The sequence below is a fragment of the Battus philenor genome, unplaced genomic scaffold (assembly GCF_028537555.1).
Source record: "Battus philenor isolate CCGP_79_NKW_IND1 unplaced genomic scaffold, ilBatPhil1.0.hap1 SCAF_14, whole genome shotgun sequence".
In the NCBI taxonomy this organism is placed as follows: Eukaryota; Metazoa; Arthropoda; class Insecta; order Lepidoptera; family Papilionidae; genus Battus; species Battus philenor.
In genome coordinates, this window is record NW_027181676.1 from 31,045 (window position 1) to 173,030 (window position 141,986).

General features: G+C 45.8%; 9 protein-coding genes across 14 annotated transcripts; 4 read left to right on the top strand and 5 right to left on the bottom strand.

The window, feature by feature from the left end:
- Positions 1-6,854: 6,854 nt before the first annotated feature.
- Positions 6,855-17,914, bottom strand: Isha (Insulator su(Hw) mRNA adaptor). 3 transcript variants are annotated; one of them, XM_068777690.1, is made up of 23 exons: positions 17,774-17,914; positions 17,412-17,702; positions 16,027-16,168; positions 15,627-15,721; positions 15,183-15,370; positions 14,888-14,969; positions 14,531-14,596; positions 14,225-14,346; positions 14,019-14,132; positions 13,816-13,934; positions 13,457-13,665; positions 13,190-13,381; positions 12,902-13,119; positions 12,446-12,540; positions 12,153-12,221; positions 11,406-11,542; positions 10,619-10,711; positions 10,061-10,323; positions 9,884-9,976; positions 9,648-9,802; positions 9,359-9,481; positions 9,043-9,084; positions 6,855-8,968 (listed from the first exon to the last, which is right to left on the bottom strand). In XM_068777690.1, the coding sequence occupies exons 1-23, from the start codon at positions 17,807-17,809 to the stop codon at positions 7,752-7,754; spliced, it is 4,161 nt and encodes a 1,386-aa protein (XP_068633791.1). In that variant the 5' UTR covers positions 17,810-17,914; the 3' UTR covers positions 6,855-7,751. The 3 variants fall into 3 exon arrangements, with proteins under 3 accessions (XP_068633791.1, XP_068633793.1, XP_068633792.1); XM_068777692.1 differs by lacking the exon at positions 12,153-12,221; XM_068777691.1 differs by lacking the exon at positions 9,043-9,084.
- A 547-nt stretch (positions 17,915-18,461) lies between these two features.
- FRG1 (FSHD region gene 1) lies at positions 18,462-23,765 on the top strand. 2 transcript variants are annotated; one of them, XM_068777725.1, is made up of 5 exons: positions 18,462-18,721; positions 18,999-19,111; positions 19,983-20,186; positions 21,080-21,293; positions 23,567-23,765. In XM_068777725.1, exons 1-5 carry the CDS (start codon positions 18,660-18,662, stop codon positions 23,712-23,714), a joined length of 741 nt encoding a protein of 246 aa, XP_068633826.1. In that variant the 5' UTR covers positions 18,462-18,659; the 3' UTR covers positions 23,715-23,765. The 2 variants fall into 2 exon arrangements, with proteins under 2 accessions (XP_068633826.1, XP_068633825.1); XM_068777724.1 differs by having other exon boundaries at positions 18,468-18,721; positions 18,999-19,165; positions 23,567-23,764.
- A 1,400-nt stretch (positions 23,766-25,165) lies between these two features.
- On the bottom strand, positions 25,166-29,361 carry SCCRO4 (DCN1-like protein SCCRO4). 2 transcript variants are annotated; one of them, XM_068777727.1, is made up of 8 exons: positions 29,246-29,361; positions 28,906-29,029; positions 28,212-28,333; positions 27,259-27,359; positions 26,601-26,729; positions 26,302-26,426; positions 25,348-25,555; positions 25,166-25,272 (listed from the first exon to the last, which is right to left on the bottom strand). In XM_068777727.1, the coding sequence occupies exons 3-8, from the start codon at positions 28,319-28,321 to the stop codon at positions 25,193-25,195; spliced, it is 753 nt and encodes a 250-aa protein (XP_068633828.1). In that variant the 5' UTR covers positions 28,322-28,333; positions 28,906-29,029; positions 29,246-29,361; the 3' UTR covers positions 25,166-25,192. The 2 variants fall into 2 exon arrangements, with proteins under 2 accessions (XP_068633828.1, XP_068633827.1); XM_068777726.1 differs by having other exon boundaries at positions 28,910-29,029; positions 29,246-29,360.
- A 5,097-nt stretch (positions 29,362-34,458) lies between these two features.
- Positions 34,459-112,361, top strand: gogo (golden goal). Its single transcript, XM_068761304.1, has 17 exons — positions 34,459-34,492; positions 86,174-86,255; positions 93,906-94,537; positions 94,611-94,751; positions 96,402-96,580; positions 97,726-97,865; positions 98,183-98,319; positions 102,695-102,880; positions 106,022-106,162; positions 106,237-106,372; positions 106,448-106,663; positions 106,751-106,898; positions 108,117-108,360; positions 108,643-108,822; positions 109,739-109,904; positions 110,266-110,381; positions 110,496-112,361. The coding sequence occupies exons 2-17, from the start codon at positions 86,207-86,209 to the stop codon at positions 110,988-110,990; spliced, it is 3,306 nt and encodes a 1,101-aa protein (XP_068617405.1). The 5' UTR covers positions 34,459-34,492; positions 86,174-86,206; the 3' UTR covers positions 110,991-112,361.
- On the bottom strand, positions 37,099-39,400 carry LOC137933692 (juvenile hormone esterase-like). Its single transcript, XM_068777710.1, has 3 exons — positions 39,222-39,400; positions 37,482-38,806; positions 37,099-37,376 (listed from the first exon to the last, which is right to left on the bottom strand). Exons 1-3 carry the CDS (start codon positions 39,348-39,350, stop codon positions 37,205-37,207), a joined length of 1,626 nt encoding a protein of 541 aa, XP_068633811.1. The 5' UTR covers positions 39,351-39,400; the 3' UTR covers positions 37,099-37,204.
- Positions 41,865-46,308, bottom strand: LOC137918481 (esterase E4-like). The gene is made up of 6 exons (XM_068761302.1): positions 46,186-46,308; positions 45,848-46,121; positions 45,612-45,741; positions 43,203-44,510; positions 42,679-42,823; positions 41,865-41,888 (listed from the first exon to the last, which is right to left on the bottom strand). Exons 1-6 carry the CDS (start codon positions 46,306-46,308, stop codon positions 41,865-41,867), a joined length of 2,004 nt encoding a protein of 667 aa, XP_068617403.1.
- Positions 49,285-55,266, bottom strand: LOC137933691 (juvenile hormone esterase-like). Of its 2 annotated transcripts, XM_068777708.1 has the most exons (4): positions 55,076-55,266; positions 51,792-53,128; positions 51,163-51,366; positions 49,285-49,303 (listed from the first exon to the last, which is right to left on the bottom strand). In XM_068777708.1, exons 1-3 carry the CDS (start codon positions 55,205-55,207, stop codon positions 51,204-51,206), a joined length of 1,632 nt encoding a protein of 543 aa, XP_068633809.1. In that variant the 5' UTR covers positions 55,208-55,266; the 3' UTR covers positions 49,285-49,303; positions 51,163-51,203. The 2 variants fall into 2 exon arrangements, with proteins under 2 accessions (XP_068633809.1, XP_068633808.1); XM_068777707.1 differs by lacking the exon at positions 49,285-49,303 and having other exon boundaries at positions 51,138-51,366.
- LOC137918482 (uncharacterized) lies at positions 57,139-58,300 on the top strand. Its single transcript, XM_068761303.1, has 3 exons — positions 57,139-57,235; positions 57,317-57,572; positions 57,760-58,300. The coding sequence occupies exons 1-3, from the start codon at positions 57,139-57,141 to the stop codon at positions 58,298-58,300; spliced, it is 894 nt and encodes a 297-aa protein (XP_068617404.1).
- Positions 99,608-101,517, top strand: LOC137933824 (cilia- and flagella-associated protein 157). Its single transcript, XM_068777884.1, has one exon. It carries the CDS (start codon positions 99,608-99,610, stop codon positions 101,504-101,506), a length of 1,899 nt encoding a protein of 632 aa, XP_068633985.1. The 3' UTR covers positions 101,507-101,517.
- Positions 112,362-141,986: the final 29,625 nt, after the last annotated feature.

A 141,986-nucleotide genomic window follows, 5' to 3' on the forward strand; every position in this document is an offset into this window, starting at 1 on the left:
TGTCTGGCCGCATCTAAACCCTAAGTACGTAAATAGTGTAATTCGAGATGAAACAAAAAGTTCGCAAAATGAGCCGCCCATGGGCCGCTCGCGTTTAATAACTGCCGCCCCTGCACTGGCTGGCCGCTTCTAGACCTTAAGTACGTAAATAGTGTAATTCGAGATGAAACAAAAAGTTCGCAAAATGAGCCGCCCATGGGCCGCTCGCGTTTAATAACTGTCGCCCCTGCACTGTCTGGCCGCATCTAAACCCTAAGTACGTAAATAGTGTAATTCGAGATGAAACAAAAAGTTCGCAAAATGAGCCGCCCATGGGCCGCTCGCGTTTAATAACTGCCGCCCCTGCACTGGCTGGCCGCTTCTAGACCTTAAGTACGTAAATAGTGTAATTCGAGATGGAACAAAATGTTCGCAAAAGAATCCGCCCATGGGCCGCTCGCGTTTAATAACTGCCGCCCCTGCACTGTCTGGCCGCATCTAAACCCTAAGTACGTAAATAGTGTAATTCGAGATGAAACAAAAAGTTCGCAAAATGAGCCGCCCATGGGCCGCTCGCGTTTAATAACTGCCGCCCCTGCACTGGCTGGCCGCTTCTAGACCTTAAGTACGTAAATAGTGTAATTCGAGATGAAACAAAAAGTTCGCAAAATGAGCCGCCCATGGGCCGCTCACGTTTAATAACTGCCGCCCCTGCACTGGCTGGCCGCTTCTAGACCTTAAGTACGTAAATAGTGTAATTCGAGATGAAACAAAAAGTTCGCAAAATGAGCCGCCCATGGGCCGCTCGCGTTTAATAACTGCCGCCCCTGCACTGTCTGGCCGCATCTAAACCCTAAGTACGTAAATAGTGTAATTCGAGATGAAACAAAAAGTTCGCAAAATGAGCCGCCCATGGGCCGCTCGCGTTTAATAACTGCCGCCCCTGCACTGGCTGGCCGCTTCTAGACCTTAAGTACGTAAATAGTGTAATTCGAGATGAAACAAAAAGTTCGCAAAATGAGCCGCCCATGGGCCGCTCACGTTTAATAACTGCCGCCCCTGCACTGGCTGGCCGCTTCTAGACCTTAAGTACGTAAATAGTGTAATTCGAGATGAAACAAAAAGTTCGCAAAATGAGCCGCCCATGGGCCGCTCGCGTTTAATAACTGCCGCCCCTGCACTGTCTGGCCGCATCTAAACCCTAAGTACGTAAATAGTGTAATTCGAGATGAAACAAAAAGTTCGCAAAATGAGCCGCCCATGGGCCGCTCGCGTTTAATAACTGCCGCCCCTGCACTGGCTGGCCGCTTCTAGACCTTAAGTACGTAAATAGTGTAATTCGAGATGAAACAAAAAGTTCGCAAAATGAGCCGCCCATGGGCCGCTCACGTTTAATAACTGCCGCCCCTGCACTGGCTGGCCGCTTCTAGACCTTAAGTACGTAAATAGTGTAATTCGAGATGAAACAAAAAGTTCGCAAAATGAGCCGCCCATGGGCCGCTCGCGTTTAATAACTGCCGCCCCTGCACTGTCTGGCCGCATCTAAACCCTAAGTACGTAAATAGTGTAATTCGAGATGAAACAAAAAGTTCGCAAAATGAGCCGCCCATGGGCCGCTCGCGTTTAATAACTGCCGCCCCTGCACTGGCTGGCCGCTTCTAGACCTTAAGTACGTAAATAGTGTAATTCGAGATGAAACAAAAAGTTCGCAAAATGAGCCGCCCATGGGCCGCTCGCGTTTAATAACTGCCGCCCCTGCACTGGCTGGCCGCTTCTAGACCTTAAATGTGTGAATTAGGTTTATTCGAGATTAAACAAAACGTTCGTGAAAAAATTTGTCCTTAGGACAATTTACTTAATAAGCGTGTTATGGTATTGTAAAACGCTGTTATTATCACATTGATTAAAACAAAATGTAGTAATTGATCGCGTTTTCGTTTTACTAATATAATTATTTATTTATTTTATTTCAGGAACAAGCAGTCGTTCAATTATAGTTTTTCTATGAGAAGCTTCATTACAGATTTATAGTTCCCTTAAATATAAATTTAAATCTTAACAATATAACAAAATAACTGCTACACGATGTAATACGCTCGCACCATCATAAGCAGTTTAATTATAAGTACAGTTCAAATTCGTAAAACATGATCAATAATAATAATTACGATCAAATATTTTCATTTTGACTTTTTGTTTACTTTACAATTCCTAGATATTCGTTATACGATGGTAATTTGCTCTAAATTTAACGACAGTTGTATAACTATTTATCAATTCTGTGAATGTTATATTGAACAGTAGATTTAATGATTTGAATTTAATGTTTTACTGTTCTTATAAATTTACACAGACGATAGTCACAGAACTTGAATCTTATTTTTGGATGATAATCTACTTTGGCGCTAAAGTCCTTGCCACCGAGTTTTAGGTGATGGATTTTAGATATTGTGAACCAAAAAGATTTGTATCGTTGAGTTTCACCAGTAAGCGGGGTCTGTTCGCAGGGGTTCATAATGGTTTTTTATAATATTTTTTCATCAGCTCGGATGTACACAAACCGTAGTTTATAAGAGAAATATTATGTAACAAAAAGGAGATTTTTCACACTATTTTGAATGTGACTTTTAGAGATGAGCAGGTGCCCGCGTGCTGCTGAGCACCCCGCACACAGAGCAACCTAAATTAAGTTAATAAAAATAAGGAATAGGAATAAAGAAAAAAACATAGAAAACAATTAAAATGTAAATAAATATAAAAATATAAATTTAAGGATAGTGGCGAAAAATGAGAGATGAAAGAAATGAATAAGCTGAATGAGAAAGAGTGATAGAATTTGTAATGTACTTCCTACTACTTCCTAGAGGGAGCGAAAGATCATGCGAAAAATTAAAGAAAAAATAGATAGAGCAAAGCTGAAAAACTTAGGGGCGTATGAGAGGCCAGAGGAGGGAGCCAGGAAAAAACTCTACCTAACGATCGCAAGTCTCACTCCTGCTCGGCAAGGCTGCCGCTGCTCATTGATCTTGTGCGTCGTTTGCTCTGTGTACATAAGAAATATAGTTTCGAATTGGTCCGGACCTATTAGGTAACTATCTTGTACATCTGTGTTAAACTGACTGGTCGCTTGCGGGTTAATAATATTTTGTATAATATAATGTAATATACGTATTTTTTATATACGCTATAAGTGGACTATATTTTCGAGGCGCTTGTGCAAATTACGCGGTATAAAATATTATGTAGAGTCTTCAGTTTGTTACAACAGGAAAGAGAATAGTAAGATAGGAAAACAAGGGCCAAGGTACTCACCATATCAGCATTAATTCTTTATTCTCAGTGTCCTGAGAGCGGCGCGGAACACGATTCTCGTTCTAGCACTAAATGTCTGTTTTACAGTAAAAAAACACACGCGGCGTGGATGCGATTAGCATCAAGGTTTGCGAAACAATAATGGTGGGCGGAAGAAAGTTTTGTCACGGTTTTTTACCTATGCGTCAATGTTGCCACTTCACAGCACAGCGTGTTCCCTCGGCGTATTGCTGCGTGAGTGGGAAATGGATGGGAACATAGGAAATGACAAACTGACAGCTACATAGTTATTTAATAAATTTCGAGTGTGAAACATGAACGCGAAAAAGTAAATGTATTGATAATTAGAATAATTGGACATATAATACATATGACGGCGTAAACACTGACTTTATATATTAGGCGCAGGATTGTTACCGTCTTGAATAGATGTTTCATTTGCTCTCCTCTGTACGAATTTATTTATTTTCTTTTATTTTACGTTAATGTTGCCTAGAGACCTCTAAAACAATATTTGCCGGACTCAATTTTGATTTTCGCATTGCGTTAATTATATTACAGAAAATTCAGTAGACGGTGCGTACTACGAAATTGGATAGAACTGCATACAGTTACTAGCGACACAACTAGATGGCGTTATCCTCAACATGCGTTGTGCGGAAGAGACAACGCTGTAGCAACGCAAAGTAACGCAAGTATCGTATTCACAGTTTTAAGATTTCGTATTGTCACTATCTCCAAGGTCTACCAGTCCTAGGAATAAATCCCACAAAGTGGTATCGATATTGAACAAAATCGGGCACATCGATGCCGGGTGTCTAATGGTGTCCTCCGTGATGAAAACATAAGAGTACGTTTAATTTTTTCAATTTCCCTACCGGTCGCGTGCAAGTGCACCGACTGACGACTCGACTGGAGTTTTAGTTCCAGTAAGTAAAATACCAAGTAACGTAAGAAACAAGTCAGTTAATAGCAAGCAATCCAGGACCAAGGGAATCACAAAGAAACGAAAATAACGAAGAAACTGCGTAAAAAGGTTCCTTAAGGAATAAAGAAGGTCCCACCATGGGCTGCGTTGTTTCATTTGACAGCTGTTAGGACCACCCCTACTCACATAGCGCCGCGCGGTGTGCACAGTCGTTATTGTTATTATTTACGGCGGACTCGTTTATTTTTATGGCACCATATGTGTTAATACAGTTTTGAATATATGTGAAGTTTTATTCTAACAAAGAAACCACTACAATATTTTTTTAATTTTTATTATTACCATTATTATCACCGCCTCGTCATCATCGTCACTATCACAATCATAATTGTTGTACGCGGGTCGGGCAGCCTCGCCCCTCCGCGTGCGTGAAGCCGCGGAGGCTTTTGTGTATCGATTTATTACTTATCTAATAGATTCAGGCGTTACTTTGCGGAAATCCATCCTAAGTAAGATTTATTAATTGCAAGGACGCGGTTATTTATGTACTGCGCTACAGTTGCCAACGCGACGTCGATTTCTCCTAATGTAACTTTAACCCTTTGGGTCGATGGCGCGTGCACTACACGTGTATATATGTGTGTGTACGATCGTATATTTAATCTACTGTCAAACGCGGTACGGAGGCCGGATGGATTTTTCTTGCGTCTCCTTACAAGGCCAGATTGGAGTCAAGATCAACAGGGTCTCCTTTCCTTTACATACTGATAATAAACATAGAAAAGACAAAAAGACTGCTTTACACATATTATATTATATGTGTAAAGCATTCATAAATAATTAAATTAGACGAAAACACTACAAACATGCAGTTTTAAACCAAATTTACATCATCCCTTAGCTTTATATACTGATATTAACCGGAAAACGAGGTGTTGGACAGCACTGTCGGTCGGTATGTGGATACCGTGGGGGAAGCCTGCGAATTAGACCAGCCAAAGGTTTCCAAGGGGAGGAAGGCGCAACTGCCCTGGTGGAACGAATGATTCACTCTCCTCAAGGCTGATGTCGTGAGGAAGAAGAGACGCATCAGGTACGCGAGACTGGCTCGGAGAGAGCTGGTCGTGCGCGATTACATTTGCACAATTCCGCCGGCTTGTTTGCGGTGACGCACTCGAAAGGTCTGCTTGCACACGCGCGACTTCATTACAACTGCCGGGGTTAATGTTTAATAAAAATGGATCCAACGGGGGGCACAAAGTTGCCGCTCGAATGTTCGGATCGCACGAGACGTTACGCCGTTACGACGCCGGTGCGAATACAAAAACGTTCTCCGGATCAGTGTCGCTTCGGAGATTTACTGTGCTCGCAAAAATAATAACGGTAAAGCTAACATGCTAATATTTAAAATCATGACTAAATCTTCTGGTGCAGCGAGCGCTATGGTGGTCCCACAATAACTGCTATGAATTAACAACGACAGATGTTAGGTTTGCGTGGAGTAATACTGATCCTACAGCTAAAATGCATTTTGATACTTTAATTCACAGGAAAAATAATGGTTCCCAGTATAAATGGAAATTATACAGCAATGTTTTTAGCTAATATTATAAAAATCCACTAACATCGGAGCTCAAAAGTTATCATCCGCATTACTTTCAAGTGGTTCTAGATCACCCAACAAATTATCTGTGGTATTTCAGAGTTGCCAGTGTTTTTGAGTATTTTTACGTGGTCTGTATTCATGGTAATGAACAGCTCCAGAAAATTACCCGGAAGAAAGAACAGGACAAGATAAAGACGTATAGATTATCTCCATATACTTCTGCTCTGCGAGAATCCTTTTCTTTCATAGAGTAAAAATAATTTAGTTGTGTGTGTGTGTTGTGTGAACAGGTCGGAATATGTCGCAGATGTTATTTTTTCGACGGAGACTGGTTTTCTTACAAACGTTGAATCTGATTTGTCCTTAAAAATAAGTTCACGACTTTCTCCCTTGACGTTTACATTTAATCACCGGGAACCCTTTTTTGTTTCAGGCGAAAACAAAACAGCCACCCTAATTATTAACTTAATGAATATGATGATGCTTTATCAATCGTTCTTGCTTCTTTCAATCATATTTAATCTGTGATAAGACATCGACCTAGAGAGGCAATGCCATGGAAACGTTGGCCGAATTTTGAAATATTCGACACACTGATAGCGACTTGGTTTTTGTGTATATAGAGAAATAGAATTGTAACATGCGCACCGTTCACACAACCAGTGCCGGCGCCCACCGCTCTCGTCCGTCCCGTTCACTCGTTGACAAAGGTGAGCGTGAGAAGACGATGTGTAACCGTCAGATGGAAGACCAATTTATTGTTATCCTTGGGCTTTGGCAACAATACTGTGGCGCGGTCGGCTGCGATGGGTGGTGACAGTCGCAACGTCCCTCTCTGGGCGGCCAGTGCACCGCGGGTCAAAAATTGCTTCTATTAAACTGTTGGCTACAGTCTGTTCCTTTGCGAAGTGTCCGCTGCAACCTAAATGAGGAGAAAGCACAAACTAGGCAATGCGCGCCGGGCCCGGCCGCCACGGCGCCTTATTGTTGGTTCCTAGTTCCTCCGGACGTTGACTCCAATTAAAATTCATTCATTTTAACTTTACAATTTTTATTAAGCACAATTATGACAAACATGGCGCATGCATGAGAACGCTTATCTACATTTCGGGCCGATTCAATAACGAACGCCCCGCGAGGGCACGTCCTTATCTAAATACAATTCATAAAATATTTTACAAACATCAAACAGCGCCGGCGCCCCCGCGAAGCGTATCCGCCGCCTCGCGCGCCTCGCGAGCCCGGACGAGGCGATCGTTTCAAACATAGCGCTAGGCTGTTCGCGCGCGCGCATCTGTGTGTGTATAATAAATTTTACCAATTCCTAGTTCCTACCTCCACCGGCGACCTACACTTACGAGCGACTGACGAAACTAAACCAAACTACCGACGCGTCCTTCTCTTCGGATCATTCCAGCGGATTCGGGTGACGGCGGCCGGGGCCCTGCGCGCACTGCCGCGATGCTGCGGCCTCGGGAGCGGACCGCTGCGCGCGGCCGCGGCGACGCCCGGTGCGCCGCGGGCCCGCGGGCCGGGCGTAGCGGTCCCTTCCGATGGTCCGGTTAGAAAAAATAAGGCACCCGCCGAGCGCAGTCGCGCCGCGTGCCCGCTTCGCTTCCTCCCGTGCACAATGAGTGCCTGGGGGCGCGTGAGGCCCGAGAGGCGCGGGGCCCTGCGGCGCGGCTGCGGGGGGCGCCACGTACCTGGCCCGGGCGCCGCGTGGTGCGCGCGGGCGGTTGCTCCGCTGCCGCCGACAAACAAAACAAAAGCTAACCAATAAGGCACTCGTATATTTCAAATTTTTCATTTGTATCGTATAAAAGAAAATCTTTGGCGTTAGGCGGCGACGCTGCGGGGGGCCGGCGGGCCCGCACGTCACCCGAATCATTTCCACTGGAAATACCCGTACTTCCATTTTCTCCTGTGTCAAGCGACCCCCTCCTTGAGCTCGGTGTCGTGCGCTTTCTTGTTGTCGACCTCGCACCGAGCAGTGGGTTCCACTCCCGCGTCGAATACGTCGGGCGGCGCGTCAGGTTGCGGGGCGGGCTGCGGGGCGGGCTGCACGGCGCCCTCGGGCTCGTCCCGGGCGGGTGGCGCTAAGAAGCCGGGGTCGACCACGTCGCGCGCGTCGTATAGGTCAGTATTGCAGTCTGCGGGGGTGGCGGTCGGGGTCGGTTCGTGCTCAGCGGGGGGCGCGTCGAGGTCGGCGGGGGGCGGCGCTTGCTCCGGCGCGGCGAGGCTGACGTTCTCTCGCTCTGGGCACGCGTATTCCTGGGGCAGGTCGCACGTGTCGGCAGAGAGGGCACGCGGCGATTGCGTCGCTTGCTGGTCGCTGCAGTCGTCGGCGTGCCCGGGCGGCTGCTCTCCAGGCGTAGGTTCTGTCGTCTGGAGCACCACTTCCTCACTGCCACCCTGACTTTCTACAACGCGATCTTCTTCTTTACTAGGTTCCTGGTCACCGCTTTGTATAACTTCATCGGCAGCCCCCCATCTTGACTTTCTGTCTTTGTCTCGCCTGAGATTTCTCTCTTCCCGCGGTTGCCGGGGTTTCTCGTCGGTATTCCTTCTTTTGTCACTTCTTTCTCTGAATTTTTCCTCGTTTTCTCTACCTCTGCGGTCTTTTCTTCTGTCATCCCATTCGTTTTTTCTATCCCATTCGCGATCCCTTTCTCGTTCACCATTCCAGGCCCTTTCATTAAATTGTTCCTTATCTTCAAATCTTCTGTTTCCTCTGTCGAAAAATTCTGAAGGGCCGTTAAATCTAGGGCCATCGAAAGGATTATTAGCATCGAATTGCCTAGGAGGCCCATCAAACTGCGGTCTAGATCCGTCGAAAGGCAACCTGGGCCCGTCGAAAGGAGGCCGAGATCCATCGAAAGGCGGCCTAGGACCATCGAACGGCGGTCTAGGACCATCGAAAGGCGGCCTGGATCCATCGAATGGCGGTCGCGGTCCGTCAAACGGAGGTCTATTCATATCGAACGGCATACGGTTAAAAGGCGGTCTTTCAAATCGTGGCGGACCCTCGAATATAGCACCGCCTTCGAACGGAGGTCTGTCAAATGGAGGCCTGTTGAAAGGCGGAGGTCCCATGCCGTTGAAACGGGGAACGAAAGGCGGTCCCTGCACTTCCATCCATGGACCTGTGAACAGAGGAGCCATACGTTAGCGGCAAGGTCTCGCAAGAGCATTCAGTTGCATAGGACACGAGTCGTACCTCGCGCTGGCGGCCTGCCGGGCGGGCCCCGCATTCTCAACTCTGCAAAATGAAAAGTTTTATAGAGCTGCTGACGCGGCACTTTGCGGCGTGACGCAGCACCGGCGGCGCCGCGCGACACCAGGCGGCACCACACGGCACCACGCGTCACTCTAATGGTTCACTCATTCATCGCACATTCAATCCACAATCGTCTCCGCTTGTTTTATAATAAGTATCGAGTAGGTCGCGAGCGCGGTTCACTTGTCGGTGCCTTGCTCAGGGCACGCGCGCCACACAACACGCATCTCATCAATAGAATCTAACGTAAAGTAACCTGGGCGGAAGGGAGGGGGCGCGCGCGGTGACCAGGCCGGCGCCGCCCCGCCCACCTCGCCTGCGGCATCAGCGCTCGCGTCGCGCTGCAGGGCAGCCGCCGCTGCCGTCACCGCAACTCCGTCTGGCGGCAAGCGACATAAAAGAAGCACTTTTATAACAATCCGCTACCACATGTTATCTTTCTGTCAACGATTTTGAACTATTAACAAGTGTGTAGCTCCTTCAGCGACAATCTCGAAAGTGTCGCGTGTCCCACTCGTGTACGAAAAATGAAGTGTGATAGTCACCGTCGTCGGCGGCGAGCGCGCTGTCCGCGGCCGCGTGCGGGGGCGCAGGCTGGGGGTCGCGCCGCTCGGGCGCGCCGTTGGCCATTTCCCATAGCCGCTCCTGTAGGCTCTTTTCCCCATCCGGCGCGCGCGGAGACTTCTCGCGACTGCGTTCCCTGCGACAGGCACACGCGTTAAGAGCGAGCTGATGCGGGGCGGGGGTGGTTGTGCACGCAGGCGCGAGGGGCGGGGCGCACCTTGTGCCGGAGTCGCGGCCGCCGCATCGCTCGCGGTCGCGGCGCTCGCGGGCATCGCGCGCGCGCTCTCTCTCCCTCCTGTCGTCTCTATCCCTGGGGACGCAAGGGACGTTTACAATCGTGTGACCGCGCGAACGTTACGAATACGCAAAACGAGGAAACGATGAACGGCCTAACCTGTCGCGGTCGCGGGGCGCGCGCTCGCGGTCGCGGCGGTCGCGGTCTCGATCCCGGCGGTCCCGGTCACGGTCGCGGTCCCGGTCGCGACGGTCCCGGTCCCGGTCGCGCCGCTCCTTGTCGCGGTCGCGGCGCTCGTCGTCGCGCTTGTCGTCGGCGGGCGGCGGCTGCGAGGCGTCGAAGGGCGGCGCCTCCGTCGTAAACTTCGGCGGCGGCTCCGTCGACTTGAAGTTGGGAGGCGGTTTCGATAGCAGCGCTTGAATCTGCCGCCAACGAATACTTTAATGAATTGAATGAAACAATTGAATGAATTGAGTGAAAACATTACAAAGCTATATACGCGCGGGGCGGGCAGTACACGGCGGTGTGCAGACTCGGCGGCATCTCTGAGCTTCCGCCATTATATCTACCGGCAGCGGACACGCGTAGCGGCACGCAAACGTGGACAGGCCGCATTTATCACATAAAATAGAGCAGCATACTTCTGTAATGCAATCGAGTGGACGATTGTCGTGGAGTTGCCACATTCCCACGAGAGGAGATGTGAAAAGCAGTCACCTGGTCGGGCAGCAGCGCGTCCGCATGGGAGTCGTCAGGATCCAGCTCCATGGCATCGTCGGGTGCGCTGGTATCTTGTTGCGTCGCGCCACACTGAAGAATATTGAGGGAAAGCAAATGATTAGGCGAGCCCGTGGCAAAAGCTTCTTAAGCAATTTATTTAAATCTAGCCACAGAAGCTTTCTGGACATTATCTGGAATCCAATTGTAAAAGTGTATGCATTGTGAGCAGTGGTAGCCCGCAGCAGAGGAATGAGACTTGCCTACGATCGCAAATGCTCAAGTTTGGGATTCGTTTTCCGGGATAAAATCTTATATACTTGACACTTTGTGTATTGATTACATATGTTTCTTACCGATACAAACAGTTGAACTACAATATTACCTCTAACAGTTTTGTTTAACACATTTCTTATTGACATGTGTTGTTACAAAAAAAAACAAGCAAATTAACTGCTTTCTTGATGATAGGTTTGCTGATGGGTTTCAAGTTAAAAAAATAATAATCAACACATTTATAAAGTATCTTCTAGTTGGCTCCAGAGATATATTCATATGTTTAAATTTACATTGAAATCATCACAAATAATATTGCACTATGTCTTTAAACGCTGTCTATAGTTTGCACATTGGAAAAGCTCACAATGTTTTTGCCTTCCTAATATTCTAAGAGTTTAGTTGCAGTCACAACAGAGCTCTCTCTCAGTACAGCATACGATCAACCGCGTACCCGCTAAAGCTAAACATGGACTAAAACACGCAACCGGTAATAGGAGTGCACACTCACGGGCGCCTGGTGCGGCGGAATTTGGTGGTGTTGGTGGTGCTGGTGCGGGAGCTGCTGGTGATGCTGCGGGTGCAACGGCAGCACCAGGCCGCCCACGTGCGCGCCCACTAGCCCGCTCAGGAATCCCCCCACCATGCCTGCACACATTACATCTGATAATCGACCCTGCGTAGGCAGCGCACCAATATTAAACGTCCCTATCGCAAACCAATGTTTGTTCGCAGTGCACGACATCAACAATGAAACGTTACAAAGTGACAAAACGTCACAATCGCGGTTCGGCCGGACTCGGCGGCGCAGGCGGCGAGCGAGACGCGCAAGCGTTGCCCGAGTGCCCGCATTTTTTTGAAGCTACGATATGAAAGCTGCCAATGTGGCCATACTCCGCGGCGAGCGCGACGCGGCCATAAACTTTAGTTGGCATCTACGCGCGGTGCCCACTTTTCTGAGAAAATGCGTGGCGTACCACGGAATTTTCTAAATTTTAACGACGCGATAAAATGTGACGCGCGCTGCGCTCTACGCGACGTTTACCTACAACGACTGTTTACTGGTATCCTATTGCGTATATTTTTGCTTATTAACTGTCTATATATTTTAACATTTGCGGAGTTTTTTTAATACAATCGTATCGAGCATCTAAGCGATCATGCGAATGAACGCGGCGCGTTTGAATTCTCTGCACTTTGTGCTCGTGCAGAGCACACATGGCCGCCGGCATCGTTGGCGCAGCGAGCGCGCGCGTACCGGGCTGCGGCAGCGTCTGCGGCGGCAGCCCGCCCGGGAAGCCCAGCAGCGGCCCCTCGCGCTGCAGCCCTGCCGACATACACGTGTCCGTCACATCAGCGCATCGTCACAGGCAGCGCACGCTGCGCACGCGTCGCGCGAGCGTGCGCCGCTTTCTTTTCCCGCCACCTCATCGCAACTATGTCGACGACGAATGACCTCGAATGATTATTAGAACCATTTAACTGGTATAACATTGTTCACAACACTGGTGAAAGTAAAAAAAAATATTCAAACACAATATAGGTGGTCACCTGGCACTCCCGTAGGTACGCCCGGCGGCCTGATGCCGGGCGGCATGCCGGGGGCGAGGCCCGGCGGCAGCCCCGTCGCGTAGCCCCCGGGCATCCTGTTTACACACAAGACACATGTTTATCGCCGGCTCCAGACATAGCAACGTGGGCGTTGCCTGTCGCGGACTTACCATAACAGTCAATAACATGATTATTTATTTATTTGTATGCAACACTTGCAACTGCAGGTTATTACATAAATGCAAAATAATAACGTAGTTATACTACAAGAGAATTACAACTCAACATTTCTAGTGTTTTATACAAATAAAAAATAAAGTATATTAACAATAAAAATGAAATTTAACTATATAGCATATAAAGTCATATAATAAGCATCGTGATCATCGCTTTTTACACGAACGCGGCTCGCATGTGTTTGCGTGGTAAGGTTGTGGTAGTGAAGTGCGCACGTACCCCGGCGGCGGCAAGCGCGGCACCACGGGCAGCGCGGAGGGCAGTGCGGAGGGCAGCGCGGAGGGCAGCGCTGAGGGCAGAGCGGCGGGCAGCGCCGCGGGCAGCGTTGCGGGTAGGGCAGAGGTGAGCGCTGCGCGTGCAGGCAGCGCACCTGCCAACGAGGCCGCGGGCAGCGCGCCCAGCAGCGGCATCCCGTCCATCATCGCCTTGGGTATTATCTGCAAAAGCGCTCCCGTCATGAATCTCTCCGCACCACAAGAAGTGTGCACGCATATGCATACGACGTACCCGCGGCGGCAGCCAGGGCGGCAGCGTCTCCTCGTCCACGGCGCCGCCGTCCTCGAGTGCGTCCAGCGAGAGCGCCCCGAGCGTCCACCGCTGATGCAGCGCGTCCCACGGCAAGTAGGCCACGCCAAGCTCGGCCTCCCAGTAGTCCTTCCATTCGCGGCCTTTTACGCCCTTGCCGGCCGCCCACGCCACCTGCGGCCACATCAGAATATACCGACCGCCGTTACAGCAGCGCACACCTCCCGGCGCACCAGGCGGCGAGCTCACCGTGATTTCCTTGGAGTGCAGCTTGTGACGGTTGAGCTTGGCGAGCGCCTTGGCCGCGTCGCGGCGGCGTTCCATAACGACGAAGGCGCAGCCGCGCGGCGCCACCACGTCGATGGACTGCACGCCGCCCACGGCGCCGAACAGGTCTGACAGTTCCTCTGGCGTGGCCAGCTTGGACAGGTGCCCCACCCACAGCGTCGTGCTGCAAACTGCGGCGCGTGCGTTAGCAACACGACACGGAACGTAACACAGACGTGGAACGAAAAACTGGCAGTGGCGGCGTCGCTGGCGGCTGCACTGCTCCGCCACCGCCGCCGCCTCCCACCGAGTTTACACAAAGTGTTTGGTTTAAAACTTACCACTTAAGTTTTCTTTTTTGATAGGCGGCAGTCCTTTCTTTTCCCTCTCTCTTTGCTTCTCTTTCTCAGCTTCTCTTTCCTTATGATTCTTGTCCCTGTCCCTATCTCTGTCTCGATCCCTGGAAGTAACAAATAATCAATTATATAAAGAAGCCCAATTAGATCTGCAAGAACGCACAGAGCTCGGGGCGCGGGGCGCACACCTGTCGCGCCGACGTCGCGGTGAGCGCGAGCGGGAGCGCGTGCGGGAGCGCCGACGCCGCTTGGGCGACTTGGAGCGCGATTGCCGGTGGCGGCGTGACTTCGGCGACGGACTCCTGAAACAATGACGAGTTTGCATGGTTCTTGACTGCGTTCGGTAGTGGTTGCGGTGGCAGGGAACGCGGACTACGTTTATTACTGCCCTTACCGGGAATCGTTGGCGTCGGGTATCTCTATGACCTGGGGGCCGGTCTCCACGAACTCAATGTCGGATTCATTTGCCATGTCATCTTTAGATTCATTCTGTTTCTGCGGCTCCTGCTGAGAGCTCTGAAAATAAAAGTAAACTGCTATACAAACTTTATTCAAACTCCTTTTCTTCTCATAGTACATACACATTGAACATGCCTGCCATCTCTGCCTTCTGAATGAGGAATGTTTATTAGTAGGTGGGCAGGTTCCAAAACTGTTCATCCTCTTATATACCAAGCGAAAGTGGGAATGATGCACTCACCAGAAAGGGCAGACCCGGGTTAGTTGCCTGTTGCAGTTGCATGTCGGACATCATGGGCATCAGGTTCTGAAATAAAATAAGACCGAGTTGAATTCAGACTGTTAATAGCCAAGTTACACACTTGGCTGTGAGCACTTGGAATGCATTTGGTTTTGTTTTAGTTTTATTTTTCCACTCCACGTCCCGCGCGGTGGCGCCTCGATCGCAGTGCGCACCGCAAGCATGCCTCTAGCGAAAGACACGGGAGAACAGGTCCTTTTGGCCATTTAAGCATCAATTTGTATTTTGTAAGGATTGCATTTGTCTAAATTAGTGCAAATATCTCTAGGGGTAATATGTAGTATATCAGATACTCACAGGGATCTGCATACCGGTCATCATCTGCATCTGCGCCTGCAGACTCTGCAGCTGGCGCATGATCTCGGGGTTGGTGAGAATACTGCAAGCACAACACTCTATATGATATTGGTAAAGATTCCGACATCAGACCTCACATACGCCTGCTTAAATCTGCTAATATTGGTCAACACCCACAGACGCAGGTACACGCATGGAGAGCGGAGACATCGATATGCGAGCGAAGTCACCGTCTTCCAGGTGTAATGATGTAAATTTCATAAACAAAGAAAATGCTGCAGGAAAGCAAACTGACCTGCCAAGTGCATCAGCAGTGTTGTGTGATGGGTGTGCGACATGCGTAGAGTGCGCGGGGTGCGGTGCGGAGGGCGCGGGGGGCAGCGGCTCCGCGGGCGCCGCCTCGTCCTCACTTTCGTACTCGAAGTCGTTGAGCAGTTTGCGGTTGAACTTAACGCCCGGTGGCGCGCCCGACTGATCCTGAAACTGTTGAATGTATACATTAGCTTCAAAAATAAATTAATACAACCATGCGCAGGTTTATGGCCCGAGCCCTGCTTGCCTTAAGCATGTTTACAACGTAGTGAATTTCAAAAATAAAGTAAGTCACTGCTCTCCTCGCCTTATGGCACTAAGTAAATTATTCTACAAGAATTAATTATAAATTCTCCCTATTCATAATTTATGACACAGAGAGAGAAGGTAGAATATAAACAAGAAAGTGTACAAAAATCACTCGCACCTGGTCCCTGGAGGGTGTGGAGGCGTGCGGTGAGCGCTGCGCCCCGGGTGATGATTTGCCATCTACACTGTTGTGGGTTAAGTTTAAGCTGCTGCCTGAAAGTCAATACACAAGTCTTTAACTAACATCCCTGATAATAAGTCTTTTTGAAAATGCTCATGTACATGTACATTTTGTTAACAGACTTCAGAGTCACCAACCTCACACAAATAAAAGAACAATTAAAAACAAAGAAAATGCCAAAAAGATAAATTTATTAAGTTGGAAATACAGCCTGCAGATAGCAGCACTGACAAGGTGATGTATATAGGGACACAAATTATTTATCCTTTTAGTAAATATAACCAAACAGTTAGTCCTTCAACAAGTGGTTAACCAATGAAAGACAGCAACCACTCACCATTAGCAGTGTTGTTTTGCTGCTGTTGTATTTCTTGGTGTAGTGGGTGATTAGGATCAGCCATGTCCAGCAGTGGCTGGATCACCTCCGACCCAAAGACATTATTCTTCTGCCACAGGTTCAGGACTCTGATTATATTACGCTGAAATTCATTTCATAGAATTACAGATCACCCTAGCAAAATTTAATAATTCCCAAACTAAAATAGGACACACCATAAACAATACACAATATTCAGTTCACAAGTTGCTCATAATAAAAATAAATTTAGGGCAATGGATCCATCATGTTGTTAGTAGCAGAGCCAGGTATGGTGTTCAGGACTGACAATCCGCTGACCTGATTTGAGGCAGTCTCTGCGCAATGCATTGACATTCACCTTCTCTGTCTAGACACCTATCACAACCTGGCCAAATTTTAAATGGTCCTACTAATGCTGACTTGAATGCTCATTTCAAATAGGTCCCTGTGTTCACTCTTAACACCCCTAAAATATTCAGCATTTGGTTAGAGATTTTGCTGTTGAACATCTCGCTCCTACCTCCACCCCATACAAACTCACTATGAAGACATTCCTAGTTATTTCAATAACTGGGTTGTAATACTTCTTCACATCAATTGTGTGCTCTTTAGGTTTATTTGTATCTGAAGAAATTAATTTATATTAGGAGTAAATTTTTTAATTTACTTTAACATGGAACTGTTTGGTCTAGATGTCCCTGCCATATCTCAATTCTATACTGTTACTCATATGTGCAATAATTTATCCAATCCAAAGCTACTTCCAGGATAGAATAGAGCCTTTATTCTATTTTTTTTTTTGAGCGTTCACTAAATTCTTTTAGTTATTGACTTTTTCAGTGCTCGCTTTTGGTTTGATGTACAATACAAAAGTAACACTCACTGGAAAACCATAAATTGTATTAATAAATAGGACATACAAACTCAGAGTGTGTTTATATTGACATACATATATATAAGCTCATATATTATCATTAATTTATAGATAATTTTATCAAAGTATCACACAACATGGCCACAGTGGCCAGTATTTTCAAACCTCTTGGTCTAGTTGTGAAGTTTTAGTAGTTACAGCATACACAACACCCACAACATATCATCAGAATGTTTAAATATTACCCATAATGGAATTGCCAAATTTATTCTTAGTTATTCATATTACAAAAAAAATAGAATAACTGTAATAAATGTTCCTTTCACACTGTAATTGGCTCGAAATGTTATTCCACTTTAAGTACCCTTTCGCCTACGTATACTTATGGGCTTATTTCACAAACCTACTTTAGATGAAAACAATCCCAAATCTATGAGTTTTCATCACCGTGCGTACCATAACCTGCAATGTTTAAGCGTCAATAAGTAACCTTGTCTTCTGGCGGGCAACGGAATAGGTTCGCGAACGTCTGCTGCATGTTCTTGGCGAAGCGCGGCGCAAACACGTCCTTGTCCTGCCCGAACTGGTGTCGCGACTGCCGCACGATTGAGTCTATCACATAGAGCCCGGGCACTTTGTACTCCGCTTTACACTTCTGAATAAATTTTTCTACACTGTGCACCACATGCTTGTAAAATTTAATAGCCTTAATAGCGCCCCTGGTGATGGCGCTCATCTTCGCCTTCGAGATAGGCGGCTTGTTGTCGTACAGCCCGGACAACTGCAAATAAAAGATTCGTCTGAATGATGCCACGGAAAATGTATAGCGAACCATATATAAACTAACAATACCTCCGCGTTAAAAGATTTCACTTCCGGCATATCCATTTTGGTATCTTAAACTTATAAATTTGATTATTCTATTAAATAAATCTATTAAATACACTATTTTGAGTAAGGAAACTCATTTTCGTTAGCAGTCAACATGCTCAATATTGCAAAATGGCGTGCGTGTATCAGAGTTACCATTAATCTTTTTGATGGATTATTTTTATGGCAATGTACAAATATACCACAAAGAATTTCTCACGCGGCAGAAGTTGGAACACTTCTCATATCATAGGAACGAACTTTCAAACTCACAATTAGCAAATTGATATTAGAGTACATTTATGTAATAAAGTCAATCGATATAAGAAAGATAAATAAATTAATATATGAGAGCGACAACTTTTTGAAAATGAAGTGGCTAAAAAGTATATATTAGAAATCAGCAACAGATTATTTTTACTTAACTTACGTTAGTACCTACTCAATAAGTAACAAAAGAAAAGGTAAAAACTTTAAAGTACAGAAGTGACACTGCACCCGTTTTTTGATGATAGTCTAAATGAACAGCCTTCTATTACAATTCTGTACTAATTATCAGTACAAATAATTCAACAAGGTTTAAATAAAGTATCGCACGAGTATTATAAAATTACACTTAGACTATCATCGAAAGATTAGATGCAATATTCCTGAACGTAATCCGTCAAGAGATGAAGCACATCATAGGCCCTCACAGTAACTGTCAGTGTGACTGCAGGGACGATATTACACCGTTATACATATTGAACATTCAATGACAATACATCTGAATACAACTAAAAACAAAACGTTGACTGTGGATTACTATCGGTTAAAAGAATATACTTATTGTTTATAAAAATATCAATGAGTATACTGTAGACAAGTTATGGGTGATGAATACGCAGCCGTTAAAAGAGGAAAGTTAATTTTAAAAGGAGACAAACCTAAGTGAGTGTTTGAGAGGACGATGCAGACTTTCTGTTGTTTGACGAGTGTCTTCAATACTCTGCAATTAGCGACTTGTGCTAGTCACTGTCTATGTTTAAGAGATGTAAAGTTGCTGGAGGTCCATTCGGAGCCTTTGCGAGAAGTCATCGTGGTTTAACGAATTACGATCTCACTTATTAAATAATTTTTTGAATATTGTAAATTTGTTAAATTAGTTATGTACCTATGTAAACAACCAACCAACCCATGTGGAAGTAATTTTTTATCCATATTCCAGGGCCAAAAAGCGCAAACATAAGAAGAAGGACAAAGATGATGAGACTAATGTAGATGAGGACTGCGTGAAGCATGGCGGCTGGTGGCGAGTGAGCAGGGTGGAGGATATTACTGGTTCAATATCCATTGAGTTTGGACAAAATACCTATGTGTCAGCTTTAGACAATGGTATTTTTTTCTTTCCTGTCATCAGAGGCACTGAGCAGTTATTCCATTACAGATACACACAGTTTAAAAAAGAGGCAATATTTGGGTGACATTTAAATGCCACTCTTTTCTAGCAAGAGTGCAAGAGTGCAAGAACTGTCATCACATTGACAAGATGTGAAAAATTTATTCTCTTTTTGTTTCTGGTGACAGAATTCTACATTTTAGTAGATTTGATTAATTAATACAAATAATTAGTTAGGGCAGAGTTTTCCAGGTAGTATTTGCATTATTTTGTAATGCAGAAATCAATCCATCTCATTGTATTGGTGGGTCACAGTTCTCAAGTTGATTTATAATTTTTTTTTCTATGTCAAATAATATATTTTATGAACATCACACAAATCATCACTCCTTGTATGATGGAGGATACTATTACAGGGAGCTCAATGACACAGTGGGTAATAAAGTGAATAAATGAATAAGCAAATTAAAGCTTCTCAAAAGGAAGTTCACTTGGCAATGAGAGAGGCTGTCCATTCACAAGAGAGCTGTCCTAAGACTTGTCAATTTTCCATGTGTAGATACCATAAGTCCAGAAATAACACTGAGTACATCTCAAAAACTCAAACGAGCAGTGCAAATATATCACTGTTTGGTGAAAGTCATATTTACATTTACTATATGGATAATAAATGTTACTGCACTAAAACAAGAATCATTGGATTATATTCTAATAACTATATCTAAGCACGGAGAACAAACACACAAATTAATTGGTTGTAGATCTGTAAACACACCAAATTAATAACACAGTTCAATGATCACTTTCTTCAAGGGTTGTTCACTATCGGGGCGCCACATGCCGAGGGCGAAGGACCATCTCCCGAAGAGATATTCACTGCATTTCCAGCCGGGGAGAATAAGTTTGCTCTTAAATCTGGTTATGGAAAGTACCTCGGAGTGTCTAAAGATGGAGTGGTTACTGGACGATCTGATGCTGTGGGCCCCATGGAACAATGGGAGCCTGTTTTTCAAGATGGTAATAAAAAAATAATTATTTTTAAAACAAAATACTTTAAAATCAATTTGTATCCATAAATGTAAAGCTTTTTTGGCTTTGGGTTTTCCCCATCTACTGCAGTTAGGTAGGTTCCACCATAGTGTCTGTGTCCATCATTATGGAAATGGCACAGCAAGTGGTTTTGTTATTTTGCTAATAAGGTGTAACCCAGATCTCAATTGGTGAGGATGTATGCAGTGCTACATTTTTTAGGTACAATTTTGGAATGTATTTTAAACTTTGCTGTGGCACTCAACAAAAAACTGCAAGGATGGTTTTCATTGTATGCAGCCAAGACTCGGCATGTATTTTCTTCTGCACTAGTGTAATCTACAATGCAAAACCCTTGTAATAGTGACTATTTAACACTGACAAAATTTACATTGGTTTAGTGACCATATACAATTATATATTTTTAATTTCCTCAATTTTAATTATGTGCTATACTTCATATTTCTCTCAATTGTCCATTGACATTTTGGATATTAATATGAAGTAAAATGGTTAAAAAAAGCAATCTCTTGTTAAGAATGTATTAAGATGTTTTTAATTCCTCATACACATCATAGAATGGCACACAACATTAAATTCAATGACAATTGTGCAATGTGGTACATTAAAGCCATTTAACCAAAAACGTTACATACTATCTACACTGCACAATATTTAAAAATATCTTGAACTTGCCCTGCTCCTGTCAGGAAGAAAAGACAGTCATTTCAACGTACTTTTTATGGAACTGTTGAATTCTGTTGTCCAGTTTCATTTGGTCAGTGACAGTGAAACACAAAAATGTCTATGATTTACTACTATGTTAATAGCACAGAGGTGGAGCTGGACATTTTATAAATTTTATAATGAATTGCATACAGGCCAAACAGCTATACTGAGTTCAATGAACAAGTTCATGTCGGTGAATCCCGAGGACGACTCTGTGGTGGCAACGTCAACGGAGGCGCACGCGGCTGAGCGCTGTAGCGTGCGCAGCGGTCGCGCGCGGCACGAGCACCGCGAGAAGCATGAGCAGCACGAGCACCAGGAGCAAGATGAGCACACCGACCTGTCCACTCTCGAGGTCAACTATGTGTGAGTTCCGTCTCACTACTTACCATTGTCAATAATCTTCTTCACTTCGTAACCTACATAGTGTTCACCTGAGAACGCTCTGTATTTTTTGTAATTACAGCCACAATATTTTTTTGACTTTCATTATTTCTTATTGGAATTCATGCCAGTTGCGAGAGTTATTGCTATTGTAGTTGGTTCAAATTCACAATTGTAAATTGTCTCTGTTTATATATATGTACTATCTATATATACATATATATACATTATATATATGTATGTATGTATATATATATTTATATATATATATATATATATATACTACCATTCAAAAAACAATTAAGAGCAGTGAGGTAAAATAAAATAAAACCAAATTTAACGATATTCAATTACTGATATTGTATAAATTTATATTGATAAAAAAATTTAACAAAAAGCAACTTAGACCAAAGAAAAAATTAACTGATTATGGGAAACAATCAAATTTTAGCTTCATCAAAGTGACCACCTTTTGTTTTAATGATTACAGCATTACAGCACAAATTTTAGGCATTCTATTGATATTATTACATATTCACTTCTTTAAAAAAATCTTCACCTAACTTGTTCCATTCACTCTCTAATAACTGTCACAAATGTTCTGAGCCAGTAGGAGAGCAATTTTTCACTCCCCTATGGAGATCATCCCAGACAAGTTCTAATGGAGACAGATCAGGTGACTGCGATGGCCATTTCATGAAAAACCTTTTCATCTATTTTTTTCTTTAACCTTCTGTTTAGTTTTCCAGTTATCTTCGCAAGATTTAAGAGTTTATTTTTTCCGACGCTTCCCCAAACTACACAACTACACTACCACCACCATGTTTCACTGTTGACACTGTACACGCTTCGGAAGCTCTTTCTCCTTTTGATCGGCGTCCAAACACACGTCTATTGGATACGAAAATCTGAAATTTCGATTCATCACACCATAGAACATTTTCCCAATTATCTGCAGTCCAATTTTTATGTGTCTGCCCATTACAGTCTATTTGTCTTGTGTCGAATTGTTAACTTGGGCTTCTTAACAGCAACACATCCTCCTAGAGCCGCAGCCAGAAGTCGTCGTTTAACATTTGTTACTGAGCTGGGCCTTTCTAGCGTGCTGTTCACTGTTGCAGTAATTTGTGGCGCTGTTAAGCGTCGATTCCGTTTGTTCAGAATGAAGTTATCCTCTTGAGTAGTTGTCTTTCTTAGGCCTGCCTGGCCTTTTTAAAGCCATAGTCAATAATTTCTGAATACAGACAATGTTGTGTGTCACGACCTGTGCGTGCCAATACTCAAGTACGAAACAGGAACCAAAAAAGTGAAATGTATAAAATAACGCCGACAGCAACACTTCGAACCACGAAAGAATGCAACCGCAGTCCTCAGTCAAACACGTGTTTCGCCAAAATCTATGAAATTGGTAAAACATGTTTAATGAGAGCCGACGAAACCTTTGTTAATATGTAAACAATAGTAAAAAGCTGCAAAGATAACATTCATTACAAATATTTACCGCCTATAGCAGGTTTGTGTTGTTCCATTTTGGCCAATAACAGATGTGCTTCCAAACTTTTGGGGGGTAGTATACATCAAATAACACCATTTACTTCCGGAATAAAATTAAACTGACAAGCAGTAAAAATAAGGCCATGTGGGATATAATAAATAGTGAAAGAATAAAAAATGATATCAGCATTATAAATTTGCCGTAAATGTACAATAATAAAGGGTTGAATTCCTCGCACCATACTGCTGAGATGTGTTGGAAGATAAAACTTTACTCTGATATTGATACTGCAAGATATTATAAGATATTTTTACACCATTACGGCAAATAGATTGATGCTTTTGAGTAGGTATATGTGCAAATATTGAAAAATATTTATTTTGAAAAAATGTCCTGACCAAAAATTTACGGCTTAGGTCTCTGACTTAGATCTCTCTAAGAACAAGAAACAACAGTTTAAAGAATATTTCTACTACAACCTCACCATAAATTAATTTGTGTACAATAAATTTTAAAAAAAGGAGGCATCCATAGAGGATTTACAAGGCACCAAATTTAAAATTCACTGCTAATAAACAGAATTTGGTTTGTAATGAAATTCCGCTAAACATTATCAAACTACCATTTATTAAATCTAAAACTTCGAAGACCTATCTACATGCCCTGCAGTGGGCGTCTGCCAACTGATTTGGCACAGAGCATATGCTATTCAGCGGAATTGAGGAGCCAAAGTTGATTGTTAACTTTTGTTTTATTACAGGAAGAAGTTCCAAAAGTTTCAAGACAAGAGGTTGCGCGTGCACGACGGCGGCGCGGGCCCGCTGCGGCGCGCTCGTGACCGGGGCCGCCTGCACGAGGCGCTTCTCGACCGCCGCGCCGTCATGAAGGCCGACCGTTACTGCAAATGACGCTGAAGCAATAAATTGTACCGCACACAGACACGCCTTGTAATTTGTGTCCCTCTCGTCGCGGACTGCCTCTCTGAACAGTGCAGACTATCCTTTCAACTGCAACCTGTAACCAGAGTCCGGTGAGCAGACTCCAAATATGGCGCCGGCAGCCTGCGCCCCGGTGTGCACGCGGTGACGTGGACTAACCAAAAAATAATAAAAGCTGTTCAGTTTTCTGAAGATTTATTTCTCCCGCACGACAGTCGGTACATTGGCCTAAACGTTTAGAAGTATTTTTGAGTACGTTTCGCTTACAAAAGACAGACGCCGGGTAGGGGCGGCACCGCTTCCTTATGAAGTCTTCTACAGTTTGAAGTTTATGTACAATGTGTTATGGCTGCGGTGAGGCCCGCCGCACGCGCCGCTACGATATACATATGTGTTTATATATATATATATATATATAGTATCGAACGTTCCGATGGACGCAGCGGTCCCGTCGGCCGGGATCGTCATGGGGCGGTCAAGATCAGGACGAGCGGCGCGCCCGCGACCCCGCGGACGAACAGCAAACGGTCCTCGCGATCGCTAGCGCGCTGCGCTCGTGGTGCGTGCGCCGCGGGGCGCGCGGGTTGATTGTATTTACAATACGTCGTTACGATTTAGGTTATTATGATGTGTTGTGTCGTTGAGAACAGGTTCGGTCGGCTCGTTCCTCGGCGTGGTGCGGTGGGAGTGAACGACGAGTAGCACGCGGCGCCGCGCTTCCGCAACCCGGCTGCCGCAACAAACGAAATGTTAATGAAACGCTTTCAACACTAGTCGGCTTCACCAGAGCACAGAGGGTGCCCTGAGATCCAGGGCTCCCACTGCAGCCTTGGCTAGAACTGCTGCATATTAATATCATTACCAGATTAGGATTAAGCCGAGCGATTGCATTTTTTTTATGGCGTTATTAGGGACCTCTCATTGTCTACCCTATCGTGTTTCAGAACAGGGCACTTTCGATTTTTTAATTTTTTTCACATTCTTCTTTTATTTCTTTTCTCTTATTTCACTCTTCTTACGATCATTCATTCAGTCTTTGAACATAATGCATATAAACATTAACACATGTGCTATTGCATTTCTTGGGAGAAGGGGGTTCTCCATAGAATGGACCAATACAAGGACGTTTTAGAGAGAACCTCAGCTTGGGTCACTCACTACGCCTGGGAGGTACCAAATTTAGAATTACGACCGCCGCCTAGCTAATCTTACCACCACTTTGGGAGATGTCAGCGCCAGTAGCGACAATGAATTTCAATAACTTCTATGTATAATAATAGAGGGTGGTCCTTCCTCATTCTGGACGGTCTGTTTCATATGTGATGACTTTCTTGTCCACGAAATATTGATTGGGATTTAGTCGCGGAATGCGAGGGCCGGTGCGCGCGTACCGGAGCGAGGCGCGCGCGGGCCGCGGCGGCGGCGGCGGCGGCGGGGCGGCGCGCGTCTCAGCTGGCGGGCTGCATAGGCGCGTCGCCGGCGCGCTCCGCCCGCAGCCACTCCACGAACTCGTCCAGCATGACGGGCCCTGCAATAGCGAGAAGCGCGCTCGTTTCAGATGGCCTGCGGCGATGCGGTGCAATCGTGTGGTGCACGTACTCACAGGCGCCATCCGCATCGTAGGCGGCGAGGTTAAGGTCGACGGTGCGGCTGAACTCCAGTATGTTGCACCACTGGTCGCGGTTGACGACGCGGTAGCGCGGTTCGCGCTGCAGGAAGGTGGCCAGCGGCGCTCGCAGCGGCCAACGCGGCAGCAGCACGCCCAGCAGCGCGCGCGCCGTCGCCGTGTCCAGCGACCGCTGCTCCTTGTCCTGCAACATCGCACACCGCACAGGATCACTCACTCATGCCATCTTTTGCTATGGTCTTTGCTTAAATTATACAGGAAGTTCAAAGAATGTCTAATTATATGTATAGCGCATGATTAGTAAAATAGAGAAGGAATAGATTCCTTTTACAGTTATTACTTCGAATAAGGATGAGAAACATAATGCTCTAGTTGCAAACAAGACAATAACATTATCAAGAAGGTGGTGCTAACTTCAGATCAGTGTAAACTTATAGATAATTTTAAATATAATAGCAGAATTGGTTTTAAGCCATCTCCTGAAAGGTCTCAGAGAACAACGAGAGTTGAAAATATAGAAATGACAGGATTCCCAACTTTAGGAAGTACTTACATGATCTCTTTGCAACAATGGAGAAGCCATTTGATACAAAGACATTTACTATAATTGTAAACAAAAAACCCGATCAAGGTTTCAAAGGGTTTATGGTCTTTTAAATATCATTTAGAGAAATGCCAGACTATTTAAACAATTACGTAAAAATGTATTAAGAGTCCCTAGCAATGTTGAGTTCATGGGTTTGAGTCTGCTTTCACAATTGCAAACAATTGAATGCACAGCACTCAGGCACAAATTCCACATAAGATGTGCTGCAGTGTGTATGCTTTTCAGATAAACCAGGATTTTAAGCCTCATTTGTTTAGGTCCACTAGTGGAGCTTAAATGTATGATTATAAAACTGTAGGTGTGACATGAAGAAACCTACTCACCCGTGCAAAGTCATAGGAATATCTATAAATAGCCTTGAATGTGTAGGGGTCTTTTAGCATATTCCGTAAATGTTCCAATTTATTTTGCAATTTTTGTATATTGTCACACTGGAGCTCGGTCAGGCCTGCAAGCAAACAAATGGTTAGTGAGGTTCCTAGTAGTGACGGCGTCTCGCCCGGGCACCGGCGACACCAGCGTGTTGCCTAACATTTGTTTCAATGTGGACAGCCATAAATGCAAAGGAGATGAGCATTCAACCTAACAACCATGTTTAATTTAAGTGGGTGCAGAAAATTACCTTTCAGCCACTCCTCCTGTGTGAAGTAACCCATTTGTTTGGCACCCATTTTGTATGCTATTACTAGCATTACAACATTCTCTGGATCTACGCCCAAATCTTCACAGAATTTTTCCATGCCTTCTGGACCTTGGGAATGAATTATCCAAGTTTATAAAAAATTACTTAAAACATGTATTTCACGTTTTAGGTGCACTATTATAACACATATTAAACATATATTTCAGATTGTATATTTACATAGGTGCCACTGCATATTTAAATAATCACAAGAAACTTTGTCACTATTTTGATGTACAGATTGAGAGTGCTGCTGGCACGAGTTCTCCACAAGAATTTGCATAACATGCTATCCTCCTATATTGTTGTCTGTGCACTAGTGTGTGCCAGTTAGTGTTGTGCGCACAAACCAGCAATGGTGTGAGCTCAAAACCTTGGCAACTTTCAAAGTCAATATCCATAGCTAAGATGTTCAAGTTCTCATTGGCAGCACTTTAACACCTCCCAGGCTCTGTTGTGTATCATCACATTTAGTGAATTCTTTCAGTGCTGGCTGACACAGCTCTACCAGATGTTCAAGTGCGGGTATTTGGAAAGACAGCAAACATTTTGTGCTTGTAAGGATTGTAGCTGTGCACACACAGTCCTTTGTACTAACCTAATGTGTTCGGTTCAGACACTGTTGTGTATTCCTTAAACCATGCTAAACATTTTTTAACACTGAAACTTGTATCTTCTGCTTTGGAATGTCTTCTTGAACTGTGAACAAAAAGGCACATTTATAAATATATTAGTCTTTGAATGAGTTCAAATACATGCATGACTTAATATCTCGCTCTCAGCAGCAGTTGTTGATGAATAAAGGATTTGATATTTTTATTTAAACATATTGCGTGCATTACAGAACAGAATCAGAACTTCTGCTGTGTCAATTGCTAAGAGGCAATGAAGATGGTGAATACACAATCAAAAGAAAGTCCTACCTTCATTCAATAAATTGGATCTGTATAATCATCATCATCAGAAATGTATTTTTTAAATGTGTGCATGCATGTCCTGGGTTTTAGACTAAAAAAACTATGTGACTATATGTGAGCAGGGTCCAGTTACAAAAGAGTTACTATCATTCATCATTATTCATCTCTTAATCCAGATTCAAAAGTATTACTGTGAATATTGTTGCACAGAACAGACTTTTAATAGTGTAGCAGGTGGATTTACTTTGCAAAGCTTATGAAACCATTGTGAAGTGAAAAATATTCCATCTCCATCATTAAAAGGTTGAGGTTGAGGAAGAAAATAGATAAATAAGTAAATAGCTCATTTAACAATATGACACTACAAACTAAGGCTTGATATACAGACTAGAGTAGACCTGGAACATTTCCTTTAATAATGGAGTCAAGGGAATGTTATGTCTAGTATTAAGTTACTGAACTATAACCTAAGGTCTCTGCTGTTCCCTGTGGTAGGTTTATTGTAAGATGCACCATAATGAAATACTTAATTTAAATTTTTTCCCATCATGTGTTTTCCATATTCTTCAGGTTCATATAATAGCAACAATGTCACATTGATAGTAGCATGTATGAAATGATCATTACATCTTACCTACTGTTTCTAGAGCGCTTGTGGTGGTGGTGGTCATCTATGGTGGTGGCTCCTGGGATAACTTCATTGGCGGGTGCGCTGCTGCGCGTGCGCTTGCTGCAGCGAGGCATTGCTCTACCACCCTTCAACAGTTATATTTTAATGAGAAAAGAAGCCTGTTTTTTGGATTCAAATGTTGTTGTAGAGCCACTTTCTGTTATATTGATTTGTATAAAACATGTAAACAATAAATTGTTAATAACCAATGTGTGGATGTGCTTGAGTGCATCCCTGTCCTATGCAGAGTGGCACTGCAACCTCCGCTGGTGCATTACCTTATTGAATCAATCTTCTCTATTTATGTCAACATCCGAGAATGTAATTCAATAGGAGAATCCACATTTCTTTTTATTTAGTTCATAACATATTCTTTTAAATAACTTTTTTCTCGAATCAAAGTTTGTAAATCTTTTACAAAGTTCATAACACACCTACAAACACCGTCGAATATATAAACAAGATGTGACTTAATAATAAAGCCCAACGACACGGTGTAATACGAATTGATGGTAAATGAATAAAGATCTAAAGCCCATTCAGAGGTATTTTCGTTCCAAACATTGATCTTTACCACTAGGAACGTGTTCCACAACCGTACGAATTGCTCGTAAATATTGAATCGTATTGAAGATCTAAATGGAAAAAGAAAACGTACTTACAATCGGTGGCAGGTTGGTTATAAAATTTGAGAACTTGAAACGGTTTTCGTCTCCTATTTTGCAAATTTGCGGAGACAGTTTGATCAAAAATGTCTCTGACAGGTCGATAACGATAATAACCTGAAAACAAAAATCAATGTTATGAAATCGAGGGCAGGGTGCGTTAAGTGACGCTGCCATAAATTCGTAATAACAAGACAGCAAAAATGCGGGGTGTCCGATAAAAATTGTCGCTTTTAATAGTTAAATTACAACAGCAACGATGTCCCCACTGAATTTACAAAGGCAGAAACGTACTACTTTAATGTAACAAAATTGATCTTAGCGAATGCTTACAATAAATTAATCAAATGCGGCGCATATTAACGGTTACGAAATAGAGTAGTTGTGTAAAATTAAATAGCAAATACAGCGGCTGAGGAGAGGAAAACTCAAAAACTCAAAACGAAGTTTTTCTCCACAGATATTCTAACGGACGTTCCGTTTCAAACGTCGTGCGGAATTGTAACTATCATTAATATATTAGCTGGCTATACAAACATTCCCAGAGCATCCCATTTTTAAGCTAATAAGATATATTGTTCTAAAAAATATTATTTTTTTGCAAGCATTTGTTTATTTTTTAATATCAATTGTCATATTTTGTATGTGTAAGTTATATGTACTATTTTTACATCTTGTATAATTTATATTACATACTATATCTACACGTACATATTTATTATGTTTTTTAATTAATGCGTATAGCTATGATTTTTTAAAATAAATATTACCACTTGCATTTTTGAAGCAGTTTTATTAGGTTTTGCGCTTTAGCTTTGGCATCATCTGTAAGTTCAAGCACTAGTCTTTGTCTCCAGAGGTAGCGATACCTGAATTTCCCTGTCTGGAGCTAGTTCTAGATGGCTGCATCTTTTTTTTTTTGACGGGACAGGAAAATGTTCTGAATAGGTACCAAATACTTTGCTTTATCGGAAGACGACAAAGTTATGTGAGATTCCTACCTACTATTAAAATACTAACGTTCGTTTTTGTGAATTCCTTTGGAAGGACTCCAGAATCTCCTCTTACTCAGTTTAGCCCCTCGTCACTGCATGACAGAGGAGGCTTGATCGCATATACATTGAGAGATTTCGATAGCTTCCAGAAAGCCATGAGGGGAGATTTGGTATCGAGTAAGGCGCTGTTGCATCGCACGTTCTTAACAATCACTACGCGTTTTCTAATTTTGCGCCTTATTTTGTCTCTCGGGAACGGTCTACGGTTGTAGTCTGACAGGTATCTATCTAAGCAGCAAGTCACCGTGTTTTAGGTCTGATAAGATTTTTTGCATCGTCTGATGCCCAGCGACAGGCGTCAGCTACGTGTACTTATGTCGATGAGCTACATGTGTTTCTCAAAGTTTCTAAAATGATTGATTTATGCATCTATACGTGTTATTATCTACTTAGTTAATATGGAGGATATAAGGACGTGCATAGAAATTTAAGATCAATAAAGTTCTATTATTTTAAATTTTACATGATAATTTCGGGATTTTACACAGGAGTATGTTGTAATATATTGCCATACACAGTTGTCCGCCAAAGAGTTGCTTGTTTTATGGAGCCAAGAGGAAGGGTACGCTTGTCTTTATTTCCAGTGATGGCCTCGTACATATTACTGTTTTTATAATATTTATCAATATTCTTATTCTTATAGACTAGATTATCATATTCAGTAATCGATATCACTATGTACCGTCAAAATTATTTACTCACGTAACTTTCTTATAAGAGATAAAATCTGATGAATGAGATGTTAAAATGCTTTAATGGTCAACCGCAATACAGATCCCAATCATTCACCAACATCTTTAGAGTCAACCTTTGCTCGGCCCAAGCTTTTCCCGGCTCCTAGGGGTTGAGTCACCGTAACAACGTTTTGACAATGACAAAGGATCGTTGAGATAGTTTGGTTTCTCCCACCGAACCGTCGCACTATGGTGCAATAAGGTCAATATCATATCAAAATTCAATAACTTTTTATTTAGAAGGAATATTGACATGAAGTTTGAAATAGGAATAGACGAATAAGTAGAGATTTAAAATATATTAAAGAAATTTATTTTATATTGTTAAAAATAATTAATATAGGCACGTAAAAAATGTTTATAATATAGGAATAAACGAAACTTTACAAGCAAGAATAATTTATCATAATTATGTATAAATTATAAAATAATTATTATGAACTAGATACATTCACTAAATATGTATGTATCAACAAAAAAAAATTTAATATCTAACATAAATGTCCGATCGTGTGAAAAATAGTTGCTAACAACAGTGATTTAATACGAAAATTATAATTAAATAGGTGAATATATTATTAACTTACTTTATAAAAATTACAAAATAATATTCTAATTCATAGTAATATAAAAAAATACGTTTAAATTAACATTTCCTTAAATATTATCTAATAACAATTCTTTTGCTTCATCCTCTTATTCTATAACTTTTCTTGTCTTTGACCAACTTTTACTAGAAATATACCTATCTGAATTTGGGCAACAAAGATTTTTGAATATTAGATTTGGCACAAGTAAATTGCGTTTCGGTTAGGTTAAAATTGTCGTTTAAATAAGACTTTGCTGTAGAAATATGTTTTCCATGTTCAATAAAAGCGATACACAGGTCTTTAATTTTGATCTTTAGTGTAGACGTAACAATTCACTTTAAATTCAATTGCACGAAGAAAACTGTCACAATATACCTAAGTATATTTAGTGTACACTTAAAGGGCACTAATATTAAAACAATCATTTTACAGCTAATTACTTATACGTATTTTAAAGTGACACGGCATAATTTATTGTAACGTGTGTAATTTTGCTCCCGATCTGATATATAAATGAATAGAAATGCGGTAAATGTGGTAAAAGTGATAAAAATTGATAATATATTTTAACCATTACAATTGTGGTTAAGTATGTCTTTACTGTATATGTAACCGGAAAAATATTATCGTGGTTTTATTGTATAATGAATACGACTCAGATAGGTACCTATGGTATAAGTACGTACAACATACCTATATATATACATAAAATGTACATAAAATATTATATACTCTTATGCCGATATTTATACTTTTTAAAAACCATTTTATATAATAATAATCATGTAAATAAAAAATAAAACTGTAGGCGGCTTGATTAATTAAGTAATTTTTAGTCTCCGTCGCGCTCTCTTTGAAAGTGAATTACAGAAAATGGGGCAAATATGGGCAAGATATTATTGCTGATTCTGAAAGTAGATAGTTTAGCAAATATAAAAATCATAATTTCTAATCAGTGGCAATCAGCGCTAACTACTAAAACTTTAATTACAATTTTTATTTTTTTCGGTTGCAGTGTATTTTATTTCTCCATTTTTTTAAATAATTATTATTGATATTTTGTTACAACTTTATTTTTAAGTTTATAGTAAATAGTTTCTCATGCATATAAAAATACAATTTTGTAAATATTTTACGTAAAAGATATGTTAATGATGGTTTGGAGTTGTCCTAGATTTTTTCAAAAAACTTCTGTTGATAAATTCCGCAACTTTTAGGTCTCATTATTAATAAATAAAAATAATGACAGAAAAATACCTTGTAAATAAAAAAACTACAGAGTTTTACATCTCTATATCATAGATTATATATATCGTACGACATATCTATCAGACGAAAATGAATTATGAGATGATATTAGCCTCGATGCACCATAGTGCGTCGCCACTGTCGCGCGGTCCTTTGTTGTCGACATGCGTTCGTTCGGTTCCGATGTCTCAGATCAAAATTTGTAGAATTGAAACATTCTAAACGAAACCGCATTCGTCAGCAGTCGCTGGTTCCGTGATAACATTTGTTTTCTAAAACGACATATCATTTTAGTTTTCCTTATTCGTAAGCAGAATGTTGTCAGAAGAAAATTATATGACCTGAAAAGAGACGAAAGAATAATTTAGAAATAAATTATCAATTTGTAGAAGCAATATTACGTTGCCGTAGATCGAAAAAAAATGTTCATTCACGTCGGCACTAATACTTGTGACTTCATCCTGTTGCTACCTCATGACCTACCGGCCGAAGGAAGAATCCCACAAATTTTAATTCCAAACCATATGTATGATTTCAACGTTTGGGCTAGCATTGAGATTAGGCAGTCAAAACCGAAATAGGACTGCACTGCGCCCTGAATTCGAGGATAATAGTAATTAATATCAGCCTTGAATTCAGGGCGCCTCCTTATAGTTTTCCCAAAACAAGGACAAGTTTACATTAAAATTTATGCGTGTCTTAACCCTCCGCGTTCCCAGCACCGCTGTATAGTTGCAACGTGTTCTTTCGTAATCGTCCGCACTGTTCTCTCATTTGGCTCGTTATCATCTGCGTTGGACCTTTTGACTTTCGAAGGTCGAAAAGAATCGTTCACTGTGTGTGAGTTAGGCGTCCCAGTTCCAGCGCATCCTGTATCCCGCGTCACTCCCGGCGTGTCTGGAAGTCCGGTGACTCAAAATCAGCGGAGTGATATTTTGCAACGCATGTTCTGCCTCCCCGCGAGTTGTAGTGCAACTAGGTTGAGAAGCTGGTCGCGCTGGCTGCTCTCCTATTTGCAGGGAAGGCCGATGTGCGATTGTTTCCTTTACAACTAGTAGTCGTGCTTTAAAGTCAGGCTTCTATCGGAAAAATGCTTTTTAAAAACTTCCTAGTGCAGGCTAGGAACTGCGATACCATCTCACTTTAAGTAAAACGGCAAGTCTGCCGTTCACAGTCCTAAACTACGACGCCTCGGATTCGCAGCGCCGACGTCCCACAGAAGTCGCGCGGGCTCGAGCCGAGGGTGCGTCGCCCCGCACGCGCCCCCTGCACGCCCCTCACGCGCCCCCGGCGTGCCCTCGCCCGCGCAGAATAAATTAGCGGTCGACCGCCTTTTTATGGATTTTAATCAACTCTTATCACATGAGTTATCATGCCCCATTGCGCGACGGTTGGCTGGCGCTACGCCTGAACTCAAGACAATTTGCTCGCCGAGCGCGCCGAAGGCTCGATATGTCTGTGTGTATGTATTTTACACAAGTTAAGACAGGAAATGTCCGAGCCTACATGTACAATCACAAAACTGAAGGGCGAGACGTAGCGCTGTTGCGTGCGCGCGCTTGCAGTGCCGGAGCTGCTCCACGGCTCCGCGTGCCTCTTGTACAAGAGCGTCTACGTGTCCGGCGGGCGCGGGGCAGCCGGCCGCGCCGCGCGCTGCCCTGTGGCACCCGCCTCCGCCCGCTCCCGCCCGCCTCTCCCGGCCGCCAGTGCACGCGTGTGCCTCGCCGGGGGTGTACGCGTCGCGTTACGTCTTCGGGAACACGCGATCTTTCTCTGCAATAACTTTGCCACTCTCTGCAGTAAATTTGCGGTCGTGTTTGTTTTTAACAAGTAAATTATCTGTGCAATAAAAAGTGTTCAAGTTTATTTGTTCGCAATTCGTGCGCTTTTTATTGTAATTGGATTAGTTTGAGGACGAACGAGGTTTTGGAGAGATTGCATTCAAAAACTTACGTAAGTAACTGCCTGCAATGCGATATGTATGAATTTGTTTGCTTTTGTCTGCATGTCCCTGGACATCCTCACGAGCGGGCGTCCGTGCGTGCGTGCGTGAGTGATGAAGCTGCACCGACCGATTCGGTGATCGTATTATTCAAAGCCATCTTTGTCAATGTGTTGAATTTGTGCAGCAAGTCTATAAATATTCCAGTAGTTACAACTTTGTGATTACACCTCGCGAGCGGATTCCGTAGCGCACGTAGCGCACGTAACGGTTGTAACATCTACGAGATGAACGTACCGGCCCGGCGCCCGGCGCAGGTGTTTCTAAAAGCAGCCAGCCATCGAGCTACGCCGGGCGGGCGGGCGTCGCCGCGCTGCCCGTCAGTTTGGCCGTACCGGTGTAGTTTTGGTCGGCGGTGCCGCACAGCACCACGCGGACAGCAAGAGGGTGAATGCGCGCAGCGTGTGCGCAGCTCGTCTGATCGCGCGGCGCCGCGGAACAAGTGCTGTCCCATTCAAAGTCCAAACGACAGAAATGGCGTAGTATGCCATTTCTGTCGTTTGCCAGGGACCCTCGCAACTATTGGCAAGTATGCAGCGGGTCGATATACGGGCGAGCGACCCCTCTTGCACGCACGTGTGCTCCCCTTGCACAAGCGGCGCGGTGCGGGAAATATAACGGAACGAATTTCTCGGCGCGAGTTGTTGCGGCCGGTCGGCTCGCCGCCGGTTGCGTATCCACTGCGTGTCGCTGTGCGGTGCCGCGGGCTTGTTGCGCTCGCGCACCTTGTTTAAATACATCTCGCTTTACCGTTTTTTTAAATAACAGGTCCAGTTAAAGTCCTAAAGAAAAAGCAGCGATAATTCTGTTAGCAGCGCCTGCGACCACTCTCTATCGATGACTGCGGCGACGCACACCGTCCTGTTCGCTGTCGCGCGCCCAAGGGCCGGTGTTCTCCTCCAGAGCTCGTTGTTATCATGTATAATAAAAATGTCTGTTTCGTCGTCAGTGCATTTATAGAGTTATTTATAAAAATAGATTCAATCTTTTTCTTTATCTTAATTAGAAAGCAGACGTTATAACAAATAATGATAAAAGCTGGTCCCCGAACTGCTCACAGAAATATTAATAACATCAACGCGGTGTATACGGCCCCGCGGCGCCGCTCGACGTCGGCGGGCGTCGCAGGAGGCCGTGCTCTGTGCGCTAGCGGGAGGGCTACGCGCATCGTTGAAAACTTAGGTCTCGGAAGGTTGCCGGCCACCAACCGCCATTCCTGTCCTCGAATCTCATGGGATCGCAAAAGCTGAAGGTACCAACAAGGAATACTGCGGAGGTTTTACGGTTAAATGATACAAAAGCTTATTTTCTCTCCAGAGGGAGTATTGTGCAAGCGCACTGCGCAATTTTGGAAAATAGTGAACTCAACACGCGTTAAGCTCGAGGGCTTAATGTGTAACGTAATTAAAAATTAAAGGTTGATCTATAATTTTAAAAACTCTAGTAACTCTAGCAAAGGTCAGATAACCAGAGAATAATGAACCGGTGCTGCTTCGTTTCGTGTCGGGACCCACAGTACGTAAGGATTGGTGTCAGAAGTGGGGTTCGGTTTGAAATTGCCACCGACACCGGAGGAGGGACCAGTCGCCAGGTCACGAGCGGAATCATAGCGGATGGTCCGCATCGACACCGCTTGGACCCTCTGCGACAATTGTAAATGGTCCGCATTACGTTTTAAATTGACATTTCTACGTCTAGACCAAAACCTAAAGAATTTTCAAGCGTCATAAAACATGGAGCCCTAAAGAGACGCTTTGGAACACCTGGAAACCTAGCTATCGAGTGAAGACATGGGCTCGTCTGCGGCGGCCGTCGGGAGGGCTGTGAGTTATGTACACTTGGTTTTGATTGGAAATGTTGAGTAAACTTGTCACATAACCGGTCTCCTATATTATTTTTCGCTGTTATTGTGACATTATGAATTGCAATGTAATCGGCTTTGTTGAAGTGTTAAGACGCGCTTTTCAGTTTTCTACAATTTAGACAAATTCCACAAAAACGCTTCAGATGACGCACGACACGATCGACGCACGGGAAGTTGAAGTGGCAGCGGGAGAGCCTGCCGCGCCAGGCGGCGGCCAGGGCTCCGGAGGTATCGAATTCTACGATCTCCAGCTGTGGACGTCTTACCAGTCAGATGATAATGTGACGACATTACATGATAGTCCCACTTTGTCAGTTATATTACAATCCTAAGATATAATAGTAGGTGGTTGTTTAGTTTATTGGGGTTAGTGTATAAGTAGCACAAATATTAATATTATATTTTTAGACTCTCCGGTGTATCCAATGTGATTGTGAAATTGTGAGTTCCGAGGAGGCGGCCGGGTATGCAGTCGTGCAAACGTTTACGCGCTGCGAAAACGTTTAGCTGGCTTCTTGGCTCTTAGAGAGTTGCATTTTACTTCGCTAAAAGTGTTCGCCGCGACTGGACCTTTACGGAATATCTAGCAGTTATTGAGCCGGAGCCCGAGCGGTGCATTTCCTGTCATAAATTCTTACCGAAACTGTGAGACAACGAGTGCGATGAAATAAGCAGACGAGTGACGAGCTTGGTATGTTTTATTATTTGCGTGGGTTTTGTTCTTTACAAATAAAATACAAAATAAATCGAGTTCTGTTACTGAAGTCGAACACAATGCGTGCGTCGGCTGCGACCGCGATCAGGGCGCGTAGTGCGGGTAATGCTCCCTGTATATGTTTTGCCAAAATTCCATCGCGTCAGCGTCAGGTCGCGACGCGGGCACCAGCTCCTCCCCTATCTCTAAATATTCTTGTCCTTCCACCGTGTACGGGCTCCAGGTGACTCCGAAACTTTCATCGGGCGTCGGGTTTCTGAAAAGGTTATAAGCAATATCTCTGTGTCCGTAGCATACGTTTTAATGATCGATACATAGGTATTGAAAGCGGCCCAGATCTATAAAGGGCTAACGAACTTACCCGCACTTGGCGAAGTTGGTCCAGAGCTCGGTGACGCGGTCGACCATGCGGAAGCCTGCAGTGCTCGTGTCTATCTTGGCGCCGCCGACGGTGATTGGGAAGAGGTAGGGCAAGTCGTCGGCGTGGCACACGACGGCGCCTGCGCCCGTGCTCTCCGTGATGCCGAGCAGCTGTTTGAAGACGTTCCGCTCCGACTTGCAGGCGAACTTGTACTGGTACACCGTATTGGTGCAGGCGCGCGCGCACACGCTGTGCCACAGGAAGGACGGGTAGTGAAACGCGTGCGCGCTCTGGAAGCGGCACAGTGCCTCCAGGTTCCCGCGCGATACCTCCTCCGTCTTAAAGTAATATTCTTTAATCTTTTTGCCGAGTCTCATTTTATCGGTTGCCGAGCACGTAGCAGAAAGAGGTGCCGGAACAAAAAACTCTTTGAATTTGTTAGCCTGCGCTATCATTTCAGTGACGTCCGTTCCGAGGCCCAGCAGCACGACTCCCTCGTCTAGCGTGGTACCGTTCATTACTTCCACTCCTTCGTGTATGCCTCTCCGCAACAGGTCGAGCGGGTCTTCGGTCAGGAATGCCTCGTTGTCGCCGAACTTCCGCTCGCAAGCGACGCTGAAGTAAGGCTTGGGACTCTCTTTGTGTTGCTCCTCGTAGGTTAGCGGAACAGGTTTATTGATGAGGGACTCTACCGGCTGCCGTTTGAAAAACTCGTAAACTTGCTGCGGGTCATCCGAATTGCAGCCCATACGTTTGGCCAGCGCGAAGGAGCGCTCTCGCGGCAGGAAGCTCGTCGCCCAGTTGCTGATCGCGGTACCGCTTTGCGATATCACTCTTTTGAAGAGTCCCTTGCTCATGGGCGAAAGCAGATGCAGAGAAACACTGGCCCCTCCCGCACTTTCACCGAAAATAGTAACGTTTTCCGGATCTCCGCCAAAGCTGCTAATATTTCTCTTGATCCAGCGTAGCGCAGCCACCTGGTCTTTCATTCCCGCGTTACCGGGAACTTCTTCGGTGTCGAGGCAGAGAAACCCCAGCACTTCCAGTCTGTAGTTGATCGTGACTAATATTACGCCGCGTCGGGTCAAGAAGTGCGGTGCGAAGAGAACGTCGGAGCCGCTGCCGCACATGAAGCCGCCGCCGTGGATCCAGACCATGACCGGCAGCGGCTGCCGCGGCGCCAGGCTCGGCGAGTACACGTTGAGGTAGAGGCAGTCTTCGCTGCCGTGCGAGGGGGTGCCCGTCAGCAGGTCGCACTGGTAGCAGTCGGGCCCCAACCGCCGCGCCGAGCGCACGCCCGTCCACGCCGCCGCTGCGCGCGGCGCCTGCAACCGCGTTTCCGCGTTAAAGTAACCGTATCGGATACGCACCTAGAGGATATCGTTATCATAATTTCAGTCGCAGGCCGTCTACTGCAGGATATGCCAGGCCACCCAGACCCACAAAAGGATCGATTGGAAGCGAACCGCCTGCAGCGTCTTAAGAAGTCCTTGACAAGTTTGTCTATTGACCCTGTGTTTTTGCCCAACGATACTTGCAAATCTGTCGGCCTATGTCGATATCTTTCGTACGTATTTGGAATTTCCTCATTGCTAAATTGTTATCGTAGGGGGATCCCGGCTCGTTGAAAAAAACTGAATACATATCACAAAACTGAGGGGCGGGTCGCTCACGAGATGCGCTTGCCTTGCTGCAGCCCGTGCTTAAAGTATAAAGCTGTAGGTGCTATTAAATGTTTACCTTAAACCTTAATTCTCCGAGGGGAGGTTGCGCATAGGGAACGCCTTTAAAACTGTAGATCTGTCCTCCGAACTCATTGTCTATCACTTCTCCCTCCAGTAGGCCCTCGTTTACTTGCACACGCGCCATTTTGCGCGATGATATCAAGGATGCGGCTGCGACTCCCAGCGAAGCGGAGAAGCGACTGTGTCTGTGTGCGACGCGCCGGCTAATGCCGCGCCGCGCGGACAGCTGCCCCCTCCCCCCCGCGCCGCGCCGCTCGCGTCCGAACACGTCGCGACTTGCACGGCGCCGGTTCCGGAACCGTTGCGGAATCAGCCGACTCACGATCGCCGACAAGTCATTCTGTAAACTTTTCCACAACTTGAATATTTGTTCATACGTGGGACGGCAATGACTTTGACGTCCCCGACGTTTGCTCACTTTCAATGTTTAAGCAGTGAGTGCTGGTCTACGTCGAAACTCGGCTGCCGGAAGTGCCGGACCGGTAAAACGCCGCTACTTCCACGCGTGCGAACCATTTATTTGCTTTGCTGTGTCCAATGCTTTCGTACACTTGCCTTTGCGAAGGCAAGGATGGATCACGTCGCACTTGCATCCAATGATACCCACACAATGTTCCCACATTATGTCTGTACGTCGCGGTCGCGGGAAAACTTCTGCACTGACAGTCCGAGCAGCGACGCCCACGCGCGCAAAACTCTCTTACGCTTATTACTGCGTCGATTGTTCTCCAAAGCCGAGCGGGTTGATCGTGTCCGCCTTCACTCAAAAAAATCGTGTCATCTTTATTCAAGTAGACATTAAGATGCGCTCTTGATTCGGCAATTATTTTAACATAATAAGTAGTAAGCTGCCACCGGCTCGGAGCCCTGGTCTGCTGAGAACACCCGGCTAGAAACTTATCGGTTGCTCTATTAAATGAAATTTAACATATCAATCATGAAAATGAGTCAACGTACCAAATTCTTCACGTTTCTATCAACTAAAACTTTTATGCTCTAACGAGATTTATTTAAAGGTATACCTTTAATTTTAGATTTAAAACTAAGAAACGGAGGTTCAACGTGTATATCACACGTCCAGTGGAGGGCAGTGCCGCGGGCGTCGCCTAGAGCGGCCGCACCTCCGGGTGCGATAAGCCATCAGTGCGCTGTACAGATATGACAACCTTGATATTTAGCAGATACATCAAGATAACGACACTGTGACGAGACGGTTTCCTATCGCGCCGCGCCGCCGTACACGCGTTCTCCGGCGGACATTAACAACTGTAAACGGTTGTCCCGTACAAACCACACAATGATCCGCCGGCTGAAGGCTGCCCGCCAGCTCTGTGCTCCGTGTTGTCGTCCGCTGCGTCCGCTCCGCCCGCTCCCCGACCGTCCGCAGCAAAGACGTGCAGCTACGACCTATAGAGAGCTGCTGCTACCTTCACTGTCCGGAGGAGCGCGCACCCGTCGCGTGTCAGTTCGCGGCGCGGACGTGCGAGTTCCGGTCGGCGCGGAGCCTGCGTGCGCGCCGCGGTTTCCCGTTCGTATCTCTCCAAGTTCAGCATGGACTCGTAGCAAACGCTTCTTCGAGTGTCCCGACGCCCCTAACTGAGTAATCTGTATTCACGTGTTACAAATTTTCGTCCCAAAGTCTCTACGTGGAACATAAAATTAATCCGGTTACGTTCGCTTCGAGACGCAGAGATGTCGAGCACGGTCGACGTTTCCCTTTATCGCAAGAGATTGTGATGTTTCTACACAAGACAAGAACTGTGAATTCGATCATTTTCTAAATAAAAAGTTAACTCTTTCCCTCCCACCTCCGCTGTAGTTGATTTATTTAGTTTCCGTACGACGCGAGTGTTTTCTCGTTAAAGCTAATATCGTTTAAATGCACGAATAGTGAAATTGCCCTAGTCGCCAGCTTCCGCCATCTGAAATATATGAAACAATAATTAGTAGCTCTCGTGAGAAAATGTGTACGGCATTACGTCATATCACGTCATTACGTCATGTCACATCTTTCTACTAAATTTGTGAGGTTCATTAAAAATAGCTCCTTGAAACTCTGCGACAGTGCGAAGGATTTTTGAGCGGCAATAAAGTGATATTATAAGTGATCGCGGTAAGTATCCGCCTCGGTTTGATGCGACTCTTCTCGCATCGGGTCGCGTTAGGAACCCTCGTAGCTTTCAGGTAAAGGACGCCATTATAGAGGAGTTTAATTTGATTCCTGTTTCTATCATACTGGGCCCTTATGGAAATCTACCCAAGACGCACACGAGTTGTCACTATAAACGATCCCCTGTGGATGATGATGATCATAAGTAATGCGAGGGCCGCTCGCGGCTGCAGCGGCGGCGGCCTCCTGAGTTTGTTATTGTGTTTCGCAAATGCTCACAGAACTACTATGTCATCGTTCATCGCATATCGCATTAGAAGTTAATTCTTGCGATGAGTTGTGCATGTTGCATCGCCGCAAGCCCGAGCTCCGCGAGCATTCATCTCGTGATTAAGTAAATGATCCCCTGCGGTTAGCACCGAAACCTGTGCTGCTTCTTTGATGACCATTTCGGTTCGGCATCGGAGCGGTCGCCAAGCAGTTCATCGTTTTACCGTATTGTGGAAACGAAATGATTCAAAATTTGTCTCAAAGCATCAATAGCCCGATGCTCTGCAAATTCACGCGGCGAAAACATGTGGCTGCTTTGATAAACGAAATTACAAACATTTAATTAAACAGAATGGTTTCAAAATGAGAATCGAAGGGCTGAGTTGGCAGCTGGCCAGAGCTGGATGTGAAGGAGCTTAGGTGCGTCGCGTCCGCGGAGATCTTTTTAATCATACGTCTTTAATATTTTAAAGCGGCGGGCCGAACAAAACCGCACCAAACCGCACAGTACCACACAGGCCGCTGTCGTTGAAAAGAAATATTCCGATAGAACTTTAATATTAAACGAAATTCCCAGTCACCATTAATTGCCCAACATAAAATTAACATTTAATATTGTAAAAATTGTTTACCGGGTTAGTTTTCAATCCGGAGAAGAGATTTCGATGTTACGTTACAGAACATTACAACGCAAGTACGAATGCATCGGCTTGTTGACGGTGACCTACAGACGCTTTTGTTGTTACGGACATCTATTGCACCAGGCGTAGCAAGGAACATTACACCGGTGTGTCAGTAAGCCTCTTGAAACCTGACTAAAGTTTAACTACGCGGTAACTACCGTAACTACTGCCAATCCGACAGCCTTACCTGCCCCGCTTGGGCTCTGCTCCAGGGAATGATGGCCAAGTAAGAAGGTAAGAATACACAAAAAAAAAGTATATTTTAAAATAGGTATATTAACCCGCCCAGATGGGGCCATGTTTATGAAAATACAAAAGTAAAAAATTTGAGTTGAAAAGTCGAAGCAGAGTGCCGTGTCCGCCGCGGCACAAGCTAATCGCGCGCGCACTTCGAAAACACTGTCCCAGAACTGCATGTCGGCGCCGACGGGCGCAGCGCCGGGTACCAGGGTTTCACCGATTTCCAGGTACTCCTCGTGCTCCAGCGTGTAGGGTCGCCACTTCCGCGACGAGCTCGCGTCCGGCATCGGGTCCCTGCAACACGAGAACGCCCGACCGTCGACTGCTAAGCCCAAGTGGAGGAAATAAGGAGGGCAGTCGTGCGGGCAAGCGCGCCCTGCTGCACCGCCCGCTCGCCGCTGCTGGCCTGGCCGCCCACCTCCGATTATATGAACAACCGGAGTAAAACAACCTTACCTTAAGAGAAAATCGTATACACCGTTAGTTCTAGCTCTACGATCAAAACATCACTACCTGGCACACGACAGACGTAAGCAGCCGACGGCTAACAATAACGAACGGAACTGGAGAAGTCCCGTTTGTTATTGTTAGCGGTTCCTTATTGTATCTGGTCGGACGGAGTGCTCCTCCTCATCCAACTCCGGAAGCAATGAGCTTAGCTAATGTCACTCACCCGAACTTGGCGAGATCGGTCCACAGCTTGGTGAGGTTGTGGATCATTTCGTAGCTTTTGGCGCCGGGCTCTACGGCCCCGAGGAACTGCTTCAGCGGGAAGAGATAGGCCAGATCGTCAGCGTGGCAGGCGCGCGGCTGCGGCCCGGCCACTGTTTGAAGACCGAACACGCGCGTCATGACGTTGCGCTCCGAGGTGCCGCTGAACCTGTACAAGTACAACTTGTTGCGCCCGGCGGCGGCCACTGTCCGCAGCCAGGTCATCGTCCCGTACACGAACGCGTCCTTGGATAGAAACCTGATGAGCGGCTCCAGGGTTTCCTCCGTCACAAGTTTATTGTTGTAATAATATTTGTGCATTTTCTCCGCGGTTTCGATCTGCTTCGACATGGGCCACGTCCAACTCAAAGCTTTGGGCACCAAGTACTCAGGGATGAGGTTTATCTGCTGCAAAGTCTTCTCAACGTCGCATTTGATGCCCATGGCCAGCAGGCCATCGTCTTTCATGTAGACCGTTATGACTTCGACGTCGTCGTGGACGCGGTCTGCGATTTCTCTGTAAAAGAATCTCTCGCTATCGCCGAACTTTTTCTCGTCTACGACGCTAAAAAACAACTTAACTCTATCTACGCACTGCTCAGACCATGTCAGCGGACTCATTTTAAATATCATATCTTTAATCGGTTGAACTTTGAAAAATTCGTATAACTCGTTGTTGTCGTCGGAGTCCAAGCCCATCTGCCTGGCCAGCAGGCGTGCCCGCTTGCGGGGCCGCGTGGCCTGCGCCCACCAGCAGTGCGAGGAGCCGCTCTGCGCTATGGCCCTGCGGAACAAGCCTTTGCTCATGGGCGACACCAAGTGGAAGGAGACGCAGGCCGCGCCCGCGCTCTCTCCGAATATGGTCACCTTGTCGGGGTCGCCGCCGAACTTGCGTATGTTGAGCTGTACCCAGCGCAGCGCAGCCATCTGGTCCTTCATGCCGGCGTTGCCCGGCACCTCCTCCGATTCCAAGCTGAGGAAACCCAGAAGTTCGAGCCTGTAGTTTAGGGTGACGAGGACGATGCCGTGGCGGACCAGAAAGTCGGGTCCGTACATAAGATCATTGCCGCTGAAGAATCCGCCGCCATGAATCCACACCATGACCGGTAGTGCACTCGAGGGCGCGAGTTTCGGGCTGTACACGTTCAAGTACAAGCAGTCCTCCCGGCCCTCGACGATGCGCAGAGTAAGCATGTCGAACTGGTGGCAAACGGGCCCGAAGTCCTTGGCGCTGCGGATGCCCGGCCACGGCTGGAAGGCGCTGCGGCGCCTGCGGGCAACACTCGTGCTATTAGCAGCAAGGACGTTATTGTTCGCTAATGATATTTCATAAATATTTAAAACTGTGAAACGACGACTATTAACAGACGATGTAAGCACAAGGCGCTCACAAGTTGCGCCTCGCTTTTATTCTCACAATTTGTTACTTAACGAAGAAAGACTAAAGGTGTTCAGTTCACGTGCTCTGAAAATACTGCAACGCATGTCCGACTCCAAGCCTGAGCTCACAGCGCCCGTCCCCCGCTCTTCCGGGCGAGCCGCAGTTTTGCTTAGCTTAGACGCAAAGTTACAATGCGCTCCCCACATTCCTACGGGTTTACTTGCTGCCGCTGATATCGATACAATTTTTGTCTTCAATATTTTGGTGATACATAAATCGTACACACACACACACACACACACACACACACATATATATATTACTTCCCAAAAGATCGATATACATGGCGGGAGCAGCGGGGGCAACGAAGCCGATCGGACAATACTGTACAACGACCACTAAGACGAAGTGCACTACTGAGAAAAAGAAAATATCGATTGCAATCGCGTCTACGCACTTAACAATATCGATAGATTAAAAGAAAATAGTGATTTACGCAAGGCGAGCACCAGAAATAAACTAAAGCTTGTAACACCTTTCTCTCAGCTTCCTAAAACTAGTAACTGCACTGTGGGCAACTGTGTGCTGCTGTGCAACGCCTCTGCGCTGTGTTGTGGTGAGTTAAATAAGTTCATATATTCAATAATTTATGAGATATTTTTGTAATTGGTAACGCATCCTAGGAAAGAATTACTCTAACTACTGTGTTAATATTAGTTAGTTTAGTAAAAAGGATCACAAAAAACAGTCCGAAATTGGGCTCTTCTCAGATCAGGGCGCGTTTGGCCTCCTAGTAGCTTTAATTTGAAGAATGTGTTACAGGGGAGTACAATTTCTATCAATTTGGCCTCTTCTGGCATTCATCTCATGCCGAGTACAAGCAGTCGCTGAGAATGCTATTATTTGCATAGCAATATGACTAGATGTCGCGGCACCCTGCCCCCTCCGCCCTCAGAAGTGAGGCTTGGCGACGATTTCTGCATGTTAGACAAGTGCGTCACCTTAAACCTGAGCTCCCCGAGCGGCGGCGCGGCGTACGGGATGCCCTTGAAGCTGTAGAACTTGCCGCCGGCCGGGTTCTCCACCACCTCCCCCTCCAGCAGCCCCGAGCTCACTTCCACTTGTGCACACATCTCCCAATATTTTCTAAAAACCAAAAACTAGGCATCGGGCGAGGCAGACAGCAGCAAATATTTTAGTGGTCGGTAGAAAAAAGTTTAGTTTACCTGCGCCGACTAAACTTAAGCCGCAAATGTGCCGCCCGGGGACGCTGCCCTTGGGCAACGTGCGGCCCGCGCCCAACGAGCAGGGGTGCCTTTGACGCGGACTGAATGTCTGCAGTACGAGAGCACTGCGGGGACATACGGTATCATCCATCACCGCAGACGAGGTGGCGGGGCGCAGCTTGTGCCGACTCCATATGATCAAGCGCCCGGGCGCTGCCCGCGGCGCATGCGTGGCGCGCAGCGGCGGGTGGCCCGCAGAAAAGAATTCTCCAAACTAGTCCCAGGCCGCGCCGCTGTTCGTTATTTAAAGAAGCAAACGTAAAACTGGGCATACTTACCAGCGCGTGCGGTGCAGTTCGCGCGCAACAAATGCGCGGCACTGGCTGCGCTTTGTGGATATTTATTTTGTCGGTATGCTTAAATTTTTGGGAAGGAAATCGCATTACTTTGTGTGGAGACATCTAGCGGATGATTTAGATGAAACTCAATCGTTTAATCGCTGCAGGGAGCGTCATCGAGCGGCGTCGAAGCGACAGCACGTTGCCGCTGGCAGCCGATACAGCGTATCCTCTCGGCGGACCGTCGGTGCATCTTCATGATATAAAGCAGCGTCAGCGTCGCCAGCGTGGAGCGCGGGCTGGGGCGCGGGCGGTGAGCGTAGGCCTCTGTGTTTCTGAAACATAATGGTTAACAGGAAAGGGCGCCGATTACTGTTCAGCGGTGCATATTCGTAAAATATGAAAAATGGATTAAAAAATATCTAAAACTGAGCGCCTATTGCTCTCAAATAGCAACACGTCGCGTTTCGTCGCTGTGCAGCGCGCGCACTCCACGTATTTGTTGACGGCGTGCCATTACTGAGGACTTCGCTGGGAACTGTTGACGGAGAAAATCAAAAGTGCCCGCTCCGCTTTCGTGATATCAATTCGCACCACATCAGCTGCTCGGTAGGTGCGACGGAAGAGCCGATATAGTTTTGCTCCACTTCTATTTATTCCTGTTCCATTGTTTCATCGACTTTTAAGGTCCGTGCACGTTGACTTAAAGCTCACTGAAACAAATCTAATGAGCCGGGGGTACCAATTTGTGGTTCTTAATCGAAACCTAATAAAACCGAACCGTTTTTTGAAGATTGATAGCCGGTGATAAAAAGTCATCGGCGACCGGTCAACCTTCGCACGGCAAACTCTCGCAATAACTCCATGCTGTGTACAATAACTCCGGCGGTACCGGCGGCGCATTATTTGTTTTGCTGTGTTTGATATGTAGCTTTTCACACGGACACAACCACCGATTCGAATCACAACTGATGATATTAAAATAAGAAGTTGGTAGAAAGCGGAGAGAGTTAATCAATGGAAGGGGTAACGTTAGACCATACACACTTACATTTCCGCGACAACAAAAGTGCAGAGAGTTTGCCCGGGAGGTGATAACGCGCCCACCGTCATACTTGATTTGGTACTTTCAGACTTTCAGCTGTTTCGGTCTCTTCAGAATCTTTGAGGCAGTTTCAGGTTAACATCTTAACTGCTAAAACTACTTTTTGCGTTTGTTTTCCCGACGGCATCATCTCACCTTTAAGATGATAAAACAATATCGGACGAAATGGCACCGGTGTAATATAGTTAAAAGTTTATTTAAGTTCTAAAATACAAGCCTCGAATTTACATATAAAATGCGAAAGGAACTTTTCCCTGCGCCCATTGTAACGTAGCAAGTATCTGTTTAGTCCGGCTTACTTCTGAAATTGGAATCTGTCATTTTTATATAATAGTTCATTTTCTTTTATTATTTTTGCGATTGTAAAACATTTTGTGACATTACAACGGAGTGGGTGGCAAAGAGAACCGAATGGCTGCGATTGCATTACATGAAGTGGGTATGGTGCCCGATACAATTTTAAAATACTCTGCGCTTCGTGTTAGACAAATGTTTGCGTGCCGGGCTATTGATAGGCGCAATAAAATCTGCTTAGTTTGTGACGGAAAAAACTTGACAGTCCACATAGTGTTCATATAAAAAGTCGATCAAAGCAGTAAGGGAAAGAATTCGAAGACATCTTGTCCGAAAGCAAAAGATTTTATCTGATGAGATCAAAACAGCACCAAAACTGTGTCTTTCTAATTTCTGAATTTTTATGATTTTCGACTATTTCTTATATTGGTCTTAGCTATCTTCACTTCACTTCACTTCACTCAAACCAATACACCAATTTCAACTTTTTCACTATCATCTAATTAACTTAAAATATTTGTTATATAATCTTAAATCCAATTTGTTCCTTTGCTAAGAGAGTGCCAGACTAATTTATGAGTTGTATTTTTTTTTCTTTCTTTCTTGTCGTCTGCAATTCAATTAAAGGAACGGAATAGATGCGTTTTTGTTTGATGCGTCCCGTTTACTGGAGGTATTCGTGCCATAAACACTCGGTTATGCGAGGCATTAAGAATAGTGAAATGTCCTTTGTGTCGGTCGTAAATATAATGATATTGCATTATGCTAAAGTTTTATTACTGTATTTAAGTTGTCAACCACATTATGTTATTATTTCCTAACTACCATATATTTTACACAATATGGTTTTACCCAAGATATATAAGCTGTTACAATCGTAACATATATTTATTTGACGTCTTATAACAATTGCCGCCTCCCGCTCCGCCGGCTACAACGCTTTGCCGAAAACGTCCTTTGGCTGACGTCAGCAATTGGCAACCTTTGTCTGAACAAGTCGCGCAAGGACACCCAAGATTAATTCAATGCTGTGAGGTGTGGTTGTCGGCGGGTATGATCCTTGCAATTTTTGATATTTATTTACATATTGTTGAAAAGTTTCCGGGCCAACAATAAAATGACATCGAGGACAACAAGTATTAATTAGCTACAGGCTGCTAACGTCAAGTTTTCGCAGCTATATTATTAAGTCACTAATTGCTCTTGCGTGCCCAATAGGAAATATGACAAAACTATACAGACTTGTATAAAGTAAACTAAACACAAAAACTATAAAAGTTAAAAAGTATAGAAATTGTTGGCAAAGCAAATAGCGCCCAAAACGAAGTGGATTAGTTGATTCAAGTGGCGCGTTTCATCTTCTTCATGCGCCTCTTCTCCGACTGGAGGCTGCCCGCTAGCTCCGCGTGCTCCGTGTTGTCGTCCGCTCCGTCGAGCATAGGTACCCAAGTGGGATAGGAAAATAAAAAATATATATAATACAAAATTAGTATATTGGGCTGTTCAGCTTAAGATCTACAAAAATAAAAAGTATAAACAATAATTGCCCCCGCCCCGGTGTAATCTAATGGCGCGCGCGCAGCTTGAACACGCTGTCCCAGAACTGCAGGTCGGCGTCGGCGGGCGCGGTGCCGGGGACTAGGATTTCGCCAATTTCCGCCAATCTCCAGCGTGTAGGGTCGCCATTTCCACGACGAGCTCGGGTCCGGCGTCGGGTTCCTGCAACACGAGAACGGACTCTTAGCGCCCGACCGGCGACTGCTAAGCCCCAGTTGCGCCTGAATTCGCGTAGTTGCGCGGAGAAGCGCGCCCTGCTGCAGCGCCCGCGCACTTTCGCTAGTGGCATCTTCTGACAATTTCTAAAAAACCAAAAACAATGCATTAGATATGGCGTGATACTGTGAGAAATTAGTAGTACAGACAACTGCCGACGAAGAGGCGCAGGATCGACAAGGCGCACCGCAGGCCCGCGGGCGGCCGCGCGTGCGGGGCGTGCGGGGCGTGCGTGGCTGCATGTGTCGCTCGTGCTTACGAGGTGTTGGTTTTGTCGCTTCGCCGAATTTATCCGCATGAAGCCGCAACATTTTCGTAAGGTGCGTTATCTTGTGGTCGATTCAGATAAAACTCTGCGTTAACGACTATAGTAGACCTCGGACGCGCGATGCGATGCACATTCTTGGCGGATCGGAGACGCCAGCGGCTGACGCGGTGGACGCCGGCCTGGCTCGGTAGGCGAATTCGAATGCGAAATTTCGCGGCACCAGAACAGTTTGGCGGTGCAACGTTGCAAAATGTAGAACATGCTTATAGAATAAAATAATATTTGATTATTATATTTATCAACAGGCGCTAACTCTTGTTAGTAAGCGCCTTTTGTTTTCAAAGAGCAACGTATCGCATTCCGTCGGAGCGCATCGCAACCGCGCGTGATGTATATTGCAACATTATTTTTTGTTCTCTAACGGCACTTAAAAAGGAGCGTCAAGATGTACTGGTGTGACTGAGCGTGAGACTTAGGAACACTCCGTGCACGACGCGGGGCCCGGCGCCGGCGCACGAATACCTCGAATAGTCGAGTCGGTGCGAATAGCATTGGTCGGTGGAAATATTTGCACGCAATCTCTTTAAATCACTAGCGGTTGGGACATCACCTAACGTTAGTCTAATCCGTTAAATGTTGAACTCTCGAGCAACCAGTTGCCGTTAGAACTGAAACTTCGCGTGACGTCTTGCTACAGCCCCGACTCCCGGCCCTTGCTTCCTCTCGCACGTTGATTCTCTTGTCTCAATGTTTATTTCATTACCAGCGGCTTCAGTCGCTCGTAAACGGTTGTTGGAAAGTAATCGCCTTTTGCAATGAGACCGCTTTTACTCGACACTTCATTTTTTCGTCCTTTTCTTGTGATTTTATCTTCACTATTTTTTTGGTGCACAAAAAATAGTAAATACATAAATAAAATACATAAACGTTGAGGTATTTTCATTATGAACAATAAATTAATCATTATAATTCTACTCGCTATATTTTTTCTAACCGCAAAAACTCGAGAATGTCTTCAATTGCGTTGGTTGCGTTAATCGTTCTTTGTGTTCAGTTTGAACAGAAAACATTTAGCGGTTGCACTCGCAACTAAAATGACAAGTCACACTTGTATGAATCATCATGAATCTTCGTCATTGTGTCCGCCCGGAGACGCCGCTGCAAGGCATAGGTCGCGCCGTAATGAGGCCGAGACGCGTCTCCGTCGCTAGCTGCGTAGGCCAAAGTCGAGGATAGGGCTGGGCGGCTCTTACGCGCTGAACTTGCGCTCAGCTGGCTTCTCAACTCTGTAAATGCTAACAAAGCCGCAGTTATAATTTGTCAAAGATATTTTTTGCGGCGATGGTTAAGACAAGCGTGGGTCAGCGGTGTGGAAGTAAATATCGAAACAACTGTATTACATTCCACTGCGTCGATAAGTAAAATCATAACTATGTGTTACTTGTTCAGCTAGAGCGTGTCGCAACTCTAGCGGCGTCTCGGTCGGAGGGTCGGAGGAGAAATAAAAAACAGTTCGCGTTCCAAGCGTTCAAATAACCTTTATGTGACATACAGCAGCGCAGCGCGGTCGGCCCGGCCCTACGGCAGCTCGGCCGCCTCGTAGATGCCGTCCCAGAACTTGACGACGTCCGCGTCCAGCGCCGCCCCGGGAGCGAGCTCTTCGCCGATGTCCAGGTAGCCCCCGCGCTGGTCGTCGTACTCGGGCCACAGCACGCCGAGCGCGTCGTCGGGGGTCGGGTTTCTGTAACGACGAGGAGTGAATGCGCGACACCGCGCGCAACGGTCGCCCTCGTGTCTGAGACCATTTCTCTCAAGCGCATAAATAGACCTAGAGCGACTTTATTATTGACTGCATGGCAAACGACAAACTAATTTCCATATTAGTTTGGTCATCTTCGATATATGAAGTACCCCGTAGGCAAAATGTTATTACTCGCGTTGCACGTCGCTGTTCCAAGGAAGTTCGCTTGTCTTAATTGAGTGGAAATAAATTCATTATATTTATAATTAGCAGTGCGTGCTACTGTAATTTAACACAAGATAAGAATTTAAAACCAAATCCATCGTTACAAATGTGATAGCTAAGCGTATATTTACTGATGCGCGTACGTGTATACTCATGCGTGTGCGCGCGTTGTGTTGTTCTTTGATGAATTAAAAACTCACCCGAATTTACAAAAGTTCGTGAAGAGCGTGCAGGTCTGCTGGATCATCCGGTGCGCGCGGCTGCCCGCCTGCAGCGGCAGGTCGTGCAGCCTGGCGCGGAACAGGTGCATGAGGTCGTCGAGGTGCGAGGCGCCGATGATGTTGTATTCAAGTCCCCGATTTCCGTAAATGCATCTCTCAGAGATGCACGAGAACTTGTACATGTAGCGCCTCTTGCCGTTGCGGGGCAGCAGGCGCGCGTACTTGTGGACGGCGTGCGTGAAGCAGGAGTGCGACGCGTAGCGGACGAACCGGCGCAGGTCCGCCACGTCGCCCGCGCCCCCCGCGCCCCCTGCGCCCCCCTCCCGCGTCCCGAAGTAGTGTTTGCGGATGAGGTCCGCGAGGCGCAGCACGACGCGCGCGCCGCAGCGCAGCTGGATCGTCTTCGGCACGAGCATCTCGGGGTACCGGTCGTAACTCTTTGTCAGAGAATGTTTTATTAAATCGATCGCGATTAGCGCCTCCTCGCTGGTGTAACCCAGCATGACGTCCACGTCGTTAGCGCGACCGCTCCGCATCATTTCTTCGGGATCTTCCGTCAAGAAATGATCGACTCCAAAATCTTTTTCGATGACCGGCGTGAAGGCGTACATTTTCAAAAGATTTTCCTTGATGAACTCTTCAGAGGCGAGCACGCAGGGACAAGTATCGACCAACTTCTCGACAGGAACGCTTTGCAAGAATTCTAGAAGGGTTTCGGGGTCGTCGGTTTCCATGCCCAACAGTTTGCCGAATGCGAAGGCCCGGCGACGCGGCTCGAAGGCGACGGACCAGTCGCAGAAGGGCACGCCGCTCATGGCGATGGCTCGATGCAGCAGACCACGCGCGCGCGGAGCCACCGCCAGCAGTGCCGTACTGGCACCGCCAGCGCTTTCGCCCACCACCGTCACGTTGCCCGGGTCGCCGCCGAATCGGTTGATGTTCCTTTGCACCCACTCTAGCGCGGCTACCTGGTCTTTCAGACCGGCGTTACCGGGGACTTCTTTCGTGTCCAGACAAAGAAAGCCCAACGCATCAAGCCTGTAGTTGAGGGTTACGAGGACGACACCGTGGGGGAGCAGGAAGTCCGGGCCGTAGTGGTCGTCGTTCCCCGAGCCGCTTTTGAACCCGCCGCCGTGTATGAAAACCATCACGGCCGCCGGAGTGCTCGGGTTCAGGTCGGGCGAATAGACGTTCAGGTAGAGGCAGTCCTCGGAGCCGTCCACGAACTGATTGGTGAATATATCTCTTTGGGTGCAGACGGGCCCGTGGTCGGTAGCCTTTCTAATTCCTTCCCACGGCGCGGGAGGACGCGGAGCCTGTAAATATACACGACAAGATTTCAAACTTATCTAGGAGCCGAGCGGCACGCCAACGCTAACAAGCTAATAATTAAATATATAACCGGCGGAACGCTCGCGGTCGCTGAGGTACTTCGCTTGTTCGATAGCCTTGCGCACTTTGTGATACGAGTTCTCGAACTTTTATGAATTACCGCCTTCTGTACAAGAGAAAAAATTCCAACTCTTACTTTTGCTAAGCAGTTTATTATGCCAATTTTATATGTTCGTATATTCATCACCACCATGAATATTTCAGCTGTAAGACGTCCACTGCTATACGTAGGCCTCCCCCAGGGACTGCTAATAGGGCCGGCTGGAAGCGACTCCTGTCACGGTAGATTGTTCACTTATGTATTAGTTAAGACGCGGACGAACCAGTAAGTAGATCAAGCACTAGGTAGATCGATGACACAGTTAGGATATAAACTCGCAGAGAGCGCGGCAATCAGTCAACACTTAATGTTTCGTTCATGTCAATCGCTAGGCATCCACTGCGAGGCTTTTTCCAAAAACGACGACCGGTCTTTACTTTTACGTAACGCTCATTAGAAACATATTTTAGAAAGGAAGATAAAATGTTTTTTCCATGAACATAATGGTATATCATGGCGCTCGCTTTCGCCTTTGAAACTCTATTCGCTCCATCAAAAGCTTAACTCGTCCCCTACCGTGGGAGCCTATGGACTAGGACATAATCTAATTATTGTAAACAATTTAAGTGTAGAAGATGCGAATTGGTTCAGAACTATTCCAGTTTCAGAGGGCAGTAACGGTTTAACAGCTCTCGGGCCGCGGTCCGCACGCGCTGTTCGGTCGCGCGCTCGGCCCGCTCGCGGCGCGGAGGCAACAAGTTGTTGTGCGCGCAGCCGACCGGAGCGTCGAGGCGGCTCCGCTTGCTAATTCACTTGGCGATCAGTACCCGCATCAGTCCGGTGCAGTGCCTACTCGCGAAGTATCGCGCGGGCGCGTGCGGGGGGCGCGTGCGGGGGGCGCGTGCGGTGGGCGCGTGCGGGGGGCGCGTGCGGTCCGATGCTAAGCACTCTTGATTCTCTGATATTGATTCAATTAGTAAAACAGCTATTAGGGAAAATATATGAACGTACTAAAAGAGCTATGGAACGTGTGCAGATTACAAGGAACATTGTAAAGAATAATACATCATATATAAATAAAGTAAATAAGAATTATTAATTGTTATCACGGGGCTCGGCGCCGGGGCCGCGAGGCGCTGCCTCCGTCCGAGACATTAGGCGATCAGATAACGCAGCCGATAACCCGCCGCCCGCCCCCCGCCCCCCGCTCGCGTCGCCCCGGGGCCGCCGGCCGGCAGGACGCCGGTGCGCCTCGTCCACATAGCGGCAACGCAACTTTCTCTACATCCACCCGTTTAGCAAATTTTCGTTCTCATGTGGCGACGATCACTGTCGACATTTTGTGAACCTCGCCGCGACTTAAGTTCGTGTAATTGATGCAGCCCTCATCAGCGACTTACTCGTGCCGGAGCAAATAGTTCGATACAGCATTACGTGGTCATGCAACGATGGCTTGCACCAAAGGCGAGGTGGGCGCGTGGCAGCGAGTCGGGAGTAAGTCTGGAGTGATTCAATAATGATTGAGTTTGGGGGGGTCAGGGTGAATAGATAACATGATCATCGTTGATGAATCGGATATCAGTCGAGAGTAAGCTCCAAGTAAGTCGGCAGTTAGTCGGTGATGAGTGAGCGAGAGTAAGTCGAGGGCGAGTCGGGAATGAGTGGAGGGTGAGTCGAGAGGGAATCGTGTGTGAGCCGAGAGTAAGTCGGATGTATAGTAGGTCGGGAATGTTGGGAGGATGAGTCGGCTGTGGATGGGAACGGAACGTCCCGCCGCAGACTTGAACTTTGTTATGCTTCCTGTTTGTACTGTTCATACATAAACCCTTACCTTAAATCTTAGCGCGCCCACCGGGGGGGCGGCGTAGGGAATCCCTTTAAAACTATAATAGACATCGCCGCTCACGAGCGCTTCAAGGCGCTGGCCTTCCAGGAGGCCCTGCTCCACACGCACCCGCACCATGGCGGCCGGCAGTCGACACGTGCACCTGCTGCGACACGGCGGCCGCGAGTGCCGGCCGCGGCGCCGGTCGCGCGCCTCTCCCGCTCCCCGCCCCGCGACCGCACTTATCTGCCCTACGCCGCGCGTCGCCGGCTGGTCACGAGCGAGCCGCGCGTCGCTTTACAAACATCAACAGCATCAAATTGTTTCTCCGCCAACGGTGATAACGGTTTACTGAAAATTCTTAAACTCGTGTCCAACACTTTCGAGCAACAAAAAATCTCTGAATTGTTTTAAATGTAATTCATGCTACGGCGAGGGAGTACAGTATGGCGACTCCTGGGCTCCTTCAACCTGCCGAGATACTCCGCCAGCCTTGATGGCATCGCTGATAGCTTCAATGTCCCTCATTACGGCGCTAGTCGCCGCGTTGATGCCGGAGGCATCCTACACATAAGGCAAGTCCTCTCCATCTCCGAGAAGGATTTGACCATCTCGGCCCTGTATATCCCCCTGCGCGGCACGAGACGTCTACTCAAGCGCCCTGTTCCGCTGCGCCGGGGAGTAGCTTTTAGCAGAGTAAAGCTTCCTCGCGCGATCCCAATGGTCGTCGTCCGGGCGCAGCTCGCTGGCCGCCGGTGGAGGAGCGCGCGTGCGTAGTAGGAGACGGCCTTCGGCGTCCGTCCCGTGTAGTAAATCTTTGATATAATGAAAAATCGTGTTTACTGCATCGCGCAGTAAGGGCGACTTAGTCGGGTGGCTCTTCGAATTGAACCCTTCGATTGCGCAACCGAGGACGGATCAATTGATATCCTCCTGCCAGCAGTAATTGGGCGCTTTTTAATGATATTTACAGCAACCAAACAACAAGAGCACGCAGTGCGTACAGTCGCGTGGGTGTCGTAAACTATTTCAACTCACGTAATTCAATACCTTTACTCTAAATTGTCAGGCTCATTATTAATATAGCGCGAAAAATCTTGTTTACGCAAATGAGATGAAAATTATTTAAAATTTCACATTTTGTGTTTGAAGCAAGAGATGTGTCATCAAGTGTTCAACTGAGATCTCATCTCGGGCCACATCTTTTTCTACGGTCTCTGCACGATCTGTGCGAGTTTATTATTTTTGAACTTGAATAATGCGCCCATGACATGACAATTACCAAACAATTAAATCTTATAAGTATTTTATAAATAGAACTGAATTAGTTGAAATCCCAGCTTGCGTGATATTGGTATAGCAACGACAGTAAGGTTGACGTTCGTGAGCGAGTTGATGCCAAAAAATTCACATCGCTGACACTGGGACTGTATACAAACGATTCTTCGTATGACGCGAGACAATAATTCGTAAGCTTTTGTACATCTGAAAAGTATCGTATCGTTACTGGTATTATTTTTTCATACAAAAAATCATCAATCACTTTATTGAGTGATCAAACCTACTCAAGTGAACAGGCAGACTGCCCTCAAGTCGTAAAACTCACGCGCGACACTCGCCGGTCTGCGGTACGTTGCTTTTATATGCGAGGCGATTTCTTCGGTGCTAACCCACCGGCATCAGTCAGAGCCAAGCCGCGTGCGCGTGAGTTATCTGTTGAATTATTTACAAAGCACCGCCTGCGCTCGTGGCACGACGCCTTTCTACACTTCGGAAGTAAAATCATTTTTATTATTTTTTCTCGTTGAAAAATTACACCGAATAAGCGCAGTAACATTTACCGAATCAATGTCGAGTTATATTTATTAATTGACGTTGACGTATGAGTTTCCTGCCGGCGTCCGAGAGAGGGCGCTCCTTGTTGAAAGCGCTGTCGCTTCGGTATTGCGTCAAAGTGCGGTTGGCCACTACGCCGCGGTGTTTATGAAACATTCGTTGACGTTCGCGTCATCGCTGCTGTCGCCTGAGTCGGCTCGGAGCGAACAGGAATCTGCAGAGCGCGGAGCGGCATGCTGAGTGCCGGCAGCACGGCACGGCGCCCGGTGGCGCTGCAGCCGCACGAGCGGCGCGCCTGCTCGCGCATCGCCTGCTTCGTGATGTTGCAATGTGAGTGCGGGCTCGCGGCGCGGCGCGGGCGGGCGCGGGCGGGCGCGCCGGGCGGCGGCTGAGCATGCGCTGCGGATGCAGGTGCGGCGGTGTTCGCGGGTGCGGCCACGGTGTACGGCTGCGTGTGGGCGCCGGGCCGCTCGGCGGGCGACTACGACAAGCTGGCGCGCATCATGTACTTGTACGATTCGGACGCGTGCGGGCACCGCGTGCGCGCCGCGCTCGCTATCTCCAACCTGCGGCTCGACAACCGCACGCGCGGTTTCGACGTGCTGCCCGTGCGCTGGCAGCCCGCCGTCGTCACCGTCAGCGCGCGTTTCTCCGCGGCTACCCGATGGTATTATAATTTTCTGCGTACAATCCGCGTACGGTATGAAACCACTGGTACTCGGTCATCGTTCCTATCCTTTTCATGCGGAGCTTAGAGTTAGAGATGTGTAGCGAGGCCCGCCGGTGTCGCGGCGCTCGCTGCTTCCCGGTGTTGAGATACCTCGGCCGCAGTGTGACCGGCGCGGCGCTCGCAGGTACCTGAACTTCAGCATGGCGGTGCACGTGGCGTGGCTGGTGGCGGCCGCGCTGCTGCGGCTGGTGGTGGCTCAGGAGTTGGGCGAGGGCCCGCTGAAGGTGATGCTGGCGCTGTTCTTGTACGTGTCGATCGGCGTGGTGGTATTCGATCTGTCCATGGGCATCGTGTACGCTTCGCACATCAAGAAAAGCCTGACGAAAGGCATGATCCTACGCTACAGCGGCTGGAGCGTGGAGATGAAACTGCAAAACTACTCTGACTTCGGCGGGTGGGTGCCGATGGCGGCGGCGGCGTGCTGGCTGCGCGGCGGCGTGCTGCTGCTGCTGAACGTTTACTGCTGCCGCGCGCTGTTGCTGGTGGCGCGCGCGCTGCGCCGGCAGGAGGTGAAGCGCCGTCTCACGCTCACGGAGAACCGGCCCCTGCCCGACGCGCGCCCCTCCTTCCCCGGCGCCCCGTCGCGCCCCGCCGTGCTGTACTACCGCGCCGGCGAGCACACGCCCGCCCCGCTGCCACCCCCCGGTCCACCCGGCACGCCGTAGCTTAATTCAGTCTCGACACAATTAGTTTATAAAGTTATTGTTTTTTTTTTTTTTCACAAGGAACAAACGGATTCCTCCGCGCACATAAGTGACAAAACAAATTTTTGTTTTGGCGGTGGAGTCTCGCATAGGACCTCGTGGCTGGAGTGTAATCATCCTGCTTATCCGTAATGTGTTTGTGTTTCAATATTAAAGAATATCAAACAATAGCTGCTTACTGTTGTTGTTCGGGGATGTCCCGGGCAGTCATTATTAATGTTTTAGTACAGTTAGCGGAATGTACGTGTTGCTTTGATGTCGAGTGCATTTGGTCAACTGTTGTTGAAGGGCGGGAATGGTATCTAAGAGCCTTTCGAGAAAAAAAAAACTCATCTTTAATATTCAATATTTATTTTAGATAATGTTTGTACCCTTAGTGCTGGTTATCTCAAACGTTCTCAATAGCGGTGACATTTACAAGGAAGCGCTGGCGCGGCTACGCGCGGGCAGGTGGAACGAAGGGCCGCGCGGCCGCCAGCCCGCCGCCGGGTAGGGTGCACCCGAGCTGGTCGCGGAGCCGGGGAGCGGAAGCCTGCCGCCGGGCGGCCTCCACCCCTCGCCCGGGTACGGTGCCCCGGTGAAATCCGTACTGGTGTCGGTAGTGGTGTCACTGGTGGTTTCGGTGGAGGCAGTCGGTTCGGTGGTAGGTGCGAGCTCGAAGCGCTGCGATACGTGGGCGGCGGGCCTCGCCGCCAGCGCGCCGGCAAACAGACATATGAGGACCGGCGCGTGCATTTTGTGCCGCGGGGAGGACTGATGTCGGTGCAGTGCGGCTGCGATATTTATACGTCGCCGGCACATCGATATCATAGTTTTATAGTCCTTTGTGCTTCGTATATGGCCAGCAGACGAGGCCGCGGCGGTCCCGGCGACCGTCGTCCGGCGTTGTCCTCAGTTACGCAACTCGCGTAAGTACCGCGTGTCGGGTGCGGGGCATTGACTTTGTATGTGTAATTAAACTTAAAATGAAACACAAAGAGAGCTGGGTTGCTACGGCTTAGCCGCTGTCGCTTCTCTTCCTGCGCATCCTTTCGCTTTGCAAGCGGCCTGAAAAAAGAAATCACATCACTCTACATAGCCAGCCTTGTAGTATGTTGGAAAAAAGTTTGACGTAACTAACGATGTGTCGCGAGACCCTCGAAGTAGTTATCCTTAAGGATCCAGAAGTTGAGGAGCCACTGCACCACGCCTCGGCAGCTGACGAAAGCCATCAGTACGGCCGCCCATGATGTGTCCTCCAGGTCGCGCGGGGTGTCTGTTGGCGCGTGTGCCCAGCGCACACCGCCGCTCGCCCCGATGTACTCCAGCACGCGCTCTGCGGAGAGAATGTTGCAAATAGAAACGATCATTACCTTTTTGATATTTAATGTTTAATATAAAAAGCGGCGAATTCTCTTACGCTCGTCGGAGGAGTGCTCGAGGTCGCGCAGGAAGAGCGCGGCGTGCAGCAGGTCCAACAACAGCGCCGCCAGCCCCGCGCCGCAGAAGGGCAGCAGCACGAGGTACAGGCTGGCCGGGCGGCGGCCTAGCGCCGGACGCGCCGCCGCGAGCGCCAGCCACGCCGCCTGCAGCGCGCCCGCTAGCCGCACCTTGCTGCCGCCACCGCCGGCGCGCAGCGACAGACACAATGTAGACATAGAATCAAATTCTGCGCTCTCTGACACGCTGCTCTAGCGTTTGTGAACTCTGCGCCGGCATCGCAAGTCCTCGGGACGCGGCGCCGCGACTACATGCTTACGTTCCAAATAAACTTATTCAAGTCAGTCAGACTGCACCCAGTTTGGGTTGTTGGTACGAATGCTTCCCCGTGAGGACCGGCAAGCGTGGCGATACAGTACTTACATCGCAGAAGACATCTTTACGAGTCTCAAAATTGCCAATAGCAGGGTAGTAGAAGAAGAAAGACGTAGGAAGTGCAGCTAACCCGCGAAAGCTGGCGGCGATGGGATTGCTCTCGGGCCACACGATAGTAGAGACGTGCAGGCCGCTGGTGGTTCGGATGGTGTAGTTGAAGAAGTGTACTCGGCCGCAAGCCTCCGGCTCATACAGATACAGCAGCTTGAGCAGCGTCAGCTCATGCAGCTCGCCCGACTGCGGCGCCAAGCGGCAGCTCAAAGTCAGCCAGCACGCCGTTAGCCATAGCACCGCTGCGGTCAATACCATTATCTATTGAAACCTGTAGTTTTTACACGGTTGGCGAAATAATTTACCGCATAATTTTTAAATTGTCCGGCAGCGCGCCCGGGACCCGTGTGACCTGTAAGGTGGTACTCACTCTGGTACAGCAGTATCATGAGTGTCCAAAAGCTCAGCGGACTCATGTCGCCGCGCGCTGTCCGGCCGGCCGCGCCCACTCGCGATGGCTGCGGGAGCGCTCGCACGCCGCCCCCGAGGTCGTTGAAGCATACGCAACCAAATAGTTTCACACTTGTGTCAAATATCAGTTAGTGACAAGTATATAGGTCTGCTTACGAGGAGATGATCGCCTCGAGTCGAAGCCGAAAACTTATTTTACCGATGATCGCAATACAACCTTATGATTTTGCTTTCACGGAATTTGTAAGCCATCAATTAGTTTAACGAGGAGCGCGCGCGGGGCACGCCGCCGCCGGCCGACGTGGCGCGTCGTGGCGCGACGTGGCGCGACGTGGCGCGACGTGGCGCGAGGTCCTGGTCCGCATCGAGGTGGCGGCCGTGTACTCATCCGAGCACTTCCGACAAGCTTAATGATAGCGTCAGTTCAACAATTAAACACATCTGTACAATTTGATACAGGCTCTCTTATTTGTTAGGTAGGCTAGGTATGGAAGAAGAGGGGCGAAGCTTTTAAAATGAATTTCACATTTATGTCGAAGAAAAATGGTTCAAGTTTCTATTAATCAGATAGATTAAATCGTTAAAGCAACTAAAAGTAGCTGATAAAGACTTGTGCTGCAATTTTTTGTTGAAAGTTTTTGTTGTTTTTATATCGCAGTGGATGTTTAGCACGGGCAGTGCTAGCCGAGTGGATGCCTGTGACCAGCGACCGCAGGAAACAGTCTTACAACGTTACATAACAAAATTGTTTGCCTACCTCACCATTTTCCTCTTATTAGAAATTGTGGTATAAATGCACACAACTCTGTTTATACACGTAATAAGGTGGAAATAGTGTAAAATAAAAACATGTCATTCACTAACGAGCACAGGCAGCGCCCGGGACACCGGTGCTACTCCTCGCCGCCCGGCTTTGGGAGCTCCGCTGCGACTCCTGTCACACTGCAGTGATTTTGCAATGGCTTTGTAGGGCTGTGCCAGTGTGGAGCCCTGTCTCTGCATTAGACGATTCTTGATACGTTGTTCGTGTTTAACTGCACGAGACAGCAGCGCGGTCGCTTGTTCGGTCTCGTGGAGCGCGCTCTTTGCGACTGTTTCTTGCGGATTTACGGAAGGGTTTACGGTATTCCATAAGGTTTACCCTTTATGCCTGGCAGGCACGCTTCAACCCGTGCAGCTACATTTCTACAATATTCCGAAAACTCGACCAAAAATGTGAAGATGAAATCTAACTTTGGGAATTAATCCCGACTATGTCTCGACACGTTGTACTGAATGTGGAACATGCAAGTTTTTACAAGTAACAATCGCTGATAGCCGAAGTCAACGCAATATTTTATTTCTTCGTCATTGAAAGCAGATAAATTTTAGTCCCTCAGATAAAGTAGAGCCCCTCTTACGAATTGTGAATCCCAATTTTTCTGTTTTTTTTTTCTTTTCTCCATTTTCGTCAACGAAGACCATCTCGTGGATCTCTGGCGATTCTTGGCCACCTTGGGCAACAGCGCTTTACGCTGACGAATGCGCTGCTTTCAATTCCGCCGGCTGTCCTGGAATCCCGGACATTAAGAACATCGTTTGCCCCGGGAGCAGCGCTCGTGGCCCGGCGGCCCACCGGCTGCAGTGCGTTCTCTGCGGCTTCCTGCAGATTATCGCAACTGCGTCGCTAGGTAGGAAATTTTTGTATAAGAAAAAGATAAACACAGTTTTTGTGATGAATTAAATGTTTAATATCACAATAAATGACATAAGTTTTATTATAATTTATTTAACAATTGGACATAACTTTCGGTTGGCCGCGAAAGTTTTCAATGTTGTTGATCGAATGTTGTAAGCGCGCGAACTGGCGGCGCGGCTCACAGCAGCTGCAGCAGGGCGGCGGGTGCCGCGGGGGCGGTGTACAGCTGCAGGCGCGCGCTGGGCAGCAGCACGTAGTACGCGGGCGCACGCCCAGTTCCTGCAGCGTCGGCTTGCTCCTCCTTTAGCTCCTGTTGTCGTTCGCTCTTCTCGACTGCTTCTGGTCCTTGCGTGACACTCTCGAGGTCCTCCTCGGGCCGCGCGCTTTTGGCGCTGGCGTCCGGTGGTCCGTACTCGGGTGCAGGCGCCACGTATGTGTTGAGCGGCGCGCCGTAGCTGGTTGCGGGGACACCATACGAGGTCGGAGGAGGGGAGAGATCCTGGCGGGCCGGCAGCTCGAATGCTACGGCGGGCCTGAAGCCGGCCGCTGGGTAGGGTGCGTTCTCCTGGGACGCCGGAGCCAGGCCGGTGCGCCCCGAGCGGGGAGGCTCGGCCACTACCGCCGCGGCGAGCAGGACGCTACAGACGAGAGAGTTCATTTCTGGGGAGGTACAAAGGTTGGCAGACGATTGGTGATGCGCCTCTCAGCGGGCGCGCTTATATCGGAGCTCCGCACCCCCGAGCGCGTGTTTTCGTGTTTCGTTTCCTCGCAAGGGGCACTGGCGCTATGTCGTCGCTATTCGGGCCGCGTGCGCAGCGACATTGGCCTCCCGCGCGCGCGTTGCGCAAGCCGTACGATTAGGCGCGTGCGCTCGCCAAGGCGCCGGCCCGAGCAGGCGCGCCGCCTCCTTTTGTACGATCATTAAATAATTAAATCTGCAGCTGCTCGGAACCTAATCATATTACGACAATTAATATATTTTCGCTCGCGGCAATGTCGCCACAAAAGGCATCGCGTAAAAATATTATCTTGAAATTGCCGGCGCCGTGGTGCCTGCGCGCGAGATATTTTTATGAGATGAGTATTGATGTAAATGACCTCGGGGAGCGTGTCGGCGCGGGGCTCTGTCCGCCTCTGCCGACTCTCTCTGCTGGGTAAACTTTTACCATATCACCAGTACCAGTACAGGGAGAGTCCTTCGCAGTAGACTTACCGGCAAAACTTGCAATGTTAACGAATAAACCTTTTAATTCATTTGTTATGACCGCTGTTTACGCCAAAGAAAGTTATTTATCCTCTTCGGTGAACTTAAACCTGGGGCGCAAGATAAAAATCATTCGCGCGACGTCTTGTCATTTACCAAAACGCATATGATTTTGAAATAAGCTAATACTAGGAATATTTTTCGAATTCTGTCAAAGATGAATTTTTAATAAAAAGGCGACGAGACAACGTTACCGGGGAATGACGTGAGTGGTTACCATCTTTATCGTAAAAGCGAACGCGTCGCCCCGGTTGCCCCGACCGCCCCGGTTGCCCCGACCGCCCCGGTCGCTGTTCATAATATATTATGTTACACACTGACACAAAACATTTGTTAAGGTTCCTAAACGAGGTAACCATACCAGATGCGGCGTCTGTACTGGATCTGTGGTAAAGCATGAAGAAGCCATCACGGTTTTAGTAAATTGATCCTGCTTGTAGCGCTGCCGTGGCCGGTTAATTGTGCTTTGTAACATCCAATGTAAGCATTCGGTCATCGGTCGAACTGCTTCCGCATCCCTTTGTGTTTACGTTCGTCCATTCGATCTTTTCCCGCAGTTTGGAAAACGCCATCTTCCCATCGTTGATGTTGCATTCTGACATTTCTTTTCATCGTGTACATCCTTGTCCATCTGTCGTCTCCGCAGTGCCAAATGCGTTCTATGCACTTTCACTTCATGCGTAAGACTTGGGACAGTGTGTCTGTTGTTTGTTCGTTTTCTTAGTATACTGTTCTTGAGTTGCAGTTTTTTATTTATTTTTGGGATTCTTCTATTCATGGTTGTTTGAGTTGTATTTATTTTTGTTTTACTCTTTAATTGTAAGCCCATGTTTGACAGCCCTAGACAAGGCCGGGTAAGAGACAAGCACCAATTTCATTTTCATTATAGCCGTACAGCATTCCCCTTTAAGAATTTTTCTGAGCGACAAATTTTTTCCTTCTCTTCTATTCCTTTCATATTGTTGGTTCTGGTATTGCTGGTTGGGCCCAATATATGTATGAAGGTAAATATTTTATACCGTTTTATTTCATAGTACTCCAGCATACATTACACATTAGATGAAAGCCGATGCCGGACTAGAACTCTGAGCATTTTATAACTGGTCGTCACGATGTCGTCACGATGTCGCCTACTGGGTATGTTTTCCCAAACGTTACAACGCGGATGTTATTATTATTATGTTTGAAGACAACATGCAAATGTCTAAAATGAAAGCGGGATTAGTGTCACGTTGCAAGACAAATTGCAAGTTAGGTCGTCCTAAAAATATTTTAGATGAATGGAATTACATAATGGATAGGCGGCGGAGCCCCGATGAGAAGCAAGGAATGCAAAATACGTTCGTGCGCGGCAGGCCGGCGGCGCCGCACCGCTAATTACATTAAATCCTTATTTTTTATAGAACCACGAGAGCGGTAAAGAAGTGTGCGATCTGCACCGATTATTGAGCGATTTCATTTTTGTGGCTCGGATCAAAAACTACGAAGTATCTAAGTAAAACATAGAGTGCCTATTTTAACCACTTGTTGCCGCTATATTTTTACAAAACGATGGTGTTGTCAAACTTCGGGCCAATTACAAGTCAACATTTGTAGCGTTATATTAGGTTATAACATTAGAATGTTTTTTTAGAAAAATATAACACCTGCTAAGTCTAAACGGGAGGAATTTCTCAGTAGTGCTACTGGTAACACTACCCGGCGATAACAGCACCGCGTTAAAGTCGGTTCAATCTTAAACTTCGTGAGGAATACTTTCACAGCAGAAGAATCGTTGCTTTTAAAAGAAAAATGACCAAAAACACCTGCCGGCGCAGCAATATTCCGCCAGCTGTGTTTCGTCTTTTATTTAAAACTTTTATTTTAAACTTTGTTTGCCTGTTTAAACAGGCTTATTAAACCAAATATTTATTTTCGAGTTGAAAATGTTTCGTCTGCGTTACGGTTGGTGGCGCCGCGTGACGAATAATAGCGAGCGAATATAGCGCTGCCTTGCGGTCGATATGTCAGGCGACAGCGTTGTCATCGCGTTTCTTCTTTTTACCCTTGGCAACGCGAGCCCGGCCCGGCAGCGCACAATGCTTTATGTTGCATTAGGCCGAGTGAGGTCGAGGGCGACGGCGCGCTGCGGGAGGGCAGGGCAGGGCAGGGGAGGGGAGAGCAAGGTTTCTGTGATTCCTTACCGGCGTGTCTAGGCGAGCAGCACGCGCGGCGCGAGGCCCCGCGGCGTGCATGCGCTAGAGTTAGAGGACAAGGCAGCGTCCGCGCGTGACGTACTTCGCGGGCGGTCGCTTCGTCCTCACGCCGCTGCTTGGCGGGGACGATTCGGTCTTAGGGCCACTCTTGTGGATCCTCGCGTACGATGCGGTTCTGCGAGTTAGTCTCGCTGGCGTGAGCGTCGTTTGTTACGCCGAAGACACGCTGGTGGTCGCCAGCGGGGACAACTTCGAGAGGGCCAGGGAGCTCGCCGAGCTTGGGACTGAAGTCGTCGTCGCTAAAATACGCGGGCTGGGGTTGGAAATAGCGCCAAACAAGACCGAGGCGCTATGGTTCCACCGACTGCCACGAACGGGGGACCCCCCCGACTCGCGCGTTGGCATCGGTGGGCGCGATCTCACAGTGGTACATGCAGTACCTCGGCCTCACTCTGGACTGTCGCTTGGGTTTCGAAGAGTACTTCGATCGCCTTGTCCCCCGTATTGAGAGACACAAATTGCTGCGTAATCTCGGGGGACCCTCGGAGGAAGTCCGCCGCCTCTATGCAGCGGTCGTGCGGTCCGTAGCTTGTACAGGGCGCCCGTGTGGGCAAGAAGGTTGGCCATAGGTCGTCGTAGGTCGCAAGTCGATTGCCGGAATAGAATCTTATGTAATTACACTTTGCATAATTATATAAGATTGCCACTGTTTACAAAGAAGTATCCAGAGGAGCCGCGGTACCGCACTGCGATCTCCCACCTGCCTACCCAGTGTGGCCCCATACGCTGTCGCGAGAGAATTTTATCCCCGCGCCTCCATTTTCATCCTTGGTACGAGACAATGACTGAGATCGCGCACCTGATGCACGACATCTTTTCTCGACCAAGCCAGCGTGCACAGCTGCTCCTGGAAAATCTGTAACTTTGCAACAAAATTCTGAGTAGGTTTGTCCATACAGAAACCTTTAATGAAGTGATTTTTGTCGCTACACTTTATTTATTACATATACCAGTACATAGTTTCTTATATATATCCGGTAGTGAGCAGAGCGGCGTAGTACATTGTCAGACTTGGTGTTACGGCTGGGCTACGACGACTCTTGCTCTCGGGTCCCCAGCTGCTGCAGCGGTTCGTGTTTGTTCTTCAGCACCGAGCTACGAAAGATCCTGCAACCAAGCCAGCCGGCGGCGCACGCAGGCCGCTGTTGGTTCATAAACGGGCTCTATTGCGAATAATTAAAGCCATTAATTAAATTCAATTCACGGGAATTAGTAGCGGAGTTTGTTTAGAATTCGCGACAGATCCGTGCACGCGGCCCCATTCATTAGTATTTCATAGAAAGCGTCGCGGGAGCCAGCGGCCGGAGGGGAGGGGGAGGGGGATCGGAGACGCTTCGTTTGCTTTTAGACGAGAGCACTGTACAAGCGGCCGCGTCATTAGCACCGTGAATTTGGCAATGTCATGTTATTTATTATGTAATAATGGTCACGGCTACTTCTTGTAAAATCGGTGTCGCCGCGGATCCTACCCTGTCCCGCCGCGCGTCGCGAGCGTCGGAACGAGGCCGAGTCCCGTCGCGGAACGGGAGTTGAATCGTAGAATGACGCGACCCCCGTAGAACATCACGTTGAATAAGCTCGGAAGTAGGGAGAAAAAGTCTTGGCCGCGGAGCGCGCCCGCTTGCACTGCGAGCATTGTTGTACATTTGCTTGTTAATACATATTGCCAATATCCAAAAAGTAACGCACAGACGTTACGGAGCTGGTTTTCAGAGTGTGTAGCGGGCTGCGCGGCGGCGGGCTGCCGTGCGCTTACAATTTACCACGGTTTTGTAAACAAAAAGGTTAGTTTGTCTCAGTTTCTTTCAGTTGAACACAAATAGAAGGCAAGTGAATGTCGTCTGTTCGGTTTCCAAAGAGTTTTTGCAGGTCTCCGCATGCCCGCGGGCGCTGCGGCGCCGCCTTATGCGACGCTACTGACTCGCTGGCCCTTAGAGAACTTGCACAAGCGTGTGCCAGAGGTCATGCACAGCTTGCGCGGCTCCGGCGAGGCCCCGGCGCGGCGACTTGTGCTGTTGGTCCTGTTGGTTTATTGACTTTCCAACTCTCGGGGACAGCGTGAACAACGCATACCCCGCGATGGGCTATTGAAAAAAGAACAGAAAAAGATTGCGCCCCGAAATAAAAAAAATGCTTCCCAATAGTATACAAACGATTGCTGAAATCTTTTTTTATTCGGGTATTTTATTCCCAATAATGACGGTCGGCTTTAGTTCTTAAAAATCATAATCACAAATAATCATGTTCTTCCCGCAAAAGATTGTGTATCTTATGCACGGCCACAGTTGCCAAAACCAAAGAAGAAATCTTGTCGTGGCTTGAAATCCTGAGTTGCGGTCGATGCCACGGCTCGTGGCCGGGGCGAAGGGGGGGGGGGGCACGGCACGAGTGGCACAAGCAAAGAACCCCCGCCCCCCACCGCCTCAGCGCGATCAATCACATTAGGCGGCGCAGCACAAAGCGTCGCCCGACAAAGAACTCTGCGAGCTCGGAGGCTCTGTAATCTGCTTAAAAGCTGCCAAGATGTGTGTAGCCGGCGGTTGCTGTCGTGAAAACTCAACGCGCGCTGCGATTCCAACGAATGTCATTATCTTTAAAAGATTACGTATCATACGTCTAATAATGAGTGTCTTTTGTCATTTCATTGGATGAACAATATTGCCTGTAGTCGACCCGAGCCCGCGACCTTACCGGCTAGCTGCAACCAGCGGTCACCGCGCCATGCCGCTTCATACGTCCTTTGGTGTTTAAATATTATTTGGAATCAGGCGTTACCTTTCCTTGGGCTGGCGGGCGGTGCACTTTCTTGCACAACTACCACTGCATGTGCGGAAATAGCTAAATATTGGTCCTTTTCTTAGTTTGGTGTTTAAGCAAGTTTCGAGAAAAAGGGATCAAAGTTTGTAAATGACAATATGCTTTACGAAACAGACGCAGAAGGGTGGGCGTGAGCACTCGGGCGGCGGTCGCGTCGGCTGTGTGGTTCGCGTTGCAAAAGCGCTGTTATCTCCGGAGCAGCTGGCGCTGCGGTGTCGCTGCGGTGCCGCTGCAACTTTAGTCTTGTGAGGGCGCCGCGTACACAATAAATAACAAAGCGCGTGGTGCGGCCGGGTGACGGCGGGCGCGCGGCCGCAACTTGTGCAGTAAATCAGTGCACGCGTGTCGGGCGCCGGCCAGCCCCCTTCTCCCCCTCTTCCCTCCCTGTCGTCACCAACCTTACCGCAAACGTATCCCGCGCAGTTGTTGCTCAGCGTCGCCGTCTCGCGCGGTGGCATCAGGTTGCGTAGGTTTGGCTTTGTCCACAGGGACTTCCCATTCATCCTGCGCGAAGTTTTGTCCTCCAGCATAAATGATATTATTATATTAATAAAATTTATTAATTATATAATATTAAGAAAAGTTTCCGTTGGTTCCCGAGGTTTGGCCGTGTTGTAGAGTACAATCGTAATGCCTACCGCTGCTGGCAAGCGATTCGACTTCTGCGTCGATCGATCCAGTCGAAAGAATGGCGTGGGTCGTGTCGTTAGGATCACCGATTCAAAATATGTTTAACACAGTAAGTTTTTAGTTTCGAGTATCAAAAAAGTGCATAGACCAGACTTAAGTCAAATTTATAATTTGTACAATCAGCGAGCCCTGTAGAATCTTTTTAATACGTTCGCAGCTGAGTGGAACAGCACTTTGAGTGAATGCAAAGCTTTTACTGTTCGGTTCCAAAGACAGTCAGATTAAGCTGAAAAGGTCTGCAAGTGTGAAAAGTCTGCGGCGTTCAATTTCGATACAATTAGATCAAAGCGGGAAGGCGCGGTCGTCGCTCCCGTTACCGGAGTAATGAAGAGCTTTCACGCGTAAGAACGCTTTTCCTCGTTTAACTTATTTAAAGTTAAATAATTCATTTAACCGCAGGCGGCACATGTCAGGTCCGTGTCGGCTGAGCGGGCGCGCGGGGCTCGTCGCGGAGAGCTCGGCTCACTCCTCAAGTTTATATGTGTAGGTGTGAAAGTGTACTCACACGTGTACCAAAGAAACCTGAAGCCCTCCAGGTAAGGGTTCTCTGCGAGCTTTCATTGGTTATGACTCCGAGTCTGAACGAAAACACGTCCTGTGTCCGTGTCTACGCCGTCTCGATGTGCAGCGTCCGGTGAAAGAGATCCTCCTCGTGCCGGTCGGCTCCGTTAACGCGGGTGGAAGGTTCAATAGTTCACACCACCTTTACAGCATCCTTGTAAGGTCTGTGTAAGCCGGCGTGAAGGGCTCATCAGCGAATATTTTGGTCTGTATTTTCAAGTCCGCGTGCCGCGTGGCGTCGCCTGCCGCCGCGCGACGTTTCTGTCAGCGCCGCGCCGCCTGTCGGGGCAGCGTCAGATGTAATCAGTGCCGTCGCCGCGCCGCTTCCCGTCCGCTCGAGCCGCGACGTCTTTAGCCGTAAGCCTTCTCGAGAGCTTACCTAACGACTTGCCCAAGTTTTCTTGTTGCGAACTTAATGACGCTTGCTGAGTAATTATGCAAAGCAGTCCGTTACGCGGCCTCAGCTGCGCCTCGTTCGTGACGCGCCGTAGCAAGTTTCTTTTGTTATGATTCGGTTCCAATAGGATTGGTTTGTTTACTTTCGCTTCTTTGATTTTAAGCACGCAGACTGTTCTTTGCCCGCGTGTGCTAGTTCTTTGCGCTTGGCCCGAATTGGTGATGAAATCTGACACGAGGTAATGCAATTAATAAAAACTTGATCAAATGCCTATCGACGTCGCGTCAACGCGTCCCAGCTTGTGGCATCGCAGCGGGGAAGTTCCTAAGCAGCGTGATTTATAAGTTATCATTCATCATGATATCGGCCGATAGACGCCCGCTGCAAGGTAAAGGTCTTCCCCAAAGATCGCCGCGATGACCGGTCATGCGCTGTGTTTACCCAACGACTTGCTGCAACCTTAATTATGCCGTCGGTTCATCTACTGAAAGCCCAGCTCGCTTAACTATCCCACCGGGAGCGCGGCGTCCGCACCTTTTAAGTCCAGGCAGGTAACGATGACTGTTCGTTGCCCCCGGGCAGCGGGCGGTGAGTACGACTGTCGTTCGTCTTCACCGGGGAAATCCGGACAAGCGCACGGGCGGGCACCGGCGCAGGCGGGCGGGGTCAGCGACTCGTACGAGGTCGCGTGCAGACGGCATCGACCGCCTCCTCTAATATTCACGGCCGGACTTCCCGTTGCCTCGCGGCGCAATTTTGAATCGTTCCCTTGGACCCCGGGTGCAACGGACTCGCAGGTATTCGTTGCCTGCGTTAGGTGACGAAACCGATAAGGCTAACGCACTCACCCGTAAGTTTTACTTGACAGGAGAAGTTTTCTTTTTCAACAAATCGGAACTGTGTGGCCGTCGTCAGTGGCAGGGCTGCGAACGTGAAAGGCGTTCCCGGTGCCACGGTGCGTGGCGATGTTCCACACATTGTGAGGGTTCTGGTCTGTGGCGGGTGGTGGTCATAACTCGCCGCAAGATAGTTTCCCTCACTTAGAACAAAAAAGAAATTGAAGATTGTCAATATTACTTGTTGCAGTTACTACTACTATACTATACTATTTTTAGTCGATTATCTCTATACTGCAGCAATGAAATAATGTGACTACAAACTGCAAAAAGGCAACAAATCTTAATTAAATATTAATAAGTTGTGCACTCAAAGATCTAGCGATTGCGCTTATGAAACGTCGGAGCGGGCCGCTGGGACCGCTCTGATGTAACCTAAATTACAGCCCGCGTAATGAACGTGAAGTTGTGTAAATCCACGAGCGCAAGTTATTACAACACGGAGCAAAACTGTACGTTTACAACGTACTCCGGCGGAGCCCTGTGAAGTTCCTTTAGTTGTCTGAGCCGGCGACCCGAGGTTGTTAACATTACAGAAAGGCTTCCCCCGTGACAGGTGGGCACTGTGCGGGGGGGAGGGGGGGGGGATCGTGCCGCCGGTCGATCACGTGACGCCGTTTGTTTTCACGCGACGCTTTCCGGCCGCACTGTGGCCGGTCGCGTTACAGCTCCCGGGGGCGGGCGGGCAACTCGATTTAAGAAAAGGCTAAACGTGTACGATTTAGTCAAACCTCATATTCATATACGTAACGGCCAATTGTTCTTTTTATTGATGTTGATGTTTACATAAATATATTGCATTCCATGAATCCGACCGCGGCGCCGCGATCACAAGTCGTGAAAGCGACGCGTAGCGCCGGCGTCAATGCTATTTAACAAGTTCCATTAGAAGCCCTACAATGACGTCACAATCAACTAATTACGCGTAATTTGTGCGCAACGACTGCCCCGACCAGCGAGCGATTGGACGGAGGGTCGCGGCGTTCGGTCCTCCCCGCCGGCCGCGCCCTCCGCTCCGCACCATAACAGTTTCATCTTGGCTTGTACAATTTATAATCCTTCGCATTGGTGTGTTTATTATCAACCGTCGCTATAGCGATGCATCCGTTGGAACGAATTTCGCACGTTGGTAAATATGTGACTAATCACTTGCCGGCATTACGCCCGTACGGGGGGCTCATTCATTCCATCGGATGCTCCTGCAATTCTCTTTGACGATTACACATTCACTGTGCTCCATTCGTTCACATGTATCTAATAAAAAGAGTACCATGAACGTGACAAGAGGTTAAAGTCACAGCAAGTAATGAGAAAAACAAGTCGACACACGAATTGGTTATCAAATACCTGTAAGTGGACAAAGATACTCGGCTGCTGTCCTTGTCGCGACGCATCGCGCCCGGCGCGACATATCGAATGAACCGCGCCCCCATTACCCACGAAGTCCAATTCGATATACAAGCGCATACGATTAGATGAATTCATTTAAGTTCACGGACCCCTCCGTTCCGTGAACTCTTTCCGACGAAGCTGTAAAAGCCGCAAGGCTAACAGCATTAACTTCTACCGAAACAATACAATACAGATGAATTCCAGTCTATTACAACACGAGGCGATAGCGCGCGCGCAGCTCTCAAACCGAAAGAGCTGCCAAAGTTTTCGATGCTCGGTGTTGGCGAGCGTTTGGACTGTATAAACAGGACAAAATAAATTGAAATGATGCTGGTAATTTGATTATAATTTTACAAAACTAGGTACCAGCAAAATAATACGTAACGATAGACTGACAGAACAAACGAACAAGACATAAAAAGGTTTTAAATGGCCCAGTGAGTCGCTAACACTCAGAATCGTATAGAAGCAACGGCCGCAGCGCCGGCGACGGACTCTGAGTTCTCTCCGCCGCCGAGTTACGTCGCGGCCGGTCGCGCAGCTGCAGGCGTGCCGCTGCCCGTCAGGACGGTCACACGTTGCAGCCACAAAACGGACTACAGAATGTGCGCGTTCGCTTGGTGCTCACAAATAAAATCGCTGCACTCGGTGTCAGCCACGATGCTGTCACTTTAGTGAACCAGCGCCCGCACTTCTGGTGTGTTCACGGTGCGGTCTGCAGCCGGATAATGAATTGCTCTCTAAAATTTTACCCGCTGTACCGTTATTGAAAAATAATTTCCATATTATTAAAAGGGTTGTGGTTGCTGGTAAAAAAAATAAAAGAAGAAATATACATATATATATTTAATTAAAATGGGTAGTGGGCAGAAGGCCTGGTCTGATTTTACACCGCAGCTCAGTACTCCCCTGATGATGGTGGTAGCCAGCCGCACGATCTCCCAGGACTGGTTCAGGCGGCAGCAAGTCGAGAGCAGAGAGCGCCGGTAGTTTACAGGATGTGTTGGTTCCGGTGCAAGGTGATATAAATTCAACCTCAATGATAGTAGATTATTTTTTTGTATAAAACTCGCACCTGTGAATAAATGTCACAGTTATGATATACATATATAAATATATGTATAATTTGCTCTGCTGACCGTAAACCCCGAGATGGCTTGCGATGAAGGAAAGGTAGAAGCCGAAAGCAATAGATGTGATTGTTTACTATCAGAACGGAGTTACAAAATGTAAAGCATGTAAAACAAAAATAGGAGAGATAAAAAAATGAACAAATTGAAAAGTAATAATGAATACATAATGATGGAACTATGGACACAGACAAAATGTTGAGCTCTAACTTATAGATAAATGCTACTTAATATTAATGTCTTTATAATATTTGTTCAACACTTACCCCTTTGGGGTGCGAGGCGATGTAAAGGTTGTGGCGTGAACTAAATGATGCCCAGAGAATGAATAGGACCAAGTCGTGAATTTATAACGTAAATTCTAATTGGCCTCGGCGCGTGAGACGTCACGTAGCTGGTGAACGCTACCGACACAAAGAGAGTGTGTCGGCGCGTGAGACGACACCTAGCTAGTGAACGCGACCGAGGCTAGGATCCTTCTCCCGGGCAATGGATGTACACTGCTCTGCTGGTGCGCGGGCTCATTGGTGTGTTTGTTATAAAAACAAAGGTCCGCTGAACCAATACCACGCTTCCACGACCCCACGCCACTTGTCATGTACCGTTCCTCGCCAAGGGTTGAACAATTTTTTGCTGTATTGCGATTTGTGAGATGTTTATATTTTTTGGTTAAAATTTAACTAAGATTTATGGGACGTTAACTTGCAACGTTACACCGCAAATTGCGTTAGGGCGAAAAATTTTTTCACCTTCGTAGTGAAACACGGGTCAACTATTATCAATAACTCTGTGCCGCAGGGGTCGTGGGGAAGAATGATGGCTGAGTAATTCTGGCGTAGCCGACCGGCCTCCGGCACCGTCCAATAATATGGGATTGGACTTGTAATAATGCTAACATTGTAACAAATGCTTCAACAGCCGCGCCCAAAACAAACCTTTGATATCGGCGCGTCAGGACATTCTACTCAGATCACTTTCTCGGTCCGTTAAACTAGCTGACCCTTGCAGTAAATGACAATGAGCTTACCGCTCGGGGAGCTCGGGGAGCGCGGCGAGCGCTTTACGACATGCGAAAAGTTGCCCGGGGACGTGTCGGCGGCGCGCGGCGGCCTTACAAGCCATTTTAATCAGGGACGCGTGCGGAGTGGGTTTTTATTGATGTTTTTCCTTGAATGAGCCGAAACGTGTGAACACACTGGCGGCGGGGCTCGCGGGCCGGGCGCGCGGACAATGGGCCCGAGACCGGCTCCGTATCGACCCGGCCTCGCCGCGAGACCGCAGCGCTCGTGGTGTGCGTAGCAATTTACCGAAGTATTTGCTATCGTACACTATTTACGTCGGGTGTAAATAACTTAACCCTTTACTTAAGAGGGTCCCCAATAAGTTTGGGGTCAATCGACAAGATGTGCGGCGGCGCGGGGGAGCGGCGGCGCGGGGCGGCGGCGGCGGCGGGGGGAAGGTTCAGTCGTACATGTTTAATGGAGCGGCGAGGGCACCGGCTGCCCGTGGACCTTCGCCGTGCTTAAACACTTGGTCTGGGGTCTAGTGTTGATAGCAATCGTAGACGTAAGCACCGCGCCTCTGTCCCTGCCTGAACATTTGCGAGCACTCGGAGTCATGGTCATGCTCTGGTACTCAGGCATGCATGTCATGAAGACAGACATGGAAAATAGCGATCTTTCAGATGCAGATATGGAGAAAAGGAAAGGCCAGTGACCCTCGTCCAAGTCCGCCCACTGCACTGGGATACGTCGTGGCAGCCTCTAGGCTGTGGTTCATCTTTTGAGTTTCCATTCGTTCTCGTTCGTACAGGTGTACGCTCGTGCTTCGCGCGATAAATAGACACTCCGAACTTTTTCTGTAAGAAGCCGCAATAGCCGTGCGAACCTAACAAAGGCTTTTCGGAAAATCAGAATGCAGCCAGCAGCTTCTGTTCTGCCTTAATGAAACCCGTCAATATTTTTATAAGAGCACATGAACAGATGAACAGATGAGCTCCGCCGACACGGCCGGCAACTCGTCTGATGTCCGATGCGTTGAATATAATCCCAGAGCACTAGTCGCGGGCCTACAACCCGTATTTCAGCTTCCCAAACTTTACTCAAAGTCGAGAGGGCGTCCCTTTTCGTCGTTTTACAGATTACGGGATAAATAATATAAAGACAAAAATCTTTTGACACGATCTTCTGTTTGCGAGAATTCGACTCAATTTGACTAAATTGATACATCAGCGCCAACGACCGGGGAGTTAATTCGAAATTTCGATCCCCAACGACATAGACACGATGAAATTGGACCAGGTTATGCAATAACGTCGCGGGCGCAATTCGATAAAGTTAAACACAATTTGAAACAGTATTGATGAAAGTTAAAGAAATATTTTATGGCTAATTTTCATCATAGTCGTCATTAACGTCTGGATGTGTAATTTTGTCCCCGCTTGCAGATTTGACTTTTGCCGCCGCCATTCGTGACTTATTGAGTGTACTGCTGTGATGCGTGGTGCCCTTCGAATGCCTCCTGTCCTTTTTCCGAGAACAAGATTCTGTACCCGCATGATTTGGACGAACTTCACGGCCAGTATATACCGTACACTCGATTGTTGAGCAGCGTAAGCACGAAACTCGCTAAATTTAATATGAATGTCGGCCTGTGACACGATGCCGGTTCAATTTTCGCCGCTGTCATCGTGTTCTTCCTCCGAATCCTTTGTTTGAACTGTGGCGGCCCCAAGCGGACAAGATGCCGCGCGAGTGCAGCCGCGCTTGCTGCTTGCGGCTGCAGCCGTCGGCGGCGGTGCGCGCACGGAGCGATGTGTTTGCTTCGCTTGACCGCAGACCGCAGACACGAGGTGTATCCGACGAGCAGGCCTCGGCAGACCGCAGCGCCCGCAGCCCTCGACAACTACACGTTTATACTCGTATAAAGCTGTGCGTCGCGTAAGCGGGCTGCCTTCTCGTAGACTGGAATTTTTATGGACGGCATTTCGTCCCATTTGCGATACAACTCTGCTGTTTCTATTAACGCGTAACACGTTTACTTTCAGCGAGAAGTGTTAAGTTGATCCGCGTTAACATATAGGACAGGGTCCCAGTGTTGAACTTTTACAGCTTCATCGGAACTGAGTCCGCGGAGCGGAAGGGTCTGTGTGCGTAAAAGGCGCGAGCGCTCCTGGTCTGCGTTTAGTTCTGATTTCTGAGCATCATTGTCAAGCTACCGGTAGCGGGGCTGGAGAGTCTTATATATGAATATGGAGTAATTACCGTTACATTTTTATAATGTACCGAAATATGAGCTCCATCCAAAGGAAAAGGCGTCTGCCACATGTGGATTCGCTGCAGCAATATTAGAACGTAACGAATTAGTTAGGCTGTAACACGACTCAGTAAATCACTGGCAGCGGGCCCGCGTATCTTAAATTGTCATTATTTTCTTGAGGTTGACACAAAAAAAAGAAACAACAGAAAACAAAACATTCGCGCGGCGCGTCCAACTCTGACATTTCAATCAAAGTTAACTGAATCGATTGAAGAAGCCGGCAGCGGCTCCGCGCGGCGACCCCACCCCCCTGTCCTCCACGCCCCCTCCCCGCTCCCTCCCCGCCCGCTTGCGCTCCACTCGCAGCGAAATGCACTTTTGTTTCTACTCCAGGTTGAATTAAAATGACTCTCCAATAAATATCACGTGTGCTATAATTTTCTTTGCAAACTTATAGCGGGCGCTGCCCCACGTCTTTATCACCCAGTCCGCAGGTGTCAGACGCGGGGAATGTGTTCCGGGTTGACGGTAATGAGACAAGGGTGCGTAGAGTGCTTAGTTTCTGATCACACTGTTCAATCCTAAAGAGTTGAGACTCAATAATTCTTGGTCTGATGCACGGGATGCAGCAGCTTTATGACCTATGAAGCATTGAAGGAATGCCGGTACTTCCTACTTCTACTTCCGGTATTCCTTTAATGCTTCATCCTGCGCGTTTCGAGGCAGACTCTGCGAATCTCGTGTCTGATGAACTCCAGAAGCGACCGCGAATTATTTATTTTGTTTTGTTTATGACTGACATTTGCACCCCATCCTCAACGCAGACGGATCGCAAGAAGGATTATGGTTGCGAAGTTGGAGCTCGAAGAAACGCTCTTAGATATATTTGATAGCTACAATTGTAAATAACTCTCGGCTCAATCAGCTTGCATGCTGCACCGATACTTAGTGAGCTCGTTTTTCAGAACAAGCCTACACACGCGATGGGTCTAAAAGGCAAAGGAGCTTCAAAATCAAATTATCGATACAAACTAAATTAATCATTGGTTTATTTAAACTGTTCTTACTGCGTAATGGTAGTCCCGATATTTTTCAAGAACTAACCCGAAGTAATAAAAAGCCATATGATGGCCCGAAACTTGTCGTCTTCACCAACGGAACCGAACTCGCAACCCTGCCAGCGGGCTCGCCTGGCACCACGCAGCTTTTGTTTGTGTTTTGAATCGATATTAAGAATTGCCGCCTCGTTACACGAACGCCCGCCCGCGCCCGCTTATGTTAATATTTATTGCGTTTCTGTCAAATACACACTCAGTGAACTCTGATGCTCGTTTGAACGCTTTGGTCTTGGGTTACAGCCAATAGGACCGATATCTCCTCCGTCGTAGGATGCGATGATCGCGCGCGGCTAGGAGGGGGCGTAATCGTAAACTAAGGATTGAGGGAGAAGACTACCTTTTGTCTTTTGCTGCTGTGGAGCCGCGAGGTCACGGGCGAACCGGCTCTAGACAGACGGATGCCGCAGGAGATGCTGCGCTCGCTATGTCATCTGCCGTTAAGTTGGGAGCTAAAAGTCTCGAGCTTGTCTCGGTAACCGTTCGTTCCGGAATAAAGTCGTACTCGGTCAGATTTATGTGAAGACGCTTCGAAATCGTTAGTTGTCCAATAATGCGACTGGCTCAACGTCCTGAGGACGCTGTACTTTGCAGTCAAGTGAAAGTTATGAATAACTGCGGTGATGTATATCGGCAGAGAAACTCCAGATGATGACATGATATGTTTACATTCATTTTTTAAAGACTTAGTTATAAGCAGATTTATTGAAATCTTAATAAATTTTACTGAAACCCCATTAACCCCATAAGAGTCAAGCGGGGCCCCGGCCCCTGTCCGCGAGAGCCGCGGCGCCCTCGGAGATCAGCTTAAACGTAAGCTCCCGCGCGACAGTTTGCTTGCGGGCGACGGGACAAAGTAGAAACTTTGTATATTTAAAATGAATACACAATAAACGCATCGGCGCGCCTAGCTAAGGTATATTAACGGCAGCGACTTCCCGTGACTTAAGCAGCGCGCGGTGAGTCAACCTGGCGGGGGCCGAGCCGCCCGCGTGCACCGGCTCGAGGTCGGTCGCGCGAGCGCCGTGCCCGCTGCAGTCGTGGACGAGGAACTCCTCAGGCCACCTTGATTTTTCATAGCTTTCATTTGCATAGCTTGTTTATTAATACGTCAGTTAAATCTCAGTTGGGTACTTGGTGAGATTCATCGCGGCGCTCTCGTTTCAAAATAGTATTCGAGCAGTACAATAGTAGCAAGTTCCGGCTTAAAGCGCGTCGTAGATAATGTAATTACTGGGTAAGTGAGACACGAGCGAAGCGGTGTGCAGGACTGCATTACGTGGGATCCGTCTGCGAATAGAAACGCAGCGATGCTTTCACGTTCTTCCGCTGCTTCTAAATGAAACGATCTTTAGTAATTTCTAAATAATTCTAAATTTCTAAATAATTGTTTTCTATAGCTGCCTCAGGTATATTACGTTGCATACAAAACTGTGCACGGGCTCGCGGCGCGACACTCGTGTGCTCTAAGACTGCGACAGATAACAGTGCGCCGGCCCTCGTGAGCGGCGGTCGAGTGGCGCCGGCTGAGGCTGCGCTTTTTAATTTATGCGACTATCGTCTCAGATTGCGCCGACGCGTGTGTCGCGAGTCGATGGCGCGCCGCCGGCAAGGGTGCAGTTTGCGCACTCGATCCCTCGTGCCGGGCTGCACTCGTGAAGGGAAGAGCCTATTGCGTTGCCGTTAAATCTTCGAACCTACCTACGCCCTCTGGCGCCGGCGTTTGGCTGTGGAAACTTAATAATTGTATGAGCGCAGATATCGTCGCGTTGTATCCTTATACGGCTTATCGCCTCGCACCGGTGACCCTCATAAGCTCCTTCGACCCTTGTCGAAAGTATCGCTCCGCCGATACCGCTTTGGGTCGATTAAAGCAACAACTACGAGGTTTTGAACATTTGCATAATCCGGGGGCGTTCCCGGTCGGCCGTGTGTACAGCCTCGGAGAAACTTACACCAAAATATTGGAGTCGCTAGCGTATCGGTGCGCCTCGAGGAAATTTTCTTAACGATAATTGCGCGAACCAAACGATCAGCGCGATCGCATACTTTCCGTTTCGTAGTCGTTTTTGGGTTTGTTGGTTAAAATCTCCAAGCATGCTGAAGCTTCCTATAGACAGGTTCTGTATCAATTGGTGAATTTTATTCGTTCAGGATTTCTTTTCATGACTCGCCACTTTTTTTGCATGCTACAAATTAAAGCTACGAGACGAGGGCTCCTAACGCACTTCGACCTGAAAATAAGGCTGCCACAAACTTAGGCAGGTCTTTGTGGTCACTCGCAAGGCACACGACACAGTTGTGGAGGAATGTAATCCCAATTATTTTCACCTGAATTTCCTCCCATTATGATAGGATTGTTTTGCTACTTTTTGTCCCCCTGGGAACCATCAAGTCATGTCTCTAATGAATGGAGACAGGATCTACATGATGATGAGATTTTTTAGTTGTCCATCACCACCTTTAGGTGTGCATGTTGAAGATCTTTGATGTGGTCACGTTAAGGCCGATTCTATATTCTATTCGTTATGTTACGTTCATGTTGTTCGTCTGATTTGATTTTGCTTTTAGTAAATTTTATTGGTAGATAATTAGTAAATAAATATTTATTCTAAACCGAGAAAATTTAAAATCAACGTGCCTTTCATTCTTGATATCCGATAATGTATTGTTGACGTTGTGTGTTATATTTGCATTGTTTACGTTGTTTTAATGTACTTCATGTTCTTATAATCGTGCTTATGTTATTATTTGCTGTGCGGCGTCACTGTAAGCGGAGATAATTTATAATGACGGTGCTGGTGCTGGTGGTCCTTGGTTTATGTTTGATCAATACATCTCTGCAACAGTGGCTAGATCGAAGTCAATAAAATAAAACCTCAACCGAGGTCATTCAATGTGAAGTGTACGACGCCGGGTTCTGGCGCCAGGGTATGTGTGTGTGTGTGTGTGTGTGTGTGTGTGTGTGTTTAGCGATGTAAACGTGTGCTGCACCGTAAGTTCGGTTTGCGTTTTGTCAAGCTGCGTATGCATCAGCTGCTTTCTTTTGGGCGCTCTAAAATTCATAATTTTTTTGTTTATAATTTTTCACGTACTGTTTATATTAACTGAAACTTACTTTCACACAGTGTCAATATTATTAGATTTATGTCGGAGATTAAAAAAACAATACAAATATTATATAGTCAATGCACTGAACACTAAAATTCTGTTCGTCGTCTTTTTAAAGATTTATATCAATCTCCTTAATCGAACGCGATGTTGATCATTTACAGATCCCGTAGTAATTCTTCTCGGGTTTTTTTTCTTTTTCTCTTGTAATATTTAAAAGGTGCTACGGTTTCAAGTCTCGATCGAAAGCGAGGCTCGGATATAACGGGAACCTACGCAGTCCGGGGCGGTAGCGGCCGGTGAGCGAAGGCGCGTCTGGGCAGCCGGGGCGGCCGCGTTTGCTTTGTAATTGGTCTCGTGTCTAGGCTCGCGGCGAGGCCGGCCGGCTCGGTGCGGGTCGTCACAAAAGGACTTCACTTGGTTCGCAACGTCCTGAGACAATGTTAGTAAGTAGCTCGACCCGTGCACAACTAGACGCGCGACGCAACTTAATCAACAAATTAACCTTGACACTCTGCACGACGGCCGAACTGCGACGCGAGGACGATCGTCTGTCGCGGAATTAAACTAGGCGGGGAACTAGAACACAACCTTCTGGTCGCCGGCATAACTGTGCTGTTCACATAGAGTACACTCCGAGCCGGACGTGGGCACGGGCGGGCCGCACTGGCCGCGGCAAGTATTGCGAGGCGCCCATTTAACAATAAAATACTTTCGATACATTCATTATTTTTTTAACACATAAACATTAAACAAGTGCTGCAAAGTGTTCGCAAAGAAAAAGTTTATTGCACAAAATCAGTTAAAAATGCTGACAAGAGCAGCAGAGATGCGGGGGGAGGCCGGGAGGTTCTATGAACAGCTGTGCACAGCGCGCGCAGAGCCTGCTGACCGCATGCACGAAGTCTAACTAGCCAAGCTGTCCTGATACCGCACTAAGTATATGCCGGACATCGGCCTCAAAAAGAATATGTTGGCTGAAACAAGTCAACAACAACAACAAGGCTGCGGAAAGCGGACTCAGTACCACTGTTAAGCCTAGCGTTTGTTGAGCGCGCCTTCGATTCTGTGAGCGCGCCTTCAGACGCGGGCGCTGCTGAGTCAACAGTCGGTACATCGAGGATTCGAGATGTTCCAGCAGCACCGCGTCGGTCCAAGTGCAGATCGCGAAGGATATCAAACTTCTGGAATGCCATGGAAACTCACGTCTAGTTTGTCGACGACGTTGCACTCCAAGACGATGGAGGAGGTCTTTATTTGCATAAAATAAAAAACAAAAACGTATAACATTGTTACACACGTAATAAAAACCATGATTTATTTTATTTCACCACGCTTAAGCGACTGTAGAAATTATCAAATATGTATGATTACATTAAGATATTACGAGTATAACAGGTTTTAAATAGCACAACAAGATAACGACGCAATTACGTACAACAACATTTGGTTTCTGCATCATCAGGTAGAAGTAATGTTCCCCAACTCGAACAATAATACGCATATGATGTCGAGCGGTCGGGCCGCGCCCCGCGCCGCCGCGCCGAGCTCAGGTCGGCTGGTCTGTCGGGAACAAATTGTAGCGTACGGCCATTCACATTTACATATCTTTGTAATTTGCTTATGCGAGTTAGACTTGTTCTGGGAATAAAATTTAAAAGTTAGTTTATACACAGATTAATAATTTAGCAGATGGAAATTTTGTAGGAGGTCGATACTTGTTTGGCACGTGCAGCACCACACGGGACCGGCATAGGTCAAGGTAATGTCTCACAAGAGCTGCGCTCGCCGTGCTTCTATGTTTTATTTGAAACAGCACTGAGCGACACCCAAATTGGCCTCAATTTTGTAAGGACGCGCGGGTGGTTGGCGCTGACGTGGAAATAAAACGCCGCGGCCCGGAAAGCGCAGCGGCGACGCCTGCCGACAGGGTCGACAGGCGATCCTGTGAAGGCCGTTGTAACGAGCTGGATGTAGGCTTTCGATCGGTCCCCTTGAAAATCTACAGGAAAAGCCTTCGTTCAGCTGCGGGCGTCCGGCGGCTGGAGTGATGATCAATAAACATTATTTGTCACATCACTTTCCTCAAAAAAAGTGATTGTATAAAGTTTGCATAAGTAATCCCGGCTGCGCTTTAAAGTAAAATGTAAAAAAAAGTTTTATTACTTGTTCGTTAAGGAATTAACTAATTTTTATTATTTTTACGTTTCATAAATTTCGGTGAGTGTGGTGGTGGTGGTGTTGTATTGTCTACAAAACATATGACGGTGCCGCACAAAAACACAAACAAGAAGAAGAGTTATGAAAAGTTACGCCGCACTCTTTAAACCAGAAGAAACCTAGACCTAGCTAAACGAATAAAATAAAAAACAATTCACACGTGTTTTTTTAAATAATCGAGTTGCGTCGTTCAAAGCTTTTTTAAAATCTATGAGAAACATTTTTATTTCCTATTTAATTTCCAAAACATAAATGTTCCACCAGACATTTTGTATTTAGCAAAACAAAGCTTGGTTTTACGTAGTTCGTTTCATCAATTTTTCACAAAATTGAATAAAAATATCTTGTAGTAGTTGAGCTTGTTAACAAATGTGAAGTCACGTTTGCAGAAACATATTCTTCCATTATCAACTTGCGGTCGGACAGTTGGACAGGATATAATCACATGAGCGGCATCTTCTGTTCGTTATAACATTTCGGGACGCGGCCGTACATAGAGTAGTTTAGTGTTAGCTTAGACAGCACCCGTGACATCAATGATATGGAACTACTCCGGTTCACGTCGCGGTAACAAAGTGTTATATTAGTGACAGCGACTTAAAACGCAACGAGCATTTTATTAGTTATCAAGTACTAAAAAAATCAACAGGAGACAGTCCTGACATGTAATAAATACATCAGGTATAATGAAGGTGTTCGATTTCGTAATGCGAAGAATGTCCTCGTTCTTTTTTACGCGACGTCGATGCCTCTTCCTCAATTCAGTCATAGCGGATGCAGCTATACCTTGCAGACAATCATCACCTTTTTTGGTGTTGTATTACGTTCATACACATTTTTCCTGTTTCCTTAGGGTGATGGAAAACTTTAACAGACAACGCGTCTTTACCCTAAAAATCTTACCCTGTAGTTTGTGTCATGATTTACACAAAAGTCAGAAAGATGACACGCCCTCTCAGTCCGCCGCTGCGTGCTGGCGCGGACGTGTTTTAACTAAATTGTGTTTGAATTAAAAAATTGCGTTTAGTCGGTACAGCGCGGCGCGGCGGGGGTCCCAATGCGCGGCCATGGCTGCGGAGCTAATTTCAACGTGAACTAGGTTATTGAGGAGGTCCGGCACACACGTCGCGTGTGCGGCTCCCGTGTCAACATGATGCCGCGCGGCTGCTTTGGGACCGAGTAAAGTCAACAGCAATGAGTGTTTGCTCCGGCATTGAGTACTGCGGGCGGCAGCGGCCCGCCGTACCCCGTGCGCCGGGTGCCGGGCGCCGGCCGCCGGGCGCTGCGACGTAATTAAGGCTAACATACAGCGAGTCGCGACATGCGCATAATGTCAAACGTCACTTGCCCCGCCCCGCGCCCCGCCGCCCCGCCGCCGCCGCCCCGCCGGCCGCTGTGAGCGCAGTAATTTGATGGCGTCATACATTCCTAGCTGTCGTTTCTAAGACACGGAGCCTTGTCTATCGCCGCGCGTCGTCGTCCGTGTTTTGTTCTATTTCGCCGACACAAAACGTTATTCTTACAGCTCACCGGCCTTTCCAGTTTTTCCTTGCAATTTGCAAAATGAGATGCTATACAAACATTTGGTAAATACAAATTTTAGCAATGCTTGTATGCAAAGCTTATCTTAAGAACAACGGCTGCCGCGAGATTAGCGCGGGCAGTAAAGACAAGCTCGCCTTGCGGCTCCCCGGCGACGTATAATTATTTGCGCGCAACTGTTTGCTTCAACAACAACCTGCCGCGCGACGCGTCCGAGTTGTTGTGCGATTCATTTTGAAAGTTCGTTAAGTAAAAACCTGTAAAACATTCTGTCGCAGAGTAAACGGTTTTTAAATGATACAATAAGTCTGGAACTACTAAAAAATTACAATTTTGTTTATTCCTTGGAATCCTCGTAGTTTGTTTTAAGTTGAAGGATGCCATTGTAGGGTCGCTGAATTTGATTCTAGTTTTAACCAACATGGGCTCTCTGAATTTTTTCTATTGTGTACTATGAATGATTTAAAGTAAAAAAAAAGAACGCCGGGGTAGTCTTCACTCGATTTAGTAAAAGTCTAAGGACACATGTAATGATTTTAGTTTAAGTCTGTGTTAGACTACACCAGATCTAATAACGCCAATAGGCTCGGGGAAAGCCGAAAACAAAGTCGACCGCACAACTCGTAGCAACAATAGCACCTCATGACGAGGTCGAGATGAAAACCAGGCCTGCTCAGAACTATGTTCAGAGGCGTCGATACTTAGGGGAGCCCTAATGATAGCCAGTCTCGGGCAGCAGGCACCGCAACAAAAAAAAAACCCCTACACATTGAGCAGTAGTGTAACACCAACCTAATATTTCGTGAGCGCGTGTTAGTAAATAAACTCCTGTCGTGCGTCCATAATCCACGGTCCCAAGATCTCGACCGTGGATCTTTTTTTCTAAAAAATGTAAGCAAATATAAAAAAAAAATTGTATCTGGCAAATAGTATGAAGGTATTTTAAAACTAATGAAGCAAGCGTGTCTTACGCAAAGGGTCCGCGTCCGGGTACTCTGCGCGTGAGCATCAAAGATCGGCGCGCAACCCGCTCGAAGCAGTAGCTGTCGCCTTGCAGCAAAGTGTGTTCAACTAAAACCAGAGTTTTATTGTAAGCTCGTGCTGCAAGTTCTTAACAGTAACTTGAGACGTAAAGGGGAGTTCGTGGGCGGCGCGTGGGCGGACAGCTGGTACAGGTTGCGGTTGGTTGCAGGTGGCGCCGGCGCGGATGGCGCGGTGACGCAGCATGCACCGCGTGCCTGTCGCCGCCCTGCTGCGGCTGCTCATCGTCGCAGGTACACCGCGCAGCACATCGCACAGCACAGCACAGCACAGTACAGCACGGCACAAGCCACAGCGTACAGCCTCCGCGCACAAGCTCGGACTGTATTGCATATCATACCACCTATATCGAATTCATCTGACGATATGCTATCTTTGTACCCATATAGATGATAAAAATACTTGATTTGCAAGAAGTGTCTAGATCATGAAATCATATTAGCTTTTACTTGACTTTGACTTGACGTGTAAAATGTCTTAATGCCCAAGATATTCTCTGCCAAACAGTTTATTGAGGAAAAAAGATGTTTATATTTTCTCAAAATAACCTGTCGTAAATATACTTATGGTGTGTGACATCTACATTTAACTATGGAATTAACAAATACAATATAACGATATAAATTTTATAATAAAATAAACAAAAGGGCTTATGATAAAACACACGCGCGCGATATTATAACAAGTAATTATTGCAATGATTCCGGCAGCTTGTCAAACAACAGCATTCAAACCCTCGCCTCGCTTTGAATACGTAACGACTCTGGGTCGTCCCGACGCCGAGGGGACGCGCTCCGGAGGAGCTCGCGACGTATCGCAGAGGAGGAGGGAATGTTTCTTCTTGTGTACTGGAATCGGAAAAATAAGTAGCAGAACGAAATGAGAAAACAAACAGAAGAGTGCAGTTGGGCCGGTGCTGCCGGACAGACAGTTATTTCAGTTTAAATGAAGTCTAAAGTATAGCCATCTTTATATAAAAATATCGCGTGGCAACAGCACCGGATGCTTCATAATCGACTTGTGAAACGCGTGTGTCATGTGTCAATACAAAGCGATATCTTTTAAATGTCGGTGTGTATCCTCTTGTGTTTTGGTAGAGCTAACAATTTTACTAATTGGAACGCCGCCCAATGCACATAAATGTAATAAAAATCCGTCGAACGAGTTTGTGTTACACACAGATATTGTGTAGGTGCGATACAAATATGCGACACAGTTTCTGGCCGCGCGCCGCTATCGGGTTTGATAAAAAAATAATTCTAAACTCGTTTGTTCGCGGTGCCGTTGTAATTATTATGAAATGTTAATTTTGCGAATACAACCAGAACACAGTGAAATAAAGCGTACTCTGTGCATGTATTTAGATTATTAAATGTATCTATAAATCTATAAGCTTAATATCATTTTTTTTGTATGGCCCCCGCTATTGGGGGCCTCTCGTACCCCTAACTTTTTGGGATCAGGGACTTTGTTTACAAATAAGTTTTTTAGATGTTTCATCTTTATTCCTCACTCACTGTCACACTTTTCAATTTCTTTTATTCTTACCTTATTTCCATCACAAAATCTTTCATTTTGTTTTTTCATTCCTTCTTGCTTTCATCGCCTTCCTTCCATCATCTTATTACTATTAGGTGGCTAGGTACATCTTTTTAATATTTTTTTTCAGTCTTTTCTTTATTTATCACTCTCTTTCACGCGTCACAATATCCTTCATTCTTTACTTTTGTCCTTCACAATATCTTTCGTTTTGCTCTTTTATACCTTCTTCCTTTCCTCGCCTTTCTTCCATCATCTTCTTACTCTAAGGTGGCTAGGTACATTTTATTTATTTTTATTCTTTAATTTTATCTTAAATTTAATTTATCTTTATTTACACATTTATTTTACTTTTTTAATTCTTTATTACACATTTATTTTTCTATTTCTTATTATTAGTTAACAATTTATTTAGTGCAGAGTTTATTAAGTCCCTTATTCTATACAGTTTTATTTCTTTCAACCGTATCACTCGCCACCTTAATATAATTTTACTGTATGCTTTAGTTGTGTGAACAATTTTATCGGCTAGCTCTGGCCATCTCCTTACTCACTGGAGTTAATTTTATTTGGGTCACTTTGTCGCTACCGCAGTGCGAGAAGTTCTTACTTCTTGGTGTAGTCGAGTGACAAGGCAAAGCGAATGACACCTGCAGCCGTTGTGTCGTAGCAGACCGAGGCAGAGGTGCCGCGCTGCAGGCTCGCGTGCAGGCTCGCGTGCAGGCTCGCGTGCAGGCGCGTGCAGGGTCCATCGGTCCATTCATCGTTTTATTTACGCATCAGTCGTCGTCACAAAATCACGCAGCAGTAGTTTATCGTTATCTCGACGCGCTGGCTTATCGCGCCGCGGTCTTTGACCGTTGTCGTACACAACACCGTGCCTGGCAATGTTTCACCGCTAGCGTTCTTATTTCAGAAGTAGACTATCTAGCATTCTTATTACAAACGTCATTTTATCTTTATTTTATTGGGCTGTGACGACAATTGTAAAGATAAAGTTCGTTGTAGTTTAAAACGATAGATAAACGCGATGTTTTACACTCATTCAGATCGCATTCTGGGGCCCGACCGTGGTACTGAATGTCGACACGCCGCCATGTGTATCTAGACAAAGAAATTTTGAATTGTATCAGGCATCTTTAACGACTCCGTTCGCCAAATGCTGCCGCGCTGTTATACACACACACATATATATATATATGTGTATATATATATATAATTTGATTCAGAATGTTGAGCCTTTCGAGAAAAACCTAGCAAGACGCAAAATTATTCTCTTAACGCAAATTTTACAATTGTTTCTTGTCATAAATCTTCTTTTTGTCACGTGACAACCGTCGAAATATTAAATTCAATATTAGCTCCATTAACAAATCTTGCTGAACATAAGCTCTGAATATTGTTGAGAACGAATGTAAAGTTACACGAGGGATAACATCCACAACAAGCGTCCTGTACCAAAAAGGCGGCATGCTTATTTTTCCTTTGCTTATTTTTTATGGAGTTGTTGATGTTGTTGTAAATGCGATCGTTAGCATGTCTGATACATCGAACTCGTCCGCGCCGCGACGGCCGATTGATTTACAATTTTCTTATCGCAATCTCAAGTTTCAATTCGTTCGGAGTTACATAACACTGCGCCGCCGCAGCCGAAGCACGCGGTGCCGTTAGGGCGGCGACTCCGCTCGCGCCCGGTATTCACACGCGGCTGATATTTCGTTGGCAGCCGCGCTCGCTCACCGCGAACACGCCGCCGCCGCGCTCGCCCACCGCGAACACGCCGCCGCCGCGCTGACCCGGTTTAACTGCAGCGGACGTTTTCTTGACGAATTACTTCAAGTTTAAAATGTACGCTAATGAACCGCCTTCCGAGTCGATGCGTTTCAAAGAAAACATTCGTCGTGAGACGGCAGCAGCCGCGCCGCCCCCGTCCGCGGACTTACTTTGACGTGCGATTAAAGGCGGGCGGCCTACGTCCCAATGATATTACTATTTATAAATGCACGGTAATTAACTAAATTTAAGAAGAAAATAATACAATTAAAAACTTGTTAAGTAGAAAAAATTACCGACGCACAGGCGCGCATTGCAACTATGTCGATTACATCCATTTGAACTGGCGTTCACCTCACCATGTAAGCACACCCGGCGAACAGCAACAACGTGGAGGAGGAAACTCACGGCAGGCACAACAAACAGACGACGCGCCGATGACGCGACTGATGCAGCCAACAAATTGACCAAACGCAGCGAAAGAAAGAAGAGAGTCTTCGACCAAAATACCAAACCCATATACCATCATCATTTGCAGTCGCGAGACTTCCAAAACTGGACAAAGAATTCGCTCACAGATTTCCCACAGAACCGGTTGAAAGTGGTTTGCAGCCAGCGTCTTCTCAACGCCTTGACGTCACCAGTTTTAGCAAAATATATATGCGAGGACATGGACTTAAAGCCTATTTAACCTCTGTATTATTTATAACAATCAAAACTTTTCCTAGAGCTATAAATTTAATTACTTATTGTTTGTATATTGTGTGTAGTGTTGGGACGCTGCACAATGTTGAATTAAATGCTTAACATAAAATACTACCGCATGCGGCTGTGATAGCATAGGCTCTAGGAAGTGCTTTCACTTACTACTTAGCTGAGTGCAATATAAACCATATGTTATGTATTGACATCACCGCTTTGCGGCAGCTAAGTACACCCAAAAGAATAAGATGTTTGTGATAAAAATAAAGATGTTTTTGTCAGTACAGCTTTATATAAATACACGCAGTACGCTTGCTCAGTACCACGGCGCTGATTTTCCGATATAAGTTAAAAACCTTTTGTGTATTCTTATGATCGAGTGTTACTCTTCGCAAATCGCGAAACAATAGGTTTTTAGATAAATTCCATAAAATAATGTAAACCAATAAATAAATAAAACCATGTGTGCATGGACTCAATTTCCGACGACTCCAACGAAGTTGAACATTTGGGGCAGCGTTGCACCGATCGATCCTAATATGGAGAGTGCGCTAAATAAGATAACATATAGGTGCAAGTAGTCTTAAACTGGAAAAATGGTTACTGATTGATGAAGATGCAATGTCAAAAGATTAACTTTTGTTTATTTTGTTCATATTTGTTGATGCCGGCCGCACCGAATGGCGATATACAGCAGCGCCCCCGGTGTCGCGGCGCTAAAAGGAACTACACCGCGCCCGGCGCCGCCGCTGCCTTCCTTTATGTAAATCTGCAGCCGCACTGCGATCTCAATTTTATGCAAACGCGAGCCGCTTAGTGACGGATGACGATACAGGCGCGCTGTCGCGAGCAGCTCTCTGTCTGCTGTCCAGCAGCAGTGCGCAGATGCTCGCGTGTTCCGGACTTAAAGCCAGTGTACTTTATGCTAATACGATACACCAACTTGTCGAGCGCCGGAAATGGTAGAAAAAATCATGTATTCTGCATTCGTACATTCATGGTGACCCGTTGTCTGCGGGCTAAAGGAACAAACAAATTATTGTTACAGAGGCCCGAGCCAGACCAGCGACCAGTCCGTATGACGTATCTGTTAGTAGTTCTGAGCGATACCATACGGTAATCATTTTCTACATAGTCTTTAAGTAAAAATTGTTACTCATTTACTAATGTTATATGAACTCGTACAAAACTGACTGTTTTGTTATCTTTACTCGAAAAATAGAGGTGCGGGCTCTTCTGACTCTGTTTTCTCTTAGAGCACATGTGAATGAACACCTCCCCGCTGCACAAATAATCAAATTTATGCTTCAACTTTTTTTACGACAAAATTTTGTGGAGCTCCGGGGACTGCGCGCGGAACAGTTTGCGGGGCGCCCACCGCCGCGCCCGCCGCCGCGCCCGCCTTTATTGTCACCAGCGCGTCGTTTTGTTTCACCTGCCGCGCTCCGGGGAAACGGTGTAATATTGCGTTCATTTGCAGCCAAAGCGACGATGTTTCGCAATTTGATTCGACAACTTTTTTTCCCTGGAAGTGCATTGCTTAAACTGGAGCTTGTGCACATGCACGTGGGCGGGGAGAACTATTTCAATATTAACTTACGGATAATACATATACCTAAAGCTTTTTCACTATTCAAAATGTTTAGAAGAAAAAATCGTATATATTTTTATGTAAGACATGCAGGGGCTCGAATTCATGAAATTCAGGATCAAACGGTTAAATAGACAACTGACAGCAAACACAGCACAGAGCAAGGGAGACATTGTTAATATTAAAACAATTCGCCAAATGATTGAGAGGGGATCCAGAGAAATACATTTGTTTTCCGGACGACGCTCCCCGGACTAATAAGCTTAAGAACACTTACTATTGAAGATGTTCATGAGTTTCTTTCTAGAAGACTGTCAAAAACAGCCGTCACCAAGTGCAGTGCGAGGCCACGTCGGCAGTGTTAAGAGCGGACGATTTGCTGGCGTACAACGCAGACCGGAGAGAGCTCTGCTCATTGCGCAATTGAATCAGAAATAAGCAGGTCCACAGAAAACAAGGTCACCGACGCGGCGAGAAGCTCACCTGCAGCATCAGTGGGCGGGGCACGACTACAATACAACCGACGGTCGTCGAGGCCGAAAGATTCACGAGCGTTGACCACAAGCTGGAAAACGTGGCCTTACAACTGAGCTGTCGCCTTCCACGAGGTGAACCAACGGCACAGTCGAATTCCCGGGATGATGGCAGCGCTGGCTATCGGCTGATGATGAATGCAGGTCCGGGTCGCGCGATGCTGCGGGTAGCAGCTGAAGTTTTTAGCCTCCGGCGGCGTGTCGGGCGAGCGCTGCACGCTGAAGGCACGAGTTGCGTCGTGATGCGGGCACGCGGAGGCGGGCGCGGAGGTTAATTCTGCAGGACTTAAGCGGAACCCCAATTAGGACACATCCCCGCGGGCGGGGCAGCAGATACATCGATTCTGCGGGCGCGTCGGCCCGCGGCACGCAGCGGTCGATACCCGCTCCGACTAAAAGTCAGACCGCGGCGCGGCTCGCGCTCTTTGTTGTTATCAACTTATAGTGATCAAGGTCGGCCAAATGTGAAGGTTTTTTTGTTAAAATACTGTACACGCGATGGTCGACAGCTCAGGGCTGGCAGTCCCATTTGTCGAAAGGTCACTTAAAGGTAATTTAAACAACGTGGTCGGCGCTGTACAAATTAGCTTTAAGTGCCCGGGCCCTTCACTAACAAATCTTTAATGACATTTTTAAAGATGAACAGACGCGACGCTCTCCATTAGCAACGAACCACGCGGCCGGGGCTCGGGGCTCAATGTTACGAAATGAGTAGCAAAACTGACGTTTAATAAGAGTTGATTGCTATACAACGTGTTTATTTTCAAAGAGCGCTGACGCGGACATTTGTTGTGATTGTAGTGGGCCGACGTCGTCGTGCTGTATGTTTACAAGTTTCAATTGAAGCAAATAGCAATTGCAATGTTAGATTAATAGTTATCGATTGCACACAGACGGCCAAAACTCCCGGCGGCGTGGCGAAGCGGATGTCCTGCGCGTGTGGCTACGCTTTGAAATTGATTTATAATTTTCTAAATGTTGGGATCTAATTTTATTAAGTAATATTTTAGGAGTCATAGACAGGAATCAGAAACCACGCGGCTCCAAGTAATTCACTGCAACAGTAACTACGCTTCTTGCATAAAAATGTTTTATTATATAACAATCCTTTGGCTCCAGTTGCTGTCGTCGATTGCGTGCATACAATTTCGTTTATGATCGTCGTCACCATGGATGCGCGGCGCTCCCGGGGGGCGAGTCCGTTCTCCCATTTTCAGTCGCGGAGCTGAGTTGCAGTTTGAACTCCTGAACAACGAGCGGCCGCCGCGCGCGATCACTCGCCGCAACCCACTCACCTTATCTGCTTTGCAATAGCGCATAACACCTGCCCGGCGCAGTAAAATTTGTGTCGGAAACGCTCCGCGCCAGATGACGTCCGCGCGGCAAATGCTTGTCTGACCTACTTGCATACATTTAAATTCCTTGCGAATACTGACAGAACCTTTAAAGTCGAGCTTAAGGGAGCTCTTTAGAAGAACTTCGCAATTATTACGCTTTTTTTTTTAATCGGCAAATGAAAATTTAGGTGTATCAGTTAATAATAATAATAATAATCTATACCCACTTTAGATGAACTTCGCTTCAGGCTACACGGCCCTCCGTGTTAGCCGACTTAAAGAAATCGATAGTTTAATATTAAAATAATACGGTCAGTGTTTTTGACAACGGAGCTGGTCGTGCGACGGAGTACGATCCGCGACGGGAACATGGTTGGGAACAGACAGTGACGGCTTTGACTTTGGCAGGCGGCGCTAGCTTCGTGAACCCGTACGGGGGCGAGGAGCGCGCGGAGCTGGCGCAGATATGGGTGGAAATACCGCACGCGTTGGTGGCGCTGGGCGGCGACGTGCGGGTACACGTGCGCGGCGCGACCACGCCCGCGTCGCTGCGCGTGCGCCTCGCGCGCGACGACGACGACGGCCGCGCGCTGCTCGCCACCATGCCCCTCGCGCTCGACGCCGACGGCCGCCTCACGCTACCCTGCGGATACTTCTCTAGGGGGGGCGTGTACTACCTGGAAATAATCGCCGACCGCGACCGGCTATCGCCCGAGGACTACGACGCGAACAGCACGAGGCGCGCACGCCGCGACTCCGACGCCGGCGTCGTGGAGACCGGCGACGGCTTCGTCAAATCGTGGAAGTTCGACGTGCTGTGGCCCACCGCCAAGCTGGACGTGACTCCCGAACAAATCCAGACGTACCCTGAGCGGCAGGTGACCGCGATACTGGAATTTCCGAAGGTGGTGTGCGCGCCGCTGGAGTCGAACGCTGACTTCTGGCTGGAGCTGCTGTACTGCGGGCACTCCCGCGGCGGCGCCGTGCTCTGCGACGGCAGGAACACCAGCTCACGCGCGCACGTGCTCTACTCCGAACAGGTGGGCGCCGCGCCAACCTACTTGCCATTGCTTCACGTTTTTCAATGTACTGATGTGCCTCTTCTACATGCAGATGCACGGGTTCCCCGGGCGCCGCACGCTCACGCTGCGCTGCGAGCTGTTCGGGCAGGCGGGCGACTACGCGCTGACGCTGCGGCCCGCCGCGCCCGCCGCGCCTGCAGGCCCGCAGGACCTGGCCGCAGCCTTCATCAAGGTGACGCCTGCAGTACCCTGCCTTCAATTTTTAGAGCCTGCGCTCTTTCGAAGCCGCTTCACGAGTTTATCGTGCGCCAGTACGTGGCGATTGGTGCCCGCTCGCATTGACTGAATTTCTTCAAAGTGTTTGTTGTTTTTTTTTTGAACTGTAATGTCTAACGTGACGTCGTGTTAGGCGAGTGCAAGAGGTCGCGGGCCCTCGTGGCGAACGACGGACTTGCGGCGCGAGAGGTCTTCACGGCGCCGATAAGACTGTTGACCCGGCGCGGTCGCCTCTCGACGGCCCTCGAGAACCGCTGCCCCGCGTGCTTTTCGAGGAATCTCCAGCTTAAATACTACTTGAACGCAAATGTCACGATGTGGACGAAATTTCAAAGAAAAATGAAGCGTTGTAAAGTAAATTGTTTATTCTCTTCGAATGAATTATCCGTCGCTGGGCGATCTCTTCCTCGAACTTGTAAACTATCAATATCAGGCTCTGTTTTCACTTTTCGAAATTTCGCTTTGAATTTATTTCGTTTACCTTTTTTATCTAAATTGACTGCGAAATTTTAAATATTCTCTACAAAGAAATGCACACAGTCGTATGAGTTAGGTATTAAATTGAAATAAATTGCTTTTAACATAGCAGTTTCCTTCAGGATTATACTTAGATGACTGGAGGCGGCGGCGGGACTTTCTCCGAACTTAGACCGCGGAATTTCTTCAAAATACACTCGTGCGCTTCATAGCCGCGGCCGCGGTCGTTCCATTTTCTCTTTCTCCTCAAAAACTCTCAATGTACTCTGCGCTCACAGCTCCGACACGAGTGTGCGTGAGTCAAATGGACTGGCACTTCCCAGAGATCGGAATTTAGTCTTTGGGTGCATTCTCTTCTATTGCCGTAAGCGAAGACACGTCTAGAGTAACAACAACTTGTTCTGTTCGCCGCCGGGGATTCCGTCCTGATATTCTGCTACTTGCTTCGCTTCATCGTCATTCATTTTATTTATACAATTGTCCTCATTGGATGATTTAAACTGACCATTAGAGTTATTCTAAAGAACAAAGCTAGAAAAACCTGATTTGATAGTAAATAGAGTCAGATTGAATTTTCCTCCATGGCACCCTTCAACTTAAACCTACGAACATACGACAAGAACTCTGAGAAGAGCCCACAAAAAACTCCGACGGCTTTTTGTGGTCACTTTCACATTATTTCTAATACAGTACTTAAAAGTATTTATTCCCAAACTCCATTATAACCTTAAATATCCTTCACGCTATAACAGATGTAGAATAAGTTCTTTTTTAGAAAGTTCTTAACACTAATTATACCAACACTTACCAGGTACCTATTTCTATCATAGCGGGCAAAATCACTCGACTTTATATCTCCTGCATGAGTGGTTATTAGGAAGGAAATACATATGGATTTTAATCATTAATAAGAAGGAACAAAAATAGTATCATGACTATAGATTAATTAAGAAAAAGTTAAGAAGTCAAATGCGCCGGAGCAATGAGTTGCTAAAGTTCCGAATGGCTCTTTTGAGCCGTAATGGTATGTTCAGTATTAAATCAGGTACAATGCACTTCGCCGTGTATTGTAACACGGCAGTAGGATTTTGTATATTGTTCATGAGTACATGGACGCGCGTGCGTGCAGGCGGACTGGTCGGAGCAGTTCGTGCTGAACGTGCACGGCGGGTCGGTGCTGCCGTGCGGCGAGGGCGTGCGCGTGCTGTTCCAGTACCCCGAGTGCGTGCTGGAGCGCGCCGACCGCGTGCGCGTGTTCGGCCGCGACGCCGAGCGCCTGCGCTACGTCGCCGAGCGCCGCGTGCGCAGGTGGGCCCCACTCCTCACTTCACATACATACACATGTAGCTATAGATGTCGAGAGAAAAGATATAAGACACACTCGAGCCAAAGGGCCGCCGGGAAGAAGAAAGAAGACTTCAACTCCACTGGCTGCAATAGCAGCGCACGGACGGATGACGATGGTATCGGAAACAGAAGGACTTCTTCAATAACTCTCAGGTGGACAAAGAAAACAAATTTAGTCGAGTTTCACAGACGCATCACATCCAAGTAGCGCATGGAAAAGAGTTCATTCGTTCATTCCTGTTAGTCGATACATGCCCTCTGAGATGTACAGGCGTCACTCAAATATCAGTACCATTCCCGGTCTCACGCTGCCCGCGCCCAGCGACGTCCCGAGACCTTGACTATGTCGTCTCCAGCAAATGGAGTGGACTAGCCGCGCCCTGGCCGCGCCCTGGCTTCGCCTCAGTAGGGGGAGTATGGAATCTTTGCGCACGGTGTCAGCTCTCTTTATATTAGGCAAAGTGAACTTTACGCATTAAGACTTTTTCTCGTCACTTTGTTAAAGAGCATCGGTTGTTATTACTCGTTGTCTTACAGTTTATAGAAATGGTTATGTGTCGCCTGCACACAATGCCATCCGATGGTTGGAAGCAGTTTTTGACAAGTAATTGATGTAAACGCGGATTAAAAAGGATCCGAGCGGCCAGCTCACAACGGACGAAACTGTAAACAAATGGAAAGCAGCGCGCGCCCGCGGACGCTTTAAGTAATTAATGGCGGCCGCTCGGCGCGCACCCAACAAATAATAAATTACATTTTTGCCAAATTGACTATCGACTTTACTCCATGTTTTATTTGACCAACAATAAATAAATGTACATTGTGTAGACTATTTTTGTAAATATATATGAGACGGTGGCAGCCTGGCTGCTGAAGTCTGTCATGACCGCGGGTTTGACATTTCGTCGGGAGAAATTGTTCATATCGACATTGGTCACTGAAGACGAGAGTAATATATTGTACAAAAATTTGATAACGGGACGTGGGAGACTTATTCAAACTGGACGCGCGAAAAATTGCGGTGGTCAGAGAAAGGGACGGGGTACGGTCCTCCGAGCGGAGGCCCGTGTCCCTCCCGCTGGTTGTGACGGAGGCGCCGCCGGCAGGGGGCAGCACGCGGCGTCGTTCGACTGCCGGCTGTTCAGCGAGCGCTACCCCGAGTACTGCTTCGTGTACGTGTCGCAGGCCGTGACCGGCGCCGTGGCCGACGTGCGCATGGACTGCCTGCCCACGCTGCCGCTGTCAGGTACGCGCGCTCGTATATTGTTCTACTGAACTGAGTTTATAAGTAGCTTACACGTGCCTATCTCTATTAGAGATATAGAGTATAACAATAGAGTTCATAACTCTAACAGAGACAGGCGCATGTTGACGCAACAATACTCGTTCACAGTACAGTTCAAGATTGTTCTATATGTCGAGTAAGTGCTGGCGAGAAGTATTGAATTTGTTACGAAAACAAACATTAGAGTTGTAGCAGCGTGAAGGTGTCTCTGGCGCGGCGCGCAATGAGCGCGTGCTGGCCCGCTACGCCCCGCGGTTGTCCGAGCGCGGCTGTTGCAGAGGGCGGCGCGGGCAGCTGGGGCGCGTGGTCGGCGTGGTCGGCGTGCCCGGCGCCGGCGCGCTGCTCCACGCTCACGCGCAGCCGCCACCGCTTCTGCGACTCGCCGCCGCCCGCGTACGGCGCCAAGTACTGCGAGGTAACTCACAGCGCCTCTCTCAAACTTGAGCTTTCGGCAAAGACTGCGATATTGACGGACGGTGCACGCTCTCTCACAATACTCCGCTGTCTCTTACCTACTCACTTCGCACCCACAGCGGTGAACCCGCACTTGACCATCAATTACAAAACAAGTCCTGTTTGAATCTTTAAACCCTCACTCTACCTTATACAAAAGATCTCTCAGTAACGTTGTCTTGTTTTTGCATGATTTGGTCAAAATGCTTTAAATATAGAGAGTTGACGCGGGCACAGTATCTGAAACTATGTGTTCACTAATAGGCAAATACCAAGCAACTCAAATTATAACAATAATTGTTTATCATGATCGAGGCAGCCAATAAACGGCCACTGCGAGGAGCGGGCCTCTCTCAAAGATCGCTCCGACGACAGGTCTTGTGATTCAACAATATTCAATAGTTTTTATTTTATTTGGATTGGCCTTAAAATGAGAAAAAGATGATGGAACTGTTAGGAAAGATGGGCAGCTAAGAGTCGGCGCAGACGCTAAAGTGCGTCGTGCAGCACCTCGCCTGCCTGCAGGTTGACTGTCTGCAAATCTCATACTCAACCGTAATCTCATTTGCTTGTCTCTATAAATTACAAGAACGATCGTACGCAAACGGAGCGCTGCGGGTGTGGGGCGTGTTATTAAAGTGTCTCGCTAGCGCACGGCGGAGAATTACACGTTAAGATTAAGGCCGCGCCGCCTCGCGCCGCTACCGGCTTTTAGTTTCAATTTCATATGTCTATAAGGTAGCATATATACAGGCGAACACCTTAGCTGACGGATGTTCTAGAACCGCACGCCTGTCCTTGTGCGACGATGGCGTCGATTCCGGCAACGAGTACCTCCGCGCTAAGCATCACTTCTCTAACGCCTACGAGTTATGCACTTGTGTAATTTGTGTGCTATTGTACACAAATTACACAAATGCATAATTTATTATAACTTAACATAACTTATTATAACTTATTATATTATATTTTTGTTAACTTTGACGGGCCTCAATATTTTTTTTATAACGATAACCTACAACATGTTTCTACCGATGCGAACAGGCACCGTCCTAAGGATATTCGTTTAAGGACCTCCTTTATTCTACAGCTGTGTCTAGTACTTATTGTTACCGGCGGAGCGTTGAAGTCTGCGCTCTGTTCTTTGTGTTTTACTGCGTTACGCGTTACTGGGCAACTGTCCAAACAGAAAAAAGTCTGATCGACTTTAATATCAGTTCTTGTTATTTGTTTATGTGCGATTTCGAATCATGCCGCCCAAAAAAGACGCTAAAAAGAAAAATGAACCGGCCGACGAGGACGCCGTTAAAAGACCCACGGTGTCGGAGGTCGAGAGGACCTTCCTGCAGCTGGAAGTGGCGGACTGCAACAGAAAGCTCGCGCGGTACCGCACCGCCATCGAACAGTACGAGGTGCGCAATGAGGAGCTGCAAAAGGCCTACGAGAAGTTGGACGAAGACCGCGCCGACGTCATCGCCTACTTGAAAAAGGTGCTCAACACCAAGAATGAGGAGAACGGCGAGCTGAAGGAAAGAGTTAAAAGCCTCGAAGAATTAAGGGAAGTCGAGACGGCGCAGTTCAAACACACGGTCGCCGAGTTGGAAAGAAATTTCAACGTGATGAAAGACCAGCTGACTTCCGAAAACAAACTGCTGTCGGGCAAGCTGAATACGCTCGAAGAGTTTAGAGCTCTCAAGACTGATTTGATGAGAAAGTTTGAGAAACAGGAGCAAGATTTCAAGGACCAAGAAATGAAGTACAAAAGACTTATTTACGACACCGAAAAGAAATTCGTCATCGGTAAGGATAAACTAAAGAAAGAGATGGAAGGCAGACTCTTGCAGCTCGCGCAGGATTTTCAAGATGTAACGGAATTAAGAATTGCGGCGTCTACTCACCGCGTCATCCGCGAGAACATAGCGATAAACAACGAACTCGACAGCATCCTAACCTCGCAGTCCAAGCTGGCGGACCAGAACGAGAACTACAAGGAGAGCGAGCGAACTGCTCGCGTTGCCATGCAGCTGGCGGAAGAGGAAAGAGACAAAGCTATCAACACTAGCATCGTTCAGCGAAAAGTAATCGATCAGCTAACCCTTGCCTTCCAAAAAATTAATAAAGAAAAAGCGCTGTCCGAGAAGAAAATCTATGACTTTGACACCTTGCAGGCAAAAATACAAAAGTTAACCAACGAAAACGACAATTTGGCTTTGAAAGTCAGAATTCTGGAGCAAAATCTTCATGCAAAGTTATCCAATCAAAACAAGTACTTTGTCGAATCCTCGAGAATAATGAAAGAAAACGCTAAATTGAAGAAAATATTGAAAGAAGCGGCCACTGCCATCCAGGCGGCGCTGAAACTGGACGAGTGGGCGGACACCGACGCAGCGCGCGAGGCCCTGGACAGACAGGTGTTGTTGTCGCGCCTGCTTGCCATAGTAACGCAATATCGCGATATCCAGAAGGCAGAATCATTAGAAACTATCGGGTCGTTGGGCAAAATATACGACGAAGGAGATCTCGGCTTTATCCCTAAAAGTTCAAAGAAATCCGTGGGTTCTACAACATTTATGGCGTCTTCTGTAGACTTGATAGATGGTGAACGGGAAAGCATTCCTTCAGTAGTATTGACGCCCTCGTCGTTGGGAAGTATTAAAACTATTCCGAGCATGCAAGTGCTGCCGCCCTCCACCGTGCCCATGCTACCAAAGAAAGAGAGTATTGCATCTTTCGTGACATCGTCACAATCAACCGTGGGCTCGGAGGCGACCGTGAAAGAGGAAGAGGAAGAAACCGAAGACATTGAGAAACAGCTCGTTAGAAGCAAACTTGAGATTCAGAAATCGATCATGAAGGACTTGGCGTATTCGCAAATGGCGTTAAGTTCGCAGGCCAAGTTTATAGAAGAGAGGCAGAAGTCGTTGCAATCTAAATCGGTCATCTTTGAGGCTCAGGAGGACAAGAGCGCTGTGGGTGAAGAGATGACCCGCGAGAGTGGCGTAGAAATTTCGGCAGGAGAAGAAGTCACCGAGGCAGGCGGTGAGCAGGACAGGGAAGCTGAACAAGCGGCCGAGGCAGAAGAGCAAGCGGGCGAAGCCGTCGAAGACGCAGACGATGACAAGGAAAAGGACGAAACAGACGCGCAGTGACGACGCGGACCTGGCGCTTATATCTTTTGAAAAATATGTACCGATTTGTTTTTATTATTAATCCTAATTAATTGTTACATTTACCTGTACCTGTACTTTATATTATTTTAAGAGTTTTGAAATAAAGTTTTAATGCGCATAGTTAACTAATTTTTAAATAATTTCGTTTCCGCGTAAATTTCTTGCTACAGCTTTAAGCATTTATTGTTTCTTTACGTTTCTAGCTTTGTTAAAATTCGTGTGAGTATTTGATCGTGTTTACTGTTGGGTAAAAAACAAAGCAGTCTTCGGAGTGATAGGCTTTTGTTGAACAACACATCATATGGCTTTGTAATCGGATTTCGCGCGCGGGAATGAAAATAATATGAACACATTCTACCATCGTACCAAATAAATATTGGTTATATTTTAGTGTTGAAATTTTGCTTAAATTTTCACGGCGTTAATGCTTTTTAACTTCAGAGTTAACATTTACTTCCTAGTTAACCGGTAAAAGATTATATTAAAGGCACAGCCAGACTAAATTCTTCAACATAACCTCACCATCATCAGGTACGAGCAGCAGCCCACTGTTTGCGCTCATTGCACGCAGTCGAGACGTGAACACAAAATGACACGTCCTCGTATCGAGTGCGCTCGGGTCACGTGACCAGTTATGAAGTAAAACCCTGTTAAAGTATTCAAATTTGTTTGTATGCTTCCACTGATTCAGAAAAGCGAATTTCTTCGACAGCAGGTGTGGATTGTTAGCGTTCTCTCTACTACGTCCTGTCCACACGCTTGTCTTCACTGCGATGTGCAATATACTGCAGCAGTAAATGTACTGAAGCTGAAATGGTGTAACTACTGAGAGAATGGCGATTGTAGTCGTCTATGATGATTGTTAATATTGTTATTCTGACTACTTTTGTATTTTGACAAATAATGCTATTGGGACCGAGTTTGGGTGTTGAGAAGAAAAAGAAGGATAGGCGTATGCCTTGCAGTGGGTGCCTAACGTAGCTTTAGAGGTGCGTACGGTAACGTAGTTAAAGGATCCATCCTTTTGATTCCAGTTTCTATCCAATTGGGTTCCGTTGAGATACCTTTCATGACCCATACAAGTAGTTACTGTAAATGGTCAGCTACCGTAAACAAATGGAGTGTCGGTGTGAGAGATGTGTAGAAGCGGGGAGGACGTGTCCGCAGGGCGAGGCGGTGCAGCTGGCGGCGTGCGCCTGCAGCGCGCGCGCCTGGGCGGGCGACGCGGCGCCGGTGGTGGCGGAGGTGGGCGCGCGCTGTCGCTGCGGCTGCGTGCTGCACCTGGCGCCTGCCGCGCGCCTGCTGGCCGGCTCTGCGCGCGCTTGCCCTGCGCGCTCCTTTTGGCTGCTGCAGGTACACCACCACATCATAGGTTTTCGTAGTGATAAAAACATCAGCCATAGAAATTCTGCCGATTGTACGATCATAGCTAGCGAGTTTATTTCATAAGGGCTCTCTTGAAACGGAATGTTAAATGCTTTTCGATTGACACCTCAGTCTTTGCATCGGTGTATGGCCTCGCGTTCCAGTAAAATATACAATGTTATTAGAAATCTTAGTCAAGATCCTTGAGGGAGCTCTCGAGGTTGGTTACTGAGGAGAGGCATGAGCATGAGGCACCGCGAGATGCGTAGCGAGAAATTGCTTTGATAACTTGTAAACCGTCGATACTTCAGAAAGAAGTTTTCGCTCAAAAGGTTTTCAGGTAAATTCATATTTTCAAAGCTTTTATACTTAATTCAGGCACAACCTTCAGCTCTCGTCAAAGGAGCGCGGTAAACTTTGTCCCGGCGGCGGCGCGCGGCTCGGGACTCGTTTTATATAAAATTAATGCGTAACATTCGCTCTAAACTTTACTTTCGCTCCGCAAATCTTTAATCGATAGCCGGGGAGTAGCTGCCTTTCAATTCTGACGTTTAAATCTCGTGCTGAATCGTGTAGGGACATGAAGCATTACCGAATTGATGCCTTAAATATGTAGACCCCACACAGCGACAGAGCGTCGCTCGCGCGCGTGATTGTGCCTCGATGGTAACCGTAGCACTACGGATAAGAAGCCTCGATCCAACACCCGGCGCGTCTCAAAATATCGTCAAAAGTTTTCAAAATATAATAAAACTTACCACAATCCGAATTTTTCATCATAATTGAAAAAAAAAAACATTTCATTCGATTAACTATATTTATCTTTCTTAAATATAGAACTATAAAGATAAGAATTGGCGAGTTTTAAAATTAAAGAAAATTGTAGTTAAATACGGATTCAAGTTAGTTAGCAGAAAAAGCGTGTTCGCGCTCCAAACTGCCTTGATTACAGCTCGCAGACAAATCTGCACTAACAACATATTTTGACTTTACTCACATATTTACAAGTTTTCATGACACATATTTATTAAATATAATAATGTATTTTATTGACCTAAAATAACAATGATAAAGGAAATTCAGAGAATATAATATACCTAAGAACAGTACAAGTATTACAGTGCAACCCGCACCCGATGTTACGATCTGTCTTATGAATACATACTTACTGATGTCATTGCTACAAGTTAGTGAAATAATTAAGATGATGAAGTTTTTCCAGTTTAAGTAACACATCATCATCGTCATTATTTCAACTGCAGGATTTCCATCGTTGGACATAAACTTCCTTCAAAGATTTCCAGTAAAAGACCGGGAGCGGCCTGCGTTAAGCGTGTTCCGGCACCGGCGTCCTGAGATAACGTTATATAATAGTCATTATTTATTTAATGACGAGAGTGCCTGTGCGACGCATAAGCGGGTGATCTTTCTCTGCTAACTTGTCAACATCACTGATGAAGTAATCACGTTGTTAAGAAACACACACACTTTTGCCTTCTATCACACAAGTTACTTTGTTGTAAATGTGAGACCTTAAAGAACAAAATGCACGTGCAGCTGTTGCAAGCGGAACTTGTTGATATTGATTGTGGCTGGAAACGTTCGGCTATTCATTAGTTAATCGCATTTAAGTCAAAATTTATGTTCGTTTCGCTGATGTTTTGCTCACTACGAGAATCGCGGATGGAAGAATGCATTAATTATACTCGTTTGATTGAATTAAAACACAGAAGACATTAGTAGAGTCCAAAAGTCTTGCAGCGGAAATGATCTTGTTTTGGTCCTAAATACACACTGTTTTTACCAAAAAAAAATGTGATACGTTCTCTTTGATACTTGCTGTTCACAAGAAATATGCGTTCTTATATCGTTATGTAAACAATATCAAGACGCACTTATCGACCGCTGTGCGGCGGCTGCCCGCGCGGACGGCGCTGCCAAATGTAGTGTCGTACAGACAAGCCCGCCAGCCCGCAGGCCCGCAGGCGCGCCGCTAACTTAGTACGCTTTAGTTTAATTGCAGTTCACAAATATCCGGCCGGACGATTTATCTTACGAGAGAGAGACCACAGAGGCGCTACGAATGCGGACAGCTCCATTTGTTCAGCTTACAGGCCTTGGTACTTTGACATCATAGGAGTAGAGATATATCTTAATTAAAATGAAAGATGCTTGAAGTAAACAGCAATATGTTCACAGAACTGCCAGCACGCACCCTTCTTTTGGTCGGAAGTCTAAATAAAAAAAATAGTAAAAGTCAAATATACGAGCACACTGCGGAGTGAGGGAGACGGAAACATCGTTCAGAGAGTAAACTAATTTAAACAGTTTACTATTGCACGACTTAACCCCCTGGCGGCAACAGGCACGGCCCGGACTGCGACGATCGAGGCGCAATTACTGCGCCGTCAATTCGCGGGCACCGGCGCGTGGCCGCCGCGCAATTAAGATCAACCTCGATTAATTCCCCGCCGAGCGACGCGGGCGCAGCGCGGGGACTCCGCGCGGCACCGCTCCTCAGTCGGCGCTAACTCCCCAGCGGCCGCTGCGCTGCCGCAGACAATGGGCAGATGCTGGTCGTTCGCCACTGAGTCTACTCAACCGTTTAATAATCTGTCTTCTACGAATTACTGTGACCATTCGCTCCATACGCTCTTTGTTGACTGCAGGTGTACCCACAAAGTAACTCCCCGGGGTCGTGTACATTAGATTGCACCGCCCTTAAACTGAGACACGTCTTAGATTTCAAAGAAGACTTAACGACCATAACCTAAAACAATAAAAGATCAGCCAGACGAGTTCACGCCGTCGGCGGCAGCGGGGACCAATGTACTACAAATGACACCGTCCCGTGCCGGTCGGGTTTTATCTAAATGTAGATATAAGCGTTGCCGGAGCTTCTCCGGCCACTGCTTAACCCATCACTAACGCTTTCCGAAGCGGTAACGTTCTGCTGCAGCAACTGTCGAACAAAGCTATGCCGATGTGTTTGTTGTTGCCAGTTATACCAATTACTTTATTCTTGTTGTCTTTCTCTTTTCGGTATATGTATACGTGTAACAAACTTAGATAAAGTGTATTATGATTATAATGTAGTGATATGTGAATGGAGTGTGTGTGCGCGTGCAGGCGGAGGAGGGCCTCGTGGTGCGAGTGCGGTTCGAGTCAGTGCGGCTGCCGTGCGCGGGCCAAGCGCTGCGCGCGCGCGACGGCGACTCGCTGGGCTCGCCGCTGCTGGCCTCCTGGGACGGGCCCGACGCCACCGCTTCGGTCAGATACTTGACTACTACACCAGGAAATAATACGAGGCATGAAAAACAGTATGATTTGTTTTTGTAATGCAGAGCGGCGGCGTTGAGACGACTGACGGCACGGGCGCGGTGGAGGTGGCGGGTGGGCGGCACGTGCTCGTGGAGCTGAAGTCCCTGGACACAAGCGAGCGCTGCGCGGGCGGCTTCTTGGCGCACGCCTACCAGATTGGTGAGCAGTCGACTTCCATACAAACGACGACGAAACTCTAACTAGTCTGGTGTGTTCACGTGTATGTGTTTGTAGAACCGATCCGTAACGCGTCCGCGGCATGGGCGGCGGCGGGGGGTGTGGGAGGAGTGGGGCGCGCGTGGTGGCGCGGCGGTGGGGGAGCGCGAGCTGCTGCCGGCGCGCTGGCTGCGCTGGCCGCGCTGGCGGCTGTCGCGCTGGCGCTGCACTCCGCGCACCGCACGCGGGCCTACCAGCGCGCCGCCGACAAGGAGTCCCTTACGGACAGTGATGGTAAGCTCAGAGTCACCACGACTATTGGTCACTCCAAGAGGAGTGACCGGCAGTGGTGGTGCGGAATCTAAGCGGTCAGACGCGCAGCGTGCTCGGCGTCGCTGGAGCTGGGCGTGGCGGCTGCGGCGTCGCGCAGCACGCTGCTGTCGGAGGTGGGCGGCGCCGGCGCACTGCGGCGGTTGCTGCCGGCGCGCGCGCGCCACTCGCGCCTCCGGGAGTCGCCGCGCGCGCACAGGTACCTCGAGCACACACACACAGTCCAGCGGTGCTGACGCTTGTTATTCAAGTATATCTAAGGATCTAGGTTCTAAATCTTCTGGATCGTCGATTGAAAACGCGGCACCGAAGTAGATGTTAAATCTCAAAAGCGCTGCAGCATATGTTTATCACTAGACGCTATAATAACTCATCGTCACTAATAACGTGGAGAGTAGAAAACCCGCGGCTGCCCCGCGATCCTCTGTCATCTACGTTATCATATACTCCGGCCTATACGCCGGTCTGACCAAATCCGCACCTAACAGATGTTACTGAGATCGTGGACATCGGTGAGACCTGGAGCGTATGTTCCCCGTCGCAAAGGATAAGTGCACCACATGGTTGAGGTCAAAACTGCGGACGTTTAGGAAGCACAACAGCCGCGTGCAGTGGTACCGTATCGCCGTCCGAGACGTGCCTCAGCGCAGTATTTGGAGCATTGGTGTATTCCGTATACCCTGGCGATAACTCAGGCAGTAACACACTGCAGGCAGATTAATTGTCCTATGGGTAGAGATGTTCTCTACCCATAGGACAATTAATCGCTTGCAGACCCTGAACTCTTTTCTCTTCTGAAACCTTTAAAAGGACATATTACTAGACCAACGCCATTTTCTTTTTACTCTATGACTGAAAACTTGTATACAAAACAGGAATTAAGAAATGAACCGAGCAAAAACTTAAGTTGCGAGAGAACGCTGTAGCGTGCTCCTCGGAGATGCCTAAAGTACACAAAGCAATTAGCTTTCCGCCCTCGCGCTGCCGTACAGTACGGGGAACGGGGAACGCGAGGAAGCTCGGGCTGGTGCGGGCGCCGGTGCGCGGGGGGCGTGCGCGGAGCGGGGAGCGCCGCATTGTCGGGTCACGCGCCGGCGCCCGGGCCCCCTGGGTTCTTAAGCGTTCATTACGCCGATTGAGTGGTTATGAATACGCTCGGCGCTCCTGTTGTTTCCCCGCGTTCATTTAAGGGGGCTCGCGTCACATCACGTCACGTCATAATCAATGCAAGCACTTACAATTCAAATCATTTAATTGTTCAAATATGAAACTGCGAGTCAATTGCGAAGCGTTGTTTGTAAACAGGCAGGAGAATATCGCCAATTCATGCAACTTCCTTCAAAAACATGATAGGTAGACGGGATACCAATTTTAGTGCGGTAGGCACGGATGTTATAGCAGTGTAGTGCACGTGCAGGGACGAAGAGGATGCTGCAACCGACGTGGAGGTGGAGCGAGACGACGCTAGCGTAGCCAGCGGCGGCAGCACGGCGAGCGGTGGTACGGGCGGCAGCGTCGCCAGCACCGGCAGCGGCGCTACGGCGACGCCCGAGGACGCGTCGGCGTGCAGCGCCCCCGCCCCCGTACCCCCGTCCCCCGCCATGTCCTCCCCGCTGCGTCGCTCGCGCACCGTGTCCACCACGCGCGTCTCTACTTCACAAGCAAGTTCATCTTTACTTAATTATGAACCTCTGCCGGAGCATCATTATGGTTAATTACTAGGTTTTGGTTGATAGTAACAGTAATGTACAACAGTGAACTTGGTTTGTTGACTTGAACGTTAAAATATAATAATTGACGATACAAAAGTTCGCGTAAAAGCCTGTTTAAAATAAAAATGTTTTGAATTTAAATTTCATGCACCTCTCTGTCCGGTCTTCAATATTTCATGATCTGTACATGTGTGTATCATAAGAGAGGATGTGAGAGGTGTGTTCTTTTAGAGTTCACTGCATGCTCACCCGGCGTCCAGTCGCTCGGAGACGGCGGAGCTGAGCACGAGCAACGCCACCGTTAGCGAGAGAGCAGACAGCGCGGCCGAGAAGGACAACAATAGCGCGTGGGAAAAAGACAGGAGCGCCAGCAGGGCTTCGTCTTCCACGTCAGCTGCGACATTAACTAACGTAAGATACCGCGTATTTCGTATTAGCACTACGGATTGAATTTCTCATTCGTTAAAAAAAATATGTCTGCATCTTCTTCAAGAGGTCTTCAACGCAAGTTTTACCAGAGCCCAATTCAACATCCGGTGAAATTGTAATGTGTAGTAGCCTGAGGCGATGTCGAGCTCCGCTACCTTACTAGAAGACCACCACCTCCTGCCGCCCTTAGTGCGCGGAATCCACAAATGCCACTCGTGCAGAAGTGAAAGTGCGCTTCAAAAAAAGTCCAGCTGTAACTAATGTTGTGTAAAACTATTCAATAAGTCTCCGGAAATGCCAGTTTATTTGTCAACGTACTCTCCTGTCTAGAACTATATTTTCATTCCAACACTCCCTTCCTGGCTGTTCGCTGGTTGTTCGCTGGCCGCTACGTAAAGCGATTTGACTTTGCTCTGTTTCAAGTTTCGATAACTTCTTTATTTGCGCTACATTTGTTTCTCTGCGGCTTCTTTATAGTGTCTGTGATATTGTAGTAGTCGCACAGTCACAGGGGGAGGAATCTCTAGTATAATATACAATACGATACAATTCATTGAGACGCGACTTTCAACTGGTAAAACTCTTTTTGACATGTGCGGCCGTTTTATCTTAATTTTTTATTTATTTGATAAAAACATTCCATTTAATACAATGATTTACTATCGACAATGCTGCCTTCCTCGGGATAGTCTTTAAAACAGTTCCACCTTCTGTCCTTTTCCCGAAACTTCGGACCGCATAATGTTCCCTGTACTATCTTTTTAAATTTTGTTCGCTTTAACCGGCCTCAGTGATTGAGGCGCGTAGTGCTGGATCCACGTTTTATTAATTGTCACTCACCGGCGCCGGCTGCTGCAGTTGTTTGCAATGAATGTACTACATGGTGCGTCTGCTGCAGGGCTGGTACTCGCCCGCCCTGAGCGGCGTGTCCTCGGCAAAAATCCGCGACAACCCTAAACACACCAAGGAGTCGTGCAACCGCAAGCTTCTGAAGTCGGACCTCAGCCTCACCTCGCACCCCGAGATGGAGATCGACTATTACGACTACGAAGTTAACAACGCAGGTAATGTAATCTCCGTCATCGTCGCCGTTATTTATTTATTATACGCACAGTTTTCAAACTAGGCTTTGTAACGTGTTCTTTATTGGAGCACAAAACTTTATTAAATATACTTTCACTTCATTATATATAGTTCATACATAGTAGTTACACCCACTGTCTGTAAAGCTCAGACTTTTCCGGATATAATTGGCCCAGCTTCAAACAGGCTCATAGAACGTGACTCGAGTTAGTGGTTTAGGAACCAATTATAGACACCGATGGTACCTCGGTGCGCGGTCGCGTGGCTCCGTCGGCACCGACAGGCACGCATCCGCTCCGCTGCGTGTATTATAAGTGAACGGATGTCTACTCATGGTTGCAGGTTCTGTTCCTGGCTCGTACCTAGGTATGGATCCGGCCTTTTTAGTGTGGATCCCGCCCATCGAGGACGGTGACATCATGCAAGAGATCGACCAGAGCATGCAACTGAAATATGAGGTACTCAGCCCGATTATTGACGGGACATCCTGCTGCGCATTGCGTATAGCTTTCTGAAATAGTCATCTCGTATATTATTTCGATCGTTGTAAATGATACTGGACTATTTATCAGGCGGTGGTGCCGAAGGTGCTGCGCCCCAACCCCGGCAGCAATTCCGAGTCGCCGGAGGAGCACCAGCCGGCCGGCGTGCTCGGCAGGAACTCCGACAACCGCACAAACAGATCCAACGAGTCCATTAAATCCATTAGGAAGGTCATGGATAGAGGAAACATTATACATCCGCTTAACTTCAGTATCAGCGACTTGCAGCGCTCGCCCAAAGTGAACAAGAAGAATAAGAGGAAAAAAGAAGAGATGCCTGTGTCCATAGCGATGAAAGAGTTGACGCCGAGCGCGCCGCGCCGCGACAGCAGCGAGTGCGACAACGCGGCCACGCTGAAGCGCGTGCACGACACCGCGAGGGAGAAGGACGCCACGCTCCGGCGCTGCGACGCAGCTGATCTGCGCTTCGCAGACGACAACTCTGACTCCTCACACGAGATAAAGTTCGCGGACGATTCCCCCGACAGCAACCGGCTGGCCGACCGCTACGAGATCGCGGCGTGAGCGACGCGCACCCGCCCTCCGGCACTCCGCACCCGGCACCGCACTCCTCAGTATTACGCACCTTCTCACGTTCGTCACCGATCGGCGTTCATCCTCCCCCGTATGCTGTAGGATTTCAACGTCAGCCACTTAGCGGTCCAAGATGTCGCTGTTATGAAATATATAGATACGATGGAGATATATAGAACTTACGTCACTCAGTGACGTCACCACATGCCTTCAGCAGAGCCTTAGGCCGCAATAATGTAGCTACCCCTTAGACAATTACAAGGACCAATGTAAGGTGCGATACGCCATTTTCACGCATCACAAAAAGTTCAATAAATTATTTTAAGAAAAGCCAACCCGCGGTCTCGTCTTGTCATTCGTCCGTCTCTGTCTTATAGGCAGTCGTCGCACTCGCACTGTACATTGCCATTTTCATAATTGTACTTTACGTTTAGATTAGAAGACTGACGCGGGTAGTGCAATAGGAAGCAGGCGCGGGCTCTGTGCGGATTCTGTTTGAATCTTTCTACGAGGTCGGTGTTCTTTAGCGAAGGGTCAATTTTAGTGTTATGAAAGTCATTATGCGATATTCGTACTCACTGACTTAGATGTAATTAATCCCAACACTCACCCGCTGTGACACTTGCACTGGATGTAAATTCCGTCTTACTCGACCGTTACGACGCGGGATTGTGATACTGACTGTACTTAACTATCAATGATACGTTCAATTCATTATAATTAGATAAATTCTATGATTATAAAAGAGAGAAAAAGAAGTTTAATTTTTGCCTGCGCGTGCGCCGTTGGCTGAACACAAAGTAGTATCATTGATTTTTGTATTAATTTACATACAAATATAAATTATTCTTCGTATTCATTTATATATTCAATTGTGCACTTTCCTTCTGTCACGATGCTCGTGCTGCAGTGCTCTACAAGCGGTTCACTACACACACAAGCATTTTTATTTGCTTTCAATGAGCGGGCACTAGCGCGCCTTTATCGTATATTCTTGATCGCCGCTCTCGGAATTCTCTTAAAACCTCGTTCATTTGACAGGAAGTCGACAGCGTACTTGTTTTAAAGTCTTTAGAAACATCGTATAAACTCGTACAAAGCATAATCATTGGAATATTTCGCCTTCTTCACCTCCGCGAGCACCCGCATCAAAATATTCATTTGATTTCGTTGCATCGATTGCGCACGCGGCGCTTCGTTTCCTTGCGGCGTCGCCCCGCTCTGCGCGCGGATCTCTACCAAAGCGCTTCTAGTCATTTTTGTTAATTTTTTTGTATTTTTTTAAATGTTTACGCTTTACGTTTCGAATTTATTTTTATTATAAATTGTAACTAAGCAATAAGTAAAAGAAATTGTGTTATTATTATTGATATAACTGTGAGTTCGTCACGGGCGCGGTCCCGTTGGATGTCGTCAATAAACGTTTTATTTTATAATTACTGTTGTTGTTTCATTTTAATCCTTGTTACACTAACTGATTTCAAAGATCTGCCTCAAGTTGTTACAATTTACTACAATATTAAGTTCACACACGAATATAAAACGATTTGCACAAACGATTGTATGCAAATACAGCCACAAATAAGATAGTTTAGTCCGTTTGTTAGTTCATGACAACTGTTTCAAGTGATAGGTTAAGTTTATTTTAGTGGGGCAGTAGATTGTCGCAGCCGTCATGCCGTCGAATGGAAAAGTCATTTTATTAACACAAACACTTATTTAGCCGTAAGATAAAAAGAACAGAAACTTTATAATAAATAAATATATACAAATTTACCCATTTTATTAATATATTGCTTCGTCAAATTTGATCACAAATGCGACGTCCTCCATCAAAACAAACGCTGATCGCCGGAGAAGCTGGCACCGGGGCAAGTAAAATTCCTCTGCATCTCTATGCGGTGCTTGACCACTGAAGGTAATGAACAATAAGAAATGTGTTTCTACTCCTCGAAAACGTCGTGTGGATGTTGTGGGAAAGCGTGACTGCGTTTTTCTCCTCAGACTCAGAATGTTTAAAGGCGCGGAACGTGCATGATGCAGCACTGTATCTCGGCCGGTGCGGCCGCGGCGCGCCGGACGAGCACGTGCCGTCATCTGCACCGCGAGCAAGTTCTCGGTTTGGAAAGTCGTGGCTGTATATATATATATTGTAGCGGAGGCGGTAGGAATGAGAGGTCTAGTAGATTAAAGTGAAGGCCAATTTATCGCTTAAAGACTTCCTTAAACCCTCTGGGTTCGTCAGCCCCGAGCACCGTACCAGGTCGTCGTACCGTGCTTTGTTAAAATATATCTACAACAATAGAAAGCCAGAATACGCCCGCGCGTCGCCGACAGCCGCACGTATCCGCGGGGTATCCATCAATCATTCACATCAGCCGACAGACGCGCGTCAGGTCAACACATACGGCCTTCCGCAGTCTTCATTATTTCTGCTCATGCTCAAGTCTATTGGCTCGCGGTCTCCGCCGAGATTCTTTCGGACCCGACGGGCGGCTGCAGCGTGCGCCAGGCCCCGCCCACTGCCACTTCGGACGGGAAAGTCCTCGCGCTTCGTTGATCATTTGGTTTTTGCTGATCTCCTAATTTATGATTCCGAACCTCCTAAAATAGCACCGTCCATCACTTCTTGGTGTCTTTTAGGTCATGGTACAAGCTATATAAAATAAAACGGTATAAAAATTACAACATTAGAGTCAAAGTAAAAGTCATTACTAAAGTAATGTTATTTTTTAATTAATGACTTTGGTTATTTTAGCTTAGAAAAAATAATGTTTGCGGAAAATTTCATTAATTTAACATTTGTCCGGTATTTTTTCTCCTCTTTTTTCCGGATTGCTTTTTGTCTTCAGAGAGTGTGGCTAGAATGCTTGGATTTTTTCCCCTGGGAGCTGTTTTTCGTCCGTTAATCTTTGTATGATTTTAATTTCGTTAGGAATATGCCTATTGATCTTCCCTCTTCCATTCGACCCAAATTTCATATAAATGTCTAACGAAAATTTAAATATCAAAACTCTAACAAGAGGATCTCCGTCTCGCTGATGTAATTTATTCCTTAATCCGTCGTTCGCTCAGTTCAATTTATTTGTTTGCTTTGCGAAATGTTTGGCGGTGGCCGTGTCGCGCGGCGCTTCGAATGTACTCGCTTGGGTACTCGCTGCGGGCAGCCAGAGCGCGCAGGATTACATTGCACCTGCGCTGCGAGCCCCCGCAGGCGACGACGACTAATCTCTCTAAGCAGAGACACTCCGCTCCGCAAACATAACTCAAGCGGGCGCGTGACTCACGCCGCGCGGCCGGGCGAGCCGGTGTGTGCAGACCTTTATGTTTACATAGCGAACCAAAATTAATTATTAATATTGAAGGCACAGGTTCGTCGAGGTACTAGCATTGTTCTTGTCGTAAAGCCTTCTATCGGAGGTCAACTAACATTATAATGTTTACGTTCGATACAGCCGCCCAAATACCGATCTATTACTCGGCGTTTCCGCAGGGCGAGACTTTGCCCCGTGCTTACTATTTATCTGTCACGCTCCCACTCGTCGCTCCATCCGCTGGCACGCAATTATATTTTTAAATTGACTCCATAGTAATGCCACACAATTATCATGTAATTTAATTGAAAAGCTTACCAAAAATTATTAGAAGAAGTACGACAATGCAGAGCATTAATTGTCTAATTGTATTAATGACACCTGTGTGAGTGATCACAGACTCGACTGAAGTTTTCGTGAGGTCTCATCAGCACCGCGCACGATTGCAACCCTGGCAGCGTTGTAAAAAATAACCTCATAGAAGAGCGCGAATACATTCTAGTTTCAATCAAATTGTATTCTGCTGGCATTCTTCTCTCGAGGCACACAAGAGATCGTTATAAATGATATAAAATAGAAGATGACATATACAAATAAATATATAAATAGCGAAACAAAGAGACGTCATTTTTAAGCCAGGAAGTATTAAACGATATATATAAGTTATAATAACAAACACAAAAAAGTAGGGAAACGTAATGCTCCGAAATTGTAAAAAAACTAGGTTAACATAGCGAGCCACCGAAATATATGGAACAGCGGTTTACGTACACAATAAAACAACAACATTTTTTATAAAACGATAGTAGTCCGCGTGCAGGCGGCGGGTGCATGGGAAATAAAAATAAATGTTTGAAAAGATAATAAACAATGGAGTCACAAAAGCGCTCGCTTTTCAATTTGCATACACGAAAACTTATAAATTTGTTCATATTACGGAATCTGTCTGCGCGACACGGACTTGACGGTAACAGAGTAATTATCAGTAACAAATAGACGAGCACCCAGGAGGCGATGCAATGACTTCGGTGTTAAGTTAACAAAAGTTAAGCTAAGCCGCTCAGAGTACACAAGCCTTCCACGCTACGGCCTTCTGTAATCCAAGAACACGTCGCGAACTAAATTGTACTGTCACTGTGTTGTACCCATTACATGCCGTGTATCCTTCTTTGCGGGGCTTGAAGAAATCAAATAAAAGTATAAAAACTTAAACACACTTTGCATGTGCCCTAAATACAGTTACAAATGCTGGGAACAATTACGTTTGTGAGTACTTGGCCGTATTGACATTAACATTGAGGATGTGGTTATTGCAGAGGACATGAAACGAATGAAACATCTCATGTCTTTATATAACAGCAACCACTGGTTTGGTAGTCAGCTAAATTAAACGGCGATATTTACGCAAGTAGAACGCGGGTTCAATTCCCAAAATTTGTACACTGCTGCCACTTGCAAACGGCTACAAAAACATAATAAAAACGAAATGTCCTGGAATTCGGAAACCCGAAAATAAGGTGTCTCCTCTCGCGAGGAGTCTTATGTTGCGGAAGTGAGAGCTTAGTTCGTCGCAAGTTGAGAACTCAATAAAGTCATAAAAAGCATCGGAGAAGCAGCCGCTTACTCCGCTTATCATTACTTATTTTACTTTTTACTTTATTGGAGATAAATAGTAACAAAAGGCAGTAAGAAAGCACAAACTTAGAAGCTTAGAAATATAAAATTAGTTACAATTGTTACCATATAACTATCTCACTGAGAACATATAATTATTTATAGCCAAACAATGCAAAAAAACAATTAAAAACATTACTAAACAGGGATCAAAGATTATGGTTTATATATTTATATTATGTTTGTTTACATATTTTTATTATGGTTTAAATTGTATTGTATGTACTCAATAATTTCGAACGAAATTGTTTTTTAAAAGATACGAGAGAGCACGAGAAAATATCAATATCACTAACATATGAATTGTGGAGGTCACACATTCTGAATAAGGGTGCGTTTACCGATATTTTTCTTAGCCTTTGATAAAAAAGAGAGATCTAGAACGCGTTCTTGCTGCAGGAATTCGAAAGTTTACCTCGGACAACAGTTCCGAACAGTTCCGACGAAGCTGTAGAAGCCAAAACGGCTAACAGCGCCCATCAACTTTCGAATATAGCCTAACATTGCCACCACAAATAATTTTAAGTGTAGTGGCGTCCATTAGAGAACGTCGATCCTTCAATGATGATTAATAATAATTACATGATGATAATTACATGTACATTTACGTTAAGGCATTGCGATCAACTTTGACCACCAACTCTCCTGATGGGAAGCGACCGCGTGGTTGAAGTTTAAAGTTCATTCTGACGCTGAAGAAGCCTGGCTGACAGTTTTTGTAAAATAAGAAAACTGCTGGTTTTCTTATTCTTGATCGTTTCATACACTAGCTGGCATTGACGCTTGGTAAGCAGCCGAAGAAACTCCATAGTATGAGGGTGGTAGCGGGCCGACCTACCTACTCATCTTGCTCATCGAGATAAACCGTGATGGCGTGAATCAGCGCATTCCCCAAAATGAATCCTATAGAAAATTGACAGGCTCGCTACCCGCTGGTTTTCAAGGTCGAGAAGTTTCTTAGAAACAAACTCATTATTACCCACAAGTCAAATAGCACACCGTTCTAGCTGGTCAAGAGCTACGAGTTGGTGTTTAGCCGAGCCAACTCAACGATCACAGTGATATGCCACCCACGTCCGGACCCGTGATCGGTACAGAGTAGCAGCCGCCCCGGCGACAGATACTGCTTGACCTTAATTAAGATACCCAGATTGTTACCAACAAGTACAGCCTTATAACTTAAAGTTATCCCTAAGAGTTCAAGGTGGGCTGTCGCATTTATTTATTTAGATCCACCTGCATTAGTTACAAAGAGATTACATACAACAAAAAAAACATGACACAAAACCAAATACTATCGGTACAACAAATTCGTCGGATCTAGGAGTTCGTATAAAAATAATGAAAACATGAAAATTAGCATAAAAAATAAAAACTTGAAATGTAATATCAAAATCAACATCCAAAAGCAAATATAATTCAAAATTATAACAAAACAATATCTGAAATTAATAATTAAAGAGACGTGATATAAAAATAAGAGATGGCAGAAATAAAATCAACCCGTCGATATAATATTATGAGTAGAATATAAAATCGATCCTAATCTTCGATTTGAATTCTTAGTTGGAAAATATTAATGTAACAGTTGTTTTTCAGTTTCGGCTGCACTAATTGGAGGAAACACGCAAGCAAGTATAGTTATTTATGATTGCTTTTTGAACTGAAAGGATTTTTTTTAAATACGTAATCCTAGAAATAGTGACTGTTAAAACGCGCTGATTTTATTCTTTATGTTTACCAACTGTATCGTAAGCCCTAACTATCACGTTTAATTGTAATCGCTACGTAAACGACGGTGTGTTTTGTAACCGCACCTGTGCCCTCCGCTTGAAGCATCACAGCACGCCTCATTATCTCATTAAGTACATTAATTACGACCAATTCGACCGAAACGTAGTGAAGCTTACACGTTCATACAGAAACTAGTAAAAAATCCCAAAGCGCAAATAAGTTTTTGTGAGACAACACGGCTGAGCAATAAAATGCTCTTCAAACTGCATTGCAATCAATTCCTATGCCTCAAGAGAAGAATGCCAGAAGAATACAATTTGATGGAAACTAGAATGTAATCGCGCTCTTCTATAAGGTCATTCTTTACAAATTTATTCCGTTTCCGACACTCTCTCGTTCATTCGTCGGTGCAAAGTTTAGAAATTCCTTCATTGAGTATACTTTTAATATGTTTACTTTTTTAATTTAAGACGTTTATTAAATAACACGTTTTTATGGGAGCACCGTGTTACAATAATGGGAATAACACAAAGGTAATATAACATCATTATATTAAAATGCCACCGAACATTGACATGGTAGGTGAAACCATCACTTGTCGATGTGACGATGTGTTCGTTGCACGCGCTGGTGTCGCTGCCTCGTAACCAACGTCCAGTTGCCGATCACGGCAAGGCTCAGCGCTGCTACTTTGCAGCAACGAGGTTTTATCTGAAATTCTTCCAGACGACCTTGAGGAAACGTCCACAAAACATTAGTAAACTAAAATGAGTTCCCGGGATCATGATTGTAAATTTGCAGATAAGTAAGGAAATTCGGCTAAACTCGATTGACGTAAGTGGCAATTTATAGGCAATTTCGGAGCCAAATTTTCGATACGGCTCCAAACTCGTCCGGCTAACCCGGTCAGTTATTGAATTAACCCGGTCCTGAACCGCTAACCGCGTTACTGCGCGCGGCGGCGGCGGCCACGGCAGCAGTCGCCCAGCGGGGATATCCAGGTCACGGAGGCTGCGGCACACGCTCCGCTGTTGGAACTTGTTTATGCGCTTCTACCTAGTTATAAACCGTTTTTATGCAAATTTTATATGTAATTAAAAACCGCTCGCCTAATTTATTTTCCCGCACCCACAGTTAACATTTTACATCAATTTTTGTCTCATTTGTAATAGTCCTCTCGCTGGGGCGATATGACATGCGCCCCGGCAGGTTAGAGCTCGAGCACGCTAGCTTTATTTTTATTGATATCGTTATTGTTTGTATAATTAACGCTAAAGGTACAGCAGTCGTTGCGAACGGTACGTCGTTCCATCGGTGGAACGAAGCTCCGGCCAGTTTCGCAATCAATAACCCAGTTGTAATAACATTAGCGTGCGGCCCCACGCGGCCCCGCGCGGCGCTCTGGCCGGGCCGGGCTGTGCCCGCGAATAAACCAATTTATGAAGTCGTTAATTGAGAGCGGAAGCAGTTAGCGAACAATTGGCAATGGGCAGCTGCAAGTTTTGATGGCCCGTAATGGGAAACAAAGCAAACCTATTCCCCGGCTAGTTCCCATCTCTGCCGCACAAGTTTGCCGAGCTAAGAGAATATCTTTAACTTACTTCCAGCTGTATACAGCTCAGGGGCTGCCCAGGTTTATATGGTGATTTCTTTTTTTATTTTAAGGTTTTTTTTCATGCTTACTTATCCGCGCTTGATCACCAACTCGCCTAGACTTATCAATTACTTATTCATTCTATCCCTAAAGAGACCTTAGTTATAAATCTCGAGAAATAAGTAAACCGGCAGATAATGGCACACTCAGGCTTTGCGGATTATATACGCCTCCAAGCACACTCCATAGTGGCGGTGGGCCGACTAACTACTCTTTCTATATAAAAATGGTGACGGCGTGAAAAGGCCTTGAAATTCCACAGCGCTTTCGTCGGCGGTGTTCAAGGCTATGAGTCGAGCAGGCAGTCATTCTACCGAACTATGGGCTTCGAACTGGTGTTTAGCTGAGTCATCCCATAGGTGGCAGCAGTATTGCACCCATGAACGAACCTGTGCCGGGTACAGAGTGAGCAACTATCAAATATCTAACCATAACATTTGATGTACGTCACGAAATAGAGATGTGATTGCGACGACAGCCAGTGTGTTTGCAAACCACTGGCTCTGCACTTATTTTTTATACTTTATAACGGGACCTAATAAACAGTGGCGATGTTTAATTTGTGGAAAATACACTGCGTAAAGCATTCCATCACAGCCTTGTAAATAGAACCAACACTTGATCAATATTTAATAATAGAATTGTGGTCGTATTTTATGTGACATAAAATCACGATGCGTTCTTACCACAACGGCTTAAACAAGGCCGCGGTACAAGGCGTTAGCTCCGAGTGACAACACGTGCAGAAAAAGAAGTTTTAACAAAATTAATTGCATCGCGCCCGTAAATTCACTTTGCCGTTTAATTCTCTCCGGGCGGAAATGTTGGAAGATAAAGAAAATTTATTTCCACGTCTGCCCGCCGCCTCGTAACTAAGCTTTAAGTTCGCGCCGGTACGTCGAACTGTAATAAGGCCACGTGCGAGGCTTGCCCGCTGCCTCACACACGGCCCGCTCTGTTCACAACAATATTCCAGGACACCACGATCCGGACATCATATTCGGCCGGTCTACAAGCCAAAACACGACAACTGCTTTCAAACAGAACTAATTAAACAGGCTAATATTTCTTTGATGAATCGGTAACTTACGGACTTGTTCATAGTGTGCTCACATTCCGGATATTTAATCCAAATATTTGCTGGTTTTTCCACTATATTTCTTTGCTATTTGTAAGCAGCAGCGATTTCCATCAGTCGCATGCTTTGTCGAGTCAAATAACGGGTTATAGCTTTCCATAATCAAGAAATACCTCCGACATATTTCCCACAACGTGTGGAAATTTACGAACACATCGGCGATGTTTGATCGCGGCCGGCGCTCGTGTGGCAACCGAGAGCAACTCGCCGCCTGGGAATTCAAATAGCTTGGACCGAGTTAACTAACAAATTGTTGTTTTACAAGTCGCTAAACATCGTACTCCGAAAGTGCGGGGAATATTATACGAAACATCTTCAAAGAAAACGACAGAAAACTGTGGGGATTTGAATTTCTCTCCTAAACACTGACCCGTATTAATAAAACAAGTATTCCGAGACCACCTTTAGTTTGAAGCAAGTGTGTTCTCTTTTTTGGGTTTCATTGGAGTATTTTTTAAAGTACCTTATATGCTCCCTAAACAAAAGAAAAGTTAGTATTCAGTTTATCTCTCCGTTTGTATGGTGCTCGTAATTTCAAGGAGGGCCCATAAACTAAAACACGGCGCTTTGCTCTATCAGGACAAAAAGTTGAAATAGTTGTTTCTAGAGCCACTACTCTCTAGAGATGCTGCAAGAGGAAAAGTAATACGATGCGCTCAAACTAGCGCAGTCTTCACAAGACATCTGGCGTCAAGTCTAACGCTGTTATCTTTTAATTAGATCTGAGTTCGCTCGTGCAACCGGTGACCGTTGCGGCCGAAATTTCGAGAGGCGACCACGGGCCGGTAGTCGGCACGTGGTTTGACTCGCCACTAAGTAAACCCATGACATGGTTAAGGCCGCGAGGACTCAACGGATTCAGGCAGCGCAAGATCGGTCATCGGGAAAGGCTTATGACTTGCATTGGGCGGCTATCGGCTGAAAAGAAGAAGAAGAGTTCACCGAAGCTGTGACAGCCAAAAAAGCTTCGGTATTAACAAGGACAGAGTGTTGTTTCAGTAGTCACACTTGCAAGCCGTTGCTTTCAGTTGGAAGAAGTTAATCAGCACAAAAAGTCTAGCGCGCCGCAACTGCATTTGCTCCGCGGCGGGGTCCTTTGTCGCGGCGGAGAGCTCGATCCCCGCGGTCTGTGTGTTTGTAGCTTCGCAAATTAAACGCTCGCTTTGCCCAATCCTTCGCGCGGGATGGGGCGGGCTGGGGCGGGCGGGGGCGACGGCGGGGCGGGCTCGTTCAAGACAAAGTGTTAACTCCAGCGGAAAATTACGCCTCGATAATGAGCTATAATTACGCAGCCGGGTAAGGCTTTACGTGTGTCGCTGTTGTAATTGTTTGAGCAATGCTTATTTATCAGTTAATACGGTTGAGTCGCTCGAAGCTTTGCGCATTCGGCTGGGCGTCTCCGACGGAGGGTTTCCACAGTGGGAGGTCGTCTGGAGGTTCAGGCTGCACCTTCGCTTTCCGGGTTTATTTTGGACATCGTCACATACGGGCCGCATCATTCGTCAGGAAAACTGGATTAATATTGTTTTTAGCATAGCATCAACATATCGGAATCTTATGTTTTATTGCATTTCTGCGTTGTTTTACAAAGAAAAGTCGTTAATATATTAAAAGCATATACACTAATAGACCATCGAGTTCTTTTATTATGATTCAAGTAAAGAAAGTTACAATTTTTTTTTAAGTATTTAATTATTGTTAGTTGTAAACGAAAAAGTAGTGATTTTCGGTACTTGCAATCTGAAGACATAACATGAATATCTCCTTTTCTATTATTTAATTTCATTGTAGTTAAAAATAAAGAGTTCGCGGTAATTAAAATAATTGAAGCCCAAATTAAAATTAAAGTTTTTATTAATTTTAAATTTAAATGTGCGGATAGAACATACGGCGGCCTTTTTTAAACGTGTTCGATGGATATCAAATAGTAATGTCGGCGGAATTTTTTCTGATCTTTATGTTTTGAATGGTATTGCGTTCTCGTGACCCGGATTGAGACGAAGTTTTCATGCAGTTAAACAGGATCCAGAATAATAAATCAATAAATTAAAAAAAAGAAAAAAAAACGGAGTACTGGCTTATTTAGATAAAATTATTCCTGAAAATCATAACATTATTTTTTAAACAATGTAACTAATTTTTTAGTATTTTTGCCTTGCATTGTGCTATAATAAACCAACTTTTAACATGTATCTAATAAATAATTACATGTAAAATGAATTAATACCTTAGTAAGTCGGTGTTTTATTAATATTGTTATGTCGACACTAATTCAAGTCAAACTACTTCGTGAGGCGTCGTGTAAGAGGGGTCTACGGCGCAATTTCGCCAAATTACGTTTAAGTTTCTGCTTGCCCGCACCGTGTAAGAATTTTCCTCTTAATTAGAGGAATCTGTTGGGTCTTTGCATGGGCGGATGGAACCTCTTTACTTTGAGGTTCTTAACGAAACCTTGCTTATAGGACTAGACATTCAAATTCTTTATCGTCTTGTCATCCATAGATTCCCAGTGCAAGGAGTAGGCCTCTCTCAAAGATATTTGTGAGGGGATATACCGTAATCGCCACGCTTGGCAGGCGGGCTTGCTATCGCAGTGTGGTATTATATTACGCAAGATAAAAGATGCTACTGTGCACTCTCTGGAAACTTGTTTGTCAACAGTGGCAGGGCAAAAATTTGGTGGTCCATAAAATGAAAATGGGGGTCTACGATAGTGGATCTCGACACATACACTGATAGTACCTATTTATTTACATCATACTATCTTATAATATCGAAATATTTACATTATTTATAAAAGTACCTATTAAGTAGAAAATTTATTATACATGTTTATAAAATTGTGTAAGTTGTAGGATGTTGGTATTCGCTTTGTGGTCGCAATACATTTTTTCAAAATTGACGCCAAATGTTGATAATTTATTATTAAAGCATCAGGTTCATCCTTCTCACTAAAAATATTGACTTATTGCTTATGTTATTTCATTTATAGTTTATTTTATGTTTATTTAACGTTACGTATATTTTACATAACACATACAAAATTTTAATTTGAGTAGTTTGAATTTAAATTCAATAAATAAATTTATAAATTAACATGTATTTTTACTTTAAGTTTTTAACACTAAACTTCACTATAGTTAGAAATTTGCAGGAAATCAATATCAGGTAAGTAGGGGGTCTACCCAACACGGAAAAACATGGCAAGGGGTCTACGACATAAAAAAAGTTTGAGGAACTCTGCTCTAAACGAATGGCATATGGCACGTCGCTACAATCTATTTCTTAAGTCGACTACTTACAAAAGCTAGATTTTATCGACCTGCTTCGGACTGGTCACAACCAGCGCAGGACCCGCGTCGCCTCTTCATTTTCGTATCACTTTGCGATGTCGTTGTTTGCGGGTTCCGGATCCGCAATCCCTGTGACAGCTGTTAACAGCATCGACATCAAACATAAGCTATATATGTCAGTTGTAATACATAGTTCACTTTGTCTATATTTATAATTGTTAATAATATCTAAACCTTATCATACCAATTCCAAGTGTATTATTTTATTTATTATATATGTACAATGATTTTTTATAATCCCTTCGTATCAGCCATACGATGCGATAAAAATGGGCTTTCCATAATCATAAACTCGTGATTGCCCCTCAGCGGGTGCGGGCGGGGGTGCGGGCGGCAGGGTGCGGGCGGCGGCGGGGGGCGGGGGGGTCGTAAGGTACAAACGGCTTCCCTCTCGTCACATAAACACACGGCCGTTAATCCCGAGCCGCGCGCACACACTCCGATTGCCGATACAGGCCCGCGCGTATATGCGTACATACGTTTATATGTAAACGATGCGACTAAATGTACGTCTTAATCCGAGCGGCGCCGATCGCGCTCGCGTGAATTTGAAATTAACGTTCCATGTCTAAACATGTCTCCCTTTTGAAAGTACTGTCCTGTCATTTTATGACGAAGGCTTCATTTGAGATTTGCTGGTAAAAAAAGGTGGATTTGTACAATTTTGTACAACCGCTGTGCGGGGCGGCCTGTTCGGTGGCGGCGACTGCTTTCTCTTTTAAATGCTAGTAACGTCCCGGCCTCGATACATTTGGTGTGAAATTATAACAGATATGTCGTATATATATAAAGTAAAAAAAATACCTCGCTCTCTCTACCCGAATAAGCCAGATCACACCCGCACCTGCCACTCGGAAATGAGAGGGCCTTTGTTGCCAAAGAAAAAATAAACCCGAGAGAATATTAAAACTTCCAAAAGAAAATTCTAATAACTCAATATCCTTTACAACAATACAAACATTTGAATACAAAAGTGAGCGCCCCAACGGAAATTGTGCTCCGCGCCGCGCACCGTGACGTCATCGTGACGTCGCCATGACGTCGCCGGCTCCAATCAGAGATGACAAAGACGTGGCGACGTCCCGTTTTGTCCTGGTCTACCATACATTGCCCAGCATTGAGCGGTTTCTCACGTCTAGAGCTATTGCGATTCAAAGCTCAACTCTCTTCCCCGGTGCCTGTTGCTATTTTACACTGTTCAGAGTTTTTTTTATTATTTGATTAATGAATTTGTTCCTTGACCAATTCGTTGGTATCATTCCACGAGCGAAACCCCAATTTATTTCCCCCAGAGCAACGCAGTTGAACTGTAAACGCAGGTAATTTAGAAACCAAGCAGCAGCGGAATTGCAAGCTCTGCAGCCACGTCGTTCAGAGAGGGCGAGGTGCGGAGGCTCACGGGCGGTAGGGGGTGAAGTTTCCTCGGTGCGGAGCGCAGACAAACAGGTGCGGCCGCGCGCCGAGCGCAGGCGGGTCGGAGTTATAACGCAGACAGTTGCGCCCCGAGCTGCAGGTCCCTCTGGCTCCAGGCGTGCAGCGGGGCCGGGCGCCGGCGGGGCTCATTCGTTATTGATGCCGTGTAATCGCACGCTGCCCGCTGCACGGCGCGGCGCACGCCAAACTATGGAGCAGGTCTTAGTTTCAAATATTAGTTTTAAATTAATACTATCTGTTCTGACGGACTTTGTACTATCATAAATTAACTACCCCGTTGCAATCCTATAGAAAAAAATCATATATTCATTTCATTTACTGATTACGTCTTAATAATAAACAAAGGTAATGATAACAAGTTTTTTATTCTGCACGCTGCGACACTTGAGTGGCAATGTGATTACACTTTCATCGCAATGCTTTGTGGTGCACTCTACTTGTACTGCGTGAAAGATCGATTACATTCCGACGCGCCTTTTGTTGTCAAACAACACGTCCAGAACAAGTGATTTAATTTACTCTGTAGGTTTTATTGTTTATTTAATAAGGTGTTTAGGAATAAAAAATCTGTTGAGCTGCATACTTACTCGTTAGAGTAAATAATGTCAAGAGTCCTTTAATTTAACTTTTAATTTTTTTATTTTTACAGGTCAATGATATGAATACGATAAAAATGTGTATTTTAAACTTAAAGACACACAGCGTGCTTTACGCAAAATACGATTGAAATTAACTAGTCGGCAAACAAATGATTTTTTATGTGCCAGAGACGACAGAAAACAAATATAATAAATAGTCCTTCGACACAAAATAAAACTTGTTAAAAAAGCACGAGTCGTTTAAATTTGAATAGAGAATTACTGAAGACACATTGTGGTGCGGCGGCTGCGAGTGTATTGCGCTCGTGCTCTGCACGTCGGCTGATGTTCATCTGTGTTGATTCGTGTTCGATGTGCTTACATATTTAGTAACATTTCGCACAAATCGTTTCGTATTAAAAGATACGAACCAGTTGTGCCTAAGGAAGCATATGACGAGTTGATGTCCGGCACCATCAGTTTATCAATTCCTATATGAGAGCCGGGGCCGAGACCTTAGGTATCTCAAAACGCAGAACCCAGGCTTCAACTCATCTCCACTGGCGGGCCCCTCAGGGGTACGGCCCAGTGGTAATGGTGCGTATAAAAAATCGGGAATAAAAAAAATGAAATTGTATTTTATATATGATATATGGGAGGTAAATATATATACACATATATATACATATATACACACCAGAATATATATGTTTTAGATCAAATGTTGCTTTAATGCAATCACCATGACAGTTAACTCTCAAAGTCGTGGCAGTTGTGACCGACGTCAACCTTTTGATCTCTAACCCTGTTTTACATCTCTGTCTCAATGTTTGCTGAAAATTTGTGATTTAATGTATTAGTATTAAAATACTATACAGTAAATTAATTTATTCCAAAAACTTCAGTCAATAAATATAAATATACCACGTGCGTGTAGACGAGTATGTAAACGTCAACAACATAACATTTGAATAACTAAGACGCTAAACGAATTTATGTTTAATATGGCCCATACACAGCATGCTCCTCTAAGCTAATTGCATACATAAAGATGTTGTCTAGTTTCTCGGTTCGGTGGCCTCAATGCGAAAAAAAATACAAATAAATTTAAAGAAGCTTGTAGAAAGAAAAAAAAACTGCAAGACGTACTGTAAATAAATTAAATATATAAAAAGATAAGCAAGTTGTATTCATATCGAGTTGATGGCATTAATTTTAAAAATAATTTAAGACACCTAAATAATATTGTACATCTGATTCTTGAATCAAAATAAATAAATAAACACTTTAACAATTTTGCATCATTATTTTTTCAAATAACATTTTATAGGGAATATCTAAATTGGTCAAGTCATTTAATGTAATAGTTGTAATATTAAGGAAACATCTCCACGGTTTTCTGTGTTCTAGTCTGGTAATGTGATGCCCGTTATTTCAGGGCAGACGGCTAGAAAATACCTTGAACCCAATTTTAATACCTGCAGCGCTCCTTCACGCCACTGATAATGAAAAGGACAAATGGCGCAGTTGTGGGCTCGCATAGCTATTTTGTTTTCGGTTGCCTTTTAGAACAAAGAGGGTCTCGGATGAAAGATCGTCTTCACCTCAACGACCTCTGCGTCCTCACCGCCACTGCAAGGAAGAGAGGTGAACCATTTTCAGTTTGTTTGTGTGCGGGAGATATCTCCACTGCAGCGATACCGCAGTAGTTTGTGTAAGAAACTTTTTGCACCGACACAAGTTAACGAAGCAAATGCACGAGAGCTTTCTTTAATTTTCCGCGTCGCCTGCCGTCGCGAACTTTCAGGCGAAGTTTGTAACTGCGCAGCTTTCACTTAGCCGGAGGGTTCATCTTCGAGGAAAACCTTTAAAATTAAATGGGATTTTATTTCTCGCGTGACCTCATTAGCATGCTCTTTAGAGTGCGTATGTGTGTTTATTGACCTTTATAGGCTTTCTGCGTCATATCATAAAACCTTAAACACAACATATTTAATCCCCACCTAGAGTCCAAAATAGACGGCTGATGGAAACGACGGCGTTCACCAATGTTTACCATGCGAGCTGTAATGTTTTTGATACACTTTAATTATTGTTTTTTTTACCCGTGAGCTAATAAAAGAGATAGATGTTTATAGTGAGTGGTAATATTTCCAAGTAAATGTAAAGATGCACCTATATGCAGTTATGTTTTCAAAAGGTGCATAAAAAAAATACATTTAGTAAAATTTTATGACGGTCTTTTTTGTTAAATGAATAATGTCTGAAAAATCTTTTTGCCACTTTGTTATTCAGTGTGCTACTATTATATTACATAGACCGGATTAAAGATTAAACGAAATATTATTGAAGCTGGCATCAAATCAAAAGTATAAAAGAAATCTGGCTTAGAAACGCCAAGTTGAAACAAGGACAAACAGCATAAGCGTATGAGAACGCGTCCGTACTGTACAAGAGACGGACGTAGGGTAATATATTTTTGCTCACATGTAAATGCATCCTTAGCTCGATATCCAACCAATGGTACAAGTCTCCAAAAATACGGTTTAGTTGTGTGTTTCCGGCACGTTTTGCAATAGTCTCATTCAATCTAGTGGATGGAGATGCGAGAGGTGAAATAAATTTGAAACAAAGCGGCGGCGCCGCCCCGGTTAATTTCCGGAGCGCTTCCGGCCGCCGGCGCGGGCACGCACTGTTTCTTTGGCCCCCATCAGTCGCAGCGCGGACTGGAGATCGATTGCAAAGTAAACCGTGTGTTTGGAAACCATTACGAACGGATTGTTTGTTAAACAACAGCGAACTCGAGCTCCATGCGAAACTCTATAGTTCATGAAAACAAATAAAGCTCCAAGATGCACCACATCGAGTCGAGAGGTATGAAACAGTCAAACACGTGGAAAATTATCGATCTTCTTAATAAGATATTATCTTATGATTTAGTAGTTAAATTAAGATGTTGACAGAAAACTTTTCTATTTAATGGAATCAGGCGTTACCTCGCGGAAGTCCTAAGTAAGAAAAGGACCAATATTTAGCCAGTTTAGAAAACTTTTCTGTATAATTATTAGCACCAAAATATTTTTTTGTAAAGGAAGGTCAATGCTCTACTTGGTGACGTGTTCAGTGACTTAGTTCGAGAACTCCCTCAAGAGCCTCCGCTCCGGTCGTTATGCATTTAAACATTTTATGGGGAAGTCGCCGAACTCATACGTCTCTTGTGCAGCACCCTTCTCGATTGAAGCGCAAAGGCACTCGAGCGGGGAGCATGGCTTGGACTTTCGCTTAATAAGCGCTTAGCGTTTCGATTAAAAGGCTGTCTGAGTGAGCTAAAGCTTGGGGTGTTGTTTACGCAGCAAGTGTGAACCGTTGAAACTTTGGTAAGACATTTTTTGGAAACATCACCTTGCAGGAGACGTGAATATAAAATAGCTCTTTGATTCTGATTTAACTTCGTACTGCGCGGCTACAAATCAAAAATTTACGTAATCAGCCGACTCAGCTGACGCACTTGGATGGAAATGTTCGTCACGAAACGTCACGTCGCGAGCGTATCCGAGCGCCGATAAACTAATTCTACTGTGCGGCTGAACGAGTGCCGCGGACGGAAACGTTTACCTTTAGACGATATTATAAGTAATTACAAGATTATACAGCATGTAAATTATGACATTTAATAATGAATCTATTTGATTAAATTTCTATTCGAGATTGAATTGGAATAAGTTCATTAAAAATTCATATTTGCAAATTAAAGCTCTTCTATGGTTAAAAATCTTGACCGGAATATTTTTTGGCAAAATATAAAATTACCAGGAATATATTTCGTTTAATTATAAGGATACAAAAAACAACGCGGGCCACGCGACGCAGACGGCTGCCGGGCAGATTATAAATATCTGTATGTCGGTATAAACGCGTTGTAAAGCGCTTCATTGTTAAAAGCGATTACTGAGGGCGGGCGGAAGGTAAGTCGGGCAGGGACTTGTCACTTCAGCTTGTAGACCTTTCTGGAACGATTGAAACGTTGTTTCATAGTCCGAACGAAACCGACGGACCGTGCATTATTAACCTCGCTCACCTATCGAACACAGTACACAGTACACCGGCGTTGGTCGGACTATAGACGAATATAAGATTTTTCCAAATTGTCTCTCATTGGAAATTCGTGGTAATTATCAAAATATTGTTAGTAATGTTTGCAGTAGTGGACAACATTCTTATAAAAACATTGTAGGAGAATTTATTCGCACATATATTCGGTACATGATTTGCACTTTTATAACGAAATCTAAACATTAATTGATAGAGCGGAGGAGAAGACATATGAGGAGTATCGGAGGTAGGCGCTCCCCGGGCGAGGGGCGGAGCACTCATGTGTGTAGCAGTAGTAATGACACGCTCCTACCTCCGCAGAGAACTTGTATGGGCTCTAGGGACTATTTATTTACGTTTAAATGTAGAACGCGTTTTGTACCGTATGTCAGATCTTACTATAAGGGGACATGCACACATCCGAGTAGCTGTGCAGTGACGCACTCGGCTGATCACCAGTCCGGCCTCGGCCCGCGTATCCTGAATGTCTAGTATAAAAACAAGCACGCATCACATCCTTCCATGTCGTTTGTGAATATTGTAAAACAGTCGTCGCAATATACAAAGTATTTACATTTTATTTATTGAATAGGACGAGAGAACGATTTGCTTTTCAAGTGTCAATAAAAAAAGAAATTACACGAAATGCTTTAAAGTTTTTATCGTACTACAAACGTTGAGGCTTGGCCATAGTTAAAAATTTATAATATTTGAACGGTATGTGCGGGCGCGCGCGCAGACGTCGATGCTTTTATTACAATATCTAATTAAATTGTAACGGGTTTGTTCTGAAAATCACGACAGACTTAAAGATTTAAATATATAATCGAATTGATGCTCTTTGTATGAACACCAACTCTCTCTCTACTTGACATTTATTTTTCCCGTCTGATCATGGAGTCTGCCTTCTTCTTTTTCCGCTTCCACTTCGCTCTATCCGACGTTTCATTTTCGGAAACATTGCAGAGCCGCATGTCTTTTTTGACCATGTCCATCCATCTAGTTTTCGGTCACTGGGCTTTTGGTTTCTGGCTCCGGAACCTGGTGCGTTGAGATTGGATGCGGCGTTGCCCACGTACTCCAGGGATCTCATCTTTACGAACACTTACTTATGAACTTTACTGTATGAACACCTACATGGCCACTAAAATACTAGTTCAATGATGTTAAATCGTGTGATAGAGGCGCATACTTAACGGTTTAAATTTGTAAAATGTTACAATCGGGAATTGCGGTTTACAATAAATTTGTATTTTTTATAGCCATTATCACATCGCTTAGAGTTTTTTGTCGCCGATTTTCAACTTCGCTGCGCCGGTTAGTTTTCCGAAATTAATAAATGAATTAGTTAGGTAGCTGCGTAATATATTTATAACTTTTGGATAAGAAAGTTTGTTGTGTTAAAGTGTGTTGTAAAAAAATAGTGAACTATCATTTTATTATAATAAATATACACTAGTACACGATATAAAAAAAACTACGCAACTCATTGTTTCAGCTCATAGATGCGCACTGCAAGGCATAGGCCTCCCCCAAAGATTTCTGTGGGGGATGTACCATAGTCGCCACACTTAGCAGGCGAGTTGGCGATCGCAGTGTGATATTATATATTTTACATTGTCTGAAAACTTGTTTGCGTGCAATGACAATCATATCTACAATAACATCTTATATAATTCACAAAGTGTGTATTATATAATATTGTGTCGCGGGAATCGAGCCAGCGACCTGCGATCGCAATTCTCAGTGTACAACCACTGACTGCCGCTGCTCATCAGTATCTTATTTTATACGAAAAAATCCAAATGTTTGTTTGGTAGAAAGTGTTTCGGAACTGAGGCATTATATTAGACACCGCTGCTGTTGTGAGCCTAGCAAGAAATAAAGTAAAAACGGACGGATAGATGAGGATAACATCAACAAAAACGCGGAGCTACACCGGGAAACACCAGGCCGCACGCATCTGTACCCGCTTAGCTAATATTGGATATCTATTGAGAAGTGTTATTTGATAAACGTTCAGCCCTGAGCTTCACGTGTTTAGCCTCTTCGGAATTCTTCAGCTAGCGATGCAGTTCTGTATTGGACTGTCAAAGCTTCTCGTAACGAATTTATGAGTTGAAAACCTGAAATTTCTGTCACAAAATTACTCAAAGTATTGCTTGAAAAGATACATACGTGAATCTATTTTTGTTGGATGTTAATATAAGAACTAAGGTAAGTGGCAGTGAGCGTGGCACTTCGCTCGGACTGCCGTCGGGGACGAGACCTTGCCCAGCGGTGACAACGAGTCGGTCGAGCACTAGGCGGGCTGACGGCATAGTCAAGGTCGCCGCAAGTCGCTGGACGCGGGCAGCGCAAGCCCAGCCATCGTGGCATTCTTTTCGAGAGGACTATGTTGTGCAGTGAGCGTCTACCGTCTGCCGTGAATGAATAAATGAATAAAAATGTATAACAAAAATGATCTTCTGTTTTTTGTAATATAATATAGTAAAATCTCTCCACCCGACCTGCAAACATATAATGGAATAACCGGGAATTTATGCGGTGTAAAATTCAGTGATAATGTTTTATATTTGGTGTTCGTTTCGAAATCAACGGCGAAGTGCTCTCGGCGCGCAGCCCTTTAGCTCGCTCGATGCTCTATCATCGCCGCATTGTCTGTGGAGAGGAGTTTTAAGTGAAAATGCGAGGTAATTCCCCGCTCCGCTTCCGAGCGCTCATCGCCGGCGCGAGTGCGCACTCGGGCCGCCTTTGTGCACAACATCCCCGCGGCGCTTCCCGAACGGTTTATGTGTGATTCCCGGCTTAATTCCCCGAAAATCGGATGTTCGACTATTCGTAATGACGCTGCCGATCCTGCCAGGATCGCGTTTTCGTGGCCCGAAATTGTTTCCGTAATTCATGGATTCATGAATATGTGAACTACTATATTTTGCCAGCTGTTCATATCTGTTACTGTTTATGATACGAGCCGGGGGCTGAATAAAGTGCTGCGCCCAAATTTACAAGAACGTTAAGAGCAGTTGTTCTGTAAGATACACTGCAACACGAGACTTCACATGCACTCATCGGATATGGTTTCGTGACCTGTGCCGCGTGAATTGAGGAAGCAATGGGATCTTAATTATAATTACTACTACTTAAGAGATTTTATAAGTTAATTAAACTAACTAACACCTTCTCGAATTTTGTTTTAAAAACGCCTGTAAGGTTTCTAAGTCACAGACAGACAGGGAAATCGTTATTTCTTTAAGCACTATCACTAATATTGTGTTGAATTCGCTCATAGAGTATTTATGATGCAAAACACGGTGCACACCACTCTCACAGCAACAGATTTTTTCAGGCCCTCCTTAAAGGAACTTTACTAATGTAATAGAACTTTAATAAAGGCGGTTTCCCCAGCGTGCGTGCTCGCATTTTTGTAGGTGATAAATAGACACCGTGTCCAGAGGCTTAATTGAGTTAAAGCTGTACTTTATTGACGTTTTTAATTTCATGTGCGGATTCAGATTCTACATATAAAATAAACCTTGAATGTTTATTTTTCGAGAAATTTAAAAAAAAATTACCTCGCGCCCTATTTTTCCGCAATTTTTGGTTCCGCGCGCCGGGTTTTCCTTTTATAAAAATTAAATTTTGTACGATGTTCCTGACGTTTTGTCATGTTGGTTAGGTCTTGTTCCTTTTAGTTTTCCGTTTATTTTTTCATATTGCGCTTAAAATTCCCTGTTGCATATTTAACATAATTGATTGAAAATCAGGCGGAGCGAAAGCTGGCGTGTGACTCAATGTCACCAGTTTTGATGGACACATCAAGTGCTGGATAAGTTTTTCAGTGACCTTTTTGCTTGAAACTTGGAGATTCCTTTAGAATTTTTGGCTCAGACCGATACATTATTTATTTTACCGGGAGACTGTCAAGCTGATACTGACGCTCCGTGGTTTAACTGGGCGCAAGGATTTCCAAAACGGGACCGCGGCTTAAGCGAGGATGTGTGAGGGATTGGAACTCCGGCCCCGTGGTTTTCTATTGTCTAATTATAGGTAAGATAAGTGTGAAGTCACTTTCAGAAAGTTCACAAACGAATCTGACAGAAGGTAGACTACATTGTTGAGGATGTGTTTGTAGGTATCGAAGGAGCGACCAAGGCGACCACTGGGCAACGCAACGAACCTACAGAAAGAATTTGGAATGGCTTCCCACCTTCTTTAATAAATAAAATGTGTTTACAGGCACATTAATTGCGGTACAGAAATTGTAGTTCCACAGTGTGTATTTAGGTATGTAAGAGCTAACACTCATATCAATAAAGATCAGTCTGACTCGCAAGAGTTCCGATTAAAGTTATTTATATGTGAAACAGTACAGTGCGCTTTGTATGACGCTATACACTTTTTATTTGACTTCTCAGGGAGCCGCCCCGTCGATTGAAGTTTAAATATACGAATCTCTTTTGGAATCGGTGTTAAAGACAATGAACAGATTTTTAGCATGACTACGAACGAGGTTAAAAGGGCCATAACCGAAATGTCGGCGCCGCTTTACGCAAAAATGCCTGCACGTACCCTTACCACAGTTTTATTATTATACTTGTTCACGCGAGACGAGCAGGTCAATCACCTTTTCGAATATGGTAAGCGTGTGACGAAAACGTGGATAGTGCAGGTAGAGACTAATAAAGTTATACAAAGAGAATTTCAAAGGGCGAGTGAACAGTTTGTATAATAACCGTTACATTTGCCTTGAGCGGCTTTGAGACGAGCAATGATTCGATGTGACCTTTTCTTCTCTACCACACCTGGGGTACGCAACCTTTTATCTTTGGTTTGGGAGAGAGAAATTAAGAGGGATTTCAAAAAACGCTGTCATTGGGCGGAGGACAGTGGGGTTTCTACTCACTGGAACTCCATCAAAACTCCCTGGTCTCTATGCAATGTCAGGAACTCCGGTATCTTTGTTAAACACTAATTTGTTCTTTTCACAATCTTTCGCTCTGAAAAACCCGAGGTATGCGTTGTCCACGCGAACCCTAAAACCCTTGTGATACTATCACAATGATTGAGACTACGTCGATTTATCTTCTGCTTCAGAGTCGCTGAAAATGGTAGCAATTTCCCGAAGACATTCCAAAGAACTTTCTGTGGTAGGGGAACATCATTCTACATCTGTTCTCTGCGATGCCATTAGGGAGAAGGCAACCGATGCCCAACTCGTTTAAGGCATACCAAGAAACAACCAATCGTACAGTATTACAATCAACACCACCACAATTTAAAAAAAAAACAGCGAATGATCGAAACATTAAGTAAATTCTCTTCTGAGATAATATTTAAACATACACAGCACAATAATTATAAAAAGAATATCACATAGCCCCGTCAAAAGTCCAGTTACTTCGTGAACAACTATAGATTTTGTCCAAGAAATTTTTAAAGAGATTTTTTTTAATTGTTGCTATGCTATACTGCGGCAAAGCCTACCGAGCCGCAATTAACTCAAATGCAGTCAAGAAATTTTCTTAGTCGTAAGAAAAATATTTAAACATCTTTATATAAACAATAGTAAAGTACTGTTGTATCTGCAGCGCCGTGACTTTGAATAAAATGTATTTTATTTAATTCGTCAATAAATTAAGTCCTATTCCCCCAGAGCCGCCCGGGCGCGCACGTCCGCGACAGACTTCATTCAGAACTTTGCGAGATTTTGAAAAATTATATATGACCTCGTTTTAACAGAAGTTTCTTAAGTTGTCGACGCAGCCGTGCGCCGCGCCGAGCGAGCCGCGGGAAACTTTTTACTCAAGTCCCATTCAATATTTGCGTCTCAAAGTTTTTAGTTGATTGCAGTCACGCGGCAATTGGCGCACGCTGACGCGCGTGCATGTGCAAGCAGAGGAAAAGGCCCCTGCTCCGATTACGGCGATGTCCTATTTCTGATTTCAGAGGCGGCGACAAACATAAAGGCTACAAGTAGAACACATTTCCCCGATTCGAATTAAAAGAAAAATTACTTGCACAATTTTTCATAAAGTCACAAAGTGTGGGCGCTCTCATAAGGTGCTTTGTCTCGGGGGAAGTTTTTATAAGGCATTGTTTCGTACACAGAGAATTTTTAATCGCAGCGCGCAGGAACCGGTCCAGTGCTGCACATTTGCTAATAGCAAACGAGCTTTTGTTTTTTTTATAATAAAGAGAACGAATGGGCGGCATCTTCGTGAAGACATCCAGTTTTCATTGTTGAACGGCTTCTCTAACTACGACGGGAATTAGTAGAAATCTGTCAAAGTTCTTCGGTATGCATGAAATTACTTCGTGACATAAAACACAACAACTTTTTTCAACTTTACTATAATTACGCGTGGGCTTGAGCCTCCCCGAGCCGCATAATTTTCGCTGAAGTTTCTCTTTTCTTACTTATCTCCGCTACACGCTAGGAGTTTCTCCTTAGCCTCCGTGATGACCATTGCACGGCCTTATTTGCAGTCTCCTATCACCACCCTCTCACAGAGGCGTAAACATCGATACATGTGTGATTCCGTGAAAGCTATCATTTGATCCGATCTTTGTAATGCGCGTTGACTATGGGATGCCTCGGGGACCTTGAGCCATTCATACTTCCATAAACAAACCTTCTGATATTTACATGACGTAGTCAAAATAACACAAAATTAGTTTAAACGATTGCCAAAAGTAGGTAAATGACCCCGTGCTCCTATAAAATGTTCCCGCAAAGAGAAGACGAGAATAAATGAGAAGGCTTCAGCGCCAAATTTATGTTTAACTATTCTCTATTTTTCCCGTCCACGCGTCTATGTCAGCAACACTGAAAGTACTAAGGAGCGCTCGAGTGAGTTTTTGTACGTTTTGTAAGACGACTTCTATGTATTTTTTTATCTCAAAATATGCTGTATACACGCCACTTCCAACAAGTGTTGTTGGGAATCAACACATGTCCTGCTGTGTGCGTGCGACCGAAATGACGACGATGAAGAGATATTTTTTAATGTAGACTGTAGCTTAAACGTTGTTTGATTTAATTATATGAAAATGTTGTGGGTAGTATTATGAATATTGAACATTAGAGCCGGTGAAGGCAGAGCGCGCCGCGTTGGGCGGTCGTTCCGGGCGGGCGGGCCGCTGCCGCCGACACTTGCCGCGCGATTTAACATTCCCGAGCACAATTGATTTGAATAAATTTACGTTTTTCTGTCGAAAACAATCATACGAATCTCTCTAACTTTGTATTAAATTACTTTCTCGATTGTCAGGGTTTTATTGAAATATTTGAAAATGTAAAAACGAATTCAGATATAAAACTTTTGAACTTAAAAACGAGTTACTTTTTCTCATTTGACAGTTTGGTTGTACAGGTGATATAAAGAGTGAAGCGAGGTCTTTATCCCGAGTGAAATAATAGACTTTTGTGTGAAGTATATTGCTTTACACTGTCACAGGGAGCGTTGCTGCGGAGTGATTGTATTGATATATGGTGTCGGATGAGGCAAGTGCCGTTGGCCCCCGTCACCTGCCGATCAATGACGACGCACACACGCATGAACGATTAAACTCACTCTAAAGTGAGTGTTTAGAGAGGTGGTCGTGTGGAGGAGAAGGTGAATTATAACTCCAGTGATAGTGGGTTCAATTCGGCCATCGAATAGTAAGACGAACAGACGCTTTTGCCGTGCCGTCCCCGCGGAACGATCTTATACATCATGAACAGAGCAAAGATGTTACTAGGAGTCCGACATCTGTCAAGATGATTATTAAAGCTTTACTTAATGTATGGCGTCGGTTGGTACTCGCGGACTAGCAATTAGGTGATAACATTATCATAATATCAACCCAATAGATATTCACTGCAAAGTGTACCGCCCCCAGCGAACTTAGCTGTGTCATCAGTCCACAGGTGGGCCTGCCCTCGCAGCGTGGCAACACATTGTAGATTCAAATGCGGCAGCTGCGACAGTAAGACTTCTGGCCATTGTCCGCCAAGTGACTGATTACCAGAAGGTAAATGACGCTGTCCGTATATACCTTAAACAATAAAAAATCTAAATAATAAATTTATTTAATGGCCATTCACTGGCCAAGTGCGCTCCCGGCTATTGCGTAGTCACTAACAAACTAATTTATGATTCATCGCGCTGTGCAAGCGAGCTCGTTCCGGACAACCGGTACACCGGGCCGTCGTCCGGAACAAGCAACGAACTAAATCCGGATAATGTCTATACAAATTATTGGATTAAATTATTTATGATCGCTATACTCGACTGTCTGTTTTAAATGTGCAACTATCATGGTAAAGAGCTTTTCCAAATAAACTAATTATTATTTCTCGAACCGTTAATATTCTCCTGCACTACTCTTCCTGGTCTCATGCTGCATCTCCTCTTTACGTTGTATCGCTCACTAGCGAGGGTCGTGACCCTTTTTGGCAAACTCAAGAAGCCGCGCATTATTCTACTCCAATAATCCCTGTCAAGCGGTGATGTGTTACTACCATTGTGCTCGTTGCCAGTATTAAATTATTGACTTCTTTTGCGTGAGCAGCAAATCTTCTCGCGATTAGTTTATTTATCAGGAGAGATTTGGTAATATTTCCTATACCAAAATGAATAGGAAGCAGAAGGTAAGTTTCTGATAGCTGTGTCTATAGACAACGAGTGTGATCAGGTCCAGGATGGAGACGCGGAATTATTGAGTCGACGCGCACGTGCGCATGGATTGCGTGCCTGTAGCCGCGCTCGTGTCAAACTTGTAATGAGAGATCAGACACACAGATTGTAATGTCGAAAGTAATTGGCCGGGCCGGCCCAATATAGAGAATGATCGAAATTAATTTCAGAGCGATTATTCTAGATATCGATCCTTAATAACAAACAACGGATCCTTACATAAAGGTGTTTACTATCTCGTACGCTGCAACATTATAATATAAGTGTAATTATATTTCAAAGAAGTATTAAACTTGTTTGTTTATTACATTCTAACACAACTTTTTGTGTCTTAATATGTTTGTGTTTTTATTTATCTCTGCACCGCCCATACGGTTAACTAGGGAGAAAATGCCTTCGGCGTGTTTCAACTATTTTCTTCGCAATTTTCTATTTCTTCACCCTGAAAGAACCTTCCTAATGGCTTAACGAAAATATAAAAACAAATAACAGCCGAAATATTGTAACCGTCGAGTTTTGCGTTCTGCAACACATTCGACAATTACTTTTCGTTTTTATAGGAAATATGGAAAATATAATTCTCTTCTATTATTTTTTTTACGATTCTTGACGACCAGTGACCCAGTTTAGAATTAGTACAGTCGACAACGAAATACTAGAAATATATTAAAGGTAAGTCGTTGTTATAAACAAATACATTTTGGTTTTGTTTTGTTGGCTAATCCAACAATTTGTTGTTCGTTATACTTCATTTCGCAAATTAACTTTCTTTTGATGAAATAGTATGTTTTACACGAATGTATGTTGATTGGTGAATGTTAATTATATTATGGTAATGAAGTGCATGCCCTTCGGAAATCGAAGAAGGCAATGGTAAACCACAGTCGGCAGTGGCTGAAATGTTGATGTATCGCATTCTTTAAATAACCACTTCGCTATCACGCTGTATCGATAACATACCACATTACATACTAAACACACTCATGGAACTTATCAAAATATGTTCATAATAACATTACTTTTATATTTGCATATATTATTTCTGCCACAGACGTGATATTGGGCTCGAACCTGCGACATCGCTGTGTAAGCCGTCATCCCTTCCCAGTGCGCCGGCAGCCCCCGGCGGAGTGCCGGGGGACACCGGAGGGCGTCTATTGAATTCAGTTTCTTTAGAATGCTTGACTTGTGCTTATCAAGAGCTTACGCCCTCGATGTTCCCTGACGAGCATGCGTAACTGAGGGAAAGGCGGAGGTGCTGCCCGCTCCCTCTTGTACTCGACTACTGCACTCTTTACATTCGACCACTCCAACCGTACGTGCAAGTTAATTATTCAACGATTTACTTTATTGTGCAAAGAGAAGGATAGAGGAGTAAGAAGTAACAAACGTGTCTGCCATGGCTGCACACACAACACAAAGTCCTTTTACTGTTCGGAACTGGAGCGACTTAGCTTATAACCTGAATATCCTGTTGTATAGTTAATTTTCCACTTTGTATTTATACACGTAGTAATTTGCCATCACTAATTCAGCCGTAGGGCGTCCACCGACATGGACATACAACTTAAATATATTTATAACTTGAATTTTCAGAAACCGCTTCCAGTGTTTTCTGACGAACTTAAGAAAGTCATATGTACACTTGCTGGCGACAAAATAATGACAGAAAGTTGATGAGACTGGAATTGCATGGAGCTGTCCTATAATATCATTCTTTAGTTTGAAATTAAGCTAGGTCGATCACACACAATATAAATAAAAGGTTCCGCAATAAGCTAAAACAGTTTTTTTGTGATCACTTTTACAAATAACCTTAATACAATAGTAAGAACTTATTTGCAAAGCGACCAAAAATACTTTAAGTGGGGAATAATATTTTAAGGTGACTAAAATGTTTTTAATTTCAATATAATCAAGTACACCCGAACATGAAAAAAATAAAAATTTAAACTTATCAATAATTCTGAAATAATTTTAATATATACAATTTGTTTGCTATCACTTTCAACTATTGTTTGTATTATAACATTTAATTTTCTCTTTCGTTGTAATGTTCACAGTTCGCGCAGTCGTGTAAATGTTAGAAAGAAAACAGAAAAAATCAAAACCAAAATTTTCTTTATACGATAAGAGGCTGTTACAAGCACTTTCGAATCGTCAATCTGCATAAAATGTCGGCATTGTTGTCCCTACAGGAAGCTGCCGCCGGCTCGGAAGGCAGTTCTGATGAGAGCGGGCGAGAAACTCAACAGTTGCTCTTTACAAATATAGTTTTATAAAAAGTGCTTGACAATAATTAGCTTCCTGAGTGAGCAGCGACAACATTTAATTCCACGCATCAACATCAGTACAGTACAGTACAGTATTCTTAAATTGAATAATGTACCTTTTTATGATGTGTCTTTATTATTTGGTTTTAATTCCCTCTCCAGTGGTAGATCTGAAATTGATTGTAGAATTTTATTGTACTTTGACAACACCAAAGATAAAAATCCAAAAGAGAACTGGGTCAGAACGTAGAAGAACGTCCCATAGTCTCCTTCTAAAAGTGTTGATTCAAAATAAGAAGACTAATTAAAACAATTGATTTAAAATAATTTGTAAATTTTCTTTGCCATTATGTAATTTTACGTTAAGGTGATATAGTCAGTAGTGAGCTCGCACGGTATATTTTGACCTTCCACTTTACCTGGCTATAGCCAAAGCGGCTAAAAGCAGCTCGCACTGTCGCATATACCCGCTACAAACTATCACTAATTGCTGGCCATTTCGTGACCGCTCCCGGCACAGAGGATGCTGTAGAGACGGCTTTAATTTTTTCCTCTATTTATTATAATTTTCTTTTTATAAATATATACATACATATAAGAGATATAATATAAGTGAAAAAAGATACATAGAACTTATACATTACCTACAGAAAATACAAATAGACATACAAAGTTTAGCAGAAGTAAATCGGGGACAGAGAACCTGGTGAAGGTGGTGGAAAAACCCTAGACGCCGGCCACTTAGCACCGGTAATATTAGAAATATATGAAGGAAGCCTAGGAACAGTAGATATCCCACGTCTGAAATGTAGCGACGAAGAAATAGCGAAAACGGAATGGAGCAGAAAAGCGAAGGATAAGTAAATATGGACTGAGTTAAGGGAAGTATACTAAGTGCGTGGTTACATTGACAGAGCAACATGAAGCCGGCAGTAAATGGAATGAAATTAGGATGTTGTTTAGTGACATAGCCATTTTTTAAATTTATCAAGTCGATACAAAAATATACTGGAAAAGAGAAGATTTTTTTTGGTCGGATGTTATTGCTGTTCAAATGCA

Bases quoted from the DNA above. Each gene is read 5' to 3' on its own strand.
- Isha (XM_068777690.1), bottom strand. From the start codon at position 17,809: ATGGATATGCCGGAAGTGAAATCTTTTAACGCGGAG. The intron at 17,703-17,773 runs GTATTGTTAGTT...TTTTATTTGCAG, and splicing joins TGAAATCTTTTAACGCGGAG to TTGTCCGGGCTGTACGACAA. The intron at 8,969-9,042 runs GTACGACTCGTG...CTCTGTTCACAG, and splicing joins CGGCAGGCCGCCAGCGCGAG to GTCCATGGATGGAAGTGCAG.
- FRG1 (XM_068777724.1), top strand. From the start codon at position 18,660: ATGGGTGATGAATACGCAGCCGTTAAAAGAGGAAAGTTAATTTTAAAA. The intron at 18,722-18,998 runs GTGAGTGTTTGA...TCCATATTCCAG, and splicing joins TTAAAAGGAGACAAACCTAA to GGCCAAAAAGCGCAAACATA. The intron at 21,294-23,566 runs GTGAGTTCCGTC...GTTTTATTACAG, and splicing joins ACTCTCGAGGTCAACTATGT to GAAGAAGTTCCAAAAGTTTC.
- SCCRO4 (XM_068777727.1), bottom strand. From the start codon at position 28,321: ATGCCTCGCTGCAGCAAGCGCACGCGCAGCAGCGCACCCGCCAATGAA. The intron at 26,427-26,600 runs GTAATTTTCTGC...GTTTGCTTGCAG, and splicing joins ACAGGAGGAGTGGCTGAAAG to GCCTGACCGAGCTCCAGTGT. The intron at 25,556-26,301 runs GTGAGTAGGTTT...GCGATGTTGCAG, and splicing joins ATTCCTATGACTTTGCACGG to GACAAGGAGCAGCGGTCGCT.
- LOC137933692 (XM_068777710.1), bottom strand. From the start codon at position 39,350: ATGGCGCGTGTGCAAGTAAACGAGGGCCTACTGGAGGGAGAAGTGATA. The intron at 38,807-39,221 runs GTAAACATTTAA...ACGCGGTTGCAG, and splicing joins TCGGAGAATTAAGGTTTAAG to GCGCCGCGCGCAGCGGCGGC. The intron at 37,377-37,481 runs GTAAGTTCGTTA...TAACCTTTTCAG, and splicing joins ACCAACTTCGCCAAGTGCGG to AAACCCGACGCCCGATGAAA.
- LOC137918481 (XM_068761302.1), bottom strand. From the start codon at position 46,308: ATGTCTCCACACAAAGTAATGCGATTTCCTTCCCAAAAATTTAAGCAT. The intron at 45,742-45,847 runs GTAAACTAAACT...TGTGTGCACAAG, and splicing joins CTTAAGTTTAGTCGGCGCAG to TGGAAGTGAGCTCGGGGCTG. The intron at 44,511-45,611 runs GTCTAACATGCA...TGTTGCCCGCAG, and splicing joins AGGTTTAAGGTGACGCACTT to GCGCCGCAGCGCCTTCCAGC.
- LOC137933691 (XM_068777708.1), bottom strand. From the start codon at position 55,207: ATGGTGCGGGTGCGTGTGGAGCAGGGCCTCCTGGAAGGCCAGCGCCTT. The intron at 53,129-55,075 runs GTAAGGGTTTAT...GTATATTTACAG, and splicing joins TGGGCGCGCTAAGATTTAAG to GCTCCGCGTCCTCCCGCGCC. The intron at 51,367-51,791 runs GTGAGTTTTTAA...TCGTCGTTACAG, and splicing joins ACGAACTTTTGTAAATTCGG to AAACCCGACCCCCGACGACG.
- LOC137918482 (XM_068761303.1), top strand. From the start codon at position 57,139: ATGCTGAGTGCCGGCAGCACGGCACGGCGCCCGGTGGCGCTGCAGCCG. The intron at 57,236-57,316 runs GTGAGTGCGGGC...CTGCGGATGCAG, and splicing joins CTGCTTCGTGATGTTGCAAT to GTGCGGCGGTGTTCGCGGGT. The intron at 57,573-57,759 runs GTATTATAATTT...CGGCGCTCGCAG, and splicing joins TTCTCCGCGGCTACCCGATG to GTACCTGAACTTCAGCATGG.
- gogo (XM_068761304.1), top strand. From the start codon at position 86,207: ATGCACCGCGTGCCTGTCGCCGCCCTGCTGCGGCTGCTCATCGTCGCA. The intron at 94,752-96,401 runs GTGACGCCTGCA...GCGTGCGTGCAG, and splicing joins TGGCCGCAGCCTTCATCAAG to GCGGACTGGTCGGAGCAGTT. The intron at 98,320-102,694 runs GTAACTCACAGC...ACGTGTCCGCAG, and splicing joins ACGGCGCCAAGTACTGCGAG to GGCGAGGCGGTGCAGCTGGC.
- LOC137933824 (XM_068777884.1), top strand. From the start codon at position 99,608: ATGCCGCCCAAAAAAGACGCTAAAAAGAAAAATGAACCGGCCGACGAG.